The 121,896-nt window shown below is 36.9% G+C and overlaps 4 protein-coding genes across 5 annotated transcripts; 1 reads left to right on the top strand and 3 right to left on the bottom strand.

Annotated features, from left to right (window-relative positions):
- Positions 1 to 655: 655 nt before the first annotated feature.
- On the top strand, positions 656 to 10,078 carry LOC589020 (transthyretin). 2 transcript variants are annotated; one of them, XM_788678.5, is made up of 7 exons: positions 656 to 753; positions 1,792 to 2,773; positions 3,209 to 3,399; positions 4,594 to 4,695; positions 5,843 to 5,973; positions 6,946 to 7,081; positions 9,074 to 10,078. In XM_788678.5, the coding sequence occupies exons 2-7, from the start codon at positions 2,635 to 2,637 to the stop codon at positions 9,161 to 9,163; spliced, it is 789 nt and encodes a 262-aa protein (XP_793771.2). In that variant the 5' UTR covers positions 656 to 753; positions 1,792 to 2,634; the 3' UTR covers positions 9,164 to 10,078. The 2 variants fall into 2 exon arrangements, with proteins under 2 accessions (XP_793771.2, XP_011682724.1); XM_011684422.2 differs by lacking the exon at positions 656 to 753 and having other exon boundaries at positions 2,664 to 2,777.
- Positions 10,079 to 12,481: 2,403 nt separating this feature from the next.
- LOC752405 (ubiquitin carboxyl-terminal hydrolase 38) lies at positions 12,482 to 26,345 on the bottom strand. The gene is made up of 10 exons (XM_001178896.4): positions 26,274 to 26,345; positions 25,446 to 25,638; positions 23,972 to 24,715; positions 23,085 to 23,186; positions 21,853 to 22,011; positions 21,041 to 21,237; positions 19,740 to 19,833; positions 18,567 to 18,797; positions 16,574 to 18,043; positions 12,482 to 15,709 (listed from the first exon to the last, which is right to left on the bottom strand). Exons 2-10 carry the CDS (start codon positions 25,629 to 25,631, stop codon positions 15,533 to 15,535), a joined length of 3,360 nt encoding a protein of 1,119 aa, XP_001178896.2. The 5' UTR covers positions 25,632 to 25,638; positions 26,274 to 26,345; the 3' UTR covers positions 12,482 to 15,532.
- Positions 26,346 to 49,450: 23,105 nt separating this feature from the next.
- On the bottom strand, positions 49,451 to 87,915 carry LOC752394 (putative Ras-related protein Rab-33). The gene is made up of 2 exons (XM_030980228.1): positions 87,697 to 87,915; positions 49,451 to 50,321 (listed from the first exon to the last, which is right to left on the bottom strand). Exons 1-2 carry the CDS (start codon positions 87,913 to 87,915, stop codon positions 49,779 to 49,781), a joined length of 762 nt encoding a protein of 253 aa, XP_030836088.1. The 3' UTR covers positions 49,451 to 49,778.
- Positions 87,916 to 90,812: 2,897 nt separating this feature from the next.
- LOC752381 (crystallin J1A) lies at positions 90,813 to 107,282 on the bottom strand. The gene is made up of 6 exons (XM_030980227.1): positions 107,261 to 107,282; positions 106,612 to 106,788; positions 104,179 to 104,357; positions 94,924 to 95,053; positions 93,767 to 93,931; positions 90,813 to 93,249 (listed from the first exon to the last, which is right to left on the bottom strand). The coding sequence occupies exons 1-6, from the start codon at positions 107,280 to 107,282 to the stop codon at positions 93,002 to 93,004; spliced, it is 921 nt and encodes a 306-aa protein (XP_030836087.1). The 3' UTR covers positions 90,813 to 93,001.
- Positions 107,283 to 121,896: the final 14,614 nt, after the last annotated feature.

The following is a 121,896-nucleotide window of genomic DNA, read 5'->3' as shown; positions in this document are numbered from 1 at the left end:
TTACATTGTACACTACATTCACATATTAGTTTGAACTATCATATTCTTAAAGATCACATTGTTTTAGCTGATGCTCTGACACCCAACAGCATAATTGACGATCTCGTTTTGTCCATTTTTTTAGAATAACCCCTGAACCCCGTAACAATATTACTCCGGGAAGTGCCTGAAAATGCGCCGAATATGGTTCTAACATTGCAAATGCTTCCTAATCTGGGAGGGGGTCACAACCGGTCACAAGAGTAGGAAGCATGCATTTGCAATTTTGAATGGGATAAAGGTGGAAAGAGAGAGAGGAGAGATATGCTATATAGAGAGGATGGCTAAATAGGAAGAGAGAGAGAGAGAGAGAGAGAGAGAGAGAGAGAGAGAGAGAGAGAGAGAGAGAGAGAGAGAGAGAGAGAGAGAGAGAGAGAGAGAGAGAAAGAGATATGTGCGACAAATGAAAGAAACTAATGAGGAATTCATCAAGATTCAAGAGGATATATAAAACAAAACAACCACTGGCTTAAACGAACACAAGGTTCTATGTTTGCCCTCAAAAATCAAAATGAAGTAACAGAGTTAACTTCCAATTCAAAGAACTAACTAAATCCTCCGTTACATACCTAGCATTCATTTTGAACTGAGTACTAGTATATCATCCAAATTTTCAGCTACATAATTTCTTGAGATAAGGCTAGCTTGTTGTGGCTAGAGAGGAAACAATAACAAAGCAAAAGTGAAGCCGTTGTTCCTTTTCTAAAGTCTGAGGTAACTTAAATTGATATACATGATGATGTCGGTCCTTTTCAAAGCTTGATGATTTGTTTGGTTAAGATAAATGTTCATTTTATGCTTGTTAAAACTCCATGGTTCGATGATATTAGTCATTTTTGCTATACAGTCCCACGTGTTAAATGTTGTGTACCGTAGTTTATTCATTTTTTTTTCCTCGTAGGTTTTTATGCTCTTCTCTCATAAAGATAATTGTACATGATTTATAAAATGTTATACAAAATTACAAATACCGGTAGTCTTCACATAGGCCTAAATAAATTTGCAAGTGAACTTATACATGATTGATGGAAAAGAAAGATTGATGCGTTTACGCTATAGGCCTAGATCTACTACGCGTTTGGTTTATTTTTGTTTTTATTCATTTTCAAATTTGTTTTTTCTGTTAAGTCCTAGCGTTTATTTATAATATTCTGTTTGTCAGGTTTTATTCAATGTACTCCTAAAATATTTATGTAACTTACTAAATAGAGGTCTAGACTGGAGTCTACTGTCAATGTCTAGACTACTTATTATTCCTTTTCTTTATAAAATTATAGACAATCACATTATTTATAATGTCAATTATTGATATTATTATTAATATAGTCTAGTTTTGTTTTGTTTCCTGCTTCCTCTTCATCATGTTTCATTGATATATCTGTCTCATTCTTCCCCTTTTATCCGTTATTTTACTTCATGCCTTCAGTCCCATTTCTTTTAGTTCAATTATTCTGATGGTTAATTTTTTTTTAAAAGAAGTTAGTTCTATATACTTTTTGTTCTTATTTTGCTTTAGTGTGATATGAATGCAGACAGCAGCGCAACAATAATTATGAAGTTATGTGACTTCTCAGCATTGGAGCATAACAATCTATCTTTATATGTGCACAATAGTGGTATATTAGATCAGCTCTTTATTAGAATTTGTGTGGTTTTTCAAGTGGATACATAAAAATTGTAAATTTGTACTAATTAATGCATTATATTTCATCTATATTTGCTAATCATTTCTCTTTCTTTTTTTCAATCAAGGTGGTGAACTAAAAGGTTGAGTGATCCATCTTTTGATGAAGCAGTGTGTGTTTGAAGTATCAACTCAAGCTGGATAAGTTTTAACAGGCTGCAAGATTGATTCTTAGGAAGTATCACTGACTCGATCCATTGGTCTGTCTTGAATTTTGCATGATCTTTGGATGTGTACCCACACCTAAAACCACATCAGGGGAGTGGCAGAAACAATCCAACTTGGTGCACCATGGGAGAGACATAGTTGAGGCTGATACAATCCTGTAAGATCATTCAATTGATGAAAAAGGACCCTAGTTTGTTTGATGCAGTCAAATAGATGGCCATAGACATCTAGACATCTGAAGCCAAAATCCATCCTGTACAGACAAGAGGCTGCTGAAGCGTCCCTTGAAATTCTTCAGATTAACAGGAGTTGTAGGTTGCAGCTGATTCAAAGTGGTTGGCACAGTCACAAATCAACAGGACAAGCTAGTTGTAAAGGGTTGATTGACCCAAGACCAAGTCGCTTCAGGATATCTACTCCTAGTTTGTAAGCACAGTCATCTTACATAACACATGATCTGAACTGTGAGACTACGGAATGCACATATCTGCACTGCCTAGAGTAGCTACTCCTGCTAGACAGCGTACCTCAAGCTGGGCTACGGTAGACATCACTCAAGTCACAATATTGTTAAACTAAAAAGTGCCAAATTAGAACCTGTGCTTGCAGATCAATTTACCCCAACCAAATGTGCCTACCGGTACTCTAAAACAAAGTAGAATATATCAATCAATTCATTGGCTGGATCTTGGAATTGTGACACTGTTCTCTTGAAACTGAGAGTAAAGTGATCGTTATTCAGGATGATTGAGCAAGATTATGGAGAAGTCGTTTGTTTCCTGACAACAAGACAGTATCCTGAACGTATCGCTGGCAAGGAACCTGCTCTTAAACTAGCACAGAATGCATTCAGGAAAAGAACCAAGAAATATGAATTGTGCGGTAGGTCAGTCGAGAAAAAAAACTGTTTCCATTCTGTATTGGCCATTGATTATCTATCATTATTTATTTTTGCCAATTTGCATTTTTTTTAAACAGTAATTTTAAAAGAATGGATAACTAACCTACTTTATAATAAGTATTTTTGGAATTTTCTTTTAGAAATAAGTCAAAATTCCTCATTGGTAAGCATTGTAATGCCATTTCTGAAAGATCAAATTATGATAAGTCTGGCTACAGTGAACATACTTGCCCCCCTCCTTCTCCCCCTAAAATTTCAAAATAGAATCATACACATTTTAATCACAGCAAAAGTCTTGACAATTTTGCGAGTCTACCTACAAATAAGTTTTAGACTATTTTTAAATCACACTGGCTTTGTAGATCATTTCTCCTCAAAAGTAATTTTCGTACACGCTGTTTTTTTCTGTCTTTTAGATGATAAGCTGTACTTCAGGAAAGGCAGTAGATCTACCTCACAAAGAGTGGTACAAGCATCAGAAAGAGAGCGATTGTTCAAAGAGTTTCATGATTCTCCTTCTGGGGGTCACGGAGGATTGAACGTGACCTTCAGGAAGATATCACAGAGATATTATTGGAGGGGATTGATGTCTTATCTCAAAATCAAGGTGAAAATTGAATAAGATGAAAACAGAAAAGCATTAAATATGTTTTGTATTGAATAGTTAAAATGACTTCCTCGTCTTTGTCTTCATCGGTTACATGTCAACGTAATTTCACTTCCCATAACAATTTGGGGTGCAGACCATGACAAACTATTGGAAATTTATAAGGGCAGCTTTAAAACTTTTAAGGAAAACCTTTCTAGTAGTGTCAAAAAATGAAGACAAAAAAGAGAGGATATTTTGGTACAAATTGTTAGCTGACTAGTGAACTGTTGCCATACAATTTTTATAAATATTTCCATAATTTTCTGTTTTGTTTTGTTTTGTTGGTTTGTATGTACATTGTACATGTTTATCTATTTTGCTCTATTTCATTTGAATTTATTGTTGTGTTTTGTTTTTATCAGAGGGGGAGGGTCTCAGAGTGAAAACATAGAGAAGAAAACTGAAGATTTAAAAAAGTAATTGATATATAATTTTAAAATGTATTCTAGTAATCTTTAGATTTTTAAGTAGGGATTGTATGATTTTTTTTAAAAATGAATAGTCTATTGTTGTTGTTGTTAAAGGCTAATATATCTCATGATGCTACTTTCTACTCCACTAGTGTGAGAGCGAGCAAAGTTGTTGAGTAAGATAAATATAAGGTATTATTTTGATATAATAAATATTCCTGTTTATTTTATTGGTCATTTCAAATTCAATTTGGATATGTAACATTTATATGGTTATCAAAGGTGGAAACTACATGTATTTGGCGGCCAATAATTTTTTTTCATGATCAATAGAATGAAAAATTTGATCAAATATACAGGAATACCTTTTTTAATTTTTATTTACTGAGGAGTCCCCCCCCCCCCCCCCCAAAAAAAAAAAAAGAAGGGAAAAGCGAGAGAGAAAAGGGGGAAAAATTAAGAAAATGAATAATCATCAAACAAAATAAATCAAAATCAAAAATAATTATAATTATAATAATAGAGGAACAAAAATATTGATAGTCAAATAATTAAGTATAAATGGAATTTTCAAAAAGAATTCTCCATAGTAATGATAATAATAGCTTGTTCTTATGTAGCACTTTTCAGGACCGTATAGGCCCTCTCAAAGCGCTTAACAGATATAAACTTAAGTGTTACTCCGGTCATCGGATTCGGGCTAAATTACCCGCACACAATGTTTTTTTTTTTTTTTTCTCAGGTAAAACAGTGCCAAGTTTGTCAAAATAGAGAGCTATGGCCACATATGAAGGTAACATCTAAAGAACAGAAACAAGCAAAAAGGAAAACATCCTTGAAAAGAGTAAGTTGTTACACACATTTATATGAAATATGATATATTTAGTATTGTGTAGTTTTTATTTTAGAATGATTTATGTAATGATGCTTGGGTACAGTTGATTATGATCATTATCACCATTTAGGAACATTTTTACCATTGATCCCTCTAACATTGGGGAAAAGTCTGGATTGCTTTGGGGAAAATGTTAGCTGTGACTGATTATAAGACTAGCTGTACCAACTGGAAAAAAAGAAAATGGGGAGTTGTAAACGTGTAGAAGCCCTTAATTCTCATCTCTCAGCTCCTGCAGATGAAGGAAATGTTGCCCTCACGACTGTGGAGGTAAAATTCTAAGATAAATCGATTTTATAATAGAAATATTACTAGGTGAATCTAAGGAAAAAATGGGTGCTGCAGACTTTCTTAATGTTGGTCCCATATATTGACATTCATGTTGTATACAGTATAGTTGGAAGTGAAAACTAGTATTGTTGACACGATTCATTTAAATGATTTTTTGTACTGTTTACAAGTTTAGCTTGACACTTTAGCATAATAGCTTACATTTCTTGATAGTTTGTTTGATTGTTTGTTTTATTCTGTTCTGTATTTGTTCTTGTAAGTTTTAATGTTTTGTTCTGTTCTGTTTTTGTTTAATTTTGTAGTTTTGTTCATTTTGTGTTTGCTTTGTTGTTTGTTTTTTAAATAGATTATTTAGCCTGTTCAAGTTCGGCTTTGAGGCTAATTTTGTTTTTAGTAAGTCTCAGATTGGATGTTAGACCTCCGCCTCCAGTCTAAGTTGGTTTTTAAAACAAAATGAGAAAAATTATAAGGTCAACAAATCCATTAAAAATTAAGCCAAAGGTAACTAAGCTAAGAGCATTTGATTTATGAGGAAAAAGTGAACTATTGAAAAAATGTGACAATGTGTAAATCATATTAGGAGATAGATGTAGATCTATTTAGTCTATGTATTCATTGATTATTCAGGGTTTTTTTTTTCTAACTAAATTTGATAAATGTATCGATTTACAAGTAACAATAGCATGCACATCACACTAAATATTCCCATTATTCTATACAGGTGGTTGCTAAATCAGTTTTCACTGTATTTCCTCTTTGACTTTGGCTGTTTTTAATTTTCTCCTTCTCATTTTGTTCATGATAGACTGCAGGAGGAAAGCCAAACAGCCCTCTGACTAGCCATGTACTGGACACTGCTAGGGGTTCCCCTGCTGCCAATCTAAGAATAGAAGTCTACCACCTCATGGCTGGACAGTGGAAGAAGATTTCAGAAGGGTGAGATGAATTTTGCAGTTATAGAAAATATCCAGAAGTGTCAGAACGATATGTAGTGACTATCTCTTTGAAAGGTACCATATGTCCCTTTTGCAGCCAACCTCAAATTCTGTAGAACTTTGCAGGAATTATGAATATGTCATTTATGTCCTATCTGTGAAATTTAAACGTTAGCAGTGTCCTCATATTCAAATTATGCAAGGAAACCCGTTTACTTGCTAGACTTCACTATCAGACACTATTGAGTGACTGACTTGCTTTTTTTCTTCTTTGGTAATAACATACATGAAAAGAGTTGTAAAGGGTACATGAGCATTTGTCTACATCAATAACCCACTTCTTGTGATGGCCAAGATTAAACTGATTGAATCTTTGCGCAGCATAAAACGTATGACCATTCGGTACAATTGTCTGAAAATCAAGACTATTACTTTTGGGCTCTATAGCCCTAAAGTCGATTTGACAACTAATAGTCGTTATTTTCCCACTGGAAGACATTTTCAAGCCCCACCTTTTTTAGGGAAGTTCTAAAGTAGTATTATCTTTCAAATGCAGTTGGAATTTATCTTTTTCATTTGTTGGGCCTGCAAATGGGACATAGTACCTTTAAAGCAATATTAATGTTTTATTGATCATTCATATAAATCATATTTTTACAAACAATCGTAGGAGTGATTACAGCTAAAACAAAAAGAAAAATTTAAAAACAAAACATGTAGTGACTATCACTGTAACACCTGACAAGACTACATGTTTTTCCTGTGGCCAGGCTTGGGGCCAATCGGGTATAATACGACTACGGACAACGTGACTGCAGTATTTATGTGCGTGCAACATTGGCGAAACCGAAGCGTGAGGAGAACTTTGGTTTGTTTTGCGAACGCTAGCATGCGTTGACCGTTTACGTGCAGTTATCCCCAAAAAGTCTTCTTGCTACACCCCTTTAATTGAAAACCTATTTCATTTTAACAGACAAACCAACTCAGATGGCAGATGTCCTGGTCTCCTAACCATGGAGCAGTTCATCCCAGGAATTTACAAGATCTTGTTTGACACAGGCTCCTACTTCAAGGCAAACAACATCAAAGGCTTCTATCCGTTTGTAGAGGTGAGATATGCATGAAAATACAGGGAAACCTGTATGTAACGACCACTCAAGGTAGACAAGAGGAGTGGTCTTTGGAGAAAGGAGATCGTCTTTATGTTAAGGTTTCGATGAGAAACATGTAACAAGGGCAACATAAAAACGCTGTCTGTATAGATGTAGGTGGTCTTTCTATACAGTTAGTTGTCAAAGCAGGTTTCATTGCATTAAGACTTTAAAGGTTGGAACAAATTTTCTGACTATACAATCAAAGTTATTTACAATTTGGGTTCTTACATGGGAAATTAACTTGATTGGGTAATGATCAGAATATTTGTTCTAATCAGCTGTACCAATGAGATGAAACTCACCGAACACCTCTCAAGTCCTTGCTAAGGTTCTTCTTACTAAGATTCTTTAGCAGTAGACTGGATATTGCCTATTAATAATCATCTTTCATTTGACTAAGGGTCGATTTAGTATGGGCTAGAGGCATCTGTTCACATAGTTTGGTCAACTGTGTTTAATGCTACGGTCACAAAGGTTCGTACGAACGATAATTTCGTACGAATCTCCGTGTTTTTCCATTGTCTTCCCGAATTTCCATTGTCTGAAAATCGTTCGTACAGCGTTCGTAGCAGTTCGTAATGGCATTTGTGACCAAGTCTTTAAGTGGATATGGCGTATATTATTTACTTTTGTATTTTCCCAACAAAGCAATTTTCGCCATGTTGAACCAGAACTGTGTTGGCCAAATTCTGTATGTAGGCCTAGATAGCTCTGGTGTGAGCAAGCATGCTCCAGGAGTAGTTGTTAAGATGCCATTGCATGCTTGGCCCAGCTTGCTAGTATGCAGGCACCAACTCTTGTCAGTCTTAATTAAGGCTGTACACAACCGTGTAATGAGGTATCAAAGTACACTCCCAGGTTTACAAGCGAATACTCAAATATTCGGACGCCATGTTTTTTTTAAAATTTTAATTATTTAAAAAAAAAAAATTTTTTTGCCACCACCATATCACGGGAGCAGTATCCCGAAAACTCACGCAATTTTACTTCGAGTTGCAATTGAAGGCGCCGATTTAATAATAATAATAATAATAACAGTAAACAATGCTGTTTTAAAAACCAAAGATGGCAGAATAATCCATTTTCCTACCGAGTCCAAACAAAAATCCGAACATTTGGTTCCAGTTTCTCAGTACCTAGTGAGTTTGACAGTGATTGAGCTGGGAAACATTTCTACCGACAGTACCATGCCAGCGGCCGGCGCTCTCCCTGGCACGGGTAAGCGTCGGCCTGGATAGTGCCAGGTGACCAGGATTTTTGTTTTGTTTTTGCGGCCGAATATTCGAGTACGAGAAATCGTACTTGAGTAGTTGTCAACAGTGCGAGTACTCAAGTATTTGACTACTCGTCGCAGCCCTAGTCTTAATGCATCATAACAGAGGGTCTGAGTTGGAAGACTATACTGAGACCACACTCAATAGGCTCTCTACTGTTGCTGCTCCTGATGCAGCCAGCGACTGACAGAGTTAGGCTCTGCTCAAGAGTTTATGGAGCTGTGTTTAGGTGTCAAATTAGAGTCTGTGCCTGCAGACTACCAGCCCGCTAGATCATGAAGATGGAAAAGACAATATAGTCAATCCTGCTCTAGTGACCCCCTGTACTTAAAGACCAACTGCTTATAAAGACCACTCTTCTTGCCTCCCTGGAGCAGTCTTTATATGCAAGTTTCACTGTAGTAGATTGGACAGATGTGTTCTTTTAACATGACACTAAAGACATGCCACATGTTTTTTAAGACACCTAAAGCTCTAATATTCACCACTAATATTTCAAAAAAACAATTCAAGGAGGAGTTTCAATATTTATAGAACAGGGTAGCAGGGAATTGATAGTGCTTTAAAAAAAGTAGGCCTACTGTAATAACCCATTCTGCAGACCTGTGAGAAATGGTACTGCTGTAGTACAAGACTAATCCTCAACTGCCTTTCTTTTTATTCTTTACACTAGATTGTGTTTGAAATAGAAGATGTCAACCAGCACTACCACGTACCCCTGCTTCTTAGTCCCTTCTCCTACTCCACCTATAGAGGGAGCTGACTAGCCCTTGAGTCGCAACCAAAGCAGAAGAAGTTCCTCGGGAAATGGAAAAGGAAAGTTGAGAAATCAAAGTCAGCGGAAGGTGGCATTGGACCGGAGCAGCATAGAGACCTATTCAATGAAATAGCTGCTCTGCAGAGTAATCTATTTAGAGAATCGGTTGTCACTAAATAAATCAGGCTTTTATTTTTGCATATATCACTAATATCACCAGTGGTGTTTGTAGAGCATTGACACAGGCATTTTCTTTCATCAGGATGGGGGAGTGGATAGTTGAAGTAATCGCTGCCAATGATGGGCTATATTATTTGGTAACCAATATAATGACAAGGTTCAAATGTTGAACTTGTTTTTGCTTCTTGATTCTCTTAAGAAAGGTTTAATACTTGGGTGACTTGCAGGACTAGTAGCCCTGTGCATCTAGGTTAGGACTTGTATTTATGTGATACCAGAATAACGATTGTGTTACCATTATGATAATAGCATCAATAAGACAATATGGTTAGTTCATTTAAGAGACTTATGTACGTAAATTCAGTTTTCCAAACTCTAAAATCATGTCATAATTTGCATGTAGCAACATTTAGAACTGAAGGTTTCAATGATCCACCATTATCCCAATGATTGTAATGCATCCCAACTCCATTTCATTTTAAAGAATGAAGTTCTACTAAGTCATACTTTGAAAACTGTGTCGGTTGATTCTAAAAGATTAGGAGCTCCGATACTCAAATGAGTGTCATCAGTACCGGTAAGCTTTTCTTGCAGGGGGAGGGGGGGGGGGGGGGGGGTAAATCATTTTAAAATGTGTCGAGTTGTTGATAGTGCCATCAGATGATGTGAAATTTGTAAATTGTATATACAGTAATAAACGATCAAGGTATGGCATAATTCATTAAATTTACATCCTTTCTAGCTTTGTAATTGTGGTTTCCTTGAATTATACCAATTATAGTGTAAAATTATTTGAAAGCTTACAGAAGTATAGCATGCTATGCTAGAGCTATTAGATTTTCCCCTCTGTACCTCCCCTCCCCCTCTTTCTCACTCTCATTCTTTCTTTTTCAATCCAAGCAGTGTTGAAAATCAGCTCTACCTTTTAATCAAATTTACTTTCTTTATATGACAGCCAAATATTTGAGACAAAATAGTGTGAGATTAGTTCTTGTTGCAAATGGATTTTACAATTGATGTGAGAGTTATATTACCTGTAAAGTAGCAATACACCCAGCGCAGTAGAAGATATTCATACAGTAGTTGGGCTACCATATAAATCATCTTATTGTTCATCATTAAAAGGGAAAGTGCAAAGAAAGACGAGATGAAAAGAGAGAGAGGAGCAAGAAAAGGAGAGAGTTGCACAGGGGTAGAGAGAATAAAAATACCGTAGTCTTCATAATGACAAAAAATATCGCAGACATCATTTTCTTACACACATCCCATCTTTTCCTTTCCACTTTCAACAATTAACCATCTAAATTTTGATTTTTTAACTGATTATTTGTTAACAGAACGGGGGAATATGCCCATAGGCAAGGGTCCATGTAATCAGCCAGTTTACGGTTGCAGTCTGAGCATGAGCAGATAAAGGTCATTTGTACCAAAAAGGTAAAACCCACAGAGATGAATATTGGATATGCGCTCATGAAAGTTATGTAACATTATTCATTCATGCACTAACGGTACATTCTAAGATACGCAGGTGGAAGTATTCTTTTCAAGAGGGCAAACAAAAGGTATTCATGAAGCACATCTAGGACTTTGGCAGTTATTATTCTAAGATGCTAAAAGTGGAACTTCTCCATGTGTAAAAGATCTGTGGATATTTGGGGTCATTTGTACCATGTGCTATCTGTAAACTCCCTTATTGTGGTTGGGTAGATGTCCACGATGATCCAACATGTAGTCTGAGCTTTATCAAAGATACTTTGGTAGAGCTGTAATTGGGTTTTGGGACAATCATTCCACATTTTTTGGTTGGTATACCAGATGCGTGAGAGTAAGGGCAAAAATTTCTGCACACAATTTATCCATTTGTGTCGTATATGGCCACATTGCATTTGGCAACAGAAATTTTAGAAAGGAAAATAAGCCTCAAAGAAAAAGTTCACCCTCGTATTTACTTGGTTTTTATAGAAGCAGAAAAATGAGAGGAACAGGTCAGTGAAAGTTTAATAAGTTAAGTGAAAACTTAATTTCAGGGAGAACTTTCCCTTTAAAATCCATTAATTCATTACATTGATCATTGTTTTTAATCAAAATTTGCAATTTTTTCTTCAACTTTCCAATGGAAGTTACTACCCATGTATATTATTTTCAGAGACATTGCATTCTATGAGAACAAGGTAGCATTACAAAAAAATAATATTATTGTTGCCAATTTGCAGAACAATAAGTGATCAATTTAGATAAATTGCTGTTCTGATAGTAAGCATACCGGTAAGTTAGGGTTAGGATTTATAGTGCTGGCCGCTGGGTCCAGGGTTCAAGTTAAAAATTTGATTTTGTCAGCATTATAAGTTGGTTGTAACATGTAGAGGGTAATACCGTTTGTTTAGTTTATGTTGCGTGAATGAAATACATTATATTATACTACAACCATACTATATTAAGCAAACACAGGGGTTTTTTAAAGACAAAGACACGTGTCAAGAGTAAAAGTCAATAATCTCTTTTAATATGTTTCATGGATCATAACATAAATGTAATGTAAGAATCAATATCTCAACCATGAAATTTCATAATAATTAGAAAGATGTAAATTTAGCAATAATTAGTAAGATCAGTGTAATACAGTGAAATTACTTCCAAGATGCAAAAGACGCAAAACATGAAAAGATGAACAAACGTTAAACAGACCACTGAAAAGGTGAAATTGCCTCAATAAATATGTTGGGGATAAAATGACTAATACCCTCGTAAACCAATTTTCTATATTCATTAAGTTTATACTTATAAACCAGAGCTGCCAACCTTGTGCGACCAAAAAAAGGAATTCATTAAAACGAAACTTACAACCACGCGCGACACACTTCCAATGCAGAAATGTCCATTCCTTATGCTGATTTTTTTCCATACAAGCAGGTTATTTATTTTTTTTTAAATTTTGGTATTATCAGTACCGGTATTTCATTCTTTTTGATAATATTTTCTCTTTAAGTATGTATTCAAGTATGTTTTAAACTTAGTTTTCTATTGAATTTGTGATCAAATCCACATTTTAGGGCAGTTGTTTGATGTGTGGTATGTAAAAAAAAAAAAAAAAAAAAACAGAATTTATGAAGAAAAAACGTAATACCGTAATTTGGAGGGAAAAACGGAGTAATTCCGGCAAAAACGGAATGGTTGGCAGCTCTGATAAACTAAACAGACAATCTCAGCTTTGCAAGGAGTTGAAATTGAATTTGTTTTCACAAATAATATTATAAATATGATAGTGACAAAAATTGGGTATATACTGCTTTCTTTTTACAAAACATATGAGTAATATCCTAGCTCAAATCCACATTTTCTGCCAAACTAGAACTTTGTTCAGGTAGGACACGGTTAACTGTGGAACTTCTTTTTCCTCATAATGACGTATTTGTAATATGCTTCACAGTTATGTACCTTATAACAGAGCTCAGTATAGATGCCTCTGGCGTGTACAGTTATCATTTATTTACAAATTTTTAAAAAAATGTTGCAGTTTACCTCTTCTTATGTGAATGAACCTTGTCATATACATGAAATAGAAAATACGATAGTGATTGATGACATGGCATTGCCAATTTGATGAAAATAATAAAACAAAGATCAGCTTTTTAAAGACCCTATCAGATGGAAATACAACTTTATATCAATGCAAAGCTAAATGAATGTAGAATACCAATATAAAGGAATACAAAATTCCCCTTCCAAAGCAAATGAAAACCTCATTTTCCGCATCCCTCCGAATTACAGGTCAACCGAGGTAAAATTGCTGCAGTTACGTTGACGTCATAACATGTGGACCCAATCGGCTAGCCTATATAGCTGAGCCATGCTTGATTAATGCAAAGTATCTGTTAATAAGCATATTCCACACAAAAAGATGTTATCAAGTTGAAAGCTAGCTTTTAGGTCAACAACTTACAATTTTCAAAGCTTTAGATTACGAGTTTTTAGAGAACTGCTAGGCCTCTGACAGATACTAAAATGGCATATAATTTACATTATCCTAATCTACTCCTTATAAGCTTCCCGTTGATATATAATTCATCTATTTAATTCAATTTGTCACATCTGACAGGGTCTTTACAATTCAAAATAAAATGAATAGGAAAATCACTTTAATACACCATCTCGTACCATTGATCCATTTTGCAAAAAGGCATAATTTTACGATAAACCTTGAAATGCCAACACAAAATTACTTTTTTTTAACACAGCGCAGTAACAAACTTCTTCCATTAACCTCACTTGAAGTGACCTAATAGTGTTTAATGTTGCATTAGCCTGTAATTGATTGCACTTTCCCATCCGTCCTCACACACGTAATACATCATTTGTCAATTTGCTTAAACTCAATTATATTCAGATCAACTCAATTCAAATCACGTTTGATTAAATACAAAATCATTTTATAAATTAATCTGCTACATACTGTAACAGTAAAAATAAACTATCAAATAACACCAAAATTATGCTGGGCTGAGAAAAAAGGGAGGAGAGAGGAGAAGACGTGAATTATTTGGCTTTCTATAAGTCGAAATGAATAGGCTGTGTTATAGAGATGACACAATAAATAAAGGCTCAACAAATGAGAATTTCCTTGTTAAAAGATGACCAAATATCAATTTTTACAAATTCTAAATAAGAAATGCAGGTCATACGCAATGATTCCTTTTGATACGGTATAAAGTCTGATCAAGAGAAAAGTATAACAAAAGTAACATACCATTACACGCGATTGCTTGCTTAGATCATGGATTTACCAGCATAATCCATTGTCCAATGTTGGTTTGATGCAGCAGAAAAGATAAAACCTAAGTTTAAATTGTCCTTTTTCACACTAGGGGCTTCTTCAGATATAACATGGTACATTTAAACCAACACAAAAATGCAGCTGCAGTTTTTTTCACATGTCAACGAATGGCACCTGCGAAGGTCCTGCTCGTATTCACTGTGCTCTATGTTACAGAAAGATACAGAAACGTGAAGCATATTACACTTTATATACCTCTCTTTAGAAATCTAGCCATCTGATTGGTCGAAATTGGAGTCGTGATTTTAGCTATTCCCGTAAAGAAACAAACAATGCCTGTACCGGTTAATAGTTCATGAGTGAGATTCCTGCAAGAAAATAGTAACATTTTGCTGCGATCCCTATTGGTTTACGTTGTAAAACTTAGTTTGTGCGAGCGCGGATACCATACCGTGCCTTTTGTCTGCGATTCCCAAATGATTGTAACATTCAGTCATCTTTCCAGTGAAGAATAACAGATGGTGTCTTAGATTTTCCGTGATTTTTTAACCAATCTTTACTCAAGGATAAGGTAAGAATTCTTGGTAGATTTTTGTGTCAATTCGATATATAAAAGACATATAGACTGCTTTAATATTCAAGGCCTGGCTGTTGGCTCCCGGGGACGTTGCATCCCCTTGAGCCTGTAAAACAGCCAAGCCTCTCACAGCAGTCGATATATCTATATGGAGCCATCGATGAACAAAACGCTGCAGCTTTGCAGTGTCACATCTGACTCTCAGCAGACGAGTTTCTATTAAAAGCTCTTTACATACATGTCTATATGCCCTACCTCTATTTTATCGGCAGAGAAACTGTCTATAATATGCTTGGATTTGTTAGTGATATCATATCCATGTATCAACAATTACTTTTTAAATTTACCCAATACAAAGTCCCAGCAGAAAATTCTATGTCCTGACATTACAAACAGGAATGTGCATACATGGGACTAGTCATTAAAAAGGTGACCAGTTCATTTTTCAAAATATTGTCCTATCAATAAATATATTAGGTTACCACAGTTATTCTTGCAAGCAAAAAGTGCTCCCACAAGTAAGCTTAGCTGAATAAATAGCTCAAATATAGGCCTTTATAGATTAACCCGTATATGACTGACAATAAGTACATATCAAAGAAAGATAAAAAACAGCTTTGATTACAATGAAAGATACTCCTTTAGGGTTGTTCAGATATGACGCGCTAAACCGCCACAAAAAATGCCTCAGTTTCTTTACATGCAAACGAATGGCAACTTCAACATATGTCCAGACCTGTGCATATTCACTGAGCTCTGTGTTACAAGATACAGAAATGTGAAGTACTTAAGATCATTGTTGAGAAAAAAATGCAGCGGTTTTGCTGCGTCATATTTGAACGGTGCCTTAGAAGACGAGCCTATTGGAGGAGAGGCTTGGCCCCCCTCCACCACCTCCCCCGCCTAGACCACACCCTCCTGGTGGGTCATTCTTGTCGTCAAAGTTTCTGGAGTAGAACGGCTTAGCTGCCGAGGATGGGTGCCGTTTCCTCAAAGCGGCCTCACGCGCTTCAATCTCTCTTTCCTAAAAAGATAACACATAATGGTGATGGTGGTTATTTTACCTGACTGCTAAGAAAGCATAAATGCTTGTAAGAAACAACCAGACGGCCGATGGCTTTAGGTCCTCTCCGAGGGACCTGGTAATGAGGATTAATGCCTTACCAAAGGGCACTAGCGCATTGATTTGGTTTCGAACCCGGGTCACCGGATTACGAGACCACTGCTCTACTGACTGAGCTATCAAAAGATTTGTTTCTGAACTCAAATTCTAAATAAAATTCTTTAACAACATATTTAGAGTGAGTGTGGTTCAGACCAGGGGGGTGTTTCACAAAGCCTTTTTTCAATGACAAAAATCAGTGACAAATCTGCTGATAACCAATTAGAAGCAAGGATTTCAGTAGCTTATAACAAAAATTGTCATTTGTCACCGATGACAAGTTCTGTGAAACACCCCCAAAAATTGTTTCAGAACATGACAGCTTTTTATTTTACTGTTTTATTAATACGATATCTCTTTTTGTTTACCAAAAATGTCACCAAATAACAGTAGTAGAAATAACAAATTTAATTGCACTTTTAATATAAAAATGAATAGAGTACTAATAGGGATTAGGGAATCATATTTTTTGTGCGATATGCATGGCTTTTTAATCAGATTACATGATATTTTGACAGAGGAATGAAGCAAAGAAAGAAAATATTGATGTTGCTAATTTGAAAAAGAAATTCTATTCATCCCGCCATTTAAAATAGTGTGCTTCATTTCTATTGAATTTCTTTAAGTATAATAACATAAATCAAAATAATGTCCTCAGTGCCAGTCTTTTAATACTAATTTTGTTTTTGTATCTGAAAAAAGAAACAAAAACAAAATGAATCTTACCTGAATATAATGCAAATTGTCCTTTTGGATTGCGTCCTGAAGATCTTTCCGCAAATGTTTCTCCTTCAAGATGGAAGCCGAGTACGACGACGATGACGATGATGACGAGGGCATGGCTCTCTGTACCACTGAATCAATCGAGTCACCACTTCCATAGTCTTCATCGCACTTCCTATAAAACAGAACATAAGCTGTGTCTCTTGGGAAACGCTGTGTGACCTTCCCAAAGGATTCAAATTTGGATGAAGTCACACGACTGTCATTAAACAGATACCATTTATTAGGTAGATGCTCCTCATCGATTGTTTCATTAGTTTTGAGATCAGAGCCTTCTCCATTGTTCCTATTACTCTTTTTCTGTCGCATGAGATGCCTCTGGATATCATCTACATCGTCGGACGCATAACAGTAGTAGTGACCGCTCTCTGATGACATTCCTGAGTGGACTATGACTGTACTGAGGACGTACTGAACAGTCCTGTCACAGTCCCTCTCCGTGGAGCAGTGTGCGGTACCGACACTGTTCTGTCGAGTCCTCTTTGTGCACGGTCCACCATGGTTACCATGGTTACCATCCACGCTACAGTCACCATCACAAGGGTTCACATCAAGATGAAGGATCCTTGGGTAGCGAACATCCTCCATGATCTTACATCGTCTCTGCAGTTTGACGTCGTAGGAGAAGCGCAGAAGGGTAATGATCAGAATCTCTGGTGCGTTGATGATCTCCAGAGACTTCTCTGCATCCTGCAAGCTCTGGCACTTGTCACAATGATACCTGTTGTCCTTGACCAGAAGCTCTGGACTGAAGTAATGTCTCAGGAGATCTTCAAGGTGAGTCTTGGTGGCTTCGGAGTTTGAACCAGCCACACCCTGAGCTTCACTTGTTGACCTGCTACTGCTGTGAGGTCCCATAGCATCAGCTATCGCACTTGCACCTACCACACTCCGAGTATCCTGTGCTAACTCCATAGCAGCATAGTCCGACTTCTCCGACTGCCTTTCTTCAGCCGGGGTATCACAACGTCCTCCAAGTAAATTATCCCTTCCTTCTGTACCAGGAAATCCAAGTGGCAGATCGAAAAAAGTTTCCTTCCGACTTGACACTGTACCACAGTTTAAGCATCGGATGTGCGTCGCAGACTGCCCACCAAAGTGTCTTTCTACGATGCTCTCCCGAGATTGGACTGCATCTTCTTTCTTCAACTTTGGTGAGGACCACGATTTAGCCTGACCGTAGGACTGACTAGACTCCATGGCCATGCTGCTGCCACTGCAGCATGCTGTATCTGATGCTGTTGGAAGATACAACTCATCGGTTGGATGACAGACTGGCATATTGGACCCTGATAAGGAGAGAGGAGCAAGAAGACTCCCAGTGGATGATGGGGAGCTGGCTGATGATGATTCCTCACCGGAGCTCCCTACGGCACCCGTTTCCATCTTTACTTCATTTCTGTCTGTGCAATCCTATTTGGAAACAAGCAAAGAGAGTGAGTGAAGATTTCATAAATCATGGCAAACATAGTTCCACCACACCGAATACTAGCCTGTCATAAATTATCATTTCATTTTTCCTGGATCATTCTTTTAACCCATTTCCAATTTGAAACATCTTCCATGAAGGTGCTACCGCTAATGTATTTACACACGTTTTGACAAAAAACAAAACAGAAGAGACTGACAAATTTTTGTTTTGGGGCTAATGTACTTCCATAATTTCTCCCGGATGTGGGAAATTAAAAAAGATTCCCTTCCCTGACTGGGAAAATAGGGGAACTCATTTTCATGGTTTTCCCTCATTTTCAGGGAACCCTGATTGGTATTTCTATACAAGAAATAGATGCTGTATAAACGGCCATAATCACCTAGCTTAATAATATCCTTACCAACATTCACATTCCATTAAACTTATATAATCACTTCTACTCTTGACAATGAAAGGAAAAGGATAAGTCACACAAAATTAAATAAGAGTTCAATCTAAAGGTACCTGGTCCTGCGTTACTGGTCCCGGTGATGAGGATGACGAGGAGGAGGGTGATGACAGCGACGATGAGATGGATGCTGCTGCATTCTTCATCATCTTCCTCCATCCTTTCTCCTCCTCGTCCAGCCGGTCTAACAGGTACTTGAGGAACTCTGAGCAGTCCTGCTGAGAACCAGGAGCAAACCAGGGGGGCCGCGATGCTCTCAGGAACTCCCGTGGGGCGTATGCTGCTCTCTAAAAAATAAACATGATTGAGAATTGGTGTATATAGCTGTGTTCACGCAATAAAACCATACTTTTAAACTTGAAGTTTGCGAAACCTCAAAGTTACAAACAACGATCCACAAACGATGAGGGTTCAGATGGGACCATAACAACGAGTAGTCAAAGTGAACTTTGAGCAGGACAAGCAATCATTGTAGCTCCAAGCTGGCTTAACCTCAATTGTTTCTGCATGGTGGGACCCCCCCCCCCCCCCCCCACTGATCATAGTTAAACTTACAATCTGTCATGGTTTGTAGCTTTGAGTTAACTTTCTTAACCATTAGTGCATCCACACAGTCCCTAACTACAAGGTACCTTTGAAGTTCAAAACCAAGACCTAAACTTATAATTAATGGACTTCCGTGTGAACCTCACAATGTTATATAATGGGTGCAATAAATCAAGATACTTAACTGATGAACAAATGAATCAAACAAGAATGCATGATCATTTCTCATCAAGCTAAAACATTACTATCAAAGATTCATAACACCTGTCTAATACATGTGTACCAATATGTCCCTCACATAACCAGAGAAAGAATGAAGACCCAATGACTACTATCTGGTATAGAAAAGGCACCTAGCAAGCAGCTAAGTATGAGGTAAAATCAGTTCTTCCATGCCTCGATCAGAAATCATGAATAAAATCACTCGTTATCAGGTGAAGATTAAGAAATGTATTTGTCACAATTTTGCAACATTTTTGATCATTTCTGCTCTGATCACAAGCAACTTTTAAATCAAGAAATATGTTTACCTTAATTTTTTTCAATTATCAAGCCAAATGAAATGTTGAACTGTAAGTGGTATCAAAAATACAATGGGAACAAATTTCAATATTCCTTATTACATACATTTTAAAGAATGTTTAAAGAAGTAATGAATATAAAGCCCAGTTCTAACCACGTACCTGAGTATGGGTCAAGAATGCAAAGCAGAGTTGTATGCTGTACATGATGCTCTGTCTGTTGAAGAGTGGGTAGTTGATTATATCATCGCAGAAGCTGTGTGAGAACATAGAATGTGGAAAAGAAAATTTAAAGACATTGTAATTTTAATGAGAAAATAAATTAAATATTTGCAACTGATACTAAGTGAAATGTAGACAGGGTACAATATACAGCAAGATAATACGATTAATGAAGTACAAAACAAAATAGTCACTCACAATTAGATTTATAACAAACCATCCTCATAATAACAGTTAACATTTATTTCATCATCGTTATCTAGATTTACATTTCATCATTCTCATCAACACCATCATCATTATTAGCATCACCATTTTCATCATTATCCACCACCACCAGTCCACCACCATCATCACCATCATCATCACTATCAGCATCACCATTTTCATCATTATCCACCACCACCATCATTACCATCAGCATCACCATTGTCATAATCATCATCACCATCATCATCATCATCACTATCATCATCATCATCATCATCATCATCATCATCACTATCAGCATCATCATCATTATCAGAATCACCATTGTCATCATTATCCACCACCACCATCATCATCATCACCATCATCACCACTATCATCATCATCTTCATCATCATCACTATCAGCATCATCATCTTCACTATCAGCATCACCATTGTCATCATTATCCACCACCACCATCATCATCATCATCACCATCATCATCACCAGTGTCATCATCATCATCACCATCACCACCACCATCATCATCATCACCATCATCATCACCAGTGTCATCATCATCATCACCATCATCATCATCATCATCATCATCATCACTATCAGCATCATCATCTTCACTATCAGCATCACCATTGTCATCATTATCCACCACCACCATCATCATCATCACCATCATCATCACCAGTGTCATCATCATCATCACCATCACCATCATCATCATCATCATCATCATCACTATCATCATCATCATCATCATCATCATCATCATCATCACCATCATCATCATCATCATCATCACCATCGTCATCACCATTGTCATCATCATCATCATCATCATCATCATCATCATCATCATCATCATCACCACCACCACCACCACCACCACCACCACCACCACCATCATCATCATCATCATCATCATCATCATCATCATCATCATCATCATCATCATCATCATCATCATCATCATCATCATCATCACCACCACCACCATCATCACCACATCATCATTAATGACAAGTACTTACTTTGATGACATGTATAAAGCCTGTATGACACTGTTCATGTAGCAGGTATTTCCCAGGTTGACCAAGCCTGTCTTGCCCGTCTCAGAGCGAGGCTCAAACTTTGAAGAGAACTCTGCTCCCAGACCACCCTTCTGTGATGTCCAAGCGCTCTGTTTCAGCTTGGACATCATACTGGTCTCGCTGGGGCGGGGGAAGTCCTGGGGAAAAAAAGGTGAATAATGTAGTTTTCAGAGGAAGGCAATGAATATATGACTATCATTTTGTCAGTCCTTCAAACACAAGATAAGGTTATTGAAAATCAATATAATGAGAACTTTCTTTGTGTTTCTTACACTTACCACTGCATGAACAGAGAGCAGCTTTAAGATTTTGTAATCTAGCCATTGCTGTTTCAGACTTGTCCTAGCAACACCTAAGACGAAGGGCTGTGAAGCTTTACTGTGTACATGTACTTTAGTGTTAATTGTCCAAGCTCAAGAAAGTAATACAGGGTAGTCTACAAGCAAAAGTTCAAACATGTAAAATGGGGAAGTGAAAGGAGTATGAACATGCTAAACATGCAAAGTCCAGTGTGGCCGGGCTCAAGGGCTTGTTAAGGGCTCTAAGGTTCTTAGATGAACCCTGGTGCAATCTTATCCATCTTACTTTGAAGAATTTTTAAACACACTTTATGACTAATATTTTTAATTTTTTGGGGGATAATGAATATTACCTGTCTAGCTGATTTTCAAACCTTTCGCTGTTCCATGTTTAAACCCCTTGTGGACCATCCTGTATTTATAGAATACATAACATTTCATTCAAGAACTGACCTTAAGGGCCTCTAGGAGAGGATCATAGAGCTCTGGATAGCCTGCATGGTGGTACATCAGACAATACACTAGGTCAGCCACTTTAGACAGGAAGCTATGACTGGCAGGAGTGTCCTCATCACGTAGTCTCTGCATTAGCTCTGGTATCTGACCTAGGATCTGACATTGAAAGGATAAAGGATTAAAGGTATTACAAAGTTTTGGTAATTTTTGAAAATTGGCTGGATAGTGATTCTTTACAGTGTTGATATATTTGGATGCCCCTATGGATGTATTATAAGCACTAACAAAATTGGCCCCTAAAACACTTCTGCTTTCGAGAAAAATTGATAAAATTCAAATAGCGCCTACGGCCATACGATGGTATCTGCGACCATGAAAATCTCAGAATATGCAGTTGCGATATATATATTCCAAACGGTAATAGCAAATTGGTCGATTTTAGTCAAATAACATTGTTTTATAGCTGAATCAATATCTTGACCTTGAGAGGGCGCTACACAACATAAAGAGTTTATTGTTTACAATTTCATCACTTTAGACTCGATTTCGATCACTGAATATTGTAGGATCCCATATGCTTCCAATATGTTCAATTAACCAAATTCATGACCCCATACCAAAACTTTGTTATTACCATAAAAAACAGTTGCAATTTCACATATATATACCACTTAATAGAATATTACCACAGCTGAATAATCCTGCTTTAGTTCAAGTAGCAAATGAGGAAACAATCATATTCAACTAATTCTTATCAACTAATATCCCAAATTTTAAGAATACAGGGAATTTTTGACAAATCTGGCAATAATTCTTCAGAACCACCCAGCATCATCCATTTTCTGTTTTGAAATTCCAATTCCTAGGTAAACCACTTGAGCCACAGATTATTTGGCCAATGTTTTAATTGGCACCCTGTTTGTCTACCAGGGTGTCTGAATATGTTGTCTATCTAAAGATGCTGTTGACATGCCCAAACTTGACCTCTAACACCTTCCCCAGGAGCGGAGCAAATATGACCACTGGTTCCGACTGCTGTCAGTCAATGGGCAAGCTGTACTGACCAGTCCAATGGACACAAAGGTACAAATGTGGCCTTACTCTTGGTCATTTGAGAGGCGCATTGAACAAGTGCGTGGGCATTTTAATGCTGTGCAGACTCTAGGTAACTCAAGGCCAGAATGAAAACTTACAGAAGCTTTCTGAAACTGATGCTAAAATATGGTTACCTTGTGAAAGGCATCGGGTGAGTGTTGAAAGCTCAGGAGCATATGAGAAAACACATGAAAGGCACAGTCTCTGACGATCGGGAAAAAGAGTCGGGATAGCATCTGGTATACAGAGACAGAACATAAAAGTGATAAAACAATACATCGATCAACATTATAGAGCTTCATTGTTATGATAGTCAAACCTGCTTTCGCAATCACCTGTCTATTGCGACATTTCCTTTGAAATAAAAAAAATAAAAAAAGTAATTTCCCAAACCTAGACCTGCAATCTGGGTCATACTTACAAAAAATCAGAAAAATATATGGGTAATTAACCTAGCTTTTCAGAGCTTCATTGGGGGAAACGTGAATTCACGTCCGGCAGAAGAAAGGAGGAAGTATTCCTAAGAGCATGGTCATATATAGGGGATTGGGCAAGAGGTTTTCCAGTTCTAGAATTTTTTCATCTACCGGTGGCAATTCCAATTAACATTAGATTGGCAATTATGAAATAGATAAGTAAGTAATTTGAGATGAAGTAGATAAGAAAAGTGGTCTTTATTGACAGGTTCCTTTAGTACATGTTTCAATGAGAAACCATTGTCAAGGGAAATTTATTGTATTATTTATCATTATTAACTTTATTTTGGTTATAGAAAGTAGGCCTACATATCTCTTTTTGATTTAATAAACAAACAAACATATATTTTTTTTGCCAATGTATTGGTGTTCTAAACTACACAGGATTTACTCAGTCATCACATAATGACTCTGACTGGGTAATTCTCTCTCTTAATTTCTATCTGACACCAAAGTTGTTGAATGTACTCTAATATTCTCCAGTACCCACACATATCTGATCCCTTTACAATGAAAGCTGACAGTTTACTACTATTTCTACTCACTGTTTCAACGGTCAGCAATGTGACTTTGATGAGAATGGTGAATTTGTTGACAGAGGCAAGATTTGTCAGAAAAGTGATTATCCACTTATCAATGTTGATAATGCTCGGCCAGGACAACCAGTCAATCATCCTCTGAAGCGCCACCGTCATTCTCTCATCCGTTATGGAGATGTCGGAGACAGCGCTCTTTGTGACTGCCTCGACTACGTTCATATGGATGTGCTGGACCAGGGCGCCCAAGGCCAAGGAGGGGTTCTGCGACTCCTCGACGGAGAAGGTGGAGATGATGTTGAAGACGTGCTGGAGGGAAGGGATGATGGTGGTTGGCAGCGTGGACCAGACCAACCGCAGGAGATGTCCAACGTTCCCAACCGCTTCCATACACGTCTTCAGCTCAGCATCACCCACAGGAATCTCCAGGATGCTAGTATTGGTAATCAAGGTCTGGCAAAGAGTGGCCGCAAAAGCGTTCTCCGGGATGCAGTCCTGGTTGGCTCGTAGGAGTCTACAGATCTCCCCCTGGATGGCAATGTCCGGGAACCTTCGACAGAGACTGATGACTCCTGTCCTCACAATCTTAACGGCTGTATCATGCTTGAGATGAAGGGTCTTCAAGCAGTCACTGATGAAGCGGATCAACATCAGAGGGTTGCTGACTGATTCTCCAAACGATGAAATCAGGAAGTGATGACAAAAGAAATCTTCATATGTTGTTGGATTATACTTCGCCCAGGCCTGAAATATCTGTTAACAGGATTAGAATAATACAACATAAACAAACATGGGGAAAAAAGTACAATGTAATATAGCATAAGCATGACAAATCTGAAACATTCTAAATATAGCAGTACAATAAAATGTACTTCTGCTCGACCTATCTAAAACTCTGTAGTAAATCTGAACCTTTTTTGCCCTGCTAATTTATGGTACAGAATGTATAGCTCTTCTACTTCACATATTCATTTTAGACTTATCTACATCTGATTTAATAATATATCAATAACACATCAGCTAATAGAATGAATACTCATTAATTCCTTCCATTGAATCAATGATAGTTCCAGGTTTACAAAGTGTTGAGAGAAGGCTATTATCTATACACTCCAAACAATTGGGATCTACAAGCACTTTGTAAGCCTCTTCTGTTTTTGACGTGCAATTATGAATCTTTCTTCAAATAAACGACTGCAATATTTCAAATATGATAATAAAGATTACTTTGCTTTCGTCACCTCTTCTCTTAACAGGGATACCAGCTGGTTTCATCTAATGTCATGAGCCTAAAAAGAGACTGTGACATGTGACAAGCCTGAAATGGGGAGGTGTACATGTAGGCCTGAAAACTGACATTCTTGTCTTAAGAAAAGCAAAAATTGATCATGGAAAGCAAAGACAGAACTGGATCTTATGAGCTGAAAGATATGAAACACAGTTCAGCAGCAAGTAACATTTTAATTGTAGTATTTAAGCCTACCTGCAGTCCCATATCCTGTAGGAACTCCTCCTCACCGATGACCCAACATGATGAAAGCTGAAGGATGGTCGTTACTTCTTCCTTGCTCAAAGGTTTGGAGGCTGTTGACATCATCTTCAAGAAGAGGGCTTTCTTAACACCCTCTTGGTGAGCAGACGCTGAGATACCAAGTAATATCTTATCCATGGTTGGACTAGGAACATGAAAAGATGAAGGCAAATCTTAATTATTGACCATGTTTTTAAAGTGTAGCAATCACAAATATATTTTGCTCTGCATCTATTCTAATCTTAGTTAGGGATTGCATGTCAAGTGTACTATTTTTAAATGGGGACCTCAGTCTAAAGGGTAGTTCTCTAAAGAGAAGCAAGTTAAAATACACTCTTATAGGGTCTACTAAATGTAGTGCAAAAGTGATTCTTGAGTAAACTAGCCGACATTGACACACCATTATCTTTTTATGCAAATTAGTCTAATCTAGATCTAACTTGGGTTCCCTGAGTAGGGTGTCATGTTATTTTATTTTCTTCATATTCTGTTAACCTATAGAATGCCAAGAAAAGTTAATTTTGGCTTGGTTTCATGCATGCCAGCTGTACCTGATCCAAGTAGGCCTAGATCTAGAAGATTTTAAAAAAACATGAAAGAGGATAACATGAGTCATGACCAAAGATTTATTTGCAAGAAGGAACTGTTGGCTAATATTATGGTCAATGGATTGGAAGTACAATTACTGTAATCTGTATAACAACACAAAATGAAGAAGGCTTAGGGTCTATAACAGCATAGATCTACAATACAATTCATTTTTAAAATTAGTCAACAAACCTGTCAAATGAAATGGAACGGTGAAAATCATTCACGAAATTGCAATGTCACCGACGACACTACTCGACAGTCGACACATGCACAGTCGAGTGTCACTGGTCACCGACACTGCACTGAGCAGCTGAGACTCGTCTCTGCTTTTGAATTTTTAATGTCGGAATGATACCGGTAGGCGGTACTCAGATCTAACTTAGCAAATCAAAGAGAATTCATGTAGATCTCGAGGTTTCCATGTCGTTCAATCATATCCTTTGAGTTGCAAGCTGGTACCGTAAAACACAACGATATGTAATCAGATCAATCATACACAATTCATGTACAAATTGAAATACACATTAAAGAACAACGTAGAAATTCAGGAATTCCCCGTTTCATTGACATTGCATTGCATTTTGCATTGCGTGCATGCATTGTTTTTCCGCACGCGCATAGTGTAAAAGTTAGCAGACTATTTATTTGCGGTACGACCGAGCATAAAGTTGAAGTTAGCGACAGCTAAATATTATGGATATGAAGAAAAATACAAAAACTTGAATAAAGAAATAGGTTCAAGGTTCAAGGTTCATTTTATTTCTTTCTTTCACAACATTTTTACATATAATAATAGAACAAAAACAACATAAGAAAAAACAATTTAAGTGCAATTTTAAGTCGATATATAATCCAAATAGAAGAAAGTGGAGACCTTAGAAAAGCTGGGCTTGTAAGAGCAAGGTCCTCATATAACATAATCCATCAATGTTTCACTTTTTAAAATGTTTCAAAGTTATCAAAACTACACATGGTTAAATATGGGGGAAATATTTACAAAAGGGATAGCTTGAAATTTGAAAAGGAGAGGATGAAAATATATACAAAAGGATCGAGAGGAAAAAAGCAAACTGGAACGAGAAAAACAACAAAAACAGAGAAAAACAGAGAAAGAAGAAAGTTATATGTATATAGGGGAAAATGGTATTTGGTGTAAAGAAAAAGAAAAATAGAAGAGAGGAGGGGGGGGAGAGAGAGAATGTGAAATGCTGACATTTATATTGAATAATCAAACATAACAAAAACAAAAAGATAATGCACGACTTGCACGTAATAACAATTAATAAATTATTACTCAATATCATTTCTGGTGATATAATTTTTACGTTAAATTATTGTCGACATAGTTACTCAATAAATGTAATTTCAATTTGCGTTTAAAAACAAAAACACTGACAGATCTAGTTACATTGATAGGAAGTGAGTTCCAAAACTTGGGACCAGTACAAGCCAGCGTCTTCCGAGAGCAAAAGCAGTTCTTACACGTGGAATATGAAGTGCAGTTGCCTGCCTTACGGTATTATAGCTATGAATTTGATTGTTCTTTCCAAGTAGTAACTTCTTGTTCTTTCGAAATATTTGTACTAACGCATTTGGGAGACCATTTTCAAAACCATGCATAATTGCGCCTAACTGTATAAAGTAAATGTCTTCAACCTTCAATAGCTTATTACTGTAGAACAAAACATTAGTATGAGCACGATAGCTCGCATTAAAAACAACTCTAACTATACCCTCTTTCGGGCAACACAAATCTTATCTAATTGTGTTTTCAATGACTTCCCCCATGCCAGCACTCCATAATTGAGATAAGGCAAAATTAAAGTAGAATACAAAATAAGCAAAATTTCTTGTGGGACAAAAGAACTTAATTTATAAATTACACCAGTATTTATAGACATGACTTTACAAATATTAGTACAATGAGATGCCCAAGACAGCTTCTCATCAATATGTAGCCCAAGAAACTTGGTGGAAGTTACTCTCACAACATTAACATCATCAAAAAATACATTTCCAGGTACATCCTTTATGGAGTTACTAAAAAACATATAGTTTGTCTTTTAAAGATTCAAGGACAACTTATTTGCATGAATCCACAAAATAACTTTCTTTAATTCAATATTAACTGTATCTAATAAAACTTCAGGGTTTTTATGAGAACAAAATACACTTGAATCATCTGCAAAAAATATGAAAGATAGTACATCAGATGATCAATTCGATTATCGTTATTACAAAGTAATAAATTCAAATTAAAGTCTCCCATAAGATAGAGTGACTTTCCAACTAAAAGTGGATTGTCTAAAATTGACTGAATTTCATTTACAAAATCATTAAAGTTACCATTTGGGGGCCTATATACAACTCCTATAAAATGATTCTTTTGACCAGGGTTATCAATCTCAACAAAGATAGTTTCTATATGATCTGACATTTATATCAAGATCGTGATGTATCTGGTAGTACTTGGGAAGGAATATACAAAGCAACACCTCCTCCACGTCTACTTTGTCTATTGTTGTTCACAAGATTAAAACCAGAAATAGAAAAAAGGCTCCTATCGGCTTCACTTGTAAACCATGTCTCAGTGACACCAAGTATTACACGTCCTAGATTGATATTATCAATGAATCTTAACATTAATTTTTTGTCAAAATTCTTACAAACACTACGCATATTTATATGAAGAAGAGTTAAGCCACTGTTCGCATGATTATATTTAGATGCTGTTTCAAAAAATTGATCTTCTGTATGATAATCACAATTAACATTAGGAATATCATAACCGTCACATAAAATTGCTCATATTGTCTTCATAAAATCTACAAATTTTCATCATCTACAAATAAAGGAAACATGCAATGAAGCAAAAGAGAAATGGCTCAATGAAAAATGTGAAGAATGAAGAAAAAATAAAAAGAAGCGTAATATATGCATGAGAGAAGAAAAAAAAATCAAATTAGCTATATGATAGTGCTTTTTGGATAAAGATAAAACATTAGCCAGATGGTCTGAATATGAAGGGAAAAAAAAAAAACTATTCCATATTCAATATTCTCACCAAACTAGTAATTGTAGCTGCCATAGAGAAAATTAAATGTGGCAAAGCTGTGGGACCAGACAATATACCTGAAGGATTAGAAGCTCTTGGTGATTTTTAGTTGGTTGCCATCACTACGAACTAAGCACACTTTGTGTATTCAAGATTTCAGAGGCGTAGGGGGTATCAACCAAAAAGCGGCCCTCATTTTTGACAAAAAATAGTATTTTGTAAATATTATTTTAAACCCCGTCTGTAGGCCTACTATAGTTTGGCCAGGGAGTTCACTGACAGGGGGTTATCTTATCAAATCAGCTCTCAACATAAGAAAAAGAGGATCACGGGGGAACAACAGGCACCGATTAGGCATTGTTTGCTATGTAGAGGGCGCAAGTAGCCATCAGTGAGTAGTTAAGCGAAATTGAGATTTCAGGTAAAAAAGGGTGATTTTTGTGTGTGTTTTTTTGGTCAATTTTTTTTAATTGATTAAAAAAACAAACAAGAACATTATTTTCCAAAATCAGAGAAGAATATTTGTCTTTCAAGGGATTTACCCATGTACAAGGGCAATACCTTATGCAAAAGAGAGGCTTATATCTCTTTTCAGTGAAAGCTATAGCAGCCTAAAGATATTGACTTGATTTCCACATGAACATCATTCGTTCACATAATGTGTATCAACTTCATGCATGATTATATTGAAGACTTGTTTGGTGTGTTTAAATCGATTTTTAAAGGTACATGTAACTTTAAATTAAAAACTCAAATCATAAGTTTGGTGTCATATCATGCATAATTACTCTCTAAAAAAAAATCGAGTGATCACGACGTCACTCCTCTGGAGAGTGAAAATGTAATGAAAATAGAGTGAACATTCACTCTTTTCGTTATTTTCTTCTTAGAGAGCACTAAAAAATCAATCGATAATCACTCCTAAACAAGTGATCCCTGACGTCACTCCCAAGACAGTGAAAATAGAGTGAAAATTTACTCTTTTATTTAGAGAGTAAAGTACCATAAACTGTATACCAATTTCATTGAGCTATGCAATGTATAAAAGTACAAATTTGAGCCGAAAACATGTGGTCATTTTTGGTGAATACCCGCCGCCCCCCCCCCCCCCCCTCTTCCCAATATCTCGGTATAATAAAAATGTGTAGGCCTATACCAAGTTTAGTAACATTAAAGAACACAATGCAGGCATTTTGATTTATTCCGTCGGGTATAGATACAAAATTGGGGAAAATATGAATTCTTTTTCATGGCTGATGTTAACTTGCTTAGTACACTAATCAAAGTAAAGGAATCAATCTGAAAATGTTTTCATAGTGTTCATGATCTTATAAACATCACTTTAAGGACTAAATCGTAACATATGAATTTTCTTATATGACAATAACTACCTTGCACTACTCAGATTGTCCTAAACTGTAATTATGTTGTTTAGAGGATTATCCCGAAGGGCACAAAAGTAGCTACGAAAGAATTGTCTTTCGCAACTACTTTTGAGTTTCCCCCTAAAATTTGCTGTTTTGACTGGTGTTTCGCCGAGCGATGATTTTTGCTTGGTTTAGATTTTTCTCTGTTTTGCTCTTAAAAGCTACCGTAGGTTAAGTTCGGCACTGTCGCCATATTCTTCAGTCAAAGCAGCAAGCAGTCCGAAATGTAGTCAAGTTTGACTTATTTACCAGTTAACCCGTCAGTTGCCATACAAGTATTTCCGACGAAGTTTTGTCCCGCCACAGAAGTGAGTGTTTAGATTAATATAAACTGGAATGTGAACTCATAAAACGGAAAATAAGATAGATTCAAGTTGTACTGTAAAATGGATTCTAAAGAACTGTATTTAACTTATTAGCATAATGCACGTGTGGCATTAATTCCAAGATGGCTGCGCCTAAAATGGCCGCGCCCATAAGACGTACTTTTAGTCATGTGTTTTTTCCAGTTCAATAATAATTGTCAAAACAGAATTACAGTAATAGGCAAATATCGTTTTATGTCATTTATAGAGTAAACAGTGTATATATGTAGAAGTCCTAAAGATAAAGGATGTTTATATTTGTGCATGCTAGAATCTTGGATTTTATGCAGTTTGTTTGGGTCACAAAAGTTGGTCTGTGGAATTTGATTTAGCTTGCATAAAAGTTGCAAGACACTATTTATTGACTTGGTAAAAGGTTAACATTTGCACCTCTGACATGGTATTTAGAGTCAGAATTGAAAGAAACTGTTTATTCATTTTAAGAGTTAATAACGAAACTCGAAAGGATTGCTGTAATGTACTGCATGTGTGGATTACAGATGTAAATTACAGGTGTAAATTACAAGTTATGCCAGATAGTTTATTTTGTATTGAAGTGTAAATCTCTAGATTATTACTGGGAAGTTTTAGAGCAAGTCAGGTATTTCAGTTTAATTCATCAAACAGGGTTGAATTGTATGAAGACATTTTATGAGACAGTTTTTCTTAGGCGAGCAGAAATATGCAAATTAGGTGCCTGTCAAAGTCAGTGAAGGTCATTCGATACATTTAAAGTGACAATCCATTGTTGAGGTTTTTAGAAGGAATTATTTATGCTATGAAGATAGATGAGAATTATCAAGCTTGTGTATGGATGCAAGATAAAGATGTTTACAGTTTAATATTTTGGTTCATGCAAATTGGCAGTGATCTGTTTAAAGGGAAGTCTGGTCAGTTTTTAGAAACTCTGAAAGTATGAGTATTTGAAAGTAATGCATATTAGAAAATGCATAAGGTTTTGTAACCATTGGTTACTCTGAGTTTTTGATAGTTAAAGGACGAGGTCAAGATTGACAGTTTATAGAACAAAAGCAAAATGTGTTTAAATGAATCTTTATAGATTACTTGGTTTATTCAGATGTTTTGTATTGTATCTCATGTCAAGAATGATATACTAAATCTGTCACTGTTATTTTATCTGTTTTTTACAGATCGAATAAATAAGCTTCACAGCTTAATATCTCCATTTACGGCTGGACTCCCAAACTTCATTTTTCCCTTTCCTCAACTATTCATTGCATTCGATTTCTACGCTGACCTGGAATAGGAGACGAAGGGATTAAGTTAACCAAGATGACAACTGAACAAGATGTAAAGGACCTCAAGATCAAGAGGAGAACTGCAAAGGCTAAGCTAACCCGGATGTCCAACGCCTTGCAGCATTTGTTGGACCATGACAGGGACCTTGAGGAGGTCGACGAAGCTTTCCAATGTTTGCAAGTTACATTTATAGATTTAGAGAAAAGGCATGAGGCCTTCTGTGCGACCATTGATGATGATGATGAATTCATTAAAGAGGAAGCCTGGTTGGAAAGCTGCCAGTCTGCATTCATTGATATGCAGATGAGAATAAGGGACCATGCTAAGTCAAAGGCAATTGTAACTGTACCTGATGGGAGTGATGGTCCAAGCGGAGCTACTGCTGCATCGTCTGTAGCCGCAGAGACAGCAGGGCAAGAGAATGAGACTGTGAGCAGAGAGGCAGAGGTTGACTCACGTGTTGTCACCTCCTGCAAAGTACAGATGGAACGCCCAAAACTTCCAAAGTTCAGCGGTGACGTGAGAGAGTTTGCTACGTTTCGATCGGACTTTCATCATCTCATCGATACTCGATATAGCAAGAGAGATGCTGTCACCATACTGCGTACCTGCCTCCAGGGAAAGCCCTTGGACATGATAAGAGGGGTAGGCAATGATTATGATGCTGCTTGGGCATACCTGAACTCTGTTTTCGGTGACCGGCGATTTATAGCAGATGCCATAATCTACGATGTGAATTCTTTTAGGGATTTGAGGGACGGAGAGGACTCCAGATTTTGCGATCTGGTGCACCTGTTGAGGCGAAGCTTCAATACACTCAAGGAAGTTGGCTGTCCACAAGACATAGACAACAGCCAAACGTTGGCTCTGATAGAGCGCAAGATGACCCTCGAAGACCGGAAGGTGTGGTTCAGACACTTAGATAGTGCTGACAAAGATGTCAGTTTGCAGCACTTACTGGACTGGATGGAGACGGAAATGATGACACGTATGCGGGCCACTGCACCGCTTAGAAGTGCAACTAGTAGCAGCAGACAGAAGAATGCAGTCCACCATGTAAGTGCTGACAACAAACAGAGCAGTGAGAGTACCCAATTTACCCAGTATAGATGCTGGATCTGCGAATCTTCTGATCATTGGGTCGAACATTGCAAGAAGGTCCTCTCCAAGAGTCAGACAGAGAGGTTTCAGTTAATGAGAGACAACCATGCTTGTTTTAGTTGTCTCAAGAAGGCAGGCAGAGAGCACAACATGAGAACCTGCAAGAGAAGGAAGAGGTGCTCTAAAGAGATAAATGGGGAGCAGTGCTCTTCATTTCATCATCCTCTGCTGCACAGGGAAGTTGAAACAAGAACTGAGATAGTAGCCAGTGTAGCTGGAAAGTCCGCCCTACTGCCAGTGGTTACGGTGAAAGTGCTGGGTCCAGATCAGAAGAGCTCAACAGCCAACTGTCTAATAGACTCAGGATCCCAGATTAGTCTTGTGAAGCAGTCGATGGCAGACGACATGGGTTTGGTTGGGAAACCAATCATGATCAACATTACGAAAGTCGGAGGCCGTGTTGAAGCAGTGAAGACGAAACTGTATAGGATGAGACTGCAGTCACTTGAAGGCAAGCAGGCTTATGGAGTGTCGGCACTTGGGTTGGAGTGCATCAACGATAATGTAGCAGAAGTTCGGGTTGATGAGCTTGCAAGGACATTTCACTTGAAGAAGGATCTTCTACACCGTGGTTTTGGATCCATCGATGTGTTAGTAGGAACCGACCATGCTAAGCTTCATAAAGGAGAAACCAGAGAGAGAGGGAATATGTTGGCAAGGCATTCACCTTTAGGATGGGTGGTATTTGGAGCTACCTCAAAGCAACAGCCAACCAAGAGTTCAGTTATGAATGTCATGCTTGCCAACTCAGTGGACTTCAAAGATTTCTGGACGACAGAACCAATGGGAGTTTGTCGTGATCCAGTGCAGTGCCAACCTAATAGTATCAGCAGGCAAGAAGTAGAGGTGAATGTTGCAGATGATCTCACCCGAGATTTGAGTGAAGATGAGTTTGAAGGCAGATGGCAGCATGAACCTGATTTTCTGTGCCAACCAAAGTCAGAGTGGCCAGAAGAACCAAAGCTAGAGGAAAAGGTGCCTGAAGTTGAATCAGAAAGAGGTAGAGAAGAACAATCAGTCTTGATAGTAACCAACAAAGAGGACGTCATTGACTGCAAGAGGTTCTTCAGCTGGAGAAAGTTGATAGGAGTGACATTATATGTGCTGAAGTTTGTACGAAATCTGAGATCAAAGTGCAGGAAGGAAATTGATGTTGGTGATAATGACAACATTGGCACTTTGACACCTGATGAGTTGGAGCAAGGAGAAGCAGTATTGATCCAGAATGCCAAGAAGTCACTGAAAGGCAGAGACGATATGGGAGAACTGAAAGCCCTTAGTGCTCACACAGATGGTACGGGCATCATCCGAGTAAGAGACAGAGTAGATAGAGCTGAGATGTCGTTTGAAAGGGAACACCCAGACCTGCTTCCTTTCGAACACGGGATATCTACCTTGACCACACGACATGCTCACAAGAGTGGTCATACTGGAGTAGCAGCCAGTACAGCAAAGGCCAGAAGGAGGTACCAGATTCTGAAGGGGCAACGACTAGTAAAGACCGTTAAGTTCAGATGTGCAGTGTGTGGAGCATTTGACCATAAGGCAGAACCACATGAAATGGCTGAGTTACCCAGAGAAAGACTAGCCCCACATACACCAACAGTTATGTTCACATGTCTGCATTTAGAGTTTGCAACTGAATGTTCCGCGATGGAGTTTGTTCAAGTACTTCGTCAAATCTTTGCTTTGAGAGGGAAGCAATCACAGATCTGGAGTGATAACAGTACTCAGTTTGTAGGTGCTCAACGTGTGCTAAAGGAGTTCTGTACTGTAAAGGGAACGAAATGGACGTTCATAGCCCCGCATCACAATGGCTGCTCCGAGTTATTGGTGAAGAGCTGCAAGTATGCTCTCAAGAGAGCCATTGGAGAGCGAATCCTGACGCAGTTTGAACTGTATACATGCCTGATAGAGATGGCCAATCCAGACAATCAACCGCCGATTGACAGAATCCCGACTGATGGGAAGTACCTGAGTCCTAATGACATGCTGTTAGGACGTGCATCCAGTGATGTCGCACAAGAGCCGTTCCGAGAAACCAAGAACCTCAGGCATCGAGTAGAGCTCGTCCAACGGATTGCAGACGCCTTCTGGCAGCGTTTGAGAAGAGACGTGCTCCCGTTATTGACGCCAAGATGGAAGTGGAACATTGATCGTCGTATACTGTTTGTGTCAACGATATTCTGATAATGGCCGACGCCAACGCGTTACGTGGAAAATGGACCATTGCTCGCGTTGTCGAAGTATATTCAGTATACCCAGCTGAAGGCTACGAACAGTAATATAGCAAGTGTTAATTTAATGTTAATGTTTTTCATGAGGAAAGTTCCCTCATTGGGTGGGGAGGATGTTTCGCCGAGCGATGATTTTTGCTTGGTTTAGATTTTTCTCTGTTTTGCTCTTAAAAGCTACCGTAGGTTAAGTTCGGCACTGTCGCCATATTCTTCAGTCAAAGCAGCAAGCAGTCCGAAATGTAGTCAAGTTTGACTTATTTACCAGTTAACCCGTCAGTTGCCATACAAGTATTTCCGACGAAGTTTTGTCCCGCCACAGAAGTGAGTGTTTAGATTAATATAAACTGGAATGTGAACTCATAAAACGGAAAATAAGATAGATTCAAGTTGTACTGTAAAATGGATTCTAAAGAACTGTATTTAACTTATTAGCATAATGCACGTGTGGCATTAATTCCAAGATGGCTGCGCCTAAAATGGCCGCGCCCATAAGACGTACTTTTAGTCATGTGTTTTTTCCAGTTCAATAATAATTGTCAAAACAGAATTACAGTAATAGGCAAATATCGTTTTATGTCATTTATAGAGTAAACAGTGTATATATGTAGAAGTCCTAAAGATAAAGGATGTTTATATTTGTGCATGCTAGAATCTTGGATTTTATGCAGTTTGTTTGGGTCACAAAAGTTGGTCTGTGGAATTTGATTTAGCTTGCATAAAAGTTGCAAGACACTATTTATTGACTTGGTAAAAGGTTAACATTTGCACCTCTGACATGGTATTTAGAGTCAGAATTGAAAGAAACTGTTTATTCATTTTAAGAGTTAATAACGAAACTCGAAAGGATTGCTGTAATGTACTGCATGTGTGGATTACAGATGTAAATTACAGGTGTAAATTACAAGTTATGCCAGATAGTTTATTTTGTATTGAAGTGTAAATCTCTAGATTATTACTGGGAAGTTTTAGAGCAAGTCAGGTATTTCAGTTTAATTCATCAAACAGGGTTGAATTGTATGAAGACATTTTATGAGACAGTTTTTCTTAGGCGAGCAGAAATATGCAAATTAGGTGCCTGTCAAAGTCAGTGAAGGTCATTCGATACATTTAAAGTGACAATCCATTGTTGAGGTTTTTAGAAGGAATTATTTATGCTATGAAGATAGATGAGAATTATCAAGCTTGTGTATGGATGCAAGATAAAGATGTTTACAGTTTAATATTTTGGTTCATGCAAATTGGCAGTGATCTGTTTAAAGGGAAGTCTGGTCAGTTTTTAGAAACTCTGAAAGTATGAGTATTTGAAAGTAATGCATATTAGAAAATGCATAAGGTTTTGTAACCATTGGTTACTCTGAGTTTTTGATAGTTAAAGGACGAGGTCAAGATTGACAGTTTATAGAACAAAAGCAAAATGTGTTTAAATGAATCTTTATAGATTACTTGGTTTATTCAGATGTTTTGTATTGTATCTCATGTCAAGAATGATATACTAAATCTGTCACTGTTATTTTATCTGTTTTTTACAGATCGAATAAATAAGCTTCACAGCTTAATATCTCCATTTACGGCTGGACTCCCAAACTTCATTTTTCCCTTTCCTCAACTATTCAACTGGACTGGATCTCTACCCAATAAATGACATGTGATGGCGCTGCACATCGCCTTAAAAAGTATGACATTGAGATGACTCAGACTTGAGAGTTCAGTGGGTCGGAGGCGCCATGACACTCCTTTATAGTCAGGATGTTGTCCTTCATCTTGGAAAAGAGGGCTTCTTTCACGTAACGGACAAGTAGCTAAAGTCCACTCCAAAATATTGTGTGCATGACATTGCTCAAAATCTTCTATGAATTTTGAAGAATTGATAGTATTTTCTGAATATTGTATATTCACAATTATTGATTTTTATCTAAATAGTTTATAAAAAGTCAATATTTTTCATGATTTAACTGAAAAAATTACTCTATATTAGTGCATCCACACAAAAACATATTACTATCAATCTAACTTGGATGCTGGTGTGAAGAAATAAGATTCTTAGGGGGGAAATAGGAAATTCATATTAAAGAAAACAATTAGTTGATAGTGAGGACACGACGTCACAGACTCATGGGTGAATTTCCAATTTGTCTTGTGATTTTCAGTGTTCTGTAGTTTTACAGACTTTAAAACAAATTCATAACTTTCTTATTAGATATCCGATTTTGCTCAAACTTTTTTGTTTTGATTGGTTTGTCTGATTTTTCTGCTTCTATTGAAAGTAAGTTATTTTTGGAGTGGACTTGTACTTTAACACTGATTTAGTCAAGAAGTTAGACTTCTAACGGTTTTGAGAATGAAAAAAAAAGGAGAAGAAAAGGTAGAAAAAGAAGGAGGAGAGAAGAAGAAAACGAAGAAGACGATGGAGAACAAAAATAAGAACAAGAATCAGAGGAACAAGAACAACAATAAGAAGGAGAAGAAGAATTTTGATGGCAAGTTATAATCATTATCTCTTTTTATTTCAAACATCATCTTTCTCTAGCTGTTCCATCACCCACATCATCACAATCGTACTTCACATTATTTCCATTATCACCATCATAGATTTAAGTATTTTTATTATGTTCATTACAGCTATATACTGAAAGTATGTTAGCAAAGAAGCTCTTCATATTAACATGTTTTAATCATTACCATCCTCACCATCATCATCATCATCATCATCATCATCAACATCACAATCATCATCATAATCATCATCATTATCATCATCATAATCATCATCATCAACATCACAATCATCATCATAATCATCATCATCATCATCGTAATCATCATCATAATCATCATCATAATCATCATAATCATCATAATAATCATCATAATCATCATCATAATCATCATCAATCATCATAATCATCATAATCATCATCATAATCATCATAATAATCATCATCACCATCATCATCATCAATCATCATCATCATCATCATAATCATCATCATCACCACAATCACATTCAAAATCATTGTAAAGCACCATAGTGTTAATGGTGATGATGCCTTCTGTCATATGCAACACAAATCACATCCTAATCACAATTTCTCTTTATATGTCACAATTCCCATCAAATTATCATCACATAAGACCTAGAAATGTATTGATGGAAAGACATTAATATTAACCCCTCTGCACTTTAAGAAATTAAACACTTGGCACATAAGAACTAAAAGTAGAGTGTTTTTAATGTTTATCTTCTCGTAAGCCAGCATAAATATCTTAAATAATTAAACCATCTCATGGTAATGAAATATAAAATAAAGCTACTTTTTTCTTTACACAACTAAACCCATATAAATAACCCCACCATCCTAAACCTGTCACAATTGTCCACTGCCATACATACCAAATCAAGAACTCATCCCAACATCATATCTTTGGAGTATCAAATCATACTATAAAACCAAAATATTATCAAAATTAAGAAAAAGAAAAGACTTTGGATTCTACTTTCAAACATCAACAAACAATATTAACACATATAAGAAATCATTCAGTAATTTGAATATCCTCAAAATAATTAAATGGGTTGTCTATAATCAGGCTTTAAGATAAATTTGTTCTCTCATAAAATGAAAACAAAAAGCTATGCTGTACTACATAATAATCGGTAAGCTAGACATTTCAAAATGAGATTCTATCTTGTTCAGAGTAAAGCAGTGAATATAACTATATATCATTTGAAAAAAATCTAGTATGTAAAGCAAACATGTGTCAAAGCCGGTATAAGGATTTAAAAAAAAACATAGGAATGGAAGATCACTAACATTTGGGCAAGGCTTCATGTATAATCATTTGATATTTTTAGTGAATTCTGATTCAACAAGAAAGAAAGAAAAGTAATCAATATTGAAACATCATCTGAATGGGATAACACCCTTCCGACTCTGAAAAGATGACATTAAATTATGTTCTGCATGCAAGCTAGGACTGGTTATGGGAGATGAAATCTCTCCAGTCTTGAACCACAATATTAATATGATTTATTTAAACAAAATATTTGTTCTGAGTTCCTAGAGTTGTGTCTCAAATAAAACTGGGATATACAGTGATTTCTTAATGTACATAGATATACCACTAGTGCATCAATGAAAATGATAACAGTATAAAAAGAAACAAATATACATCGCATTTAGGATATTTATCCCTAAAATGCCTGTTTATGTCATTTATACAATGTAAAGTCTATATGCCTGAAAATATGATAAATAAGTAAAAACATATACAGCATGATACTTATCATTTATAACTGGACATACAGAACACCTAAACTAATAATCTGAATGGAGAAAAAAATGATTCAAATTAGGACATTGTGCATGTCATTGGGTCTGTTTTACCGTAAAATCCATACATATAATTGACATGTGTGAATCGATTCGGTTACTGAACCCAGAGCTCAGTTCAGAGTTTCCTTATTGTCTAAATTAATCAGTTTTCACTCCCCAAACTGGTAACAATTAATATCATTTTCAACTTCTTCATAGTTTGAAGGAAAAAATGAAAATGTCTATTCACTTAACCGAAGTAAAAGAATATTGTGAAATTTAAATTTAAAAATACCAATTTGTACATGAAAATAATAATTTGACATTTGACACCGCATTGACACTTTAGAGGCTTTAATGATTACTGTAGTTACAATTAAATCACTCTTATTCAAGATGCCACAACGTACTGCCATGGAAGTAGGCTCAAAACTTACTTTGATTTCTGCTCTGTCTTTTCATATATAATGTGTAATTCCGAGCATTCTGAATCAACATAATTATGATGCAAAAACTTTAAGGGGAGACATTCTACTGCTATGGGATATATTATGAATTCATTACAATGTAGGTGACATATCTTGAGAAGTTTCCAAATCTGCAAACCGTAACCAACACTTACTTAAATAACAAAAACAGGATGGAATTGACAATTTATGATTTCTAAGAAAAAGTACTCATCAAGGTAAAAATAATAAACGTTTCTTTTGATGAGGGCCAGTTCTCATGATTATACTTGCTAAAGCCCTAAATGACTCCCATGTTTTTTTGAAGATATAAAACTCTGATACATAGTAGGTGAAATTGTCTGTTTGGAGCAAGAAGGGCGTAACACATATAATTTCACACAGAATTAGAATCCTTTTAGCTCTGATTGGACAAAAATGTTCACCATCTTACAACCCTTGAAGATTACACATCCTGCAAAGTAAATAAAATATTGACATCTGAATGGCTAATAACAATTATTATTATGATTATCAAGTTACAATATCAACCATTATCATTATCTCCTTAAGTACTGTTAGATTTACACTACAAACAAAAATTGAAGTTGAAACACGACATGTTATGTTAAAGTCAAGTATTTGGAGATCATAGTTTCTTGAATATACATGTATTCCCCCCATCATAAGAGTATAGGAAGAATTAGTTAACTCTTTACATGTCACTCAGATAATCTCTGTGTGTCACATTGTTTATACAATGGGATAGATATACAAAAGGGTTCAAGATTATTAAACTGTTAATCTATTCTGGTGTTTAATAAAAGGGTCATCAAGGACCTAAGCAAGACCGGAAATGGGTAAGTTTGCAAAGCCTTCGTGTTGTATACAGAAATCCTTCCCTCAATTGGTACCTATACTGCTTTCAGGGATGCCAGTAAGAATTGATCAGAGGGCCTGAAAATCACCTAGAAAGGGCTATCTTGTACACGTGCAAAAAATGCATACCGTATTTGGCAAATGAAGCAAAGGAAAGAGGTTATCTAGAGCTTGCCTTTCGGGCCCTCCGTCAAATGAAATGGAAGTGTTTTCATCACTTCGGACTGAAAAATCCAGCAGTACATTGTGCTGTTTTGAATGTATAGCTCTATACTTGATCTGAAGGGGTACTTCTCTTTTATATGGAAACCCATCTATCTGAAGCAAGTAATCCCCAAATCCCTTTTTTTATAATCCCTTAAACTTTTGCTCGCTCTATGGCAGGCCATGTCAGAAATCATCTGCAGAGAGACGGCTGAGTTTTGACTCACATCAATGCAATAATAGTGATGACATTCTGCGTTTATACAGCGCTCAATACATCAAAGATGTCTCTATCAGAGCGCTTTGCAGATATATTATTGCCCCGTCTTTGGATTCAGCAGTACCCACACACAATGTATGCATTCTCCACTCCTTGGGAGCACTCCAGCAAGGCTCCATTTTAAAGACGCTCACAATGCAGGGCGAACTAATCATCTTAACAGGTAGCCATTTAACACCCGGGTGAAGAGTGGCAAATGTAGACTAACATATAGTCTATACCAATACTACTCTCAGCGGATGAGTGTATATTGGTTGATGCAACCAGACTAACATTGACCTTGGCAGATCAAAGAAAGCCAGTTTCCGAAATTTCCCCCACAAATCCCAGTTCGTTTGCTTTGTGCCTTTAGAAAAGTCAAATAAGTCAGGTTGAAATACAACAAAAATACAAATTAATTTCAAGTTCATCTTCATAATCTCTGGCAGGAAATATGTCACAGTATTGTCAGTTTTCAAAAATTCATAAAAGCTCATAGGAGAAACATTGGTTCGCGAAACCAGCAATACTTTTACGATCTCATTCCATTGCTACATACATGTATATTGGCCTATCAGTAATATCAAGAGATTGAGTAAATATTGACTCTTTGTCTGTATAATGTCAACATATGACATACTCAATGTCTCGATTGATTACAAAACTGACAAGACAGATACATGTAGATATTATCTTTTCTGATATCAATGATCTGTCCCGACTGCAACTAGTTATAATATGAGTAAATGAGTTAGATTATTGGTTCGTAATGGGAAGCACATCATACTTCTCCTTTTGGTATAGTGTGTTGAGAGACAGATGGGCATTAACTGTGTGTTTAAAGATGATGTGTTAACACCCTTCTGGATCTCAGTATGTGTGTGCATGCAGAGGGATAGGGAGGAAGGCTGTGCTTACTGCAAGCGCAATAAAGATCCTCAGTGTGAATCATCCTATTCTCAAATAATAAGCTTATTTGCACTGTGACACTCTTTTTAATTCATGTTTGTTTGGTCATGACAAAATGAAACATGCTGAAACCAGCTCAAGAGTATCTTGTCTTAAAAAGAAATGTACAAACATATTAGATATTTAGGGGGAGGGGGAAGGGCTTTAAAACCTTTGACAATTGAACAAATGTGAAAGTCAGGAACTGGTTAGCAATATTATCTTTTTTAAATGTCAAAATGTTGGGAGACTTAGAAAACAAACAAAACAATTTGCTGAAAATTCTCAACTGACTTGTAAGCAGCGATGGCTAGGATATTTACTGTGTACACAGAGGGGGTTGTGGGGAGCTGGTTGTGCCCCCTGAAATCCACTTGTGGTTTTGATAGTGTAAAGGTCAAAAGCTAAAGATCCCTCATTCTACTTCTCAATGCATTTTGGCTACCAATGTTATCTTTTCTAAATGTCATTTGTAAGTTGTAAGAAAACTTATTCTCTTATTTGCTAGAAAGCATACAAAGACTGTTTGCTATTTTCTGACTTAATACTTGTGGCCAGCCTAGACATTCAGTGTTTACACATGTATCTCAAGAGTACCATGCATATAGAGCGATTTCACCGCCGAGAATACCTTGTCATTTCAATGTCATCGTTGATTACTTTCATATACATACATGAGTGTTTTCAAGGAAGGAGCTGCATTGTAAATAAATGATTTACTAGACTGGTATGAATACTGGATAAACCCTATGGGTAGAGTCTAAGAGTACAACGGGATCGAGGCCAAACAAGAGAGAGAGACAAGGGTGATTGCTTAGCTCTTCAGGTCCATGTACGTGTATTAAATGTAGAACCATTGCAGTAAATATACCCACACTGCTTTAGATATTATTCCTGCTACTGTATAAACTGAGTGAGTATATCTTTAATAAGAACAAACTTACAAGCCCTCCCTCAACAGTCAATAATTCAAAAAAATAATCAGACACTGCATTAGACTCAAAGTTAATCCAGTATTCAATTTTGGAGGGAAAAATAAATGAGCGACTTGTGCCCCCAGCATCCCTTTACCGTAATGTACATGGGTGTATATAAGTTGACAGACTTACATTTGACAAGGTGAAAACAGTTACCATAAGAGGCAATTAGTCACAGTGAGAAGAAAAAGAAAGTTAATTCAATAATCAGTCTTTGTTTGGAAAAAACAACTTTTCTGAAATTAAAATTCTGCTAACATCTTGTGCAGAATGGACTTGTATATAGTCATTTTGGATTGGAGAAGTTGGAGGGTTTACCAAATTCAAAAAAGAAATTCCCTTAACAACTCTCATGAAGTTACACCAGACAAGTCAATTCCAACACTCATGTTCTAGACATCCATAAAACCAGTAGGAAAAGTTAATCATTAAGGTTTATTTGAAATAGGATACCAACCGATTCAAATTGGCAATTAGCCACTGGAAAACTGTAAGCCGTTCAGAATATCAACTTCCACCATCACTTGGAAAATCCAGGATTCATCACTACAGTTTAATTCTAGAAGGCTGATTTGCATTTTAAAAAGATGTTCATAGAGAAGACTTATACTGCAATCAGAAAGTACCTGCTAAGAAATCTGTAATAATAGCAGGAATATTCCTTCATCAAATGTGATATTTTCTTGCTTCCCAAGAATCTACTGTGATATAGTTTTCAGAATACTAACCAAGAGGCAGCCAGCGATGTATGGTGTGCAGAAAAACATCTAACGATGAACCTTCTGACATCAGCCAAGTGCTAAACATATTATCCAATCAAGTCTACTTTTTAGTAGATGGTAGACTTGATTTTCTAGAACAAAAGTGTAAAAAATGCAATTATTTACTGAGGCAAACTTTTCAGAAAAGATTCTTGAAGAGATAAAGTCTGAACACAGCTTTGAAGAATATGAAAAAGAAAAAAATTAAAGTGTTGCCTGGTAGCTCCAGAGTTCAGAAGGAAGTATCACATTTACAAAAGATTTGGTTTCAAACCATCTTTCAAGGAGTAGTGTATCAAATAATGCCTTCCTAGACTGCTCTGTTCCTCCCTCTCTCATATCATTTTCACAATTCAATCAACCGTTGACATATCACCCCCATTACTTAAAAATAATATGTGTCATTTTAATGTATTCCCAAGATGAGATATAACTTAAGCAGACAAACATGAGAGCATATTACAGTACCTATGTTGATATCACTTTACATATCGATGTGTTTAGAATAAAATTACGTTCCATACCTTCTTTACAAAGTTTCAAAGGGAAAATGTTGATGTAAGACATGTCTTTTTGTAGATGATTAGTCGACTGTAGTACATATTTTATCATATTTGTATCATAAGCTTGTCCCAGAAGAGAAGGAATTTAGCAGTTGTATTGTTTGCAATGTTTATGAGATCTACTTCCGATCACTTTGCACATTGAAGCAGCAGAAAGTATACATTTCATATTAAAGAGAACCCATGCACCGCTAATTATGATTTGTAAATAAAACATTGCTAAATCTTAAACAAGAATCATGTATTGAGAGCCGGTAGGGTATTATCTCATAAACTATACCACAGATGCCCTTTAACATGTCAATAAAGAAAATGTCTGTATTTTCTTAATATCTCTTCTCATTCAATCCCTTTCAATTTCAAAAGGAAAAGAAACATTATCTATATCAAACTAATTTCCTTTTGCTGATCTACCTTCACCTTCCTTTCTAGTACCTTATATTTTGACTTTCATTTTCTATTTAAAAAAATTGAAGTATTCTCCTTTCCTGGATAGCAAAGTTAGCAATGTATGATATAGTTCATTTGCTTGCTATTATTTTTCCATGACCATATTGTTAAGTCATCTGACTCTACTACAAATTTGCTTTAAGAAGTGATTGTGCCATAAAAATGGCAATATAACCTATAAATATGAACCTCTATTGATGATCAATTTGCAATTTTTATATGATCAGTAACGATGTATGATCAGTAATATTTATTTGTATGTGCTCCAGAACTAATTTTGGTAGTAGGGGTGGATAAGGAAGACATTAAATGTCACTTATTTATACAGGTATATTATAAAGTCTGGCTGTTTACAGAAGCAGATGTGTTCCAAGGCCGATGTCCCACATGCATAACATACTGGTGAATTCTTAGCCTCGTTAATGAGCATATAATGAGCCTATGATCACTCAGATAATACTATGGAATACTAGGAGGATGTTCAGCTCATCACATATAATCCCTCGTACAGTCAAACCTGTCTATAGCGACCGCCCAAAGTATACACAAAAAGTGGTCTTTGTAGAGAGGTTCCTATAGTACATGTTTCAATGAGAAACCATTTTCAAGGGAAACACAAAAAGTGGTCTTTGTAGACATGTTCCTTTTAGTACATGTTTCAATGAGAAACCATTTTCAAGGGAAACAAAAGTGTGGTCTTTGTAGACAGGTTGTTGTCACTATAAAGCAGTTTTGACTGTAATTGTATCATAATACATATATGCATTCCATTGATTTTAAAACATAGTAATTATCTTTTGAAGACATAATTCTATACTTTGTTAATGGTCATGGGAAGAAAGATTCTATTGGAGGTAATAACGGTAGAGAGTTGTTTTGGAATTATTTGCCTAGTTCTATCAATACAATCGGGCGATGGAAGAACTTAATTTAATGTAATTTAATTTTAATTAAGGAACTTTACATAACTATCTTGATCTAAGGAGACACGAACGAACGAATCAATACTGTTTGGTTCCTTCATTCTGTGGTACAAATAAGCCTTCTTATCAATCTAACTAGAAAGGAACCATTATTCTCTGTAAATTAATATTTTTATTAAAACATCCAGGGATATTTCTTAAACGCCACTATATACTCTTTACCTAGATCAATTAACAATTTAGACTACTTTCACAACCATATCAAATGTTAATTGTATCAAACGTATCAAATGTTAAGCAGTACATGTATCTTTTAATCCATTGCCTACTGGAACCAAGTGGTCCCTGTACTACATGTAAGCCTATGGGAATGAGAGAATACAGTACCGGTAATCTCAAATTTCAAATGGGTTAAGCATATTTCACAGAATATCTTCACTGCGTTCATTTTTGTTACATGATGGCTAATATTTTTGTCTGCTTTATCTTCTTGTTCAGAGCATTGACAAACTTCATCCTGGGTGGCTGCATAACATCGCTTGTCCAGAGCCGGAAGGGAGTTAACTCTGTGTTAAAGTACATGACTCTTTAAAACAGACAACGTCGCCCTATGAGAATAAGAGGTCATGTACTTTAGATAGATTCTCACTAGTATTGAGAATAGTTTCATATGGTAAAATTCTACTTAACCTTAACCTATTCACAATTCAATTTTCAAGTATTTATTAAATTCAAACGGACCGTGAAATAAGATTCATGACAACACAGATTCCACAAACAACCACAGCGGCCAAGCACAATGACCAAACTGAGTGCCTTCAGAATTGTGGAAGCATTTACTTACAATAGCTTTTTCTTGGTTCAATCACCAGAAACGTGCAACTGAATTTGCCTTTTTCAAGAGGAACTTTTAAAATCATTATTATCTTCTTCTTTTTTTTTTGGGGGGGGGGGGGGGAGTTGACACTGGTTTCTCATACAAAATCATTTTTTGCAGGTCTATACCAATTTGAATCTTACTATGACACAGCAATCTTTCACCACTCTATTTTTAGACTACATCAAAATATTCTTTCAAAATCGTAAACCTTTCCCTTTTAGTATGTATCAAGAATGATTTTGTTTACAATGTGGTCGAAACAATATCTATTTCAAAACGACAACTAAGAAACTTCTGAATGAAGATTTATCCTTGACTTTTGTACACTTCTATTATCATATCTCATTTCTGAAAAAGATTTTTTAAAATTCATATTTATCTTTTCTCAAGAGCCACATATCAAAGTACAGTCTTATGACGGTTGTATCAAGTACTTTCATTTTTATTTGCAAGGGCAAAGCATTAGAGTATGTGATTTTGCAATTTATTATTGTTGTAGCGGCAGATTTTAACTATTTCCTACTTCCTCCATGAGATGAATAAAGCAGAATAAGTTTCCTCTCTAAAATGCAACTTCACTGTACAGACTGCACATGCATGGTATTGATTGCACTACAAATAGCATTTAAAGTACATTTTAGGTTTCAGATTCCTCAATTTGAGTTGTCATAACATAATCACTCATTAACATTTACATGATTGTCTTCATACACTATTTTCTATTCAATGGCAGTTTAATACTTTGTCATGACACTGGAAGATTACTAGAGTGAGCACATGCCACAAAGCAATTTTCTGAGCACGTGCTTAGTTGCTTCTAAGCTTTTCACTGCTCTGTACATCTTCATATTATTATAATATTTATAAATTATCTATGCCATTTTTTAAACATGACATGGATTCCTCTCTTTATCAGATATCAAAATATGAGAAAATGGATTGTATATTGGGAGTAGTTTTGTATCAAATAAGCAAACTATTTTTGAAGTATTAGACTAGCATTTCAATGTTAACAGCCTTTTGCTTCAACGCAATAGTGTGCGTCCTTGTTTAGCAGAACAGCCCAACATGCTTACACCCTTTTACCAGCCGCAAGATGAAATCTTCTCATGATCAATTACAGATAGCAATGAAAGTAGTGAATCATAAACTATCATTTTCTTTCTTATTGATGACAAAAAAGATTTTTTCCCATACCGAATTGAAAAGAAACAATCTAGAAAAAAATACAAACTTTCTGATTTTTCGAGTTCAGAGCAAAGGAGAGGGGAGCTTGCAAGATACATAACAGAGTTGCCAATTTAGAGGGGAGCTTGCAAGATACGTAACAGAGTTGCCAATTTGAGTTTGATTGATTGCAACTTAGAAAATTCATAACTTTATTATTTTTAATCAGAATTTGTTCAAATATTCACTGACCTGTTTCTCTCATTTTTCTGCTTCTATAACAACCAACTTAATATCAGGGTGGACTTCCCCTTTAAGTAATATTTCAACAGAGCTCTTTAACTAGAACACAATGGATGGCATCTACTTTTCCTGTAGTTTACTATAAAAAGTAAATCAAAACAATTTTATCTAGCTAACCAGAATTAAAGTCAAAGATTTATTTTTCATTAAGTTTCTAATAATACTGATTAGAAAATTAGAACATGAAGCTATGTAAACAATTAAATGACATGGTACGGTACAGTTGTGTAAAAGATATATTAATAGCAAAACAGAATAAAAAGAAGGGAATAATTTAAATTTCTACTAAATAATTTATTTAAAGAGAAGGTTGAGTTCTGGGGAGAGGTGAAAACTAATTGTGAGCGTTACGATTGTTATTATGCAAGTGTGGAAGAACATCAGAGAAAAAATGCTCCCTGAAAAGCATGGCTCTTCAAATGCCTTCATATTCTAAATATGACATGTAACAGCTTTAAAGAGGCCCAATTTGTATGCCACATGTTTGTGTAGTCCCATACATCTTCCTGTGTACAGTGCTTGTTACTTTACCAAGACTTGGCCAAATTTCTTATCATTTTGATGACTCCAGAACCTTGCAATACACACATATTCTTATATGCTAGATGATCAACCTTTTCTGATTGATTCCCCAACGTTTCTTTTACAATGCAATCACACGACCAGGGCCCTGTTTCACAAACTTGTCATCAGTTATAAAGGACAGTTTTTGTTATAAGCTACTGAAATCCTTGCTTCTGATTGGTTATCAGCAGATTTGTCACTGATTTTTGTCATTTGTCATTAAAAAAAAGGCTTTGTGAAACAAATCCCAGAACTCAACTTTATCTTTAAAGCTGAGATAGTCAACAATCTTCAAAAAAATAAATTTCCTCTTTCCCTTTAGAATAACTTTACAAATATGGTGAAACATTTGAATAATAGAGATTTAGAACAGAACAATGTATATTTCATCACATTAATTTTCTAACTATCATATATACAATTAATAATATATCTCCAACTATTTACAAGAACTGTTTTTGAAATAAACAGTTATAATTACTGCACTTTAGGATTTTGAGTATTTTGAAGTTGTTGAGATGACACGTTAGTCGATGAGTTGCTGTTACATCATTAACAAGCACAGGAGCTGTCTGACGGTTGGTCATCGTCTCCGTCTAACTCTGCTTTATTTGGTCGTAGCTTGATTGACTTGCCCCTAGAATCCCTTGAATCAGCTTCATCAAACGGAGGAGGCATCATGGACTTGTGATCTCTTAGTTTGTGAGCCAAGGTCATGAAAACGTTATTGATCTTATCCCCCTCTTCCTCCAATTTTGCCGCCGTCTCAAAAAAGGGCATGTTGTTGGCGTCCGAGAACTTCTGGGCGATGCCCGACGTGACCACCTTCCTATCCGCCATGTCACATTTGTTGCCGACGAGGACGCGTGGCGTATCCGGGGAAAGAGAATGCCTGTCGCATTCGTCTATCCATGTCGGCAAGCTTTCAAATGTACTCATTTTCGTGACATCGTAGACAAAGATGACGGCATGTACATTACGGTAGTAATGCTGGACCATGCTCTTACGGAATCTCTCCTGGCCAGCAGTGTCCCAGAGTTGTAACTGTAGAGGGAGACAAACAAGAGATAAATGCCATTTAATAATAGGATTAATTTAATAAGAATGAAATGTCTTTCTTTACCCATGATAATAATAATAATAATAATGGGTTCTTGTATAGCGCACATGTCAGTCAGATTTGACCCTCCTGGCGCCCATTTACTTCACCTGGGTGGAGTGTGGAGTGTGGCAACATCAACATTAAAGGTATTACAAAGTTTTGGTATGTAGTCATGAATTTGGTTCAAATGAACATATTGGAAGCCTATGCGATTCTACAATATTCAGTGATCGTTGTCGCGGTCGAAATCGACTCTAAAGTTATGAAATTGTAAATAATAAACACTTTATGTTGAATAGCTCCCTCTCAAGGTCAAGATATTAATTAAGCTATAAAACAATGTTTATTGACTAAAATTGACTGATTAGCTATTCTCGTTTGGAAATTATATACCACAACTACATACTCTGAGATTTTCGTGGTCGCAGCTACCATTGCACGGCCGTATGAGCTATTTGACATTTATCAAAATTTACCGGGAGCACCGGTAAATCTTTATATTCAATTTTTCTCAAAAGCAGAAGTGTTTTAGGGGCTAAAATTTCTGGTGTTTGTAATACATCCACAGGGGCATCCAAATATATTAAAATTGTAAAGAATCAGTATCCACCCATTTTTCAAAATTTCCCAAAACTTTGTAATATCTTTAATACTTCTGTACGCGAGGGCCCTGCAATCATATTATTACTCCAAATTTAGCTAAGCGTCCATAAGGCACTCAAGGATTCAAGGAATGTCTTCCTCCTGAGTAGCCATTGTTACACCCGGGTGGAGAGCGGCAATTCAATGTACATTAATATCTTGCCAAAGAGCTTTAGTGCCCAGACGGGACTCGAACCATGAACCATGTGATGCACAGTTCAGCGACGTATCTACTAGACCACTTCATCTATGAAGTCTTGAGAAGGCTTGATAAGGTACATAATCAAAAGCAAGAAGAAATATCAGATATCTGACCAACACATACATTATATACCCTGTGACAGGGAGATTTTGACCTTTTAAGAAAGATCTTCATATTGATAGTGGGCTGATGATGCAATCAATCATCTGAATATTGAAACTGAAAGTGTTTTGAAGTTTTAATAACGATGAATGAACACTTTAATAAGTGGCAATATCACAGAAACTGCCTGATTAGTTAAGTACACAATCAGATGCGATAGCTCAGTCGGTAGAGCAGTGGTCTTGTAATCCGGTGACCCGGATTCGAAACCAAGTCGATGCGCTAGTGCCCTTTGGTAAAGGCACTAATCCTCATTACCAGGTCCCTCGGAGAGGACCTAAAGCTGTCGGCTGTCTGGTTGCTTATTTACAAGCATTTATGCTTTCTTAGCAGTGAGGTAAAAAAATAAAAAATAACAACCAACCAACCATATTGATAAAATATACAAATTCTGGTACATTCACCACACATTCTCTTAAATATATCCGTTTCTAACATGAGCATGTTTATAATCCATGAAGAAAATAGTAACTTGTTTTCAACTTTTCACAAATGACTGAAATGCAGTAGAACTTAGATATCCATGGCAAAATAATTCTTGAAATAATAATTCAATAGACAATAATGTTAACCAATGGATACATGTACAAATAAAATCATTCAGAAAACACAATATTCCATCAACATGACAAAATATGTACATTTAAATGTGTAATCCATGAAATAAATTTTTAGAACAAAAGTCAAACGAAGTCCATGAAATTCCTTGCAATTATCAGACCGATAAATAACACTGCTAGATAAAATGCCTACATGTTATGTAGATACAAAGTAGATGAGATACGTTTGTTGTCTATCGTTGATATGATCACATGACCTGTATGGAATGTGAGAGCGTGACACCATTCATTAATCAAACCCATCGGTGGTGCAGCATGCAGGGGGATGGAGGTGAGTGATCTCTTGCTTGTTGCATTCTTTCATTCCTTGATATGTGTAGCATCAGTAACAGAATATAAGTTGAAAAAATCATATGATAATTTTATACTTTTAGGGAACTTATTTTACAAGGCCCTTTGGCCTTTATTTTAGTTCCCCTTTTCTCAATTTCAACTGGTAAATTTGGTGTCTTTGATACTGTTAACATGTATGATTGCATGTAAATTTTGTTGGTATAATGTATAATATTGTAATGATCTATTGTTTTTATATGAAGATGGAAATAAATGAACAAATGAACAATCATTCAAATTAATTATTAGTACACTGCTCTGTACATTTAAAATTACAAATTGCTTTTACATTTCTAATCAATATATAACTGCTTTATACATTAAAAAACATGTAGCATTGCCTTATTGGGCTCATGCAGTGTTCCAATTTATTCCAGGTAAAATACAATTTTTCCGGCTTTATTTATTTATTTATTTTTACATTTAATTGATTAAAGAAGTGATATGACCCTGTTTAAAGCCTGTTTGTAGTTCTGATAATTGAGCTCCGAAACTGTTGTCAATAATATATATTCATTTACATTTTATCCAATCAAGATTAAATTCCAAGTTGATGAGAAAGTATTCCCTCTTCAAAGAAACAAAGAGAAAAAAAACTAACCACAAAATAAACACTGAGAAATAGATACACCACAACATAAATACGCCCTCATATTGTTCATTTATAAAACTTGTGGTGACATAACATTTTACTTTTAATATGTAAGTATGACAAATACCAGGACATTTGGGCATGCATGTTCAATTTCATTTGTGCCATAAAAATACCACATCATTTTTTATTTAGGGCATGACAGGTAGTGCAGGCATTGCATGAGAGACAACCGTTTTGATGAAAATACATGTGCATGTGCACGTAGTCAGAGTAGATTGACAGACCAATTGAATTTTGAGTAAAATTCAATGGCAGCAATAAACCAGCGATGAACCAAATTGCTGCGAACGAAAAATCTAGAATACAATATTGATATATCATCTGTTGAGAGACAAAAGGGCACTTCCTCTGTGTAAAATGATGTATGTTAACACCCTTCTGGCGCTGAGAAAATATATATCATGGGGCTGGAAAATGAATAACATAATCAAACAAAAAAAGGTCTTGCTCTATATATCTGAAAGAAGTACACTTTCTGTTCAGAGCCAGAAGGGCTTTAACTATGTATGAAAGCATTTAAGTTAACTCCCTCCTGGTTCCAACCAGTCAAAATATCTATTTCCTTGAAGTCACTAAGTATATTACTTGTACTTTGAATAAACCCAAAGTGCAGAAAGTCATATGGTCTCCTTGTTTTCCTTTTGTTGGCTGAATCAAAAGGGAGGAGTCCAAACTATGCAGGTACTTCATAGCAAACAACTTTTTGATTGCTGATCATTTTCAATTTCAAAATTATTCATTTAATCTGAATTTTATCCAGTGCTTCACACTTGATTAAGACTGCAATCGTATTATACCATCCCTTCGTCATATGCACACCAAATGTAAATGTCAACACATATTCTAAATATATTCAGATTGTATTTTTCACACACGATTGTGAAGACTTTCGAGAAACCATCTCAAGGTCAATTTCAATACCCTATTGCATTTATTGTATAGAACTCGTGTCTGGATTACGCAATACAGTGTTTGTACATTTCTATAGATGAAGGACAATGTTCTACTGAAATTGCCTTAGGTCGATTTTCCGAAAGGCTTTGCAATCTTGTTCAATGGTCATCACACTTATAAACTTGAGTTCTGGTACAAATAGAAAATAATTCTCACAGAATCCAACAAAACTTACACTGAATGTTCAAGATTACTAATAAATGGGATGTGCCAAACAATTTTTGCAGAAAATGGATAGTGGCTGAGTAATGAGCATAGGAAGATTAGGAAATCCGGGTAATTAGGCCTGACACCACACAATTCATCATGTGCAAATGAGAGTTGTGGTTTTTATTGAAGATGCTGCCCATCAAGGTTTTAAGAGGTTTTTTTTATTTCACTGGTTCAAAAAACCAATCTAATGCAGGATAAACGATCCAGAATAAATCATAGCAATTTTTTTCTTCAAAATAAGATTCCCATACCAGAGCTCAAGATTAGCTTTGATATTGACTTGTGCTATTGAATTGAATTCAATTGAAATGTTATTGTCCCTTTCAGGAATTTTTTTTTTCACTGGTTTTACAGTCGTTGTACATGTATACATAATACAAGAAGAATACATAATACAATAATATCAAATGTACATGTTCACAAACGTAATTACATTGTAAGATTTGATTTGATTTGATTTATTTATTTATGTTTAAATTTCTTTTTCTTTTGAATTTTGACAAATATATAACAGACAAACTATTGCAAATTTTACACATGTTTAATGTTACCTTATAATCTAAGCACGACTATCACCATATGGACACCTATTCCACCAATGTGATGTTAACATCTTTCCTGTTGAATATCTTTCCCCTCCTCCCTCCCTCCTATGACTAACATTCATTCCCTTAATGTGATTACTGCCCTCTAGGAGCCGTCACGCGTTTACACCGAGCTGGAGGACCACGCCACATTTGACAGCAAATTGCGTCAAAATCTAATATGTCGATCAATCGTTCGTTTCCGCGGACGGTGCGTTTGACCTGCGTGGCACGGTGCGAGAGTGCTATCAAGTATGCAACATTCCTGGCTTTTTTTCTTCTTCTTCAAGATGGATGCAGGGAAACGGGAAGCTGGAGGCATTAATGGGGTATGATTAATCAAAGGCAATATTCACATTACTGTGTGTTTCACTGGGGGTATAGGGGGAGAGGGAGGAGGAGGAGGAGGAGGAGGAGGGGGAGGGGGAGGGGGAGGGGGAGGGGGTAGGGGGTAGGGGGAAGGTGCTAGGGAGAAGGGGGTAGGGGGAAGAGGGTAGAGAGGTGGGGAAGGGAAAGGGAAATGGGGGGGGGGGGGTGGGAGGGTGACTAATGTACCGCAAAGATTGTGGTTTAAATTAAAGACCACATTCATATTACTGAATGTTCAGCTGTAGGTACATGTAGGTGTCTGCAATAGAAGGGGGGGGGGGGACTGGAGCGATATATCGGTAAAATGAAGTCAGAGTTTTTATTTTGGAAATTGTAGGGCTATGAATTTGACAATATGCAAAAATGAGTTGGCAACACACATGCTAGTATGTTGTAAGTGGCTCGTGTTAATTATCATGGAATTAATAACTTGCAAAAGTCCCTGTGTCCCTAGCTGTTATCTGCAAAAATATCTGCATATGAAAATGTCACCTAAGACAGTTATGATTACATTTTTATGATCCCATCAACCTAAGTACATGACTGATTACATGAAAGTCTTTTGGACCGATTCTTGCTCGAAATGCAGTTGCCTATAAACCAAAACGCAATAATTTTGCCTTTAAAACTTTGCATAAAATGATACCTGAAACCACAAACCTGCCATCAGCTAATAGTAGCCCATCTCCACACATCTAGGGTCTACTCCTTCTATAGCTATGTTTACATGGGACCTTCATAGTTTTAAACTTTAAGTTTGCGAAACCTCTAAGCTAAAAACAGCAATTCAGTAACAATGACGAGGGTTCACTCAGAACCTAAACAACAAGTATTCAAAGTTAGGTAACTACAAGCCAGGGAAAGCATGCACTTTACATACACGCCAGCGAAAGCACTAAGTAACAGTAATGTATCCTTACGGCGCATAACTCAAGCGAGGACCCTCCACTGCTCGTAGTTATACGCGCTTACGATACAGTTCGTAACTTTGAGTTAACTAACAGTTTCATATCTACGAGTACATGCATGGAGATGGTACATGTTTGTCTGCATAGTCCCTACATGTAACTTCAAGATATTTTTGAAGTTTAAACCACAACCTGACCTCAACTTTAAATTAACTGACTGTCGCGTGAACCTCACTTATGATTCTAATGACATTTTAGATGAGAGAGAGAGAGAGATGACAGAGAGGAACAGTGAGGACACCTGTTTAAACAATTGTGCGACACCATCAGTGTGATTCTCTCTGGACAGATAGACAACAATTGAGTAGAGAGTACTGCAAATATATGTAGCTGACAAGCTGCTTGTGTTTTTCAATTAAAATCAAAGTTGATACCTACATGTACATTGTATATCATTGCATGCATCAAAAAGCATTTTTGAAGAGTTAGAATATTAGATTGATTTTGTTCCAGGTGCAAGTATGATGCTCAAAGCAAAAAGGTGTTTCATTTTAACAATTGATTATGTATCCTTCACCTGGATTGAGAGAAACAACTGCAAATAAAATGCCTTGTGATATCAGACAGGGCAAATCTGACAATTAATAGAGGAAGAACTGCTGAGGAGTAGAGGCCAACTGTACACTCTGGTACATGCAGGCAGTATCCCCTTCCCCACCATAATACTTCAGTTTGGGGCAGTTTTGGAAAAACTACATCAAGAGTTTAATATGATGTTATATAGATACCGTAAGAAATAATATTTTCTAGTCATCTAGTGTGAACAACATCATAACGAGACATGTTATATTACAATGAAGAATTTCACATATTATGAAACAGAGGTGGAGGTGTTATTTCACATGACATATCTTTATGGTCGACCCATCATGCCAACATTGTAAGTCCTTTTTACTACATGTATACTGTTATCATATCATCTGTTGGAAAACAGAAAGGCAATAATTCATATATAATAGAATACAGAGTCAAGGCCGTTCTGGCTCTAAACAGACAATATGTTTCTTTTTACCTAATATGTTCTCTTATGGGAAAATTGTAAAATATAAATTCAGCCTTCTAATTATAAGTGAACTAAATATTGCACAATATGTCAAAATAATACTAAAAAGTTAATGTTGAGCCATTTTTGGTAGATATATTCTCCCATTGCTAGTGCTAACGTATAAGCCTTGATCGCATACACCATGCCACACATGCTGGGTAAACAAATGCTGTGCCATGCAAGTTATGAAAATGTGCATTGAACCTGATATGTATTGTTGATAGCAACAAAACATGGTTCAAAAGAAAAAATCTTCAAAAATTGGCATTCCATTTAATACCCCTCATCAAACATGGAGTGCTATGAATAGAGCAATGCTAAAGATACAAACGTCAATGGTCAATGGCTCTCGCCTCGTTAACTTAGAGATTTATAGCTTCCTCTCAAACTTCCTTTTTTGCACAGTTCGCCTCTCTTTTTTTTCTCATTTGATATTTTTTATTTGACAAGAAACAAGAAGAATCTGAAAGAAGTCCAAACATTAAAGGTAAAGACCAGTATTGGAAACGCCCCAATTTCAAAAAATGAAATGGAAGCTCTTTATTACCAATCATGTGAAATAATATGTTTTGACTAATACATGATGACGTAAAATTTGGGGGGAAACCGTCTACTAATTGATATATTTGGTAAATTAGTTTATCAATATTTGACTGTGAGAGATAAACGCATGTGTCGCACACGTGTGCGTAGTCCCATGTACATCTTTCTGTGTACAGTGCTTGTAACTTTACCAAGACTGGGCCAAATTTCTTATCATTTTGATGATTCCAGAACCTTGCAGTACACACCAATACTTAAATGCTAGATGATCAACCTTTTCTGATCGATTCCACAATGTTTCTTTCACAATGCAATCGCATGACCATAACTGGTCTTTATCTTTAACATCCATGTAGTGTCATTTCAACTTGTATTTAGCCTCAGTGGTGAGTGCATTGACAAATGAAATTTTATCAAGGAAATTTTTGTTAAAATACACTGAGTAGGGCCTAAAGTGTATTTCTGAGCATGAAGGAAATACCAAATATCAAGTTACTTTTAGAAATACCCATATAAAAACTAGGTTTCCATTTTCTTTGGCCTTTAATATCCAAACCGAGAGTTGTATTTGAGCAATGCATCTGCAACAGAGAGCAACATTTTGCTGACTTTCAAATGTCAATGAATATGAATTGGTGAGGACACCGGTGCAATAATTTCATTATTAGCTTTTTTTTTTACTTATTTGTATGTTATATATTGTATTTTTAATCAATAATTATTACTACTATTGTCAACTTTAATAGATTTTAAAATTTAAATAATATATATAGTGATTGATTTTAAATAGCTACACATGAGTAATGTTAAGTATTACCAATACTGTTTGAATGATTGTAACAAATGAAATATAATGTTATGTAATGGAGCTCATGTATATGTAAACATGCACAATTCAGCATTTTTTTTTTTAATAAAACCATTATTGAATTGAATTGAATTGAATTGAAATGATTGTGGAGCAACCATGTTCATAAAAAAAGAGCGAACGAACGAGCTAACGAATGAACAAGCGAACGAACAAACGAAAGGACCTAGATCAAGCAGGCATGACCTTCACACTGGCCATACTTCCTTCGATGACATCAGAAAGACAGGGATTGTCAAAACAAATGTCTAGGCCTACATGTATGACGATACAGAAAGGTCATCAAACTATTTGTCAAATGCAATTTGTAGAATGGCTTGCAAGTTGCATCGACTACAAATAAACGTAGGTCATTGGAAAAGTCAAGTACATGTAAAAACTGTTCTTGCTTTAACTCATCCTTGAGTTCAACGATAGCGGCCCAGGAGGGAAATCTGGCATGCTCGTAACATCAGGCCACTTCATTTGGATATTACATAGTATTACATTATCTCTTGTACACAAGTCTTTGTACAAATAAAGCCAAATACAAATAAAGTCAATAAAATCATGTACAATGGCTTCATGGAAAGTGAAATTTTGTGAAATGTACATTTATAAGTCTAGCTGTTTTTCAAAATTTGCAATAAGCTATTAAAGCTGGACATGTGATTATTATGTTGTTGATGTGATTAATGGCATTTCCATCGTCATTGGATGATTTTCGCCAATTTAAACAATTCTCTTTTATACTTCAAGTGGAATAGAAGTACAGGTGAGAAATCAATTTTAAGGAAACAAACACACAAGTTCTTTTTTCTTCTCTAACTGTTCATTTTCTCCTGCCATCACAAAACATATGACATCTAAAAGTCAGAATCAAGCTTCATGTACACTGGATGTAAACATCACAATGCAATCCATATATATTCTCATAAATTGTGTATATTGTTAACTTTTTGGGATGTAATTCATCGATAACAATGCAGGGACAAGTTGTTAAATTGCAAATCATCAATTCCTTTATCATGCCGTCCCTGGTAGTGGCACGCATCATAGCACAAACTGTGTAATACACTGTACAGTATGTCTTGAGGTAATAAATACTATTCGATCATATGGTGTATCCATGATGTACCATTGCTCTTTGGAATAATTCCCACCTACTGTAATATTATGATAAAAGGAAACCCTACCTAATACTAGCAAGGCCTCGTCATGTTTTGAATAGACAGCTCTGCAGTGCGGAACTAATTTATGCACCTGCAAATCACCTTAATACATAACATTACCAGCAGATGACAGAGTGCATTTTATTAGACACATGAATACATTTTGTAACTCCATTTCTAGTATTGTGATCAGCTATGCCTGCAGATGTAAGATAGGATTTAAATATAAATTGATATGGAACAGATTTTTTTTCTGAATATAGATATAAAAAAAGGAAGGAACCCCCCCCCCTCCATTAGTCACGAATACTGCAATGTAAACAAAATCACAGCTGCACATTTCTAAAATGAATTGTGCAGTGAGACATACAGTACATGTACATGTACCTGTCATGGTCTAGTGGATATGTCACCGGACCGTGGATCACATAGTTCGCGGCTCGAGTCATGCTGCAGCATTAAAGAAGAAGTTGAGTTCTGGTCATGCGATTGCATTGTGAAAGAAACAGTGCGGAACTGACCAGAAAAGGTTGATCATCTAGCATATAAGAATTTGTGTGTATTGCAAAGTTCCGGAATCATCAAAATGATAAGAAATTTGGCCAAGTCTTGGTAAAGTTACAAACACTTAAACAGAAAGATGTATATGGGACTACACGAACACGTGGCGTAAAAAGCCGCCCCCCCCCCCCCCCCCCCCGATTTTTACGATGTTACATGCATATTTAGAATATGAAGGCATTTGAAGAGCCATGCTTTTCAGGGAACATGCCTTAACTGATATTCTTCCACACTAGCATAATAAGAATGAGTAATGCTCACAAATTATTTTTCACCTCTTCCCAGAACTCAACCTTCTCTTTAATGTCTTTTAATCTACATTTGCTACTCTGCACCCAGGTGTTAAATGGGTACCCAGTAGGATGTGAATGTTAAAGTGGTTGGATTGGCATATACTGTACGCTTGTAAAATGGCTCCTGGTTGGAATACTCCCCAGGGAACGTAACATGTACATAATCCTGTGCAGATTAGCAATTGAATCCAATGACCAGGGTAATAATAGTTACAATGGAAAGCACTTAGAATTCATTTTCAATTCAATTCAAGGTATCATATTTACTCATTGTAGCTGAAGGCTAAATTACAAATGAATTTACAGCATTTAGAAATTAAAAACATCATGCAAATTAAGAAGAATCATACACAATATTCTAGAAATACATATAAAAACAAATGAAAGGAACTATAGAAATGTAGGGGGTATTAAGCGCTACACAGATGTGACTATTATATAACCTACCAGCTCCTATGGTTTATGCTCATATTGCAATGGCATGATAAAGGTTACCGACTTTGCACTCAAGATTTATGGTCCCCTAAAAATAGCTAAGTTACGAAGTTAAAGTAATTTTACTACTATCCACTGGCTTAAAACAGCTTAGGCATGACCATACATGTATACCTTTTATTATCATATACATGTACTGTACACATCAGATATAAAATGATCCCAGGTAACTACCGTAAAATGGAGGTAAAGAGCTAGGGACCACCAACTTGTTATTATCAAATTGGCAGCGTTTTGTAAATCTTGATGACCTCTTGATGAGTTTTATACCCAAAATAGAACAAAAAAGGTAAACAATAACAAAGACATGTGTCACCACCCTGGATTTTGATATTATAAAAAGTTCCCTTACTCAAAATTTGCATGACTCACTCCTATTACAAATCAATACTTTTTAAAGCTAAGTTTAATCAATTCATTCTAGATAATTGCCTGTGAGATTTTATGAGTATTGTTCCCTTTTATGGAAAGAAATATGTATGCCTAGCAATAACAATTGCACTAATTCAAAGAAATAATTCAATAATTTGTCCCTATTTTCACACGTGACGGTAGTGAGGAAAATCGCATACAATTTGCGTGCAGATTTTTCTCACTACCGTCACTTCGTGAAAATAGGAACGAATTCATACCTGAAATTAAAATGAGACAGAGCAGTCGAGGGATGTGCATACTATCTAATCAAACAAATACAGGTAAACTCCACGTACTGTCAAATATTAAGATGGTAAACATTTGTTTGTACTACTGTTATCAATTTATTCACTTTAATATCCTAATTGACAAATTGTACATACTTCTACTGTGCAGATGCTTTATACATGAAGAATCACTCTGTTCAAAGTTCAAACTGAAAAGCAAAACTAATTCTGAGAAAAATCACTGAGACCTCTTAGACCCCATTAAGAAGCACTTGAAGATGTATTTATGTATCTAATTTTCCCCACCTTCATACCATGCAAAAGGCTGTGAAACCAACTGTTGTGTGATGGCACTATATAAATGAACATTTTGTTATTACTATCATAAATATACCCATTTAGCAGACATGATCAATTCATTATCAGAGCTTCAGTTCAGTTTAAAGAAAAAATACGTAGTCACAATTCAATGCTGTTTTGTTTCTATGGTTGAATTTTGTATCTACATGTACACTAATTTTGTAATATTTTATAAATGTTTTTGTTAAATCAAAACAAACAAAATAATTATGTTTTTCAGTGTGAAAATAAAAATTAACCTATTAATGTACTGGGACCTTAGAAATGAAATTTAAGTGTACATGTCTGTCACATTTTCTGTCACAGTTGTGTATTCTATATACTAGGATGAATACAGAGTGAACCTTGTCATATATTGAAAATTGTTAAACAATTTTCAAACAAAATATATATTTCAGGGAAGAAACATTTAACCTTAGTATTCATTTACCTAGCACTGCCAAAGAAAACTTGGAGTGATTTTGCATCATGTAATTACAAAATGAGAAATGGTACCTTAAAGGTGAAGTTCACCCTGATATCAAAATGGCTTTAATAGAAGCAAAGCGATGAGAGGAACAGCTTGGTGAAAGATTGAGAACCCCCCCCCTTTTTGAAGTTGCGATCAATCAAACACAAATTGGCAACTCTGTGATGTATCTTGTAAGCTCCCGTCCCATTTGCTCTGTACTAAACTAAAAAAATCAAAAAAAATCAGCATTGTTAATTTTTCTTCAAGAAAATTTCAATCATACATGCGGCCTAAATAAGATTACTGTAAATATGTTTCTAAACACCCCCTGTATGGAGAAAAAAAATCTATTCCATCATCAATTACTAAGAAAATAAAAGTTTATGAAAGGATGGACTTCCCCTTTAATCGCTTTCTCAGACCAACCTCATTTTGACAGAAAACATAACCTTCCCCAAGATGCGGTACGTGTAAAGGGCAACTTGTTCTGTCCCTTTCCACAAGCATCTCTGTACATGTACATCTAATTCACGAGCTGTTGCAGCTACCACAGACCCAAGTGAATTAGCGCAGGAAAATGTGCCGAAATATCGCCGCAAGCAACATCTATATCAACATGATTAAAGAAAGATGTGACTTTAAATGTCACAGACATGTTTCCGAGAGTCAACCCTGTCTGCTCCTATTTCAGTATGCTCATTGCAATTTATTTCATAATTATTTTTGACATGAATTCAATACAGAGCATAATCAACAGATATTGATCAACCGTGCCTCTAGTGTGGTTCAATAACAAACTCATATGCATGATTTATTGGGTTATTTCCTAGATGCGGTAATTCAGTAACGAGGACAGAGTTGCATGTATGGAAGTTATGCCTTAATGACGAAGGGGCAGATGCATTGCATTTTTTAATGAAAGCGATGTTCAGTTTATCTTTTGATCTGATGTAAATGTACCATGCATACAAGCCAAGTAATAGAGCAGCAATGTTGGCTTGCTACACTGAACATGCACATACGGTACATACTGCTTACATGTACTAGCCATGTTTTAGTCTAAAATATCATTTTTTTTTAGCTCTTAGGGGGCTGGCTAATTCATACACTCTAGCATTAAGTTAGCAGGCTTTTGGCTCCACCCTAAAGTTTTGTAACAACAAATGCTAAATAAGATTTATTCTTTCTAAATGTTGCCAAGATTTACGCATTGGAGATGTTTTTTTATAACATGAGGAATATCTCGAAAGAGAACTACAATGAAGCTGAAAATATTAATACTTCAGAATAACTCTTTTCCACTTCATTTTAAGTTATGGACTATCCATAATCATCATTCAACTTCTCAAAATGTTCACTGCTTTTATACATGAATAAATATACAATAAAAATGAAGAAAGTTGTGAAAAAACAAAGTCTGCATCACCAGTTTGACAAAAATGAACGGAGCTCACCCCAGCAAAACTAATCACCTTTATTCTACATAAAATGTCATATCCCTACTTGAGTAAAATGCACTTGTGTACAACAAACATGCACATCTTGTATTAAACTCTACTTATTTTCTTCTTGAATATTTCATGAATGCTTATAGTGCAATCATTATAATTCTCGATACTATGAATTATTCAGATAACATGAGACCCATAGCCATGTATAGACTAAGATAAGCATCTACATGTACCCATTCCGAATCCCTAGCATAGCCAACAGCGCCATTTACATGTAGGGTTAACCCAGAGCAGGTCAGAGCTTTTATTTTCTTAAGTAATCAGTGATCTTTCCTCAAATTGGCAACAATTAAACTTATTTTTCAGCCTTTCATAGTTTGAAAAAATGAAATTGTTTAATTAATCCATGTGAAAGAAAATTGGAAGTTTTTACACAAAAATAGTGATTTTATATTTTACACTGCATTGCCAATAAGGGAGTTTACACATACAATCTGCGCATGGGCAGATAAAGGTCATTTGTACCAAAATGGTAAAACCCACAGAGATGAATACTGGATATGCGCTCATGAAAGTTATGTAACATTATTCATTTATGCACCAACGGTACATTTTATGATACGCAGGTGGAACTTTTAAAGAGGTCAAACAAAAGGTATTCATGAAGCACATCTAGGACTTTGGCAGTTATTATTCTAAGATGCTCAAAGTGGAATTTCTCCATGTGTAAAAGATCTGTGGATATTTGGGGTCATTTGTACCATGTGCTATCTGTAAACTCCCTTAAAGACTTAAATGATTAGCTACAATTAAATCACTCTTATTCAAGAACAGCACAACGTACAGCATTGGAAATAGAATCAAATTATCTGTGATTTTTTAATTTTTCTGCTCATGTATAATGTGTAATTCCTAGCGTTCTAGATCGAAATAAAATGCAAAATGTCACTAAATGGAGAAAGTGTACTGCTACATGTAGGTGTTAAACCCTGATGAATACGTAAGTACATTATGGCTGTGGCATGGTTAACCTAATTGCCCAAACGATGTTCATGTCCATCACACTGATTCCCCTTCGCACATAGCCATCAACAAACGTTACAGATCCCGTCACGACTCATTGAATGCTGACGAGACCCGGAGTCACATGACCCTACTGGGCCAGACATAGGAAGTAGGTCGTCATGGCAACCGAGGGAATTGGAAGATGTCATTCTCCCTAGGCCATTACTCTCCAATTTCATCCGGGAGGTACGGTAAAGGGGAGGGGATCGAGGTTCAGTCTTGTTGACATGCACAGGGTTGAGAATGTCACTGATTATCATGAAGGAGATCTATGCCGGTGTGAAATTAGCAATGTAATGTGAACTCGGTAAGGTAGCTAGCAATCAAAAATATACAAAGGAGCGAGAGCAGTTTAACTCAGGAAAACTTGTAAGGAGTTCTGGTTAAAAAAAAAGAATAACAAACATAGCAGATCGTTGTCAGATTTACAATGGAAAATCATAAAAAAAGTTCCTCTGATTAAAACTTTAGACCGGACACCCTTACAATACCCTAGTCTTAACATACTCTCTAAAACAAATCGAGTAATCACTGACGTCACTCCTCTGGAGAGTGAAAATGTAGTGAAAAAAGAGTGAACATTCACTCTTTTTTCTTAGAGAGCACTCTAAAATCTATTGATATTCACTCCTAAACACCCTGACGTCACTCCCAAGAAAGTGAAAATAGAGTAAAAATTCAATCTTTTTTTAGAGAGAGTAGAGAGACAAACATTTACAGAGAAAACAAAAATGTGACGTGGGTTTTCATTTTTGAGGGGGTGTGGATTAGTAAGAGGACACTCAACATTTTCAGTGGGACACTAATTACATGTGGGCATGCATTCAACAAGAGGAAAAGTGACCTAGACTATAGACAAGACTTCAGCAGGGTAAAGAATGCATTCAGCAGGGCAAGTGGGATGTAGTAATTACATGTGCGCATCGACAAGAGGAAAAGAGTTCTCGACTATAGAAAAGACTTCAGCAGGGTATAGAATGCATTCAGCAGGGTATAGAATGCATTCAGCAGGGTATAGAATGCATTCAGCAGGGTATAGAATGCAATCATGCTCAAGGGCAAGGGAGAATAGCTACTGTACATGTAGATGATGGCCCAACAAATTATATGTAATGTGTAGTATTACACAAAGAGCGCTTCAAACAAAAACATAATTAACGGCACTGGTCCCACTGTGCGTGCAATTGGTTCATTAGAGCACTTAACCCAAATACAAATTTGATTTATTTCACAGGGAGGTCATTCTATAAGATGCATTACTTGAACAGTATATTTATTACAATAAATTTGAACCCACAGAACATTTTATTTTGGGTGCTCCTGGCGAGTGGGCAAAAGGATTTATGCATTCGGTATGTCAATCAATCATGACAATCGCAGTCATATTTGTGTGGCTTATCTCACTATGTTTTGATTTAGAACCTTTTAAATATACCAAAAGAATGAAAGTATTGGCAGAGAGAGCACACATTTTTGCACAACCTGTTCCATTTTTTCATGTGTTATCAAATGACTAGAAATCTAAAAAAGGAAAAGAAATTGAATAAAAAATCCTTGGCAACATATCAACAAGCTCAAAATCCACTGTCTCAACAAATAGTTTCAGTCTACATGCATATGTACATCATTCAGGTACATGACTTCTGATTAGAAAAATGAAAACTACCCAGAAAGGAAAGAGACCCTCATTGCCAGTATGAAGAAAAAACACTAGTTGATTCAGCCTTTGATTAATTACTGTTCCATTTATGACAACACAGCAAACTGTATACATGGCCTGACACCTATTCACTGAAGCCTTTATAAAGGCTATCAGACCAAGATATGAACTCACTTTAAATAAAGCTTATTCTCAAAAGCAATATATCTACATTTCATTCTGGTTCTCCTCTTTATTTGTTCAATGGAAGAGAAAATAACCACAAGTTATCAGCACTTTGTTCAGCAGGTAACCTTTCCAGAGCTGCAATCTTCCATCAAACCCCTCAAGTCATGTTCATCAACCAAACATCTACTGGACGGATCGCTACATTTCTCTTCTTGGTCAACACTTTCCAATTGATGCTACAGTGAGCAAGTATAACCACTTGACAAGAAACATGGCAAAGTATTCATGTGAGAAAAAGAAACGCTGTCAATCATCATGATCACCATTATCACTTGACCAAGCTATCAAACGGAAGCACAGATGTGTAATTAGCGGTGTAATTACCAATAAGCACTAAACAAAGTACTTGAAGGTTTATACAACAACAAATTTCCCCCACTTTTTTTATGGAAGATACATGTACAGAGTAGCTGATTTTTAATACCTTTCTTAAAGGCCCACTGTACTACTACTAGCTACTTTCTCCCTCTATATAGAAAACAAGGCATAATCGGTGACCATTGGTCCCCATGATCCTCTTTTTCTTATGTTAATTGAGAGCTGAGTTGATGAGATAGCCACCTGTCAGTGACTTTCCTGGGTGGTCCAATCCCTCCTAGCCAATCTAGTACAGATGGCCTTTAAGTAAAGAAGCCACTATGAAAACTACTGCCCCTATCGTCTGAGAACAAACATCATCTTGTCATTCTGCCTACTCCTTCTCATCACTTCAGTCCTATAATGGATTGACTGGACTTCCATTTTAATAGCCAACTGAAGGACCATTCCCATCACGTTTCCATGGAAACAACGACGAGTGACGTAAGAACATCTATGTCACTTCAAAGGTCTCCTTCTCTCCTCCATCCATTGAAGTTCTTAACTGTACTTCATTAGCTTTGTGGAAAACTGGAAATGGAGGTACAGAGACCTGCATATATTATATGTGAAGTTAAATACACTGAACTACATTGAATGTACAAGTATCAGAAATGCCCTGCTATAGCGCCCTTGTGCTAGGCATAGTATATCAGGGAGCAAATAATCACCAAATAAATTATTCAGGATTTTTTTCATCCACTAATGGATAAAATGGGTTAGCTCTAGGGATATATTAAGAACCTCCAAGATAGTTAACCATCAGACTCATGCATAGTGACAAAATATCAGTATTGAACTAAAAGCTTCCATCTTGCCCTTTACAGAAATCCCCTTTGGCATATAAAATCTGTGCATCCATTATTGCAACCTCAAAACGACCCCTACTCTCCCCCGTGAACTCCAAGTTCTCTAACTTATCCATTATGCATCTGTATAAAAATCTACTCCTTATTCTATTTCCAGAGTGAACATTTATCAATTTTATTTTCATTTTTAAAGGAAGTCTTCTCATATTATATGCAATGAGTACCTTGCATAAAATTAAAGAAACAACAAATATGATACAAACTAAATCACATGAAATGTTAAAAAATTCCCAATACAAAATTATCCTGAAAGAAAATTTAAATAAAGACAATTTCACATTGTTGAAATCAGGTTATCACTACAGTTTACACGGATACAGACTAAACAGAATGTGGAGAGGGAAGAGAAGACGAACACTGTATCTAAAACATGTCAACGTAGAGGCAGTGAGTAAATATATATATATATATATATATTTGAAGACGTGCAATTTGGAGGATATTGCTGACTTGTCAAAGTATTGATCTCATACAGTAGCATTCTGCAATATAATGCTTTTGAATGCAAGAGTACACAGCAGTGACTGTATAATCAATTTCTGGCCTGAATACATGTACGTGTCTGTGAAGATTATTGTATGTGGAATACATTAACCCTTAACATACAACAGACAGAACTGCAATATTTTCAGTTCGTGTCATTATGGGCTTGCTGAATTCTAAGTTGATATCTTTGCTGTAATTTGTAGGTTTATTAGTTGTAATTTTTTAGGTTTCTTTATTGTCATTCCTATTTCCATCTTCAACACACAAAGCTGGTATGCCATTCTTGACTCTAGTACTAAGACAGTAACACACATTTTTGTTCTTCAACTAGGAAGCTATGAATAAAGCAAAGCAAAGGAATTTAGAAACCTGAAAACATCTATAATGATGCTTGCATCTCCATGTACATTAACAGTAACGATGTAAACATAACAGCTTCCTTGGTACATGCAGGGAGGTGTCAGTAATTTATCTCACCTCAGCATTGTCTTTATACTACCCTAAAGGGACTTGATCACGGTTGTAGAGCATCCATCATCAGTGTTTTGACGGATTAATGTTTGTCTTGCGAAGACGTTTCATCAGTATACATGTACTGTACATGTGCATCCCCCTGGCACACAGCTCTGAGAAATATATACCATGTACATGTAACAAGGGTTTTTCTATTAAAATAAAAGAGTTTAAAGGTATGAATTTAAAACTTGAAAAGCAAGATTACATTGATGGCCAAAGTATGGAATTCCTTGGAAATTCCTTTTCTATAAACTACGTTGGTATCCATGATTTTTGGGGGATATTAATTCACTTTAAAAATAACAAAGTTCATAGCTTTTCTTAAAATTCCAGGGATGTATATTCTCAAACTGGTATATAATCTAAAAAAATTCCCACAATTATCTTTCTTTGAGACTGAATGGTATTTAAAGTTCAAGGGCATTTTATACACAATTTCAAAAGCAATTCTTTAGCAGTTTCTTTCTTACCTCTGTGCATCATCAATCATCTTCCAAACCTTTGTATGGAATATGAGAAAAATCAATGATTTATGCTTGGAGTGTAAATGCAATTACTGTCTGTCAAACTGCAGTGTTCAACATTAAAAATTCCTCCTTTAGTAATTGATTCATGGCATAGCCTCTTTAGGCCTGTCTTCATCAGCTCGAGTTGGCCAAATAGCCCGCTATTTCCGATTTGGAAAATTAGCCCGATCATGAAATAATGGGATATTTGCTCAGGAAATCTTCCCAAGATATCTTGGGCTAGTTTACAAAATAGCCCACTATTTGTCCGGCCTGCCTACACCAGACCGAAGACTCGCACTATACGTGAACGCTGAGCAACTTCCTTGAGCTCGAGTTTGAAGACGATGAAGATGTGATTTGTAACGATTGCATCATGAGAAAAGAAAATAAGAGCATCTGTAAGTGCACATTAAAGGTGGACAGTCGTCAGTTTGCACGTGCTGAAGGTCATAATTATCTGACACCAGACTTGGTCTGCACACATCAAGCCCGTGGTCCCATCAAGCAATACCCCCAACATCACTCTGAGAATTTGCAGGTGAGGGAAATGTAAGGACTGACTTTATGGGGAATGGTTGGAAAAATCAGAGCATTCTGTAAGGCCTGTTGGTCATAACACTGATGGCTAATCTTGGGGATTGACATCACCTGTATATTGGGTAAACACCAAAATGGTGTCGACTTCCCCATTAGAGCCTACTACGATCCTTCTTTAAAGGCCCACTGCACTACTTGTAGCTACTTGCGCCCTCTATATAGAAATCAATGCCTAATCGGTGACCATTGGTCCCCCAAGATCCTCTTTTTATTATGTTAATTGAGAGGTGAGTTGATGAGATAGCCACCTGTCAGTGACATACCTTCCTGGGTGGTCTTATCCCTCCTAGCCAAACTAGTATAGAAGGGCTTTAAACATCAAGCTTGGGTGAACTAGATGTCACCTCAAACTACTTGTTCTTATGAACTAAATATATATTACAGTGCAGTCAATCCATTAGATTATAGATAGTGTGGTATGGATTTATGGTTTCTAATATTGCCCAGAGGTGGTTTTGCCACGATGCCTGGAAAAGACCCTTGATTATTCATCATAATATTGCCTGGGGCTATAGGTGATTCATAATTCACAAATGTACCGCTATGTGCTAATGGTGATGGATAGTGAACTTGTAGAGCGCACACTGAACTTGACTTTCACAGCATGTAAACCCAGGGGCTGTTCTCAAATTTCCATCAAAACAAATCCACATAAAGGAAAATATTGAAGTACAGTTACATGTACATGTAGCTCAATGAATAAAATTGGAATGGGCCATCCCTCCCCCAAATTTTAAAGCATTGCATGAACTATATTAAAGTGCAAGGAATAAGAAACATGCTCACTACATTCTACAAGACACTGCATATAGTTTGCGAAAAGATAAGGCCTTTGGGGGTAAGTAGAGTTATCACCAAGATATGTGTTTCACTCCGTCTTACTCACGGGACAAGATAAACTATCGAGCAGAATACTTTCCCAGGAGATGATTCCCCAACTAGAAAATAAAGAGAAAACTAAGACCCGGTAGAGCTTTAAAAAAAACATTTATCTACATGTATGAACTTCTCAATATGGAAGAAGTTTCCATTTGAAGATACAAAGATGTTTTTAATTAGTAAAGATTACTCTAATAATTTACTGTTTGATAAGTGCTCAAACTCTTTGAGTACATTAATATACATGTTTTGAAAGTGATGAAAGTACAGGAACATGATGATAATTGATATGCAATATCATGCATGCAACATACAAAAAGCTATCCCTGAGAATATTATTTGACTTATTTTAGTCATGGTTTCAATCTAGTTATAAATATATTACTTTTAAGTATTTTGTACTACAGGTTGTATTTCATGTTGTTTTTTTCTTTGAAAATGAATATTAACTCATCATTTACTACATAAACATTAATCATTTTACTGAAGGATCTTTTTTCTTACCCCCATATCTTATCCAAATTAATAAACAAGTCATCTACATGTATACAAACTTTCACACCTATTTTGAAAATGTTTAAAGGTACCTTAACAAAAGTAAGCATTGCTCAGACAACCGATCTGTGAGGACAGTGACTGGTAGCGCGTACACGTACCATTCTCAATCATTAGCAGGACTTGAAAGATATAGGCTTACACAGAGGCAGCTACATACACATGACCTCTAGTACAGCTGGACTCATTACCTATGCAAGGTAAGGAAGATGAGAAGGACCTTAAAGCACTCCTGATTGATTCCCCTGACAGCATCTTCCCAATTAGAACATCTCATCTCCTTAGGAGCCGTCCACATTAGGCCTGTCCTCATCAGCTTGAGTTTGCCAAATAACCCAATATTCTTAAACTCAGGATATTATCCCAAAGCTCGAAAATTGCGTCTTCACCTGACAGACACGCTCATCACAAACTAGCTCGGACGGGCGCAAATTAGCCAGCTATTTCCTAAATAGCATGATATTTTGGAAACAAGACCAAGATTTCTCAGGATAATTTCTCGACCAAATATCCTGCTATTGCGAACTCGAGCTGATGAGGACAGGCCTATTAATGCAAGTCTTTATTTCAAAGCAAATACAAGCTCATCCTAGCCCTTCCGTTATTAGCTATTAAAAGCTTGAATGTGTATCTATAATAGTAATACGCTAAGGCTCCGCGGGGGGCGCGACGTCTCGGCCGGCCTTTGTATTCTATTGTTTTTTAATGAGATCGCCGACCCAAGTTGGTGCGGCTATCTCCTCCTGAACCCTCCCCTCGGGGTACCGGTGACCGGTGCCGTCGTCCGCGGGAGAGTCTACTCTAGCGAATTGGCTATACTCCGCCCGAGGTCCTCCTCCGTGTCGACGTCCAGGGCGAAAACAGACGCGACATGCATAATGCAGGATATGCGTGACGACAGAGATACCTCATGGATATTCAACATGACATCCGTAGACACACGACCGATGACCATCCACTCACAATAAGTTGCGTATTAAATGCACGATGGACAGGGTCGGGATTACCCGAGTAAAGCATCGTTCTATATACGTGTATAGGATATCCTTTGTAGTAGCGCTGCACAAGCAACAGAGATACACACAAAGCTTCCCGTCCACGTCCAAACTTAGAGATCTATTTCCATCATTATTGCCGCGATTTTTATATAGTTTTCGTGAATGGAGGTATGAAATCAAAGCTTATTTTGTGATTATGACGGTTAATGTATACTACATTTTGATTATCACTTTCTAAAGGAAAGTTTTCACAAGAAAACCATTGGACTGACAGTTGCAGTCGCAAGCTGCCTTCAGTCCTCACACATACAGTACACTAACACCGGCACCGCGCACCGCAGGCTTCCGAGGCCTGCGGCGTCGGTGTTCGAGCTTCATGGAGTTACGCTGGAGTGTGTGCGAGTTCGATCAGCTGAGCTGAGCTCGAAACGAAGAGATTTGACACTTTGAAATTGTTATCTGTTGGTTTGCATCACGATTTCAATATAGTTTCGTGAATAGATTTACGAAACCTGAGCTTAGAATTAGTAAAAGTATTACTAATGTCTACGTTTTTAAACGACTGTCTGATTTTCTTGTGAAAATTTTACTTTGAAAAATGATTATCGAAATTCATGGTCAGAAATAATCACAATCTAGATCTATTAATTATGTTACAGTTCTTTCATCAAAGCAATGCATGAAAACTTAGTTATTGAAGTAGAAAAATGTTTTTTTTTTTAAATAGGCAATTAGACCTATGAAGTATTAAGCCTGAAACCTTCGCCTACTAAACAAATCTCAACAAAGTGTAGGCCTAGACTATCCTTTTATGAATTAATGAAAAAGTAGCCCCAGAAAAAAGAGCCCCCGAAAGTTGAAAAAGTAGCCCCCGAAAATTTCCCAAAAATTTGAAATGGAGCCCCCGAAATGAAAAAACTTAATTTTTTGCCTGCGCCCCCCCCCCCCTCTAGAATCCCGCGGATTTCCGCGGGCCCTGAGTTGAGTGTATATATAATATAGGCGTGGGGTCCACGGGTTTCAAGGGGCCATAAACCCCCAAAAGCTCGGGGGTTACGTTCTTCAAAGTTGGGGGGGGGGGGGGAGAGATCAGATCGCGGCGAGTTGAGTGTATAATACAGGCGTGGGGTCCACGGGTTTCAAGGGGCCATAAACCCCCGAAAGCTTGGGGGGTTTAGGCGTTTAGGGTCAGATGAGCATATTTTTAATACTTTATTTGTGACACTTGCGGGTCACTAATTGGCGTGGGGTCAATACGTAGAGTTGCGTAGTGTTGCGTACCAACTACGCTGGCCTACGTTACTATATGCTGAGGGACGGAAAGAGGTACGCAAGATGAACGAAAACAATTCAACATGTTTAATTTTTTTCGCGTACTTTCGGCGTAGAAACTTGACGCAGAAAGTACGCCTTTTTACGCAACAGTACGCTACCCTACGCCAGATCGTCAAAGCAGTAAAAGCTTTCTACACAGTAAGCAACCATAAGCAAACCTGTACGCCAGCCTACGCATAACCTACGCAGGGACTATTTTCCCATTAACATGCAGCCTAATTTCTGCGTAGTCGGTACGCCACACTACGGAACTCTACGCAGTTCCAGTGGCTTAAAGAATAACTACAGGTACAGTTGGATCGTTTTTTTTTTTTATATATAAGGCCAAATTAAAAAAAAAACATGTTTAGCGTCCTGTTTTTTCGAAAAATGGGAAGGAGGCCCTTTTTTTTTTCTTTTTTTTTCAAAATGGCTGCTCCGTACATTTTCCCTGACACTCTGGCTATTTTTCAAGATGGCGGCCGACATTTTTTTTTTTTTTCTTTTTAAAAACAGAAATACATTTTAGCAGTGCTTTTCATGTTTTTTTTCTTTAAAAAAAAAAATAAAAAAAAAAATAAATAAATAAATAAAAATAGGAGGCGGCCCCCAAAAAGGAAGCAGGCGGGGACGCTGTTTTTTTTTTCTTTCAAAAAAAAAAAAAAAAAAAAAAAAAAAAAAAATATTAAAGAATTACAAAAAAAAATTAAAAAATTTAAAAAATTTTTAAAAAATTAAAAAAATAAATAGGAGGCGGTCCCCACAAAGGAAGCAGGCGGGGACGCTGTTTTTTTTTCTTTCAAAAAAAAAAAAAAAAAAAAAAAATCAAAAAAATCAAAAAAATTTCAAAAAAAAAAAAATAGGAGGCGGCCCCCAAAAAGGAATCGGGCGGGGACGCTCAACATGTATATTTTTTTAATGGCCTGAATGGCAAGCAAAGTTCTTGGTGGTTTTAATTTAGACAGTCTCTATATATCTATTTACACCCCCGCCCCCCTCTTGAATCCCGCGGATTTCCGCGGGTCCTGCTAGTCAGCTATATGATACTAGTAGCAGGGATGCCAGTTAGAATTGATCAGAGGGCCTGAAAATCATCTAGAATGAGCTAGTTTGTACACAAAAAAGCCTAAACTGTGGTATGAAAATAACTCGCAAGGGCCTGAATTCAGACTTTTGCCTGAAAACTGTTATCCCTGTAGTAGAGAATTTAATCTTGGGATCAATTATTTATAATTGTTATATCTTGTTGTGTTTCAAGATGCTAAATATAAAACTAATTTCTAGAAGAATACAGGTTAAAAAAAAAGTTACATCAGGAAGGGCGAAAAGAAGGGAAATTTCCATGGGATAGCAACAAAATAATTGCTACTGCAAATAATAATCTATAAAATGGACAAGATTGTTGTAAATGGGTCTGCTTCAAAACAGCAAATTTCTGGAACAACTGACACAGAGTTCTGACTAAATTGAGCCCATATGTATAGCAAACTCCATGCAAATTAGAGGAATATCAGCCAATACCCTTCTGGCATTCAGTAGCAGATGTTGCAAAACAAGTATTGTGGGTAGGGGGCTACTGAATTCAGTCCGATGACATAGTCAGATACTGCGGCTACCCTCATTACGGATGCATAGAGACATTGGAGAAGCGAAACCAGAGCTCTCATCATTGATTCACCTCACAGCATCTTCTACAGATATCATCCCATCACCATGGGAATGCATCACTGTCCAGGGACAGATGGATGCAATTTGACCATCAGCAGAGGAGATGTCCAAAGACTTCCTCGAAAAAAGAACCATTTGGGGAAAGGTTGGTTAACCAATTCTTAATTGGACTATGAATTCAACATTGTTGGCAAGTTTAAGGTCTTGTGGGAGTTGGTACGTGCCATGTCAATTCATCATAGTCTATTTTGAGAATGAGATAGCCTTGTGTCCCAGGCAGAGTGGTGTTTTATTCTCCTTCTTCGTGCTCATGAATTTAATCTATTCTGGAGAATGTAGTTCAAAACTCCAGTAGGAAGAGTCTGATGGGGAAGTCTCGAGAACAGACTCTGACCTTCATTTAACAGGGGAACCAAGAAGGTATTTTGATATCTCCTTGAAGGATCAAACACAATCCCTCAGAATGGATGTCCAAATTTCATTTGTTCAATGCTTTAATAAGAAGAGAGTATGCTTTATTCCAAAAATTAATGAAATTGAATTCATTTCTGAAGAACCATAATTCCATTGTGCAGCAAGGGGAGCACACAAAGACAATATCTGATAACAAAAGAGAACAAATATAATTTCTCAAAGTGGATGTACAATTTCCTTTGTTTTAATGCGTTAAAAGAGAAGATAGTGGGCTAAACTCTCTTCTTTTCAATTAAAAATTCAATTTCCAATGCACAGCAAAGAGATTAAAATGATACCACCCCCATGACAGCATGCCTAGAGATATAATCAGACTCAGCTCTTCTTCAATACAAAAACATAAACTTAATCTCAGACTAGAAACCAATTTTCTTCACTCTAATATATATAAACAAAATTTATCAAGAGAAGAACAAAACCAATCAGACTTGCCATCCAGTGAAGTGCAATTTCAATATGCTTTTTACATATTTGGATTGCCAAGCACTGTAGCACGGGCGAGTAAACAAGTAGGTTTGTAGAACAGTCGCAGCGCATTTAGTATCACTTCATTACATTTCCTCTGAATTTCATTAAAGTAAATCACATTAAAGGTAAAGACCAGTTATGGTCATGCGATTGCATTGTGAAAGAAACGTTGTGGAATCGATCAGAAAAGGTTGATCATCTAGCATATAAGTATTGGTGTGTACTACAAGGTTCTGGAATCATCAAAATGATAAGAAATATGGCCCAGTCTTGGTAAAGTTAAAAGCACTGTACACAGAAAGATCTATATGGGACTACACGAACACGTGGCGTAAAAATCCCACCCCGAGTTTTACGATGTTACATGTACTTACATGACATATTTAGAATATGAAGGCATTTGAAGAGCCATGCTTTTCAGGGAACATGTCTTATCTGATGTTCTTCCACACTTGCATAATAAGAATGATAACGCTCACAAATTATTTTTCACCTCTTCCCAGACCTCAACCTTCTCTTTAAAGACAACTCCTCTGCTCATCCATGATGCCCTATTCATTTGGTATAAGAGCCAGAAGGTCCTCTACAAAATCATTATGAGCTATCTCCTTCTGGCTCTCAAATTTCTCAACAGACAAATTAAAGGGTTTCAATAACCTTTGACCTTATCAAGATGAAACTACAGTGAAACCACGAAGAGCATCATTTTTGTGATTGGAATTCTTTTGAGACAAGAAAGGAAATGGAACAGGTATGAATGCTATGTGAAATTGATTGCATAGGTAGATTTATCTTTATCTACTCCATCTCCTTTGTTCAGAGCCAGTATGGCAATGTTAAGTTGCGGCTCCCAACAAATCTCTTCTCCCAAAGATTTCAAAGATAAAGCTAAGGAGCTTAAAACAAATAAATAAATAAAAGGTACATGTATAAACTAAATATCTACATACATGTACATGTACATACAGCATAATATAGCTACCAACCATTCCTATAGAGTACCGAAGCTGTGACGTCATAAAAATCTATTTTTAGAATTTCTCAATTTTTTCTTCATTTTCCGAAAGAGCATCAAAATAATGTCCAAATGTCGAAAACCAATTGAATATGTTCAGTATTGGCTGAGATATGACAATCTGAATGAATATATTTCCTATAAGAACTCAGTGTTATATATTATCTGGCTCCTAATGGTTAGGAGCCAGAGGTGAGTTCCTATAGGAAATATATTCATTCAGATGGTCATATCTCAGCCAATCCTGAACTTATGGACATTATTTTTTATGCTCTTTTGGAAAATAAAGAAAAATTGAGAAATTCTAAAAATATATTTTTGACGATGTCACACTTCAACACTCTATTTTGGAGGAATGGTTCCTATTTTGGAGCCTTCAAGAAGTTCAAGCTACTGTTTTGAACCCTTCATGTAGATTCCTCATTTTTTTTTGGAAATATTCTGTGTGAAAAGTACTAGAAGACAAAAAAAAAAGACTGTATTCCTATCTTTGCCTAGAGAGCTTCCTAATTTTTGCTGTGCAAGGTTGACACATGACTGTATGATACAGTGCACATTCTCTTCAGTGTCTAAAGCTGTAATACATGTACATGTACACTGTATGCAAAATACAATCAAAAGATCTGGAAAAATAAAAGTGTGAGATTCTACCGAAAGAAAGGTGATGCATTTTTTTTTAAAACAAAGCTGTTATTTAATTTATTTTATATAACTGACTGTGTGATAACGCTTGTTGAATCATGAGGCGTAAACATCTGTTTTCATTGATACTCAATCCTCTGTTTTGTTCTGTTTTTGTGAATCAATAAAACCTTGATGAACACAATACAGTGAACTTGGGCCATTAATTTTTTTCTTTCGACACCAAAACTGGTAATGCAAAACCGTTTTCGTCCTTGCTATTGCATTTCATATCAAATAAATTGTATACAGCATTAAACTACCCCTACATGAACATGTACATGACTATATTTTCTTATTGTTAAAATCTGTAAAGCTTCTATAAAACCAGCTTGATGACGATAAACCTTCATTATTGTCATAAACGAATAACACTACTTTTGCAATGTTTCTATCATTCTGCTTTTAGTATTTAATACTACTGTTGATGAATTACATTTCTCAAAAGTCATATGAAGCTAAAATAGTAAATATTCAATTAATACCAAATAGATATGTGAGGTTGCAAGTTGGCTAGAAATAAACAACATCTTGTTTGTATTATTTGCCTTAGGGTAAACAATAACTTTAAGGAGGTATTAACTGCAACCCTGAACTACTTTTTGCACATTTCCAAAAGGTCCACAATCAAAATGTGCAAGGCAAAAATGGCTGTTAATTAAAGTCAAAATTTTTTCCAGTTTACAATAAACTATTCTAAACTGAGCCCTCTCAAAAGATTACAGATGTTTTTTAAAACACTTGATTTAATAAAACCCAATTTTCTTCTTCCCCCTTTCCACCTACAGGTACTATGGTGCTACAATTGCACATATCCCTTTAAATGTAATCTATAGTTAATCATTTTATTATTATAAACTGGAAAGAGTTGGGAGTAGGGATGGAGAGAAGAGAGAGAGAGAGAGAGAGAGAGAGAGGGAGAGAGAGAGGGAGAGAGAGAGAGGGGGGGGGGGGGATCGCTCCTTGCATCATACGCTCATACAGTCAAACACTCCCATTCGTTTCAGTCGTTGGATTTTCAATCAATTAATAATCAACTGCATTTAAAATATAATATATTTTCTAAGTGATGCCCATCAGACATCTAGGATACATAATGCATATTGCCAATTATGGGACTGTATTCAGACATTAAAGGCAGTGAGTTGAAATTTGCTGATGGCCTCTTTAAAGCAAAGAGGAATTCCTGTATTCACTTCATGACATGTAGACACTATGCAGTAGTGCTGTAGTCAAACGTTTAACCGTCCGGTATCCGACCGCCCATGGCGGATTCCGTTTTCAATTGGACGGTTTCGTTTTCCCTTTTTTTTCTTTTTTTTCTTTTTTTTTATAATTTTTTTTTTTTTTATAATTTTTAAAAAAAAATTTTTTTTTTAAAGTTTCGATTTATGCCCCTCCACCTGGCACTATGCCTGGCAATGTCTCCCAGCTCAGTAATCGATGTGATGACTTACCACTTGGAAACTAGAACAACACTCCAATTTGTCTGTCATCTTGGTTTAAAAGTAATCTTTGTAATAGATCTCAATATATCTTCATCCAAGTTTAACACATGGTGTACCACAAGGTTCTATCCTAGGTCCTCTACTGTTTTTAATTTACTTTAATGATCTTACACATTATTCTAAAACGACATTGTTACTATTATTTGTGACTAGTTCACAAGCACAAATCGGCGCCTTCAGTTAAATTACCTTCCAGCTTTTTTTTTTTTTTTTTTTGATAAATCGTTTAACCGAAAACCGTCCGGTTTTGACAGGCGGTTAAACGGAATTGGAGATATCCGTGATGTTACAGCACTACTATGCAGTGTATGCATGTATTGCTGACAGGCACAAAGTGAAATACTAAATACAAAATTACAAACATAATATAGCCATCAATCAAAGATATAAAGTTGTGAGCTTTACTATACATGTAGAAATAGATACCTGGTTACATGTAAGAATAGCCAATGAAATATTTAACAAATTAATGCAAATTCTGAACATTAAATACATGTAATTTGTTGAGTTAAACCTGTTCCTTTGGGTGCAAACTGCAAATCCCTCCATTAATTTAATGCACATCATTTGAGTCATTGAGTGTTTCTGAATAATGTGTTATTTGGACAATCACTTCAACTCACCAAATTAGTTAGTCCCATAAAATACATTTCATGTTCAAATCGACAATAAAACAAAACACTAAAAGTAAAAATGTACCTGTACTGTACCTCTTTAAGGTTTATTTATGACAATACAGCTGTTCACCTACATGTACATGCATGTATTTTAATTTATGCATACATGTATTTCCCCCTAACCCCTGATTACTACATGTAGCCATTTCATCCACTTGCTATTAATGATGTCATCTCTATAGATACAATCCACTTTGCACAAACTAGTTGTCAATATGTCAGAGAAACCTCTGACAATATTCAAATTACAATAGTTTCAGCAGACTCATGTACATGTACTTGAAATTGAATTTTGTGAATTTAAACCTCTGTCATCCCTTTAACGATTCATTTACTCATTCTCTACTTGCCACCCCAGCCAGCCCTGATAAAGACAATGCAATATTTCCCAAGGTTATCAAGGCCAGATCATTCGGGCTGACAAAGAAATAAAACAATAGGCATAATAGGACAAATCAATATCCAGTTTTCATACCTTTCTCTATCACGGCCCATCCCAGCTAGAGTATTTTCGCATCCAATTTTAATATCATTCGAGGCAGTAATGGCAGCTGTCTAGTTGGATGGCAGTTTTAAGCTACTGTACATTATTAAATGCATTATTTTGTTGTACAAATATATTGTACAGCAATGATGACATGTACATGTACATGTATAGTGAAACTGCTTTCCACTATTTTTACAATAAGACTGAGTTACTGATAATCATGACATTTTAAAATTATGCATTTTTTGTTTGTTGTGTGTACAAATATTGTATAATGGTGACAATCATGTACAGGTGTACATGCCTATTTAAACCTATATTCCTTTTCTACAACTACTGTAACTAGTGTATAATAATGCTGAGTTACTGACAATCGTGACACGTTCAATCTATGCTTTATTCTTTTTACGAGTGTCCGATAATGATGTAAACATCACAAATATGCTTGTACCATGCAATACATATTTAATCGGCTCGGAAGTAATACAGTAATAAAGGTATTAAGTGTGACCACGATAAATTATGCAGGTACATTATACATGTATGCACCCTCTTGAAATTTTGCTATCAGAAACATCTCCATGACACAAAAAGCATTACGCGTGGGTGCACAATAAGGTATTTATGTAGGCAGAGGAAATATCATCATAATGATCACATTATCCTTGCAAAATGACCTGGAGTGGAGGCCAATCATTTTATGTGAATCACCAAGAACAACCTCAAGAAGTCTTGAAAAAGTAAAACCAGCTAAAATTGAATAGGCATCGGATGAGGTGGAAAATTCATAAAGCGTCTCAATAACCTTTATAGTTAATTTCATTGATCACTCTTGTATTTAATTCCTTTTGTCTCAATAATATTTTGTTTTCTTTCTTCTGCACATGATTTTGCATGTACATCTACATGGAATCATATTGTATAATTTAACAAATCACAAATATTGTTTTATTCACTCGACCTTTGCAGTGAACATATGAAAGCATGTGAAGAAAAGGTAGAAGTGAATCTTTGTCCTAAAAAAAGTTCAAATTTAGTCACTCATTATTATATTTACATACATGTACAGTGTAGCTCCCAAGTATATCATGGTTTGATAAATCATTTCACAGAGCACCATTCATATCCAAATAATAAATACTGCAGGAGAGAATTGTATAAATCCCCCAAGAATAATGTTAAATCCTTTTCTTCCAATTCACTGCAGCCTCGTCACCCTGATGCCATTTTCCTACTGATATTCAATACAGCTTAAACTATTCCCATCAATATTCAAAAGCATATTGTCTCCCTGGTAATTTGGCATTTACATTGAGTGGGGAGAGTAAATCTTGGGAGTTTGTTTGCATTTGCAGTGGACTGAAGAAACAGGAGCCTTGATAAAAACCAAGGCTCTCCGCTTCGTGCTGCATAATGTGGAATAAATTGGAACCTGGTTGAAAAGATGTACAGGCAGCCAAGGTTTTACACCACATTTTAGACAAAACATATATGTTTTAAACTTTGCTTGGTGGAATAAACAACGTCCCATAAGACCTTCTTTTTAATCAAACAGTTCAAAATATATTTTCTATTTTCATCAAGTATAGGGATCTACATGATTCGATTAAAAGATTAAGGGAGAACTCTACATTGTTCTCAAGTAGGTTTTAATTATACTATGGAATTATGAGAGAAACAGAATAGTGACCTTTTGAGGGAAATCCGATATAACATGTAAATTAATTGTGGCTGATCGAACACCAATTGGCAACTCTAAAAACTTTCATTCTTGAAACCATCTCTCAAATTGCTATGTAATGGTTGTAATTGCATGTGTATGCATGTTTACCAAAGTGAAAATGAGGCTTTACCAATTTGATATTTATCTAAATGGAAACCAAATATCTGCTTTGTTACAATTAATGGTAGTTCATGTTATCATGAATAATGAATTTAATTCCAAGTATGCTTTCCAAATTACAGTACCTTTTTATTCCATTGATGAATGCCAATATTTCAGAATTTATCATACAACTCACTCCTACATGTAAAGGTACATGTACATTTTGTAGATCCTAATCAAATGATCCGCCTGATGGTTTCATATGATAAATGCATACACCCTCAACTTGAGTGTGGATACATGTAGATCATATTGACTCATTTGCTTGCATCACTTTAATATTATCCTAAATATAGGCATGCACGGTACATGTACATGTACATGCATATAGCGTATATCCGAACTGAAAAATGAAATGGATGAATTATATATCATCGGAAAGCTTAAGCCATAGATTTAAAAAGTATCAATTATATGCCATTTTAGTGTCTGTCCGAGGAGTGTCAGCTCTCTGAAAACTCAAAATCTAAAGCTTTGAAAATTGGAAGTTGTTGACCTAAAAATTTGCTATCAACTTGATGACATCATCTTATCATATACATTGTATGTGGAGTAGGCATATTCACAATGACTTTGCATTAATTAAGCACGGCTCATCGCCTCAGCTACAGGTGTAGGTGAATTGGTCGGGTCCACATGTTATGTCGTCACTGTATAACTTTGGCAAATTTGACCCCTGTTGACCCGTAATTTGAAGGGGTGCAGAAAATGAGGTTTGAATTTGCTTTTGTGCAATTATGAAAGTTTGCCATTTATATCAAGTTTTTTTTCTTCTTAGGATAGGTTCTTTTTAAAAATACTCAATGTCATAATATATACATGTAAAAAAAACAATAACAACCTTGATTGAAATATATGTACATGTATGTCTCTTTTAAACGAACTCATACTAATATTTAACAGCTGGACCCTTTGCTTGAGGTTGATGTACAAATGGGTGTGGATCTCGACGAGTGATCATGTGATCATTGATTAAAATCAGGTGCATAACACCAAGATCATCTGGATACGATAGTCTTGCATCAAAGCTTTGGAATTAATCTTTTGAAGAGTGTACTTAATTAAACGCATCTCCTCTACATGTACATTGTACATGAAGATCTACAGGTAAATTTTATGTAGTTTCTCTTGAAAACTACATCTCCCTCCCTATTTAACCCTTTGAGAGTGAGCCCGCGCATGGCGATTATTTCCCCTGTGACGGAGCGATTTCGGTTACATCGCCAGCAATGGAAAATTTGGCGGTGCTTTCTACTTTCATTGCCCATTGCGCCTCATTCAGTCATTTTCGTGATTTTTAGTAAATGTAAACATGAAAGATCAGACTTTTTTCTTTCTGAAAATATAAGTTTTGTTCATCAATACGAAAAATAAGGTCTGTTATTATTGAGGGAGGGGAGAAAAATTACCAAGTCCTTTTATCAATGTAAACTTTTATACTTTTAAACAGTTGAGAGTAAGGTCGGCTTTTTGTAGCCAAGTGAAACGCGGCGAATCACAAATTTTATTTAAAAGGAATAGTCCTATAGGTCTTTATGAATAGGCCTAATAATATTATTATATGAATAACTACAATACAGCGAAAATCATCCTATCGCCGATGGAAAATCGCCATGTAATCATCTTCATCAACAAAACCAACAGTCCAAAGCCTTGAATCAAGGCAAAAATATAGAACGATTGGACGCGTACGCTGTACGGTTATTTCGAGGGCCTTTTTTTCAATCCGAACACTAACTTAGGGTAAAGTTGAAATGATATCATCTTAGTAACTTTATTATATTTTTAATATGAGATGAATGAATACAGGAATATCTAAATAATATTTCAAAATAACAAAATGAGTTAAAAAGAATTTGGATTGTGTAAAACTCCAGAATAGGGCCTCTATATTTTTCAGGGACATGAACAATCACCATAGAGAAAGCAACATGCCACGGTGATCAGTAAGAGGACAAAATAGAAATAAAGTAAATTCATGTGCTGCAGCATGCTAATGGTTGGTTGCTAACATGACGTTAATTACACTTCTATTTGTCATTTTTGTTCTCTTGGCAATACACTAGTACCATCACTTTAGGCTAGTGCTGGATCAGACGATTTCAGACATTCATAAATATTGCACTGTATTGAAGATTTTGAGTTTTCAGGTCGGTAAGAATATTTTTGTACAATAAATAGAAATTGTGTTACATTTCAACTATACTGGAGAATATTTAATACCTAAACATCCCCAGTAGGATACAGAATTCAAGTTTTGTATGAAGATACACCAACAGCATGGTGGCCCGTACTTCAACAGAAGAAGAAGAAGAGGCTAGTTACGGGTCAAAAATGGATACGAAAGTACACTAGCACGAAGAACTTTAGATTACATTTAGTGCATGCCCAGATGGCTCATCCAATCTCAGCTTCATTTTCTTTCATAAGTTGGCGCCTAGCCTAGCCGACATGGGCCTTCACTCAATGCTATAAGATATTTGTGCGAGGAGCAAGCTTGCAATTTTCAATTTTTTTTTCGATAATAATAATAATAATAATAATAATAATTTTTTCTTTTATAGCGCATTTCATAATTATGATATTTCAGTCAAACCCTCTATTTGTTATGATTTTTTCACTTAAGTATTTCACTTCACTATTTTTTAAGTTTGAACAATTCTCATTTTCGTCATATTTAAGGTATAAATTGGAAATTTATTCTGAGATGTTCGTTGATTTTTCTACTTCATGTGTTTGCAATGCCTTGTGTGCGTCAGTTATGTATGAAATGCGTCACCTCTTTAAAGCAGGACGTGTCAAAATCTCTGTGGTGTAACGTAATAATACATATTGACTTTGCCATTGAACTTAAGTTGCGCTAAGTTGTGCTTAAGTAAAATAGTTCCTCTCGCGATTAAATTCGAAGCCACTCGAGCGGATCGGCCAACGAGAGCGTGTAACTCGTTGTAAAGCGCCTAATGCGCAAAGTTCTTTGTGACTAGCACCCAAAAATTCTTGTGAGAGGTTATTGTTTTGGTAATGTAAATTGCATGTTGTTAGCTCATCATCATCAGGAACACATAGAAAGTAAGCAAATCACTCCGGTACCAAATGTTCACATTGGTGATTAGATGTTCTTGACAGGTTTCAAAGTGCTTTGATTGATTAGAAAGAAGAGTCCACTAACAAACGGTAGTTTGAAGGTTTGTTGGGTGTGGGTAGGGAGGCCAATGCCCGGGCGTAAGGCTTCTACACCTACGATTTGTGCGCTCGTCGCCCACTTCAAAAAATTAGCAAAGGGAAAAAAATGATGTAAAAATAAAAATTGAAGAAAATAAGAAAAGAAAATACAATTATACATTTCACAACATACCTATAATCACGGATCTGTAACAGTCTTTCACCATTTGTTAACAATCTTGCAGATTTTGACGTTTTTTAATCCAATAATTGTGGTTGCAGACGACCTTGACGCACTCGCACCACCGACTAAGAAAATCCTAGAGGGCGTAGAGGTTTGCTCACTAAAAACCTTCTCATTGGCAGAAAGTAGACCCTAAAAATATGGGATCCGTTTTGAGTAAAGAACTTTTGATAGAGATCAACATTTCAGATGTTCACAATTGCCACTTCTAACAACTAGAAAATATAAAGAAAAAAGATTATATCTTTTTAAATACAGATTTTTACAAACTGAACATTCGAAAGTAGATAGAGTACGATGTTTCTGTCAATCTTGCGTTGGTTTGAGCCCTATAGCTACATCCATCTCAAAATGAGAAGGAAAACAGTGAACAGTGACGTCACTGTTCGCGCCAAAAATAAAGGGTATTGCGACATAATCTGAGCTCCGGTCAGATCGTGCGCAAAGCGTAGTCTTATTTATAGACCCTAGTACCTTATTCTCACAGTACTAGATACGAGTGTCGTGCAGTAATGTATGAGAAGTGTTAAAAAAGATATTTCAGTAAAAAAGATATTTCAGTAAAAAAAAAAAGTCTACGTGAGCAGTCTATACTCCAATTGAGAATTGAAATGAAAGCCATGATTTGAAGGTGTGTGTTGTATGATACATGGTTAGTGAGTGTGTATGTTAAGTATAGCGAAAGGGAGAGAGAGAGAGAGAGAGAGAGAGTGAGAGAAATATTAGTACACGTACGTTGCATGCATGGATGTGCGCTATGATTGTGTTCGCTGCAAGATGGATGTTAATTGGACCTCGTAACTTCTCGATCGTTGATAATAAGGAATACTCATGAGGAAATCAAATTATTGGAATACACATCTAAGGTAAATATCAATGAATTATATATATTTCTTTCCTACCAATGTTGATATCTATTCTTCATTTTTGAACCATCGTCTTTGGCTCGTAGTAGTAGAAGATGTAATCGTTCGCACATTGATGGCTGGACTTCAGCCTGCATCGGGGCTTGCCTGTGTCGGTGGAGGGATCAACTAAGAAGAAGGTGTGTACGTATGCGACCGATTCAAGGCTAGCCGCTGTTGAGTGATTGCACTTTCGCGCGAAGTTTTAAACTTCGTCATGAACTTTGTCCCTCGGGCCTGTCTAATTATGAACGTAACTTTGCGACATGAAATATAATTGTTTCAAGGCTCTTACGTACGGAAAGGCGTAGAAGGAAGCTGGATAAAAAGAGCTGGATATCTCCTATTTGATGGAACTTCTGGAGTCGGCAGATGGGTGGATTTTCTTAGTGAAAGTAAATGCTTTCTTTTAATCTTAGTTTTAGTATAAACAAATTAGTAGATCTAATTAAAAAGTTAGATTTGGGCATTGGCCTCCCTAGTGTGGGATTACGAATGCAATTTAGGTTTTGTTATCATCACTCTTCACATAGGAGTATGGACGCCAATTAAGGCTAGGTGATTATTGATTTCAATATTAAACAGTTATATATTACATACCTTTACAGTTTCTCCTTCTATTGTGACATTCTTCTCCCGGAAATCGACCCCAATCGTCGCTTCGGTCTTCTCGGGGAACTCCCCGCCGCAGAAACGGTAGGTGAGACATGTTTTCCCCACGTTAGAATCCCCGATGACGATGATCTTGAAAATGCGGCGATTTTTGTCGTTTGGATCCGTAGCTCCTCTACCGTTGGCTTGCTCTTTTCCCGGTTCCATTTTGAGGTTTGGAACAAAATGTCAGTTATCCTGGGTACAGATTCCAAGGAAAATACAGACAGTAGTCACGCTGATCTCCTTGAGATTTGATATCAAAATTGAATTCAGATAAGGTAGTCGAAGTCGAATATGCAATTTGTCCATATGCATAATATCCGAAATCCGAGCTGCAGCGGTGATAGATATCCGCTAAAACAGCACTAGATGGCGACAAACTATTATGGGCTTATACTCTTTATTGATTTTGTATATACTTTATTTTCATTCCCCAAAACAAAAATACCAACATGCGGCTGTTGTCAGTGATTCAAAAAGTGATTTTAAACGAGCATCCAGTTTTTGTGGTATAAATTGCCATCACAACAATTCATCATTGTTATCATCGTCATCATAATCATCATCATGCATCCTTGCAATCAGCTTTATCCCTCATAATCTCAAACATCACTGTGGGGAGGTGGGGTGCAATATTCAAGATTTATAATTGCAAATTTGAATTTTAATGCCTAATTGTCATCAAATAACAATTCTTATCCTGCTTTATTTTTCATACTTTCTTGACAGCAAATTTGGTCCAAAGCTCAACCCTTCAAAATAGTCTTTTGACTCCCCTGCCCATGATTATTGTCTTAAATTCCTCATACCAGTATGATCATGATCATCACAGTAAAATAGTAATTATCACCCCCCCCCCCCCTCGTCTCTATCAGCAGCATCAACATCGTTGTTCTCACCATCATCTTCTTCGGCCTAGCTCTTCCATAGTGATTAACATTTCCCCATCACTATCATCATCATCCCCATCATCATCATCATCACCGACATCATCATCACCATCATCATCATCGCCATCATCACCGACATCATCATCACCATTACCATTGTTATCATCATCCACCACTACCACAAGCATCATATTGTCACTATCAGCATCATGACCATCACCATCAGCACCATATCACCACCACCACCACCATCATCACCATCAACACCGCCACCCACACCACCATCACCATCACCACCACCCACACCACCACCCACACCACCATCACCATCACCACCACCCACACCACCATCACCATCACCACCACCCACACCACCACCCACACCACCATCACCATCACCACCACCCACACCACCATCACCATCACCACCACCATCACCATCACCCACACCACCATCAACATCACCACTACCCACACCACCATCACCATCAACACCACCACCACCACCACCATCACCACCACCATCACCACCACCACCAGCACCACCACCCACAACACCATCACCTCCACCACCATCACCATCACCATCACCACCACCCACACCACCATCACCACCACCACCACCACCACCACCACCACCATCACCACCACCACCAGCACCACCACCCACACCACCACCATCACCATCACCCACACCACCATCACCATCACCACTACCCACACCACCATCACCATCAACACCACCACCACCACCACCATCACCACCACCATCACCCCACCACCAACACCACCACCCACACCACCATCACCACCACCCACACCACCATCACCATCACCATCACCACCACCCACACCACCATCACCATCACCACCACCACCACCACCACCACCATCACCACCACCATCACCACCACCACCAGCACCACCAGCACCACCACCACCACCACCACCATCACCACCACCACCAGCACCACCACCCACACCACCACCATCACCATCACCCACACCACCATCACCATCACCACTACCCACACCACCATCACCATCAACACCACCACCACCACCACCATCACCACCACCATCACCCCACCACCAACACCACCACCCACACCACCATCACCACCACCCACACCACCATCACCATCACCATCACCACCACCCACACCACCATCACCATCACCACCACCACCACCACCACCACCACCACCACCATCACCACCACCATCACCACCACCACCAGCACCACCACCCACACCACCAGCACCACCACCCACACCACCACCACCAGCACCATCACCACCACTCACACCACCATCACCATCACCATCACCACCACCCACACCATCATCATCATCCAAATGAACCTCTTCTGTAAACAGGCTTCCATGTGGGATGATTACCTCCTTATTTTATGAACATATTATTTTGCAATATAAACCCATCAGATATAAACAACTATCAGAATTGAAAGTCATAAGAGCATGAGTTTCTTTTTTCTGAAAAATTATTGAAATGTTGTTTACAAAATTCAGGACTGACATTGCACCAGTTTCAAAGAATCTAATTAAAAGAGAAAAATAAAGAAAATGAAAACATGTTTATGCATATTGCTTATTTATTCATAACTACATAGTATCAATAGAATGCTGTATTGTACTTTATCTATCAGAAGAAAGAGAAACATTACATTTTCTTAACAAATAGCACTGACTGACTGAGAAGATCATCTACACCATCTGACTACATTCATATTCACACATGATACAGACTGTTCAGAGCCAGAAGGAGTTAACAGGAGATGAGTTACCGCCCTTTTGGCTCCAAACAGACAATATCACTATGAACATGACTGACAAAGAAAGCGGACAAAATGTACAGTTCCTCAGGTAGACAAAAGAACATCCCTTCACTGCTATTATGTAAACATGTGTAGAACAGGTGTCACAGGCATATTCACCTTTTTACATAATAGCAGTGAAGGGATGTTCCTTCGTCTACCTGAGGAACTGTATATTTTGTCCGCTTTCTTTGTCTGTCATGTTCATAGTGTATGTACCTGATGGAAAATAAACAAAACTGATGAGTTCAAGGAACTGACTAATATACTCAAGATCATCAAGGCTTGGACATTATTGCTAATGGAGAAATTAATAAATTTCTTTTCTCTTTTTTACACAAAGTAACAAACATTTCGCTTGAAACTTCAAAACATGTTTTGGGTAACATACCTGCCAACCTTTCACACCAAAATGTTGGGATTTTCCCAGGCAAAATTAGGAATACAGTCTATTTTGTATTCTTTTCACACAGAATATTTTTCATTTTCATTTTGTTTATTTCCATTTCCAACAAAATAAATAAAGTACATGGGATTGCATTGTACATAGTAAAACAATGAAACTTAACAATATATTTGTAATTGGTCCCTAGTATACAACAGGCATATAAAGCAGGCTGGTCATGGAGGGGACTGCTGAAAAGCTGGGCCATATATTAGGAAAAGTGAGGCATCTAGGGTTCAAAACAGTAGCTTGAAGGCCAAATAACAGCAATCATTCCTCCAAAATAGGAATGGTTGTCAGCTATGTACTTCCTTTCACAGATCGATTGTCAGATGTCAGCTATAACTGACATCTCCCTGGTCTGACATAAGTAACTTGATTACACAAACAAACACGAGAGTGATTAATGATATATGAAATTTAAAATTCTAAAAGGATTTGATCCTACAAGTTAAATACAATTAAATTGATCTCTATCAGTAACAGAATTGCACTCTGAAGAAATGTATACAGTTATTGCTCAAGGTGGACTCGATTATATTTGCTATAAATATGCTTATAAATTTGCATACTTTTTCACACAAAGTAACAACACAAATAATGAAAACTGAATAAGCCTTACTCTATACAAAAGCAATGCAGAACATGGACATATTCTTTCAAAGATAAATGTAGAAACCTCTTAACACAGATACATATGTATACATATATTACACACATTTCCTTTGGTATTTCCGCGGTCGTATTCCTAGTAATTATACTTGATCAAGGTTATGACTATAAAAATATGGCACAATACATTTCTACAATTTCTACAATTCTACATATTCATCACAGGTGGGGTTGAAATTGCATCTTTTCTTACGATAAGAAAACAAGATTGCATAAAACTAATACATGTGCTGTCAATAAATCCAGTAAAATAAATGAAATATTATACTCAATGATTTCAATTGAGTTGTATTATGAATATCATTATTTTTATCCTTTGCATAATGACAATCATTTCGAGTCATCAAACAACTATTTCCCATTATCTAGCAAAAGTAAGAGCCACGTTGTCAGCCTCTAGCTGCTATAATGATTCTCTTGGCCCTTATATATAATGATTATCTTGAAATCAGATGGTTTGTTCTTATAGAAATTTGATTAAAACCTATGACAGTGTTTGTCACAAGTACTTTATCATCTAGTTTTGTATCGATACTGTTGCTAGCGGTGTGTTGTATAGTACAGGACGATATGATTGTATAATCTAATGTCACCTTGTTGTGACGTACGTGGGCCTGGCTGAGAGTTGACCCGGAACCCGGAACCTCAAACAGATTTACCCTTTAACATAGTACAGATGATACAAATACAACTCTCATTTTTGAGTGAATACAAACACTAGGAGTATACTTTGAATGATATTTAGTTAATTTGAATTGAAGTTACACACTTTGGTTGTCTGAAAACAGAAGAGACAAGTGATGAGAGGGCTCAAGGTATGCATTTCCAAGAAAATAGACACATATCTAAATATAGAAACACAAAAACCACATTAGATTAAATATTATATCTGAATATAATGTACTAAACACCAGTAGATATCTGTGCGTGACTTATGTTTTTTTTTATAAATATGATACATTTGGGCGTAACTTGGTATGTTATTTATTGGAGATGTCATGAAGGCATTCACTAGATACACTAGCTCATTATCACATCACGGGCGAGAGATGGAGTAATAAAGACAGGTTATTTCAAATAATGTAACAATATTCAGAAACCTCAGTGTTAAAAGAGATATTCAGGCACTTCACTGCCTAAAATCATACTGTTTCTAAATGTTGCGAGTGAGCTAAGAGAGCGAGGAAAAAGGACACTTAATTGTCTTCAAAAAGTTGTTTCTTCATTTAAATACATAGCAGTTTCTAATCATGATTTTTGTTCTTAACAAAATTGAATTTTTTTCATCCCAAAACAGATGTTTAATTAATTTCTCTCAAGACGTCCTGCAGCACCCTGGTTGAAAAACACTGCATCCCTTCATGTAATATCCTGCTGATAGCTCATCTTTCCTATCCCTCTCCTCCATTAAGATTGGCGCATGGCCACCAGCTGCTCTGCCAAAGCCTTGACCTCCTGGCCGCGTTCCACCTTGGCCAAGAGGTCCATCGGGAGGCCCTCCAGACCCATCTGGGCCCCTAGGATGGCCCCAAGCATCGCCGCACGGGAGCAGTTGTCTCCTCCCGCTAGGAGGGTCGGGCGGATGGACTCAGTGAACTTCCCTGGCTTGGCGTTCAGCAGACAGTGCAGCATGCTCAAGAAGCCTCCTGGAAGGGCTGAAATCAGAAATGAAAGAAAATTATATCATGTTAAACCATTGACAACTCATTTGTTCAACAACTGACAAATATAAACTATGGATCCAGACTCTCATCTACCTAAAAACGTTTAAAAAAACATAGAACAATTATCCCACTTTCCATCAGAGCATTAACCTGTCCTGTCTGTATCAAAAGACCCCTTAAAACATATTTCTTCCCTTAGTAACGTAACCGATTTACCTTTTTATATGAGTCTATGTATTCATGTTTCTCTTCACATTCTGTAATTTTATAAGCGCTATGGTACTTTTTGTTTTTAGCGCTCCTAAATGATTGATATCATTATTATTCGAATAAGTTTAATGCAGAAACCACCTGTTTCCAGTAGGTTATGGGTTAAATTGACCAATGCAAGAGAGAGAGAGAGAGAAAAGAGAAAGTGTGAGAAGTAATGGAAAAGAAGAAATCAAAGAGAGAAACAGAAGGAGAGAGGATACAACATGAAGCATATGAGAATGAGAGTTGGCCTTACAACATGCATATCCCAGTCTCTTTGCAGCGACATTGTGAGGGTGAACCTTCATTTCCTCTGCCTTGCTGATTTCCTGGGCCACATCATTATCTACCAATCCTTTCAGGTCTCCCACTGCATTAGGGTTGGGTCCGTTCATGATCAATCCTTCAAGAAGCTTAGCACCTAGATCAGACAGCAAGAAAGATTTTGTAAATTCATTGTACAGATTTATGCAAATATCAAAATGTAAGAAGAAATAACATTTAATGGAATATTGAAAAAAGGCTTGACTGCCTCCAAAATACAGTAGTTTGCTAACAACACTGTCTTCTTTGGTCTCTATGTGATCTTATATAAGCCATTCGTCTTTTAAACTCTATAAAAACTTTTCAGAAGTCTGTGAAACTGACGTTGTTTGTTGTTTGTATTTTGGGCCACCAATGGGGAGTTTTCATATGCAAGATGGAAAAATGAGAGAACGGGAAGCTGAGCCGTCAAATCAATCTGCACAAAGCCCTCCTAGCTGTCATGTGGAAATCTAGAATGGTTCTTAAGCACCCGGTCTAGAGAAAGAGCGAAGCAATTTTATCGGCCAATCAGCGCTTTTGTCAGCTGCAAGTGTCACGTATGCACAGCAATGTTCCCATCCGCAATCAAGTGACACTGAAAGATATTGGGATGGTCGATCAAGTGTGGGTTCCGTCACGGTTGATCGCTTTCAAATGTTCAAGGTCTTTCCGCTGTAGTGCGAAAACTCCCTAATATCATGAACAGTACATGTTGATATAAAAGAATTGGGTAACTTTGTCTCAGATTCTGAAACAAAATACTGGATTTAGCTTGTGCTACAATTATAATTATAAACCTTTAAGTCAGTCAGGAACCCCATGAATTTTACAAGCCTGTCTGATTACCGGTATCAAGATATTTAAGATTGGAAATTGAAATTTCACTTTTCATTTTCCTAACGGTTTTCATAACACTACAGTCTATTCGGAATAAAGAGTATGGTAAAAACCTGCCCCTCAAAGATTTTTACTTTTTTGAGGCACTTCATGATCATTTTGAAGCCAATTTTTGTAGGGCTTCAATATTACACCATATCACAGACACTGATTACACGTAGAGCCATGCATCTCAGATTTAACATTATTAAACGATGCCTTTAATCTGACCTGTGAGGGCGTACTTGATGCAGATGGGTGTGTTCTGCACTACCTTGACCGCCTCCTCGAGCTTGGAGGTCATCTGAGGGTCACCGCCATAGAGGGCGACAATTACGGCTGAATTGATCACTCCATCAGTCTGAGAAGATAAAGGATAAAAATGAATAATAATCTGAATTTGTAAAGCATATGATACCATTAATGTCTCTAATATCATCAACATCAAACGAAATCAAATTGAACACGGATTCCATGGAAAATGTTAACTAGCCCCCCAAAATATCATAAAATGAGTAATAACTATAGAAATATGTGTGCTACTGTGATACATTTTGTATCAAACAAAAGAGCTCAACATGCTTTTTAAACTATAAGAGTGAGTTAATAATAATCTTTTTCCATTTTGTGTCACGTTGGTTATGGTTAGAAAATAATTTTCTTTTCAATCATTCATTAGAATACTGTGAAAATTGCTATATATGTGACTGAAAGTCAAATGGGTCTGAATCACTGAATCACTTAATTTTGTTAAAAACTGTCTTAAATAGCCACCCCAAATTTGAATTTCATGTCCATTACTTATGCTGGAATTGCCCATATATGCAGCAGTAATAGAGCTGAGGGGGCTGTATCAGGAGAAACTGAATCAATACTTCAATACTTGGTCCTGTTTATAGTTTCACTTTCAGGAATTGAAAAAATAGCCAAAGAAAGAACACCAATATTCAAAAGTCCTATCCCACTACCTTGAAGAGGAGATGGGAGAAGCCTAATTATCATTCTAAAAATAAAGTATATTCCTTAGTGGTGAAAGACTCTCCAAATACTCTCTAAAGACAAGGTTACTTCTCATTTGACTACCTATCAAATTTATTGTGAATAATCAGAAGTCAGAATTTGGGTTCACTTCTTACCAAGATCTTCAGCTCCCTCCCTCCACCCCCACCCCACCCTCTTAAAGAGTGATATCTACATGTATTAAATAACCCATGCTTGCATGTTCCATATAGTGATGTTAACATGGGTAAGACAACAACAAAAAAAGATTCCTCCTATCGCAACAAAGTGACTTTATTTGATCTCTTGTTTGCATCATACACATCAGCATTTGCCAAAACTAAGCATGACTTATATATGTTCTTATGAACACAATAATTAGATTACATGAGATATAAAGGGCTTATATCTACAAGCCTTTTTCACAGTAATGTAAAAATGTCCATATTCCAATAGAAAGTCTACTAGACTAACAAAGATAAATGACTCAACATCTTAACAATTCTTCCATGTCATCTGCTGAATGAACAAAAAGAAGAAAAAAGGGGAAGAAAACAGATAAAAGATTGAGAGAGCTGCAGCCAAACACCCGCCGACACCACACTAGGGACCACTTTGAACAGGTTCACGACAGAGTGAGCAAATCTGATCATTTAGTTTGGCTGAGTCATACCTCTAAGGTGTTGTATACATGGCTTTGGAAGCAGCTAAATCATGTAAGGGGGATGAGCATTATGGCTAAGATGCAAACAGTGTATGTCCCATGAGCTTTATAAGTGCATCAGAGTTTGTAAGTAGATTTCATTCCTGTAATGTACATTCTTTAATCTCAGGATACTGCAACATGCTTATCGTCCTTTTTTTTCTCGGTTATGTTTATGTTCTTTTTATTCTGGCAAAATATTGTAGGATACAACATGCCTTCAAATTGGTTTCCCTTTTCAATAGTTAATCTTATTTGAACAATATAATCCCAATATTGTTACATACCCATAAGACTTCTCTGTGCTTTATCTTGTATTTGAGAGTTTCCCTCTTGAGTCATTTGTACCACAACATAAGCAATGAACATGTTATTTGATTTCATTATGTGCAACATGGGAATTCAATCCAAAGATTTTTTAAAGAATTGTCTTTTCCTTGATTTTCTTATGCCAAACTGTACAACTTGTTCCATTATCTTTTATATACAATAAATAACAAAATTCCTCTCAAAGAAATGCTTAATCAATACTTTGTTCTGCGCATGCTCTATCAACGATGATAAATGTGCATCTAACTTATTGATGCAACAGTACAAAAAGGAATCATCTCATACAAAAAATATGAAAAAATAGCAATGAATATTCACTGCTATATTTTCAATGTTGTAGTACCAATGATCTCTTTTAGAAAGAAATACATTGTCATTTATACGAGTCTATTTTGCTTTTCATTAATGGACTCGGACTGATTGGAGAACTTGAGTAAACTTATCCTCATTAGAATGTGTAAGTGTGGGTATTGGCAATCATGCATCATCAAAACAGACGCTTCAGGGTGGCGACAAATGGAATATTAGACCTGCACCAAGCCACGATATGATTGAGAGCTTTCCACACATAGATGGAATGGACTTGCAAATATCTCATCGTTTATCATGAGCGTGTTGATAGCGAAGGGTTTGACAAACACAGCTTGCTCGGCTATGGTCGAACACCTTCAGTGAAAACAGTTGCCTTTCTCCTTGAGACAAAGCATATTTCATCCGTATTAGAGTAGATGCTCTTTCGTTGTCCACTGTCATGTTTTGTTATCAGGCAATTTGCTTTATTAATTGGGATGGAAATTGTAGATGTATGTGATGTTAAATCTCTCAATAAAAGTCAATACAGTTAACTCTACAGAAGCTGAATATATTGGGACCGCCAAAAAATAGTTTTACTTAAAGTGCAAAATTTGATGTAGGAAGTGTAAATAACATGTTTTGCATAGTTAGGTCAAAATACTTGATTTGACTTTAGGGAAAATTTAACTTGCACGACTTTGAATTTAGGGAGAATTAACTGTCATTAAATTTGTGGTAAAAAAAGGTATTGAAATGTATTGTAATTTTCATGGAAACACTTTTTGTTCATCTTTTGGAACTATGGAGGTTACCTCTACTTTCCCTTAGATACATTCAAGTAAAAATCATCACAATTACAAGAGATACTGTATCACTATTGGAATTTCACAGAACTGTATTTTATGTGAACCAGTGACATATAATGTGACTGGCAAGATGGGTACAAACAGATGAACGACCAGCATATGTACATTGCTAGACATACACACTTGACTTATAGCCATTCTTTACATTTACCGCAAATATCAAACACATTACCATTTGTACACATCTAAATTGTGAACATTTTACAGCAATTTTTTTTCATTCACAAGAAATTATTATTTCTTACAAAAGTACGTAATAGCAAAAAACTAATGAACAAGACCAAAATTAGTGGTAGGGTCCTTTTTGCTGGGCACACAACAACATATGGTTACAACTTCCATCAAACATCAAGGAGGATAGGATTGTGGTAGTGAGATAAGTAGGATATTACGTTGATATGGAAGGTATCAATTTAAAGATACCCGGTAGTGGGAAAAAGCCAAGGCAGGGGGCAGATGCTTAATATGCAAACTAAACTGAATTATTAATGATGTTTGCCTATAAATCTCTAGCTTGAGATGTTTGTCCTAATACCGATGAATCATTAATGAATTAAAGCCAATAATAGCATGGAAGTAGAGAATATGTTAATATCGAGCATGATTAATGAGCTTTATATGTATGACATTTTTAGCAGCCCCCTTTCTTCATTTCATGTATGATCTTTGCATCCATCTATCGGCCACATGCAATATTTCCCTATGTTTTCGTAATGCTTAAGGTCTAATTTTTTAAAAAACTTTGTTATTTCTGTTATTTTAGTGTTTCTTCAAATGCTGTTCGTTTGTTTACTTGCCATTTCTCTCTTCATTTATTACTCTATATTACGTTTATGTTTATGTTGATTGTTTAATTATGCTTCTATTTGTATATGCTCACAGGGCCCCATGGGAGACCAACTTATTGTTGAATGGGCTACCCTGTTTTCTTTTTAATAAATAAATAAAAATAATCCTAACATCTGTTTAGAGTCAGAAGAGCATTAACTCTATGTAAAATGATAATAAGGCAATGCTACATGAATCCAAATCGACTTAAACCGACCAATTGTTGGCCATGTGCAGGTAATGTCATCTTCTGTTTGGTCTGTCATCTTTAGTGTGACAAGGGTATATACACCCTTTGGATTCTCAGTACACGGTATAAGCTCTTCAGGGAAGGCATTATTACAATTCCCTCACAAGTCAATGCCATGGGGTCTCTCCACCCACAAATCCTCCATCGATATATCCCTCTATCCACCATCCATCCATCCCTCTAGCCACCATCCACCATCCATCCATCCATCCATCCATCTATCCACCATTCATCCATCCATCTATCCCTCTATCCACCATCCATCCATCCATCCATCCATCTGTCCCTCTATCCACCATCCATCCATCCATCTATCCCTCTGTCCCTCTATCCACCATCCATCCATCCATCTATCCCTCTATCCACCATCCATCTATCCATCTATCCCTCTATCCACCATCCATCCATCCATCTATCCCTCTATCCCTCTATCTACCATCCATCTATCCATCCATCCATCCATCCATCCATCATCCCTCCACTTCCGACCACCAAGCTTACTTCTGCACTCCCCTCCCCCCCCCCCCCCCCCTCTCACATGGAAAGAGCTCCTCTTCCATTTGGGGCATTAGCCCAATTAGCCAGCGGCCGTTCTTTGGGAGCAATGGCGAAGGATCGTCAAATTTACCAGAGTCCTTGTCGCCTCTAAGCCAGCTGAGGCAAGATACAGAGAGACAATGTGACTATCGGCAGACATTAATGAATGGGGCAACATGGTGAGCTCCGCAGTGGAAGAAAAGATGGAGGAAAAGGAGGAGGAGGTGGAAGAGGATGAAATAACGCTATGAGTTATGAATGATGGAGGTTAGCTTACAAAGGCCACATCAACCCAAACAAAAGACATGTTTATAAGGTGAACCATGGAAAGTGTCCCCATTTGCAGAGGAGAAGGACAAAGACAGAAAGAGTAATACAAGGAAACAAAGAAACTTTACGGAAAAAGGAATAGGCAGATGAAGATAAAGATGAAAGATTCCACATACTGTTGCTAACAATTTAAAAGAGGAAATTGGACAAGGATTAGCCATAGACACTTGTACAAGTATACATGTAAATAAGATACAAATACATAACGTGTATTGAAGACATTCCCACTTAATGGCTGGTTTCTACAAATGTCTTGATCTAGTAGAAATGCAGGGTGAGTTCAGGACTGGGTATGATCGGTAAGGAGGAGGAGGGGGGGGGGGGGGGGGGGGGGAGAAGGAGGAGGAAGGGGAGCAAGATAATTGAGCTGGGATCTTAATGGTCCCTATTTATGTTGCTCGTTACCATCTCTCATCTCCGATATTGGGCGCAATAATAATGGCACCAAACATAGTCACTCAAGGAGGTTAAAGATCTACAACCACATCGCTTGAGGTTTTGAAAAGAAGCAGACAAAAAAGATGCTTTCATCGATCAGGTTGAAAACCTTAAGGCCTGCCTCATCGATGAGCTTTTTATGAATCTTATATGCTTTAGAGATCAATAAATAAGTAGGTCAGTACATATACATGTAAATAGCGACAGGTTGGTAGAGAGAGAGAGAGAGAGAGAGAGAGAGAGAGAGAGAGAGAGAGAGAGAGGGAGGGGAAAGGGAGGGAGGGGAAAGGGAGGGAGGGAGGGAGGGAGGGAGAGAGAGAGGGAGAGGGAGAGGGAGAGGGAGAGGGAGAGGGAGAGGGAGAGGGAGAGGGAGAGGGAGGGAGAGAGGGAGGGAGGGAGGGAGGGAGGGAGGGAGGGAGGGAGAGAGAGAGATAGAGAGAGAGAGAGAGAGAGAAAGAGTGAGAAAATCTGTCACTGTTTGAAACAGGGCTTTGAAATAGAGGAATGTAATACGATGGGTATTGAGAGCAAGAGAGATAGAGAGAGAGAGATAGAGGGAGAGAGAGAGAGAGAGAGAGAGAGAGGAAGAGAGTGAGAGAGGAAAAGGAAGAAAGAGAGAGGGAAAAAAAACGGAATGCCAATTCCTAATGATCAATTTGGTGAATGTAAATGTAAATGTCAATGAATGGTAGAAACTTGTCCTTTGTTTATAGGTGTGTGGAAATGATGAATGGAGGGCAGTTTTCTTCATCTCTCTTTACTCGCCAGTCATTCATCTTTATTTCCTCTTCTTCCCGGGGCGTCGTCATAAATCATACACCCCTACAGGGCCCCTTCTTCCAGGGAAGCATTATCTTAAGAGCTTCCTACATCGATACATCATACGCTTAAGCCTTCCAGGCTCTACACTCCTCATTAGGCCTGTATTCACTATCTCAAGATTGCCAAATAGCCCGCTATTTCTGATTTTGGAAATAATCCAGAAGTTACAAATTGCATCTTCATCAGCTTGAGATTCGACCTCGAAACTTGAAACTCGACCTTGAGAAATTAGCTCGAGATATTTGCTCAGCGTTCGCGCATAGCATACTGCGAGTCTTCGGTCTGGTGAGGCACCGGACAAATAGCTGGATAGTTTGCCAAATAGTGTGATATTTTGCAAACTATCCCAAGATATCCCCGCTAATTGCAACTTCGGGCTGATGAAGACGCAAATAAGCTGGATAGTTTGCGGATCGGGATTGTTTAAATAGCGGGATATTTGGCAATCTCGAGCTAGTGAAGACAGGCCTATTAACTCTCTCTCTCTATTTTCCTTTTTCATCCTCGGGTGAGGGGCGACACAGGACGGGCATGTAGAACGTGTCTCTCATATCAACGCTTCTATTATAAAACCATGAAAGTGTTTCTTTTAACGGTGTTTCTTACTATGGATAATTGACATTGGATGCAGAGTATGAGACATATCCCTCTCTCATTGTTGCAAGCCTTTCATTTGAAGCAGATAGTTTACATTAAGGGTTGCAGACATGTTTAGAAAAATGTTATATTTTCATTCTCAGTGATAAGCAAATTTGAAGTCTACTTTTGTTGCTGTTCTTTCAATCCCTTCTCTCAATGTTATGTCATTATTTCCCTGACCTTTGACCCTAACTATGGCTGACTTGAAAGATATTTCTTGATTCAGAACAGGACATCAATTCATTTTAGTTTGGTGAAGATCGAGATTCTTTCACACTAACAAAAAAAATGCTGTGGTAAACCACTTTGCTGTAAAACTGGGTGAGATGGTAACCAAGACATGTGTGCAGCAGCTGTTACATTGCAAAACACCTTTGGGAATTTCCCTTTTCCTTTCTACATGTACATAGTGGAATGTGACTTACAACAGGGATAGGCAGGAATGGGCATGAGAAAACAAGAAATATGGATACAAAATGGGGGGGGGGGGGGGGGAATGGATAACAACTAAATAGTTTAATTTTTCAGTTTATAAAATATAAACAATTTCCTGAGAGAATTATCCATTAAATGCATATCTGGGGAAGATATGAAGGTATTATAGACTTTCTGTTGATTACAAGGCAGGGTTATGATGAACAAATTGGATTGGTAATACTGATTGGTAGCATAATATGGAGTACTGAAGTGCTAATGTCATGCTCGCTGGTCGTCCAGGTTACTGGTTCCAAACAACAAAGCCTGCGCATGAGGTTCACCATGAAATCATTCAAGCAACGGGCTGTAGCAGGGCACATTCAGTGTTTGGCGCTGGTGTGATCACCACGCCATTGTTTAGCATAACAAAATTTTGGAACTAGCAACCTTGACAACTTAGCCGATATGACGTCACACTTCGGTACTCTATTAAACATGGAATTAGATGGTGTTCATGTATATGGAGTGAGAGAGTGAGAGTGTGAGAGAGAGGGGGAAAGATAGAGTAATTTAATGGGAATGAGAGAAAGGGGTCTAGACAGAGAAATAAGAACATAGACAAAGAGATAGAGTGAAGGAGGAGGAGAGAAAGAGATATGGCATAAAGACAGTGAGAAAAGACAGGGAAAGAAGATGAAAGAGACAGAAGGGGGTGGGAGAGAGATGGGGGGTGGGAGAGAGATGGGGGGTGGGAGAGAGATGGGGGTGGGAGAGAGATGGGGGTGGGAGAGAGATGGGGGGTGGGGGGATAGATTAGAATGTATGAATGAGAGAGGACAAATTGAAGAAATAAAAGTAAAGAAACAAAGGTGTGCACTGTACGGTGCACGGAATAATGAGAAACAATGAGAAATAGAGAGAGAGAGAGAGAGAGAGCGAAAGAGAGGGGGGCAGGGGAGAGAGAGGGAGAGGAAAGGAGGGGGAGCAATGAGCAACAGAAAACAAGATTATATCCTGTTTTATGAAGTCTTGAAAAATATGCCATCAGCCCTATAATATACTACAGTCTCAAATGACATTTAGAAATAGTGATTACAAATGATTCCAGTACATAGAAAAAAACATAATGATTATCAGGCATCAAGTATCATCTCTATGTCATTAAAAAGCAGACCACATTTCAAAGTATGGCATTTCATATCCGGGAAAATCTGTAAATGTCAAACAGCTCATATCCATGGTGCATGGTAAAATGGTTCAGACAGCTAGCTAGCTACATGCAGGTACATGGCTTATCCATTTCAATAAGCTGAAATGGGATCATTAATTTATGTCACGTCTAAAGCAAGTTAACAGTGAACGTCCTACTAGAATGCTGAATTGGCACATGGAAGACTACTGAACAAAACGTGATATGCTACAAGTTTGTATGAACATGACCTTGTTAAATTGATCTTTGTATTCAAGCATTATCCTGGAAACGTCAAAATAAATGTGGGAATTTGTTGAATTTAATATTTTGATGAGCAAAGATAATGATACAAATAAAATGTTAAGTAACGATAATCTACAGGAATAACTAATCAAAATTCTCTTGGACAAGTACCTTTTGGCATTCATTATTCATTCATATAAAACATTTACATTATTGAATATAAGTCTTTAATGAATTAAGTTGCACTCTTTAAAAGTACTGTCAAATGTGGTGAATAGGAGAACAAACGAGAACAAAACAAAATATTTGTTCATTTTTTCCTCTTTTTACTGTTTTAGTAATCATGAATACCCAGTAAATGAATAAAAGAAATGCAATATTCAAGAAGAAGTTTTACATAAATTTTTTCCAAACTTTGTTCTTAATTAACACGTTTAACAGTAAAAAAATAATTCTGTCTAACTGTACATCTTGTAACTCATCTGACTGACGCCCCCTCCCTCCCTCCCTCCCTCCCCCCCCCCTAAAAAAAATAATAATAAAAGAAAGAAAGAGAATCTCTACCCATCCCTAGCATGCATCAGACTGTTCAACTTACATCAGTACTGCCTGTATCTCCGGTGTCCTCTTTATCCTGGGCGATGTTCGCCAAGTACTTCTTCATATATCCATGAATGTACGGTCCCTCCGCTTGACCAGATGGCCTCTGGTAGTCATAGGCTGACCCCGGGCCAAACATGGCCTTCAACCCTGCCTTGTATGCTCCAACATCAAAACCTGGTAAAGGATGGAGAAGCAGTTTAACCCCTTGAGTACTACTTTGGAGATAAATTTGGGCTAGAGTATGCAAATAGCATATCCAAATATTGGGTTGATCATCAAGTGTCATGTGATGTTCCTAACTACTGCTTTGATTACTATGAAATATGACCAAGGTACTAGTAAACATAACAAGAATGGAGGAGAAGGAGGAGGAGGAGGAGGAGGAGGAGGAGGAGGAGGAGGAGGAGGAGGAGGAGGAGGAGGAGGAGGAGGAGGAGGAGGAGGTGGAGGAGGAGGAGGAGGAGGAGGGGAGGGGAGGGGAGGAGGAGGAGGGGAGGGGAGGGGAGGGGAGGGGAGGGGAGGGGAGGGGAGGGGAGGGGAGGGGAGGGGAGGGGAGGGGAGGGGAGGGGAGGGGAGGGGAGGGGAGGGGAGGGGAGGGGAGGGGAGGGGAGGGGAGGGGAGGGGAGGGGAGGGGAGGGGATGGGAGGGGGGGAGGGGAGGGGAGGGGAGGGGATGGGAGGGGAGGGGAGGGGAGGGTAGGGGGTGAGGGGAGGGGAGGGGAGCAGGAGGAGGGGGAGGGGAGGGGAGGGGGAGGAAGAGGAACAAGAACAGGAAGCAAATAGGAAGAGGAGGAAGAAGAAGAAGAAGAAGAAGAAGAAGAAGAAGAAGAAGAAGAAAAAGGATAACTATTTTAAAATCATAATAAATTAAAGAAGGTGAATAATTACACCATTAACAGCAAAAAAAAACACCATTAATTATTCATACGATCTCACTGAAAATTTTACATGCAAGTACCAGTGTAATAAAAAATTGAAAGTCAGGAGAAAAAACTTATTCCTTCAGATCTTCAGAGAAATCCTCTTTAATATACAGTCCAAGTTCAAGTACCAGTACATCAAATGCTTATTAGCCACTCCACCCTTGCTCCTAGAGACAAGCCCGATACAGTTTTCATTAAATCTTCTATTATTATACTACAAGAGAGGGCCATTATTAAAGATTAATAGGTCGGCCTTTCTCTTAACTTCCTCATATCTCATAAAATATCATTTCAGATTCAAAAGAGCCGGCATGAGGGATGGTCGGGTCTAGACAGCGATCTACTGTAGAGGCACCATTATCCATCATAGATGCCAACCCAATATCATGGTGAACTTTACAATCTATAAATCTGTGTTGAGGATGGTGCATAGGAGATTTAGGCTTTGGGATTTACGGTATCTATGTGCAGTAAGTTCATATCTTCATGAGATGTAAAAGCAAAAAAGTTGAATTTCGCTTGAAAAATGATTTGCAATGAACATTGTATGCTACTTATAAAAAAATGTTCTCAATATCTTTCCTATCTTGTATTATATTGCAAGAAGGTATAAAAGCAATTGATCAAAATGAATATGATAGTTATAATAATGATAATAACTGTAAGTGGCTTTACTTATTTTCTCATTACCATGAAATATTTTACCAATTCTTCAATTTGCCTACAGCTCTACTGAGTACAATGTTTTTATTTGCATTTTAATTCACATAAAAGTGAAGAAATGTATGTTATACAGTGAAACCTGTATATAAAGACCACTCAAGGGAAACATGATAAGTGATCTTCACAGGCAGGTGGTCTTACATGTATGTACAGGTTCCTTAAGTATAGATTGCAATGAGAACCCATATTGAGGGAAACAAGAAATATGGTCCTTATAGACAGGTGATCTTTCTATACAGGTGGTCACTAAAGCAGGTTCAACTGTACCAGCCAATTTTTTCTATTCAAATGTGGAAGAGAGAAACCACAAATTGTTGAATAAGCAGACAAAAATCTCCGCAGATCCAGTTAAGGGGGTTTGTCCCACCATAAAACTACCCCTTTTGCTCTGACGATTTAAATTTGCAGGTATGATATCTTGTGTAGTATATGACTGAATCTTACAGAGAATGAATATCATCTGCTCAAAGCCTGTAGGTTATTTATTCACATACTCATATTTTACTTTAATAAAGTATTAATGCCCTTTTGGCTCTCATGATCTCATCAGAAAACATGAAAGAACTTTTAAAGGGATTGTTAACAATATTAAATCTGAGATGCACGGCCCTACGATTTTCAATCATAAATATCTTGATAATCAGACAGGCGATCGGCTTGTAAAAGTCATGGGGCTCCTGACTGACCTAAAGCTTTATAATTATCATTGCAGCATGAGCTAAGTCAAGGATTTGTTTAAAGAATCTAAGACAAAGTTACCAGATCCCTTTAATAGAGTGTTACCTTTGCTTTCAACCACTGACTTGAGAAGCACATATAGATGGTCTCCATAGGCACTGTTCTTGCCCGTTGGTAGCTTGTAGTAGGGACAGATGCCCTCGGGTAAGAACTCCGGGGTGGGATGCTTGGAAACCTCCGCTGCTAGCTTCTCCTGATCGTATACCCAATGTACTGGTAAACCTATATACAAGAGAGAAAGAGAGAGAGAGAGAAAGAGAGAGAGAGAGAGGGGGAGAGAGAGAGAGGGAGGGAAGAGAAAGAGGCAAGAGAGAGAGGGGGGAGGGAAGAGAGAGAGAGAGGAAGAGAGAAGAGAGAGAGAGAGAAAGAGAGAGAGAGAAAGAGAGAGAGAGAGAAGAGAGAGAGAAAGAGAGAGAGAGAGAGAGAAAGGGAGAGAGAGAGAGAGAAAGGGAGAGAGAGAGAGAGAGAGAGAAAGAGTGAGAGTGAGAGAGAGATATATAGAGAGAGGGAGAGAAAGAGAGAAAGAGAGAGAAAGAGAGAAAGAGAGAGAAAGAGAGAGAGAAGGGGGTGAGGGAGCAAGAGAGAGAAAACAAAATCAAAGTTTAAAATCTGAATACAAAAAATGCACACTCATAGACACACCTCAACATCTAAAAAGAAAGAAAAATTTGTCAGAGACAATCATGAGTCTTACGTGTGTATCTTTGAGGAAACATCTGGGGTATTATTCTGAAAATGAGTTTACCTTTTATGTTAGTTAGAATGGGGTAAGTCATTGGTTAATGTCTGTGCAAAACTGGCTGAATTCACATGAAGTTAGGAGACATCTGCATAAGCACACTGATTTTATGAAAGATATTGTTTTCAGAATATTGCCCCAGAATATTAATACAACCACAACCAAACAATCTAGTAAGAAAAAAAAATACATAAAATACATAATAATCCTGCATGGAAAACTTCACTTGTGCACCAAATTTTACTCTCAACCTTTCACTTACCACAGTTGATATGCACAAGCGTACCATTACATAGGAGTCTACATCTACATTTTTAACAAGGAAAATGTATTTTTCATTCTTACTCTCGCAGACAACAAAGGGAAATTAACTTGAAGATATAGGAATCGGACACCATGCTAGCCAAGCCAGACAGGATTTCTAACAGTATGTTGACCTTTCACCTCTAGCTCATGTACAGCACTATGAAATAATTGATCTAGATTAATTTCCATTTCTGCATATCCTTAGGCCATGGCGTAAATCAAGTATGCATGTGAGGAGAGAATGGAGGGAAGGAGAGGATAAAAGAGGAGGCGTGGTGGCTCAGTGGTAGAGCAGTGATCTAACTGGGAGGTCCTGAGTTCAAAACCAAGTTGATGCGCTAGTCTTTGGTAAGGCATTAATCCTAATTATCAAGTCCGGGACTCGAAGCCGTTGGTGCCCTGGTTATTTATTTACAGGCTTACAGGTGAATGCTTTCTTAGCAGTCAGGTAAAACAAGCCAAAAACAACAACAACCATGTGCACCAAGGATGCTTCATTCAGGCAAATTTGTGTGCCGTATACAGGAAGTACAGAATCATTATCATTATTACTATTATTACTATTATTGATCACCTTGTCGACTTTGCTATATTACTTTTCTGTGTACATATAGTTGTAAAATGGCCACCTGTACAACAGCAATAAATATTATAGTATTGATAAATTGTTTGGCTCATTAACCCCATACCCCCTTCCCCTCACCCATACCCCTTCCCCTCACACATACCCCTACCTCATAAGAATTACTTGACCAACATACCCTACACTCTACCATTGGAAGCTGAACCACTATGAAAGGGCTGGTGTTTCCCAAGCTCACCCTTTGGCTATACACTCTCCCCAGCAGACAAGCCAAAACAAAGACAGTCTACCCCTCTCAAGTGAATCATGTCGCGGCACAGTTCATCGTCAAGACGCTGGTGGCGATACGCTCGCCATGGTAACCAGAGACCTGTTTTCTGCCGCGGAGGGGAGTGACAGGGAGGGGATGGTTCTTCTCTCATTCACTCCAGAGCCAGAAGGGAGTAAGCTCTGCTCTTAAGTATATTAAGTAAAGGCAGAGCTGCCAACCTTGTGCGACCAAAAAAAGGAATCAAGATGGCAAAAAAAAGGAATTTCAAGCAAAAAAAAGGAATTCATAAAAATCATGCTGTTTTTTTCATACAAGCAGGAATTTTTTTTGGCGGTTATTTTGGTATTATTGGCATTTCATTCTTTTTGAGAATATTTTTCTTTTCAAGTATGTTTTAAATTTAGTTTTCCGTTGAATTTGTGATCAAATTACCATTTTAGGGCAGTTGTTTGACGTGTGGTATGTAAAAAAAAAATTAAAAAAAAAAAAATTTTATGAAGAAAAAACGTAATACTGTAATTTGGAGGGAAAAACGGAGTAATTCCGGCAAAAACAGAATGGTTGGCAGCTCTGTAAAGCCCTTCTGGCTCCAAACAGATGTTTGATGGTGTTACTACCGGAGATGATAGGTGATTAAAAGACGGAGCTGAGTCACTATCTGTGATTGATATGAAGATCCATGAATGCTCATTCATACAACTGACACTGCCCTACTACATGTAATACAGCTGCTCTGATCTGTAGATAATTGTCATTATCAAAAGCCATCATGATTTCCATGTGTACCTCTTTCTTTATGTCAGTCATTCAGATATTAACTAATGTGCACCCTTTGTCTATAAGAGTTTAAATTTATTGAGTGAATAAGCAGAATAATAATATTTACAAACTAAATAGTAGGAAAGGGTTTTTATATGAGTATATTAACATCTAAGGATGACAATCTCTGATCAGTTAGAGTGCTATAAATCAAATATTTTATCCGCATGTATTTTCATTGTGTTTTTTTTCTTCAGGAGAAACATGAATGATTCAAATTCATGTTCAATATAAGATGTCACTTTTTGAATAAAGACTGACAATTTGTGATTTTCTTCACAAAAAATGATATCTAAAGGTACCTAAAATCACCTCAAAGGATACAGCACATGTTCAAGTGTCATACAGGCAGTGACTAATTGAAGGAGAGAAGGAAACAAAATTACTCATTGAATTATTTGAAAAAAAGGGAGGGGGGATGTTGCAAAGCATTCAAAGACTGAACATCAAGGAGATCCATTCCTCATAAAACAAAATGACAGAATCCTTTCCTTGATAATAATAATAATAATTATAAAGTTTAATTTACCCAGGGTAGCAATTTCAGTTATCAAACTGCTCTTCCAGCGGGCCCTGCATAACATAATATGTTACTACTACCCTTCTCCAATATAATATGCTGAGCGCCTAGCTAGAAGGCAGAAGGTCCCATTGTTATAAGTCTTTGGTATGACTCGGCCGGGGTTCAAACCCACGACCTCCCGTTCATGAGGCAGGCGCTCTCACCGCTGAGCCACCATGCCCGGTTGATGCTTTCAAATGATGCAGACTTTGCATAGTTGACTTACATGTATCAAGTAGTGCGATTGCAAGGATCTTGTCCTTCTGATACGATACAAGACATTAAAAAATTGCGTACAAACTACCATGCAATGCTGCCATCTACTGTTCATAAGGTCGGGTCACACAATGGGCATTCTCTGTGTTATGACAACATACCCTGCTTGCAACTAAAACAACTGGTCGGCTCGAACAGTTGTGGGGGAAAGATTGCGGTTTCCTGTCTCTATCGTGTATTACTGGCTGCGTTCATACACGGAGGCAACAACACATATCGTTGACAGGGTCTAGATTTAAAATGACAGCTCATTAACTACGTCAATTTGAATGCATGGGCAGATACGATCAACCAGAAGAGGGTTAAAATTTCTTTAAACTATGTGTGTGAAAAATAATGCATACTTTATTATATGATTGTACAAATATTTGCAGAGACTGCTACATATAGCTAATACTTGCATGAATTAGTTTAATCTAAATGTACAGAGACTTATCAATCAGCAACAGAAGCTTCTTGTCTACCGGTATATCTACTTACTAAAAGGATCTATGCACATATATAAACATATATGAATATATATCAAACACAAAGAAAACAATTGAAGATGTGTCCCTTAAAATTTTACTTTGGGGAGAAGGGTAGGGATTGAGTTTCACTTTGTGTACTGCTGTCTAATTAACCATTATGTTATGTTATTTATGTTATTTGTAGTTATTTGTCTATGATATGTTAATGTATTGTTATATTTTATACAAATGTGAGCAGTAAGACGATTTTTAAGCCTTCATTTTATTTTGTGCATGACAATAAAGAAATTCAATTCAATTAAATTCAATTCAATTATGACTAATTAACTACCAAGATTTCAAGTCATTTCAACTACCATAATTTACGTTAAAAATGGCCATGGTAATAGACCAAATTATGGCGAGATGACACTTGCTTAGGTCACATTTTGCTTCTGGCTTCAAATCTTTAAAGATTTGGGGTCACTTTGTCAAAGTGCTTCAGTTGCCATTAGGTTTTTGTAAGTAAATTTTTGGATTAGGGTCATGAACAGTATTGGGTCCAGGGATTGAAGTTAGGAATTTGACAAATGTCGGAAATCCAAGGCAGAGTATTTATCGCTGTCGCATGGTCCCTTTCTGTAGCCTCACAAATAACAGCGTTTGTATCAGTTTGAGTATGAACACACACCCGGCATTAAAGATGCCTGAATACAGAGTGACAGAACAAATTGTAGATCTATAACAAATTGAGTCATCGATGACAGAGGATTGGATCAATTACTCTTACATTCATTCAGAGGTCACACAGATATTTGTATTGCTTTCGCTTCCCCCCTCTCCCTTCAACTCAATATACTCTTTGAGGTGTATTTACTGTTAAATATGTATGATCACATAGGGCAAATAGTCCCCTAAATTCAGAATGACTTCCCCCCCCCCCCAAAAAAAAAAAGAAGAAGAAGAAACTTATTCATTAAGAATGAAATATAGCAGGACCCTCTTGTTTCTGATATTACATGTCTAAAGCCTTGGCTGGCATACTGTATGTGTGTTTCATTTAGTTTTATCAGAAGGTACACCTTTTTGGTAACACATATCTTGTTTTTTTTTATGACACATTTGTCCTAACATTCAATAAATACCTTTGTTTAAAAAACATGAAATGATACAAACTTAAATTCATAAGTTTTTTTACTACATGTATCCTAGTTTCCTTTGAATCTAGACCATATGCAGGACACACATGAATAATATGATGCACCTTAATACTGTTTCATTCCTTGATTTTTTAAAAGAATCAATATATTCCATGTAAAAGCCTGTATACATATAATAAAATTAAAAAACATGTTCCCTCTTCCTTTGATTAGTAACATTTTTTAGTTCAAGTACTCAAAAAAGATCTGTACAGTTTCAGACAGATTCAAGCAACCCTTTTCGGGATGAGTAATCGCTTGAGTGGAATATGGGTTAATTCCAATGAGTACTATAAATATATACTTTAAGTCTCAATCTCTTCCTTCCATCCATCATCTCCTGCAACATCACTCTGGTTGTCATGGAGATTGCTCTTGAGTGAGGGGCAAGAAGAGGATGATGTTAAGGCCTCATTTACACATTATGTGGTACCGGTATACTGTCTATAAAAACCTTTAAAAACATAGCAAAATAAAATAACAAAAGTTGATTGCACTTGACATTTCTGTATTTTATAACAAAAAATAAGTATTGATTTCAAAATCTTCTCGTTTCAATACCTTTATCATTTCATGATATTCTCTCTTTCTTCCTACAGCAATCCCTACTTCTCTGTTCTTTACTTCGCATCAGCTCTCTAATGCCTCTCTTTCCTGCTCTCTCTATGTATCCTTCCCCTTCTTCTGACTTAGTCCCTTCTCTCCCCACCTTGATCTACTCTCCTTCTTCCTCTATCCGCCTCTTTCTCCTTTTTACTCTTCCTTTGCTCATGCTATGTATAATATTACTTTAATGTCTATGTCAACATCAATGTATATTTATCACTTAATAAGTATTCAAATCATTACTGTTTTTATACAGTAGGCTCGCGGGTACACCATGTGAGGGAGAGAGAGAGGGTTGAGGAGTCCTGAAAAGGACTCTGACTCGGTAATCTTTCTTGGGGTGTGTAGTCCTGAAAAGGACTGTTTGTTATCTTTCTTAGCTCATAGTTCTAAGGAGAACTATAGCGCTTTTTGTTGTTTAAATATGTATTTTTATTCCTTTTGAAAAAATCTCATGTAACATTCCGTTTATTTAATTTGGACGAATAAAATTTGAATTGAAGTGAATGCTATAGGGCCTATGCTCAGCACAGCTACCGCTCTTCGCATTCCAACTTGCCATTCATTCACATGCGAAATATCAAGCAAAATGGATCTTATTGTGCCAGGTTAACCTTTAAAAGGCAGTTTACAGCCTTGTGTATGAACAAGGCTGAGAGCAAACACTGAACTTGATGTATAAGATCTCAATCTATCACGCTAGAATGTAATCTCAATTAATGGCAGGGTACTCACTCTCTCCAATCTCCCCTCTCCAGATTTATTCTCGATATATTCCCGTCCTCTTTTTCTTCACCTCCCCTTCCTCTCTTCATTTCCTTTTATTTTCCATCTCTATTTGTGTCTTCTTCCTTTAACACACCAAACATCTCAAATCTTATATCTTACATCAATTTTTATACTTCATCCTATATCTGTTCATCTTTTTCATCTTACTTTGGATGAAATATTTCATTCATATTTACCTTTACAATGCTATTATTTACATATCCTTTTCAATTTTTCAACATATCTACTGTAGTTTTCACATATTTCCTTCTCGCTTAATCAAATATGTGATCTATTATTTACTTTATGACTAAATTTTACGTCAACTGTTTCTTGTCCTGATAACCTTCCAAACTATTTCCTTCTGAAATTCCATTTCCATAGTATATCAATTCCAGCATATCCCTCTCTATCTACCTCTCATCTCCACCCCCTCTCCCTCTCTCTCTTTCTCCCTCCCTCTATTTTTTTCTCTCTCTCTCTCTCCCTCCCTTTTCTCTCTTTCTCTCTCCCTTTTCTCTCTCTCTCTCTCTCTTTCTCTCTCTCTCTCTCTCTCTCTCTCTCCTTCACAATTTTCTTTCTGAACCCCCCACCCCCCCTCCTCCATTATCCACCTTCTCTACTCCCACCCACTCTGCTCTCATCACTATGTGGTTGTGTATTTTTCACTATCTTTATACACTCAACATTGTCTCCATCTAATATTCATAAAGAGAGTGAAACATATCTCTCTAGGGGGTAGGGGTATATACCACACACCCATCTATCATGTATGAGGACCTCGTAAAAGCTTATACCCGAACGGTAACAAGTCACGGATTGGAGAATGATATGCTTTGGGGTAAGGGTTAGAGTGGTGTTACATAAATAGGAAACGTTTTGAACACTAGGAATGAAAAGAGAAAATCTGTAGTCTCTGTAGAAAACACACGAGAAGTGCTCATTATTATTATAACCATTACTATCATTATGATCATGATTTCAGCGCAAACATTTAATAATGATAGTGAAAAAATAATAAAATATTGTTTTAAAACAGTGTGGTGAAATAAGAACTAAGTTACATATTTCATAAATTGCATACGACTGCAGCTTTCTATTACGTGCAACAGTAGAAGCCGGTGATGAAAAGTATACATTATAACAACTGTTTGTTCGGCTGGCTCATTGTATCCTCTTCATTCATGCCCTATGCATGATGGATGGTAAGCAGGTGGAAATGCTTTGCCCCTTCCCCTCCTCCTCAAAGTTAATCTTACCACCTTCGTATGCTACCCTATGAGTCACCCATAATTAATTCATAGAATATCAGAATGAAATGGAAATATTCAATCACTTTATTTAGTGTATCACAAAATGATTAGAGCTGCAAAAAAAAAATCCTGGGGGGTGTTTCACAAAGATCCTAAGTCGAACTTAACTCTAAGTTGGACTTACAAATTATGGAGAGCCATTTGTAGCCTAAAAATAAAATATTTCCAAAAACAAAAATTGAAGTATTTTAGACTTTACATAAATTCCACATCAAGAACATGAAATATCCTTGATAATAGAAAGTATGAATCATTTGAATCAACATTTTATGCCTCTTGAAATAACTTTTACAAAATATTTTCAATGATGCTATCGGCTTTCCATAATTTTTAAGTCCAACTTAGAGATAAGTTCAACTTCAGATCTTTGTGAAACATCCCCCAGATTATTTTGTATACAAGTTACAGGTAAGCTGATATGTCTTTTGCATGGCAGCATATCGGTGAGCTGTATCTCATCAAAGATGGAGTACAGGCTTAGATTGCAAACTATTGATAATTTTATATTATTTTATAATATTATCAGGACAAAGAATTTAATGTATATTAATAAGATTTTAAAAATTGAATTATTTTCTTCCTTCAATCTCTCTGTGTAGTTTTCCACCCCTCTTTCTATCAACTGCCTCCCTCTGTTTTCTTATTTATCTTTTTTCATTCAATTATCCAATATACCTTTTACTAAATCCCCCCCCCCCACTTGAGCCACTTTTCTCCCTCTCCTCCCCCCCCCTCTCTCTCTCTCTCTCTCTCTCCCTCTCTCTCTCTTTCTCTTTCTTCCCACTCTCTCTCTCTCTCTCTCTCTCCCTCTCTCTCTCTCACTCTCTCTCTTTCTTCCCACTCTCTCTCTCTCTCTCCCCCCTCTCTCTCTCTCCCTCTCTCTCTCTCTTTCTCTTTCTTCCCACTCTCTCTCTCTCTCCCCCTCTCTCTCTCTCTTTCTCTCTCTCCCCCCTCGCTCTCTCTCTCTATACTATCTTTCTCTCTCTCTCTATCTCTCTCTTTTTTTGCCTGTTTCTCTCCATTTCTCTTACTCAGGCAGTGTAACTCTCAATTGAAACACCCTCATTTTCACTTGAAAAAGTGACATGGTGCCTTAAATAATCCCACGACCCCACATCCTCCCGTTACCCACGACTACAATCACCTTCTTTTCACTGTCTCTATCATTCAATTATCTCTTTCCTCAATCATGAACTCAAACCAGCTCATCAAAATAACATAAAAAGCCTCCTGATTCACTGCTTTTTGGATCAACAAGCCAATGAGGATGAAGCGCTCTTTATTGAGATGTATTATCAAAATGAATGGCTTTATTATGTAGCCTCCAGGGATGTCTTACTCATTGTTCATCATCGGTTAAGATCATTTGACAGGGGGACACGCTTTTCTATCTCAACCCTATTATCTTTTTTTGATGCAAGTAGACACACATTTCACACATCTATCATCTGAGACTATACATAGGATGACTTAATTCCACTTTAGATTAATTATCTCAAGTCATCAAGTGTACGATTATGTATCCTCAACGACATTAGATTTTATCCAATTATTTCATAAAAAATAACAAATCTCTTGATGTGATGATACCAAACGGAACCATTAGCAACCTGTGAAATAGATTATGGATGATAAAAGACTTACCAACTTAAACTGGTTGTCTGTTATAATAACAATGATAATAATAATACAAATGTAAATATAATAATGATAAAATAACAATAACAATAGTAATAATAATAATAAAAATTTGAAGAAAAAAATGACAATAATAATAATAGTAATGACAACAATAATAATAATAATCATAATAAAATTATTAATACTAATACTAATATTACTAATAATACTAATATGATACTACTATAACTTCTAAAAATAATAGTGGGGTCTTGTATAGCACTTATGTCTGTCAGACTTGACACTCCTGACACTCTACAACTACAACTCTACAACTACATGTAGTTACCCAGCTTTAGCATTGGTTGCCATAAGTGGTCTAGTATTTCAAGGAATTAATTCCTGCCAGGTGCCCATTTACCTCACCTGGACGGAGAGGCAAATTTAAGTTGATGTCTTGCCACAGGACATTAGTGCTGGGGCAGAACTCAAAAGTTGTTGGATTAACTAGATAAAAGACTTTATAGTACTAGTGACATTAAAGGTTTTTGCCTGTAAGCAGTCAGTTCATGCCGCCGCCCGTGACAAGACATATCATCCTCGAGCGAGTGCACATGAATGATCTGTCACGTGTGCGCTGCTTGCCTGTCTAGCAACGGTTAAGAAATACATTACATCCTGTATCATCTGACTCAGTGGTGATATACCTGTCATCATGGTTGCTTGTATACTGATAAACAACGATCTTAAACATTATGGAATAGACAGCTATTTGAAGTCTTAGCAGGCAGGAGGCCTTGGAATCATGGAGGGGCAACAAAGCAGTGACTATGGGTGCATTCAAGTAACACTTTTTCACCTTAAAAACATCGTTTACAAAGACGTTTAGTTTAAAAACATGTTTGCGTTCAAGCAATTTTTCGTCGGTCGTACAAATAAACGTGTTTAAAAAGGCGAACATGAAACACTGAAAAAGATGCGTTTTGTATCGTGATTCAGCTTGAACGAACGAATATCTCCATCATGATTCTATAACGTCATTATCATGGCCTGCTTCCGGTTTGGCCGACAGTCGACCGTAAACAAATTCAGAAAGCACAAGACGAAGTTGACCTATACTTCCTGGGTCAAACTGCACAGTGTGATGAGCAGTGGCTAGGCTTGAAATGAGCGGGAATCGACGTTGATAAAAAAAAAAAGAAGCTTGAACACTCTCCCACAGTAACCATATTTTTTAATAGTGTTTTGATTTGTGATTCATTTGTGATTGTAGCTTCAAAAATTGTGTGAACACACCCTAGAAGTGTTCACAGCAGCTGAAGGTCTTAGTTTGACGGGGAAAACAAATTACCTGTATTCAGTGGATTATAATGGAATGACTTAAAGAGGACAAGTTGCGTAATCCTATTAAAATTTAAAAAACATGTAGTCTAGAACTAGCTGAATAACAGTGGGGAAAAAACCACCACGGAAAATATTTTTTGACCATTTTCAACTCTGAATATATATATTTTTTTATCATTTTGACTCTCAACAAATGGTTTAATACTTTGCAGCTCTATTGATAATTAGGATCTATCAAACTTCATAAAGCAAAAATTTGTGACAAATACACTTTTCAAAGCCTGTATAGGTATGACTTTTTTTAATTTTTTTAAATCAAGTCATTTTAATATTGAAGAATCTCTGAGCAAAAGTGAGGTAGATGACTCATTTGATGGACAAGTTCATTAGTAGGAAAGCTTTGTTTCAGGCCATGTGGTGAGAAATCATAAATACTCAATGAAAGGATACAGCCGTACGAGACCCCCCCCCCCCCTCATGCATGTTGCTAAACCAACATGACACATCTAAAGACAACATTGTAACATTCAAAATAGAAAATACATGTACCTACATCCAAACTGGGTCAGCTCTATAGGGTTTTCTTTTAATCCTCTTTACGACTTTAAGCTGGACTTACTGGAGATAAATCATCGAAATTCATGAGTTTCGGTCATCTAAGGAAAAAGAGTGCTTGGGGTAACAGTGCATTAGAAGTATTCTGAGTTAAAAGTGACAGTAAGATGGTATCTTTATCAACAAAAGTTTTATGGAAAAAAATCATAATGGACAAGGATCATTAATATTCATGAATTCCTAAGCTGGAAGGTATCCTCCTTCGTATATTTCCCTTCTAATCTCCATTTTCACGACAGCTATCTTCTTTAAAAGTATCAGATTTGCTATGTAGGTTAATGATAGTGCATGGATAGATGAAAGTTACTCATGAATTCATTTTGGTAGAACAGTCTATGATATGAGATTTTTCCAAGAAATGCATGTTTTTTTCTTTTTCTTCTGCTTTTAAATTTCTTTTCCCTTTTACCATGTATAATCCTAATTTCTAAATCCTTAGTATAATAAACATTACAAGCCTGTGATTCATGAGAAGCTTTCAGAAGAAAAAAATAGATTTTTTTTGTTTCCCCTCAAAAATTCCAATCTATATGTAAATTTGTCATTTTCTCCTGAAAGATTTCTTTAGACATGCATGAATCTTAATCCCCATCACACCAATATCTTAGTCTTCATTACCCATATATCCATTCCACATGCAAGAATTGAGAGTGACTCATAGGATCAACTATTGGGAACATCTTTAAAAATTAAAAATAAAAAAATAAAAAAATCTTCAGAATAATTTATATGTCAACAGGTACAGATACTATGATCATTCATTGATTATTCATTGACTGAGAAGAAAGAACTCCTGAGGCTAATTTCAGTTTTGAAATGTACAACATATTATTCCTCACATTATTATTCAAACAGATAATAGAACATTTCTCACTTGAGAACGACAGAAGGGAAACTTGAAAAAACCTTATTTATTTTTGCCAATCCTCTATAATTTAATTTCAATGCCCATTGATTCATTTTCAGTACAAAGATCTAAGAACAACATCAACAAATGGATGTTTCCCTTTCTGGAACATAAAAATTCCTTGAAATAAAGTTGTGCCTCTGAAACAACTGCTTTGATAAATGTAGGTGTCTCAGTGGTCCTACACTGGTCCTATTTTCCATTGGTCCCCTGTGGTCAAGTCATTCCTATATTACCCCAACTCGAGCTTGGTTACAAATTTTGGCTCTCACAGCATTCAAGGAATGTCTCCCTACAAAATGTTCTTCGACTACACCTGGGTGGAGAAAGGCAACTGCAGAAGATTGTATTAAGAAAGGAAATAATTAAGTGCCATACCCTGGCTTGAACCAATGACCTTCACCTGTCAAGTCAAGTGTTCCCACTACTTGCCTCCGTCACCTCTGAATGTGTCTAATGCAATGACATATTAATGGGTTGATTCACAAAAATCATAGGCAGAGAATCTAGATCAAGAGGTCTTAAGGAACTAGAAAAGGGGGAAAGTTATGACTCATCTCACCAATTCCCCCCCCCCCCTCTCCAACATCACAGGGATTTTTTTCCTTCAATTTCAGGGGCTACTTTTTAAGCTTACTTGCATAAAAATAACACTGTTTAATTTGTTTTGCATTGAACTCTAAGCAAATTTGTGGGGGCTCTTTTTGGCATTTAGGGGGCATCTTCGCTCGAGCCCCCATGTATTTTTTCCCTGCAACATCACAACATTTATTTTATAGTGAGTCAACAGTCAGAAAATTAGTAAGTTTCTCCTTCGTGACATATGTGCTCTCAGGTATACTGCCGTAGATTTTTATCTTATGGACATAGCCGTTGGTACGTTAGGTGGCTGGAAAGAGGCCCTTCAGGTGCTTGTAAGCCTGAGGAATAGTCAGAAGCACGACATGCATGTTTCTCATGTTTGACTCTGTGCATAAAGTCAATGCTAACATTTCCTCTAGGCCTCTAGAAAGACAGAATACTGCATAGAATGTGATCTAGGTGTACAGAAACTATTTTCTTTCTGTCAGCTATCATCACTGATCTGCATCCATCAAGACACCATCTATTAAAGGGATCGTTTAACAATGTTAAATTAGAGATACACGGCCCTACGTGTTATCAGTGTCTGTGATATGGTGTAATATTGAAGCCCTAAAAAAAATGTGCTTCAAAATGATCAAGAAGTGCCTCAAAAAAGTAAAAATCTTTGAGTGACCGGTTTTACCGTACTCGTTTTCCCCAATAGACTGTAGTATTATGAAAACCATTTGGCAAACGGTTTCCAAAATTTGTAACTCCAATCATAAATATCTTGATAATCAGACAGGCGATCGGCTTGTAAAAGTCATGGGGTTCCTGACTGACCTAAAGGTTTATAATTATCATTGCAGCATGAGCTAAATCCAGAATTTGGTTTCAGAATCTGAGACAAAGTTACCAGATCCCTTTAAAATTAACCATGGTGTCATAACAGAGAAAGACATTCTAAAAATAATTTAGCAATCTTGCAGTCATGTCATGTATTGCATAAATCACCTAATAATTCAAAGTAAATGACTTAATTTTCATGAACATATATGCTATAAATTATTGCCCATCAGCCGTCATGTGATATTACTGACCATGGGACAAAATTAACTGCAGCATCATGGGATTGCCGTCTATCAGACTGACCATCAACGCATGTCCAGTCTATCACCTCTGTCCCTTACAAGACCGTGGTGAGTAATTTGACCTGCGGCAAATGACCAGCAGGGATTTCTGCTAATTAATTGTGACGAAGAAGACCTTACTGACCACATAAGAATAAAGAAATTGGTCTGAGCAAGGCCGGTCAGTCAGCTAGGCGGTCAGCTAGACGGTCAGTGAGTGATATGGAATGCCTAGATCGAAGAACGAAGAGAGAGAGGGAGAGGGAGAGGAGACAGAGAGAGAGAGAGAGAGAGAGAGAGAGAGAGAGAGAGAGAGAGAGGGAGAGGGAGAGGAGACAGAGAGAGAGAGAGAGAGAGAGAGACAGAGAGTCACAGACAGTGCCATGGATAACACATGAAGATGTCAGTACAATCTCAAACGTTCGCTGACAGCTAGACTTTAAGCATGGAGACTAGAAAGAGAGAGAGAAAGAGAGAGAGTGAGAGAGAGAGGGAGATAAAGACACACATACACACTCACACCGGCACACACACACACATGCACTAAGAAAAAGATAGAGGGAGGCATGTAGACTCAGAAGAGGGACAAAGAGAGAGAGAGAGAGACAGAGAGAGAGACAGAGAGAAGAATGGCGGTTATATAGTTATATAGGATGTCAATACACTCATCAATTCTTGCTAACAGACTTTAATGGATGGCCTTTTCCACAAGTGAGAAATGAGAGAAGAGAACAGTCATGAATGATGTAATATGACACACAAAGAAAAGGGGAATGGAATGGATGTGAAGAGAGGAAGGGGAGGAGGAGGAGGAGGAGGAGGAGGAGGAGGAGGAGGAGGAGGAGGAGGAGGGAGGGAGAGTGAGAGAGTGAGAGACAGAGAGAGAGAGAGAGAGAGAGAGAGAGTGAGATTGAGAGAAGTAAATGATTTAAAGTATGAAGTATGACGGACAGTTCATTAATCATCTATGATTGAAGTGCCACTGGTTAAATCTGACGTCATCTTATATTCTAAAACCTCTGCAGGGGTACCCAACATTGGTATTACAACAGGAATCTACACACGTCACTCCCATGGATAATAATCAGATAATGATAATATCTGAGAACCAAAAGGGCATTTAAAGTATCTAAAATGATACGAGAAGATGCTATTCTGACAAGGAGCAGACATTATGAACCTTTGATATAACAGTTTATTGTCATTTGGAGCCAGAAAGGCACTAACTCATCAATTTACAGAGTCAAAAGCCTTCTGGT

The sequence above is a fragment of the Strongylocentrotus purpuratus genome, unplaced genomic scaffold, assembly GCF_000002235.5.
Source record: "Strongylocentrotus purpuratus isolate Spur 01 unplaced genomic scaffold, Spur_5.0 spur5_scaffold_11, whole genome shotgun sequence".
Classification (NCBI taxonomy): domain Eukaryota; kingdom Metazoa; phylum Echinodermata; class Echinoidea; order Camarodonta; family Strongylocentrotidae; genus Strongylocentrotus; species Strongylocentrotus purpuratus.
The sequence above is the reverse complement of the archived record's forward strand: the minus strand, read 5'-3'. Positions and strand labels throughout refer to the sequence as shown.

Bases quoted from the DNA above. Each gene is read 5' to 3' on its own strand.
- LOC752405 (XM_001178896.4), bottom strand. From the start codon at position 25,631: ATGGATAAGATATTACTTGGTATCTCAGCGTCTGCTCACCAAGAGGGT. The intron at 23,187-23,971 runs GTGAGTAGAAAT...TCTGTATACCAG, and splicing joins CATTGCTGACCGTTGAAACA to ATGCTATCCCGACTCTTTTT. The intron at 18,044-18,566 runs GTACCTTTAGAT...GTTTCCAAATAG, and splicing joins GACCAGTAACGCAGGACCAG to GATTGCACAGACAGAAATGA.
- LOC752381 (XM_030980227.1), bottom strand. From the start codon at position 107,282: ATGTTTCCTCAAAGATACACAC. The intron at 106,789-107,260 runs GTAAGACTCATG...TCTTGTATATAG, and splicing joins GTTTCCTCAAAGATACACAC to GTTTACCAGTACATTGGGTA. The intron at 95,054-104,178 runs GTAAGTTGAACA...TTATCTTCTCAG, and splicing joins GAGATACAGGCAGTACTGAT to ACTGATGGAGTGATCAATTC.
- LOC589020 (XM_788678.5), top strand. From the start codon at position 2,635: ATGATTGAGCAAGATTATGGAGAAGTCGTTTGTTTCCTGACAACAAGA. The intron at 2,774-3,208 runs GTAGGTCAGTCG...TCTGTCTTTTAG, and splicing joins CAAGAAATATGAATTGTGCG to ATGATAAGCTGTACTTCAGG. The intron at 7,082-9,073 runs GTGAGATATGCA...TCTTTACACTAG, and splicing joins GCTTCTATCCGTTTGTAGAG to ATTGTGTTTGAAATAGAAGA.
- LOC752394 (XM_030980228.1), bottom strand. From the start codon at position 87,915: ATGGAACCGGGAAAAGAGCAAGCCAACGGTAGAGGAGCTACGGATCCA. The intron at 50,322-87,696 runs GTATGTAATATA...CATTCTTATTAA, and splicing joins TAGAAGGAGAAACTGTAAAG to ATTAATCCTATTATTAAATG.